This window comes from Mesoplodon bidens (genome assembly GCF_964165515.1).
Source record: "Mesoplodon bidens genome assembly, contig: HAP1_SCAFFOLD_58, whole genome shotgun sequence".
Taxonomy (NCBI): Eukaryota; Metazoa; Chordata; class Mammalia; order Artiodactyla; family Ziphiidae; genus Mesoplodon; species Mesoplodon bidens.
In genome coordinates this window covers 442,527-586,705 of record NW_027671866.1, presented here as the reverse complement: position 1 = coordinate 586,705, position 144,179 = coordinate 442,527, and positions in this window count along the sequence as shown.

The window sequence follows — 144,179 nt, the reverse complement described above, 5'->3', positions numbered from 1 at the left end:
ACTGTATCAATTTACATTCCCACCAATAGTGGAAGAGAGTGCCTTTTGTCCACACCCTCCCCAGAATTTGTTGTTTGTAGATTATCTGATGATGCCGATTCTAACAGGTGTGAGGTCTTACCTCATTGTAGTTTTGATTTGCATTTCTCTAATAATTAGTGATGTTGAGCAGCTTTTCATGTGCGTCTTGGCCATCTCTGTGTCTTCTTTGAAGAAACGTCTATTTAGATCTTCTGCCCATTTTTTTATTGGGTTGTTTATTGTATTAATATTAAGCTGCATGAGCTGTATATATATATTGGAGATTAAACCTTTGTCCATTGATTCGTTTGTGAACGTTTTCGCCCCTTCTGAGGGTTACCTTTTTCCATTCCCGTTTTTTTAACAAAGAAAGAAAGAAAGCAAAAGAATCAGAACACTAATGTGCATGAAATATGCCTCTTGAAACTGTCGTTTTGAAATATGGACGTCTTTTGAATATTTTGGTCGATATATGACCCCAGGATTTGTTTTCACGGCAGGTGTCTTTTACAGGCCTGTAATGATTTGGAATATCCACTGACCATTAGCGCTGGGATTAAAGCTGCTGTTGTGTGAAACGGCCACAAGGTGGCAGCAGTTCTCCCTTACCAAATCTGGTTACTAGGGCAGCAGAGCCTCAATGGAAGTCGCGTTCTAGATTGGAATGTAGAACGGAATGTGCCAGGAGAAAGCCCCTCAAGTTTGTCTCACTACTTCTTGTTCGTGTTTTTAATTTAATTTTTTATTTTTTATTACAGCAAGTTTGAGTACAACGTTTAGCTTGTTGTAGGTGTGCAAGAGGTGGTTCTTTTACACATATACATATGTCTGTTCTTCCTGGGATCCTTTTCCCATGTACGTTATGACAGAATGTTGAGTAGTCTTCTCTTGGTACTCCGTAGGTCTTTGGTGATTATATATGTCTACTGTGTTTGTATATGTCTGTTAACCCCAATATCGTAATGAATTCAATCCTCACACCTTTCCTTTGGTGAACCATAAGTTTGTTTAATGAATCTGTGATTGCCCTTCTCCGTGGAAATATCTGCCCTGGTATCAATTTATAGGTAACACCTATAAGTGATATGATATGATATGTGTCTTTCACTTTCTGACTTACTCCAAGTCACGTGATTACCTCTAGACTCATCTACGGTGCTGCAAATGGCATTGTGTGCTTTTTTTCCTTGGCGAATATTCTGTCTTGGCGAGGTCCATTTTCTGCAATGTGATTCCCTGAGGGCTGAGGATTAGCTGACCTGGGCAGCCTGACCCTGCCGGCAAGCCCTCCCCAGGTGTGCCTGGGTTGAGGTCAATATAAACAGCACTCCAGGCAGCAATAGCCCCTGCAGCTGTGCCTGACTCCATATTCTCTGCCCCGTCAGCAGTCTCGGGGCTGTGCTGGTGGGAGGGTGTGAGGGTCCACGCTTTGTGGGTGGCCCGGTGTGAGTGGGGCTCTGCTGGACTTTCTGCAGGAGTTGCCAGGCTGCCACCTGTAAAGAAGACGATGTGTCACCCATAACTTCCACTGGAATATCTCTCCGGGCTGAGGTGAGTAAGGAAAAAAAGGAGTGGGGGCCGGGACAGCAGGGGTATCTCAGGCAGGGCAATGGAAAGCTTCCAGAAGAGCGCCCGTGGCCAGGACCATCCTGGCTGACCTGCAGGCACCAAGTTGGCCTGCGTGCTGTCGCTGGTGTGGCTCCACGGCCCTTCCTCTAGGCTTTCAAGCCCTTGTACATATTCAGGTGTTTCACCTGGGAAGGGTGGGAACATTTGAGCAGCAGCTGGCCTGGGGCTCTGCTCACGTTTACTCACAGAGGCCTCGGCACGGTCCCCCAGCTTTGCAATAAGGACACTCCTTTCGTGGGTGGGCGGGGCTGCTGGCTGTATGGGAGCTGATTCCCCACCTCTGACCAATTTCAGAATTGTTTACCACTGGAGCAAGTGCCTTGGTAGTGTTTTCCTCTGTATAAATGTTAGGTTCAGGGTTTTTTTTCTTTTTTGGTTAAAGTTAGATTTTATTCCTCTTTTATGTATTTATAGATATAAGCATGGAAATAATTCATTCTTATAAATACATCAGTGTGAATGGAAGAAATTTTTTTCTGTTTTATTTTTACATTTTATTTTTAAAAATTTTGAAATTTTATTTTATTTCTTTTTTTATACAGTAGGTTATTATTAGTTATCTGTTATATGCATAAACATGTATACAGGTGAATCCCAATCTCCCAACTCATCCCACCACCACCACCCCATGGCTTCCCCCACTTTGTGTCCATACGTTTGTTCTCTACCTCTGTGTCTCTATTTCTGCCCTGCAAACCAGTTCATCTGTCCCATTTTTCTAGGTTCCACATAGAGGCATTAATATACAATATTTGTTTTTCTCTTTCTGACTTACTCTGTATGACAGTCTCTAGATCCATCAACTTCTCTACAAATGACCCAGTTTCATTCCTTTTTATGGCTGAGTAATATTCCATTTTATATATGTACCACATCTATATCCATTCGTCTGTCTGTGGCCATTTAGGTTGTTTCCATTACCTGGCTATTGTAAATAGTGCTGCAATGAACATTGTGTGAATGTGTCTTTGTGATTTATGGTTTTCTCTGGGTATATGCCCAGAAGTGGGATTGCTGGATCCTATGGTAATTCTCTTTTTAGTTTTTTAAAGGAACCTCCATACTCTTCTCCATAGTGACTGTATCAATTTACATTCCCACCAATAGCGGAAGAGGGTTCCTTTTGTCCACACCCTCCCCAGAATTTGTTGTTTGTTGATTATCTGACGATGCCGATTCTAACAGGTGTGAGGTCTTACCTCATTGTAGTTTTGATTTGCATTTCTCTAATAATTAGTGATGTTGAGCAGTTTTTCATGTGCGTCTTGGCCATCTCTGTGTCTTCTTTGAAGAAACGTCTCTTTAGATCTTCTGCCCATTTTTGTATTGGGTTGTTTTATTAATATTAAGCTGCATGAGCTGTTTATATATATTGGAGATTAAACCTTTGTCCATTGATTCGTTTGTGAACGTTTTCGCCCATTCTGAGGGTTGCCTTTTTCCATTCCCGTTTTCTTAACAAAGAAAGAAAGAAAGCAAAAGAAGCAGAACACTAATGTGCGTGAAATATGCCTCTTGAAACTGTCGTTTTGAAATATGGACGTCTTTTGAATTTTTTGGTCGATATATGACCCCAGGATTTGTTTTCAGGGCAGGTGTCATTTACAGGCCTGTAATGATTTGGAATATCCACTGACCATTAGCGCTGGGATTAAAGCTGCTGTTGTGTGAAACGGCCACAAGGTGGCAGCAGTTCTCCCTTACCAAATCTGGTTACTAGGGCAGCAGAGCCTCAATGGAAGTCGCGTTCTAGATTGGAATGTAGAACGGAATGTGCCAGGAGAAAGCCCCTCAAGTTTGTCTCACTACTTCTTGTTCGTGTTTTTAATTTAATTTTTTATTTTTTATTACAGCAAGTTTGAGTACAACGTTTAGCTTGTTGTAGGTGGGAAAGAGGTGGTTCTTTTACACATATACTTATGTCTGTTCTTCCTGGGATCCTTTTCCCATGTACGTTATGACAGAATGTTGAGTAGTCTTCTCTTGGTACTCCGTAGGTCTTTGGTGATTATATACGTCTACTGTGTTTGTATATGTCTGTTAACCCCAATATCGTAATGAATTCAATCCTCACACCTTTCCTTGGTGATCCATAAGTTTGTTTAATGAATCTGTGATTGCCCTTCTCCGTGGAAATATCTGCCCTGGTATCAATTTATAGGTAACACCTATAAGTGATATGATATGATATGTGTCTTTCACTTTCTGACTTAATCCAAGTCACGTGATTACCTCTAGACTCATCTACGGTGCTGCAAATGGCACTGTGTCCTTTTTTTCCTTGGCGAATATTCTGTCTTAGCGAGGTCCATTTTCTGCAATGTGATTCCCTGAGGGCTGAGGATTAGCTGACCTGGGCAGCCTGACCCTGCCGGCAAGCCCTCCCCAGGTGTGCCTGGGTTGAGGTCAATATAAACAGCACTCCAGGCAGCAATAGCCCCTGCAGCTGTGCCTGACTCCATATTCTCTGCCCCGTCAGCAGTCTCGGGGCTGTGCTGGTGGGAGGGTGTGAGGGTCCACGGCTTTGTGGGTGGCCCGGTGTGAGTGGGGCTCTGCGGGAATTTCTGCAGGAGTTGCCAGGCTGCCACCTGTAAAGAAGACGATGTGTCACCCATAACTTCCACTGGAATATCTCTCCGGGCGGTGGTGAGGAAGGAAAAAAAGGAGTGGTGGCCGGGACAGGAGGGGTATCTCAGGCAGCGCAATTGAAAGCTTCCAGAAGAGCGCCCGTGGCCAGGACCATCCTGGCTGACCTGCAGGCACCAAGTTGGCCTGCGTGCTGTCGCTGGTGTGGCTCCACGGCCCTTCCTCTAGGCTTTCAAGCCCTTGTACATATTCAGGTGTTTCACCTGGGAAGGGTGGGAACAGTTGAGCAGCAGCTGGCCTGGGGCTCAGCTCACGTTTACTCACAGAGGCCTCGGCACGGTCCCCCAGCTTTGCAATAAGGACGCTCCTTGCGTGGGCGGGCGGGGCTGCTGGCTGTATGGGAGATGATTCCCCACCTCTGACCAATTTCAGAATTGTTTACCACTGGAGCAAGTGCCTTGGTAGTGTTTTCCTCTGTATAACTGTTAGGTTCAGGGTTATTTTTCTTTTTTGGTTCAAGTTAGATTTTATTCCTCTTTTATGTATTTATAGATATAAGCATGGAAGTAATTCATTCTTATAAATACATCAGTGTGAATGGAAGAAATTTTTTTCTGTTTTAGTTTTACATTTTATTTTTAAAAATTTTGAAATTTAATTTTATTTATTTTTTTATACAGTAGGTTATTATTAGTTATCTATTATATGCATAAACATGTATACAGGTCAATCCCAATCTCCCAACTCATCCCACTACCACCACCCCATGGCTTCCCCCACTTTGTGTCCATACATTTGTTCTCTACCTCTGTGTCTCTATTTCTGCCCTGCAAACCAGTTCATCTGTCCCATTTTTCTAGGTTCCACATATAGGCATTAATATACAATATTTGTTTTCCTCTTTCTGACTTACTTCACTCTGTATGACAGTCTCTAGATCCATCAACTTTTCTACAAATGACCCAGTTTCATTCCTTTTTATGGGTGAGTAATATTCCATTTTATATATGTACCACATCTTTATCCATTCGTCTGTCTGTGGCCATTTAGGTTGCTTCCATTACCTGGCTATTGTAAATAGTGCTGCAATGAACATTGTGTGAATGTGTCTTTGTGATTTATGCTTTTCTCTGGGTATATGCCCAGAAGTGGGATTGCTGGATCTTATGGTAATTCTCTTTTTAGTTTTTTAAAGGAACCTGCATACTGTTCTCCATAGTGACTGTATCAATTTACATTCCCACCAATAGCGGAAGAGGGTTCCTTTTGTCCACACCCTCCCCAGAATTTGTTGTTTGTTGATTATCTGATGATGCCGATTCTAACAGGTGTGAGGTCTTACCTCATTGTAGTTTTGATTTGAATTTCTCTAATAATTAGTGATGTTGAGCAGCTTTTCATGTGCGTCTTGGCCATCTCTGTGTCTTCTTTGAAGAAACGTCTCTTTAGATCTTCTGCCCATTTTTGTATTGGGTTGTTTGTTTTATTAATATTAAGCTGCATGAGCTGTTTATATATATTGGAGATTAAACCTTTGTCCATTGATTCGTTTGTGAACGTTTTCGTCCATTCTGACGGTTGCCTTTTTCCATTCCCGTTTTCTTAACAAAGAAAGAAAGAAAGCAAAAGAAGCAGAACACTAATGTGCGTGAAATATGCCTCTTGAAACTGTCGTTTTGAAATATGGACGTCTTTTGAATTTTTTGGTCGATATATGACCCCAGGATTTGTTTTCAGGGCAGGTGTCATTTACAGGCCTGTAATGATTTGGAATATCCACTGACCATTAGCGCTGGGATTAAAGCTGCTGTTGTGTGAAACGGCCACAAGGTGGCAGCAGTTCTCCCTTACCAAATCTGGTTACTAGGGCAGCAGAGCCTCAATGGAAGTCGCATTCTAGATTGGAATGTAGAACGGAATGTGCCAGGAGAAAGCCCCTCAAGTTTGTCTCACTACTTCTTGTTCGTGTTTTTAATTTAATTTTTTATTTTTTATTACAGCAAGTTTGAGTACAACGTTTAGCTTGTTGTAGGTGTGCAAGAGGTGGTTCTTTTACACATATACATATGTCTGTTCTTCCTGGGATCCTTTTCCCATGTACGTTATGACAGAATGTTGAGTAGTCTTCTCTTGGTACTCCGTAGGTCTTTGGTGATTATATACGTCTACTGTGTTTGTATATGTCTGTTAACCCCAATATCGTAATGAATTCAATCCTCACACCTTTCCTTTGGTGAACCATAAGTTTGTTTAATGAATCTGTGATTGCCCTTCTCCGTGGAAATATCTGCCCTGGTATCAATTTATAGGTAACACCTATAAGTGATATGATATGATATGTGTCTTTCACTTTCTGACTTACTCCAAGTCACGTGATTACCTCTAGACTCATCTACGGTGCTGCAAATGGCACTGTGTCCTTTTTTTCCTTGGCGAATATTCTGTCTTAGCGAGGTCCATTTTCTGCAATGTGATTCCCTGAGGGCTGAGGATTAGCTGACCTGGGCAGCCTGACCCTGCCGGCAAGCCCTCCCCAGGTGTGCCTGTGTTGAGGTCAATATAAACAGCACTCCAGGCACCAATAGCCCCTGCAGCTGTGCCTGACTCCATATTCTCTGCCCCGGCAGCAGTCTCGGGGCTGTGCTGGTGGGAGGGTGTGTGGGTCCACGCTTTGTGGGTGGCCCGGTGTGAGTGGGGCTCTGCTGGACTTTCTGCAGGAGTTGCCAGGCTGCCACCTGTAAAGAAGACGATGTGTCACCCATAACTTCCACTGGAATATCTCTCCGGGCTGAGGTGAGTAAGGAAAAAAAGGAGTGGGGGCCGGGACAGCAGGGGTATCTCAGGCAGGGCAATGGAAAGCTTCCAGAAGAGCGCCCGTGGCCAGGACCATCCTGGCTGACCTGCAGGCACCAAGTTGGCCTGCGTGCTGTCGCTGGTGTGGCTCCACGGCCCTTCCTCTAGGCTTTCAAGCCCTTGTACATATTCAGGTGTTTCACCTGGGAAGGGTGGGAACATTTGAGCAGCAGCTGGCCTGGGGCTCAGCTCACGTTTACTCACAGAGGCCTCGGCACGGTACCCCAGCTTTGCAATAAGGACACTCCTTTCGTGGGTGGGCGGGGCTGCTGGCTGTATGGGAGCTGATTCCCCACCTCTGACCAATTTCAGAATTGTTTACCACTGGAGCAAGTGCCTTGGTAGTGTTTTCCTCTGTATAACTGTTAGGTTCAGGGTTTTTTTTCTTTTTTGGTTCAAGTTAGATTTTATTCCTCTTTTATGTATTTATAGATATAAGCATGGAAATAATTCATTCTTATAAATAAATCAGTGTGAACGGAAGAAATTTTTTTCTGTTTTATTTTTACATTTTATTTTTAAAAATTTTGAAATTTAATTTTATTTATTTTTTTATACAGTAGGTTATTATTAGTTATCTGTTATATGCATAAACATGTATACAGGTGAATCCCAATCTCCCAACTCATCCCACCACCACCACCCCATGGCTTCCCCCACTTTGTGTCCATACGTTTGTTCTCTACCTCTGTGTCTCTATTTCTGCCCTGCAAACCAGTTCATCTGTCCCATTTTTCTAGGTTCCACATATAGGCATTAATATACAATATTTGTTTTTCTCTTTCTGACTTACTCTGTATGACAGTCTCTAGATCCATCAACTTCTCTACAAATGACCCAGTTTCATTCCTTTTTATGGCTGAGTAATATTCCATTTTATATATGTACCACATCTATATCCATTCGTCTGTCTGTGGCCATTTAGGTTGTTTCCATTACCTGGCTATTGTAAATAGTGCTGCAATGAACATTGTGTGAATGTGTCTTTGTGATTTATGGTTTTCTCTGGGTATATGCCCAGAAGTGGGATTGCTGGATCCTATGGTAATTCTCTTTTTAGTTTTTTAAAGGAACCTCCATACTGTTCTCCATAGTGACTGTATCAATTTACATTCCCACCAATAGCGGAAGAGGGTTCCTTTTGTCCACACCCTCCCCAGAATTTGTTGTTTGTAGATTATCTGATGATGCCGATTCTAACAGGTGTGAGGTCTTACCTCATTGTAGTTTTGATTTGCATTTCTCTAATAATTAGTGATGTTGAGCAACTTTTCATGTGCGTCTTGGCCATCTCTGTGTCTTCTTTGAAGAAACGTCTATTTAGATCTTCTGCCCATTTTGTATTGGGTTGTTTGTTTTATTAATATTAAGCTGCATGAGCTGTTTATATATATTGGAGATTAAACCTTTGTCCATTGATTCGTTTGTGAACGTTTTCGCCCATTCTGAGGGTTGCCTTTTTCCATTCCCGTTTTTTTAACAAAGAAAGAAAGAAATCAAAAGAAGCAGAGCACTAATGTGCGTGAAATATGCCTCTTGAAACTGTCGTTTTGAAATATGGACGTCTTTTGAATTTTTTGATCGATATATGACCCCAGGATTTGTTTTCAGGGCAGGTGTCATTTACAGGCCTGTAATGATTTGGAATATCCACTGACCATTAGCGCTGGGATTAAAGCTGCTGTTGTGTGAAACGGCCACAAGGTGGCAGCAGTTCTCCCTTACAAATCTGGTTACTAGGGCAGCAGAGCCTCAATGGAAGTCGCGTTCTAGATTGGAATGTAGAACGGAATGTGCCAGTAGAAAGCCCCTCAAGTTTGTCTCACTACTTCTTGTTCGTGTTTTTAATTTAATTTTTTATTTTTTATTACAGCAAGTTTGAGTACAACGTTTAGCTTGTTGTTGTTGTGCAAGAGGTGGTTCTTTTACACATATACATATGTCTGTTCTTCCTGGGATCCTTTTCCCATGTACGTTATGACACAATGTTGAGTAGTCTTCTCTTGGTACTCCATAGGTCTTTGGTGATTATATACGTCTACTGTGTTTGTATATGTCTGTTAACCCCAATATCGTAATGAATAAAATCCTCACACCTTTCCTTTGGTGATCCATAAGTTTGTTTAATGAATCTGTGATTGCCCTTCTCCGTGGAAATATCTGCCCTGGTATCAATTTATAGGTAACACCTATATGTGATATGATATGATATGTGTCTTTCAATTTCTGACTTACTACAAGTCACGTGATTACCTCTAGACTCATCTACGGTGCTGCAAATGGCACTGTGTCCTTTTTTTCCTTGACGAATATTCTGTCTTAGCGAGGTCCATTTTCTGCAATGTGATTCCCTGAGGGCTGAGGATTAGCTGACCTGGGCAGCCTGACCCTGCCGGCAAGCCCTCCCCAGGTGTGCCTGGGTTGAGGTCAATATAAACAGCACTCCAGGCAACAATAGCCCCTGCAGCTGTGCCTGACTCCATATTCTCTGCCCCGTCAGCAGTCTCGGGGCTGTGCTGGTGGGAGGGTGTGAGGGTCCATGGCTTTGTGGGTGGCCCGGTGTGAGTGGGGCTCTGCTGGACTTTCTGCAGGAGTTGCCAGGCTGCCTCCTGTAAAGAAGACGATGTGTCACCCATAACTTCCACTGGAATATCTCTCCGGGCTGAGGTGAGTAAGGAAAAAAAGGAGTGGGGGCCGGGACAGGAGGGGTATCTCAGGCAGGGCAATGGAAAGCTTCCAGAAGAGCGCCCGTGGCCAGGACCATCCTGGCTGGCCTGCAGGCACCAAGGTGGCCTGCGTGCTGTCGCTGGTGTGGCTCCACGGCCCTTCCTCTAGGCTTTCAAGCCCTTGTACATATTCAGGTGATTCACCTGGGAAGGGTGGGAACAGTTCAGCAGCAGCTGGCCTGGGGCTCAGCTCACGTTTACTCACAGAGGGGTCGGCACGGTCCCCCAGCTTTGCAATAAGGACGCTCTTTTCGTGGGTGGGCGGGGCTGCTGGCTGTATGGGAGATGATTCCCCACCTCTGACCAATTTCAGAATTGTATTCCACTGGAGCAAATGCCTTGGTAGTGTTTTCCTCTGTATAACTGTTAGGTTCAGGGTTTTTTTTCTTTTTTGGTTCAAGTTAGATTTTTTTCCTCTTTTATGTATTTATAGATATAAGCATGGAAATAAGTCATTCTTATAAATATATCAGTGTGAATGGAAGAACTTTTTTTTCTGTTTTATTTTTACATTTTATTTTTAAAAATTTTGAAATTTAATTTTATTTATTTTTTTATACAGTAGGTTATTATTAGTTATCTATTTTATGCATAAACATGTATACAGGTCAATCCCAATCTCCCAAGTCATCCCACCACCACCACCCCATGGCTTCCCCCACTTTGTGTCCATACGTTTGTTCTCTACCTCTGTGTCTCTATTTCTGCCCTGCAAACCAGTTCATCCGTCCCATTTTTCTAGGTTCCACATATAGGCATTAATAAACAATATTTGTTTTTCTCTTTCTGACTTACTTCACTCTGTATGACAGTCTCTAGATCCATCAACTTCTCTACAAATGACCCAGTTTCATTCCTTTTTATGGCTGAGTAATATTCCATTTTATATATGTACCACGTCTTTATCCCTTCGTCTGTCTGTGGCCATTTAGGTTGCTTCCATTACCTGGCTATTGTAAATAGTGCTGCAATGAACATTGTAGTGAATGTGTCTCTGTGATTTATGGTTTTCTCTGGGTATATGCCCAGAAGTGGGATTGCTCGATCCTATGGTAATTCTGTTTTTAGTTTTTTAAAGGAAACTCCATACTGTTCTCCATAGTGACTGTATCAATTTACATTCCCACCAATAGCGGAAGAGGGTTCCTTTGTCCACACCCTCCCCAGAATTTGTTGTTTGTAGATTATCTGATGATGCCGATTCTAACAGGTGTGAAGTCTTACCTCATTGTAGTTTTGATTTGCATTTCTCTAATAATTAGTGATGTTGAGCAGCTATTCATGTGCGTCTTGGCCATCTCTGTGTCTTCTTTGAAAAAACGTCTATTTAGATCTTCTGCCCATTTTTGTATTGGGTTGTTTGTTGTATTAATATTAAGCTGCATGAGCTGTTTATATATATTGGAGATTAAACCTTTGTCCATTGATTCGTTTGTGAACGTTTTTGCCCATTCTGAGGGTTGCCTTTTTCCATTCCCGTTTTTTTAACAAAGAAAGAAAGAAAGCAAAAGAAGCAGAACACTAATGTGCGTGAAATATGCCTCTTGAAACTGTCGTTTTGAAATATGGACGTCTTTTGAATGTTTTGGTCGATATATGACCCCAGGATTTGTTTTCAGGGCAGGTGTCATTTACAGGCCTGTAATGATTTGGAATATCCACTGACCATTAGCGCTGGGATTAAAGCTGCTGTTGTGTGAAACGGCCACAAGGTGGCAGCAGTTCTCCCTTACCAAATCTGGTTACTAGGGCAGCAGAGCCTCAATGGAAGTCGCGTTCTAGATTGGAATGTAGAACGGAATGTGCCAGGAGAAAGCCCCTCAAGTTTGTCTCACTACTTCTTGTTCGTGTTTTTAATTTAATTTTTTATTTTTTATTACAGCAAGTTTGAGTACAACGTTTAGCTTGTTGTAGGTGTGCAAGAGGTGGTTCTTTTACACATATACATATGTCTGTTCTTCCTGGGATCCTTTTCCCATGTACGTTATGACAGAATGTTGAGTAGTCTTCTCTTGGTACTCCGTAGGTCTTTGGTGATTATATACGTCTACTGTGTTTGTATATGTCTGTTAACCCCAATATCGTAATGAATTCAATCCTCACACCTTTCCTTTGGTGAACCATAAGTTTGTTTAATGAATCTGTGATTGCCCTTCTCCGTGGAAATATCTGCCCTGGTATCAATTTATAGGTAACACCTATAAGTGATAAGATATGATATGTGTCTTTCACTTTCTGACTTACTCCAAGTCATGTGATTAACTCTAGACTCATCTACGGTGCTGCAAATGGCATTGTGTACTTTTTTTCCTTGGCGAATATTCTGTTTTAGCGAGGTCCATTTTCTGCAATGTGATTCCCTGAAGGCTGAGGATTAGCTGACCTGGGCAGCCTGACACTGCCGGCAAGCGCTCCCCAGGTGTGCCTGGGTTGAGGTCAATATAAACAGCACTCCAGGCAGCAATAGCCCCTGAAGCTGTGCCTGACTCCATATTCTCTGCCCCGTCAGCAGTCTCGGGGCTGTGCTGGTGGGAGGGTGTGAGGGTCCACGGCTTTGTGGGTGGCCCGGTGTGAGTGGGGCTCTGCTGGACTTTCTGCAGGAGTTGCCAGGCTGCCACCTGTAAAGAAGACGATGTGTCACACATAACTTCCACTGGAGTATCTCTCCGGGCTGAGGTGAGGAAGGAAAAAAAGTAGTGGGGGCCGGGACAGGAGGGGTATCTCAGGCAGGGCAATGGAAAGCTTCCAGAAGAGCGCCCGTTGCCAGGACCATCCGGCTGACCTGCAGGCACCAAGTTGGCCTGCGTGCTTTCGCTGGTGTGGCTCCAGGGCCCTTCCTCTAGGCTTTCAAGCCCTTGTACATATTCAGGTGTTTCACCTGGGAAGGGTGGGAACAGTTCAGCAGCAGCTGGCCTGGGGCTCAGCTCACGTTTACTCACAGAGGCCTCGGCACGGTCCCCCAGCTTTGCAATAAGGACGCTCCTTGCGTGGGTGTGCGGGGCTGCTGGCTGTATGGGAGATGATTCCCCACCTCTGACCAATTTCAGAATTGTTTACCACTGGAGCAAGTGCCTTGGTAGTGTTTTCCTCTGTATAACTGTTAGGTTCAGGGTTTTTTTTCTTTTTTGGTTCAAGTTAGATTTTATTCCTCTTTTATGTATTTATAGATATAAGCATGGAAATAATTCATTCTTATAAATACATCAGTGTGAATGGAAGAAATTTTTTTCTGTTTTATTTTTACATTTTATTTTTAAAAATAGTGAAATTTAATTTTATTTATTTTTTTATACAGTAGGTTATTATTAGTTATCTATTATGCATAAACATGTATACAGGTCAATCCCAATCTCCCAACTCATCCCACCACCACCACCCCATGGCTTCCCCCACTTTGTGTCCATACGTTTGTTCTCTACCTCTGTGTCTCTATTTCTGCCCTGCAAACCAGTTCATCTGTCCCATTTTTCTAGGTTCCACATATAGGCATTAATATACAATATTTGTTTTTCTCTTTCTGACTTACTTCACTCTGTATGACAGTCTCTAGATCCATCAACTTCTCTACAAATGACCCAGTTTCATTCCTTTTTATGGCTGAGTAATATTCCATTTTATATATGTACCACATCTATATCCATTCGTCTGTCTGTGGCCATTTAAGTTGTTTCGATTACCTGGCTATTGTAAATAGTGCTGCAATGAACATTGTGTGAATGTGTCTTTGTGATTTACGGTTTTCTCTGGGTATATGCCCAGAAGTGGGATTGCTGGATCCTAATGTAATTCTGTTTTTAGTTTTTTAAAGGAACCTCCATACTGTTCTCCATAGTGACTGTATCAATTTACATTCCCACCAATAGCGGAAGAGGGTTCCTTTGTCCACACCCTCCACAAAATTTGTTGTTTGTAGATTATCTGATGATGCCGATTCTAACAGGTGTGAGGTCTTACCTCATTGTAGTTTTGATTTGCATTTATCTAATAATTAGTGATGTTGAGCAGCTTTTCATGTGCGTCTTGGCCATCTCTGTGTCTTCTTTGAAGAAACGTCTATTTAGATCATCTGCCCATTTTTGTATTGGGTTGTTTGTTTTATTATTATTAAGCTGCATGAGCTGTTTATATATATTGGAGATTAAACCTTTGTCCATTGATTCGTTTGTGAAAGTTTTCGCCCATTCTGAGGGTTGCCTTTTTCCATTCCCGTTTTTTTAACAAAGAAAGAAAGAAATCAAAAGAAGCAGAACACTAATGTGCGTGAAATATGCCTCTTGAAACTGTCGTTTTGAAATATGGACGTCTTTTGAATTTTTTGGTCGATATATGACCCCAGGATTTGTTTTCAGGGCAGGTGTCATTTACAGGCCTGTAATGATTTGGAATATCCACTGACCATTAGTGCTGGGATTAAAGCTGCTGTTGTGTGAAACGGCCACAAGGTGGCAGTAGTTCTCCCTTACCAAATCTGGTTACTAGGGCAGCAGAGCCTCAATGGAAGTCGCGTTCTAGATTGGAATGTAGAACGGAATGTACCAGGAGAAAGCCCCTCAAGTTTTTCTCACCACTTCTTGTTCGTGTTTTTAATTTAATTTTTTATTTTTTATTACAGCAAGTTTGAGTACAACGTTTAACTTGTTGTAGGTGTGCAAGAGGTGGTTCTTTTACACATATACATATGTGTGTTCTTCCTGGGATCTTTTTCCCATGTACGTTATGACAGAATGTTGAGTACTCTTCTCTTGGTACTCCGTAGGTCTTTGGTGATTATATACGTCTACTGTGTTTGTATATGTCTGTTAACCCCAATATCGTAATGAATTCAATCCTCACACCTTTCCTTTGGTGATCCATAAGTTTGTTTAATGAATCTGTGATTGCCCTTCTCCGTGGAAATATCTGCCCTGGTATCAATTTATAGGTAACACCTATAAGTGATATGATATGATATGTGTCTTTCACTTTCTGACTTACTCAAAGTCACGTGATTACCTCTAGACTCATCTACGGTGCTGCAAATGTCACAGTGTCCTTTTTTTCCTTGGCGAATATTCTGTCTTAGCGAGGTCCATTTTCTGCAATGTGAATCCCTGAGGGCTGAGGATTAGCTGACCTGGGCAGCCTGACCCTGCCGGCAAGCCCTCCCCAGGTGTGCCTGGGTTGAGGTCAATATAAACAGCACTCCAGGCAGCAATAGCCCCTGCAGCTGTGCCTCACTCCATATTCTCTGACCCGTCAGCAGTCTCGGGGCTGTGCTGGTGGGAGGGTGTGAGGGTCCACGGCTTTGTGGATGGGCCGGTGTTAGTGGGGCTCTGCTGGAATTTCTGCAGGAGTTGCCAGGCTGCCACCTGTAAAGAAGAGGATGTTTCACCCATAAATTCCACTGGAATATCTCTCCGGTCTGAGGTGAGGAAGGAAAAAAAGGAGTGGGGGCCGGGACAGGAGGGGTATCTCAGGCAGGGCAATGGAAAGCTTCCAGAAGAGCGCCCGTGGCCAGGACCATCCTGGCTGGCCTGCAGGCACCAAGGTGGCCTGCGTGCTGTCGCTGGTGTGGCTCCACGGCCCATCCTCTAGGCTTTCAAGCCCTTGTACATATTCAGGTGTTTCACCTGGAAAGGGTGGGAACAGTTCAGCAGCAGCTGGCCTGGGGCTCAGCTCACGTTTACTCACAGAGGCCTCGGCACGTTCCCCCAGCTTTGCAATAAGGACGCTCCTTTCGTGGGTGGGCGGGGCTGCTGGCTGTATGGGAGATGATTCCCCACCTCTGACCAATTTCAGAATTGTATTCCACTGGAGCAAGTGCCTTGGTAGTGTTTTCCTCTGTATAACTGTTAGGTTCAGGGTTTTTTTTCTTTTTTGGTTCAAGTTAGATTTTATTCCTCTTTTATGTATTTATAGATATAAGCATGGAAATAATTCATTCTTATAAATACATCAGTGTGAATGGAAGAAATTTTTTTCGCTTTTATTTTTACATTTTATTTTTAAAAATAGTGAAACTTAATTTTATTTATTTTTTTATACAGTAGGTTATTATTAGTTATCTATTATGCATAAACATGTATACAGGTCAATCCCAATCTCCCAACTCATCCCACCACCACCACCCCATGGCTTCCCCCACTTTGTGTCCATACGTTTGTTCTCTACCTCTGTGTCTCTATTTCTGCCCTGCAAACCAGTTCATCTGTCCCATTTTTCTAGGTTCCACATATAGGCATTAATATACAATATTTGTTTTTCTCTTTCTGACTTACTTCACTCTGTATGACAGTCTCTAGATCCATCAACTTCTCTACAAATGACCCAGTTTCATTCCTTTTTATGGCTGAGTAATATTCCATTTTATATATGTAGCACATCTATATCCATTCGTCTGTCTGTGGCCATTTAAGTTGTTTCGATTACCTGGCTTTTGTAAATAGTGCTGCAATGAACATTGTGTGAATGTGTCTTTGTGATTTACGGTTTTCTCTGGGTATATGCCCAGAAGTGGGATTGCTGGATCCTAATGTAATTCTGTTTTTAGTTTTTTAAAGGAACCTCCATACTGTTCTCCATAGTGACTCTATCAATTTACATTCCCACCAATAGCGGAAGAGGGTTCCTTTGTCCACACCCTCCACAAAATTTGTTGTTTGTAGATTATCTGATGATGCCGATTCTAACAGGTGTGAGGTCTTACCTCATTGTAGTTTTGATTTGCATTTATCTAATAATTAGTGATGTTGAGCAGCTTTTCATGTGCGTCTTGGCCATCTCTGTGTCTTCTTTGAAGAAACGTCTATTTAGATCATCTGCCCATTTTTGTATTGGGTTGTTTGTTTTATTATTATTAAGCTGCATGAGCTGTTTATATATATTGGAGATTCAACCTTTGTCCATTGATTCGTTTGTGAAAGTTTTCGCCCATTCTGAGGGTTGCCTTTTTCCATTCCCGTTTTTTTAACAAAGAAAGAAAGAAATCAAAAGAAGCAGAACACTAATGTGCGTGAAATATGCCTCTTGAAACTGTCGTTTTGAAATATGGACGTCTTTTGAATTTTTTGGTCGATATATGACCCCAGGATTTGTTTTCAGGGCAGGTGTCATTTACAGGCCTGTAATGATTTAGAATATCCACTGACCATTAGCGCTGGGATTAAAGCTGCTGTTGTGTGAAACGGCCACAAGGTGGCAGCAGTTCTCCCTTACCAAATCTGGTTACTAGGGCAGCAGAGCCTCAATGGAAGTCGCGTTCTAGATTGGAATGTAGAACGGAATGTACCAGGAGAAAGCCCCTCAAGTTTTTCTCACCACTTCTTGTTCGTGTTTTTAATTTAATTTTTTATTTTTTATTACAGCAAGTTTGAGTACAACGTTTAACTTGTTGTAGGTGTGCAAGAGGTGCTTCTTTTACACATATATATATGTCTGTTCTTCCTGGGATCCTTTTCCCATGTTCGTTATGACACAATGTTGAGTAGTCTTCTCTTTGTACTCCGTATGTCTTTGGTGATTATATATGTCTACTGTGTTTGTATATGTCTGTTAACCCCAATATCGTAATGAATTCAATCCTCACACCTTTCCTTTGGTGAACCATAAGTTTGTTTAATGAATCTGAGATTGCCCTTCTCCGTGGATATATCTGCCCTGGTATCAATTTATAGGTAACACCTATAAGTGATATGATATGATATGTGTCTTTCACTTTCTGACTTATTCCAAGTCACGTGATTACCTCTAGACTCATCTACGGTGCTGCAAATGGCATTGTGTGCTTCTTTTCCTTGGCGAATATTCTGTCTTAGCGAGGTCCATTTTCTGCAATGTGATTCCCTGAGGGCTGAGGATTAGCTGACCTGGGCAGCCTGACCCTGCCGGCAAGCCCTCCCCAGGTGTGCCTGGGTTGAGGTCAATATAAACAGCACTCCAGGCAGCAATAGCCCCTGCAGCTCTGCCTGACTCCATATTCTCTGCCCCGTCAGCAGTCTCGGGGCTGTGCTGGTGGGAGGGTGTGAGGGTCCACGGCATTGTGGGTGGCCCGGTGTGAGTGGGGCTCTGCTGGACTTTCTGCAGGAGTTGCCAGGCTGCCACCTGTAAAGAAGAGGATGTGTCACCCATAACTTCCACTGGAATATCTCTCCGGGCTGAGGTGAGGAAGGAAAAAAAGGAGTGGGGGCCGGGACAGGAGGGGTATCTCAGGCAGGGCAATGGAAAGCTTCCAGAAGAGCGCCCGTGGCCAGGACCATCCTGGCTGACCTGCAGGCACCAAGGTGGCCTGCGTGCTGTCGCTGGTGTGGCACCACGGCCCTTCCTCTAGGCTTTCATGCCCTTGTACATATTCAGGTGTTTCACCTGGGAAGGGTGGGAACAGTTCAGCAGCAGCTGGCCTGGGGCTCAGCTCACGTTTACTCACAGAGGCCTCGGCACGGTCCCCCAGCTTTGCAATAAGGACGCTCCTTGCGTGGGCGGGCGGGGCTGCTGGCTCTATGGGAGATGATTCCCCACTTCTGACCAATTTCAGAATTGTTTACCACTGGAGCAAGTGCCTTGGTAGTGTTTGCCTCTGTATAACTGTTAGGTTCAGTTTTTTTTTTCTTTTTTGGTTCAAGTTAGATTTTATTCCTCTTTTATGTATTTATAGATATAAGCATGGAAATAATTCATTCTTATAAATACATCAGTGTGAATGGAAGAACTTTTTTTCTGTTTTATTTTTACATTTTATTTTTAAAAATTTTGAAATTTAATTTTATTTATTTTTTTATACACTAGGTTATTATTAGTTATCTATTTTATGCATATACATGTATACAGGTCAATCCCAATCTCCCAACTCATCCCAACACCACCACCCCATAGCTTCCCCCACTTTGTGTCCATACGTTTGTTCTCTACCTCTGTGTCTCAATTTCTGCCCTGCAAACCAGTTCATCTGTAGCATTTTCTAGGTTCCACATATAGGCATTAATATACAATATTTGTTTTTCTCTTTCTGACTTACTTCACTCTGTATGACAGTCTCTAGATCCATCAACTTCTCTACAAATGACTCAGTTTCATTCCTTTTTATGGCTGAGTAATATTCCATTTTATATATGTACCACATCTTTATCCATTCGTCTGTCTGTGGGCATTTAGGTTGCTTCCATTACCTGGCTATTGTAAATAGTGCTGCAATGAACATTGTGGTGAATGTGTCTCTGTGATTTATGGTTTTCTCTGGGTATATGCCCAGAAGTGGGATTGCTGGATCCTATGGTAATTCTCTTTTTAGTTTTTTAAAGGAACCTCCATACTGTTCTCCATAGTGACTGTATCAATTTACATTCCCACCAATAGCGGAAGAGGCTTCCTTTGGTCCACACCCTCCCCAGAATTTGTTGTTTGTAGATTATCTGATGATGCCGATTCTAACAGGTGTGAGGTCTTACCTCATTGTAGTTTTGATTTGCATTTCTCTAATAATTAGTGATGTTGAGCAGCTTTTCATGTGCGTCTTGGCCATCTCTGTGTCTTCTTTGAAGAAACGTCTATTTAGATCTTCTGCCCATTTTTGTATTGGGTTGTTTGTTGTATTAATATTAAGCTGCATGAGCTGTATATATATATATTGGAGATTAAACCTTTGTCCATTGATACGTTTGTGAACGTTTTCGCCCCTTCTGAGGGTTACCTTTTTCCATTCCCGTATTTTTAACAAAGAAAGAAAGAAAGCAAAAGAATCAGAACACTAATGTGCGTGAAATATGCCTCTTGAAACTGTCGTTTTGAAATATGGACGTCTTTTGAATTTTTTGGTCGATATATGACCCCAGGATTTGTTTTCAGGGCAGGTGTCATTTACAGGCCTGTAATGATTTGGAATATCCACTGACCATTAGCGCTGGGATTAAAGCTGCTGTTGTGTGAAACGGCCACAAGGTGGCAGCAGTTCTCCCTTACCAAATCTGGTTACTAGGGCAGCAGAGCCTCAATGGAAGTCGCGTTCTAGATTGGAATTTAGAACGGAATGTGCCACGAGAAAGCCCCTCAAGTTTCTCTCACTACTTCTTGTTCGTGTTTTTAATTTAATTTTTTTATTTTTTATTACAGCAAGTTTGAGTACAACGTTTACCTTGTTGTAGGTGTGCAAGAGGTGGTTCTTTTACACATATACATATGTCTGTTCTTCCTGGGATCCTTTTCCCATGTTCGTTATGACAGAATGTTGAGTAGTCTTCTCTTGGTACTCCGTAGGTCTTTGGTGATTATATATGTCTACTGTGTTTGTATATGTCTGTTAACCCCAATATCGTAATGAATTCAATCCTCACACCTTTCCTTTGGTGAACCATAAGTTTGTTTAATGAATCTGTGATTGCCCTTCTCCGTGGAAATATCTGCCCTGGTATCAATTTATAGGTAACACCTATAAGTGATATGATATGATATGTGTCTTTCACTTTCTGACTTACTCCAAGTCACGTGATTACCTCTAGACTCATCTACGGTGCTGCAAATGGCATTGTGTGCTTGTTTTCCTTGGCGAATATTCTGTCTTAGCGAGGTCCATTTTCTGCAATGTGATTCCCTGAGGTCTGAGGATTAGCTGACCTGGGCAGCCTGACCCTGCCGGCAAGCCCTCCCCAGGTGTGCCTGGGTTGATGTCAATATAAACAGCACTCCAGGCAGCAATAGCCCCTGCAGCTGTGCCTGACTCCATATTCTCTGCCCCGTCAGCAGTCTCGGGGCTGTGCTGGTGGGAGGGTGTGAGGGTCCACGGCATTGTGGGTGGCCCGGTGTGAGTGGGGCTCTGCTGGACTTTCTGCAGGAGTTGCCAGGCTGCCACCTGTAAAGAAGAGGATGTGTCACCCATAACTTCCACTGGAATATCTCTCCGGGCTGAGGTGAGTAAGGAAAAAAAGGAGTGGGGGCCGGGACAGGAGGGGTATCTCAGGCAGGGCAATGGAAAGCTTCCAGAAGAGCGCCCGTGGCCAGGACCATCCTCGCTGACCTGCAGGCACCAAGGTGGCTTGCGTGCTGTCGCTGGTGTGGCTCCATGGCCCTTCCTCTAGGCTTTCAAGCCCTTGTACATATTCAGGTGTTTCACCTGGGAAGGGTGGGAACAGTTCAGCAGCAGCTGGCCTGGGGCTCAGCTCACGTTTACTCACAGAGGCCTCGGCACGGTCCCCCAGCTTTGCAATAAGGACGCTCCTTGCGTGGGCGGGTGGGGCTGCTGGCTGTATGGGAGATGATTCCCCACCTCTGACAAATTTCAGAATTGTTTACCACTGGAGCAAGTGCCTTGGTAGTGTTTTCCTCTGTATAACTGTTAGGTTCAGTTTTTTTTTCTTTTTTGGTTCAAGTTAGATTTTATTCCTCTTTTATGTATTTATAGATATAAGCATGGAAATAATTCATTCTTATAAATACATCAGTGTGAATGGAAGAACTTTTTTTCTGTTTTATTTTTACATTTTATATTTAAAAATTTTGAAATTTAATTTTATTTATTTTTTTTATACACCTGGTTATTATTAGTTATCTATTTTATGCATATACATGTATACAGGTCAATCCCAATCTCCCAACTCATCCCACCACCACCACCCCATGGCTTCCCCCACTTTGTGTCCATACGTTTGTTCTCTACCTCTGTGTCTCTATTTCTGCCCTGCAAACCAGTTCATCTCTACCATTTTTCTAGGTTCCACATATAGGCATTAATATACAATATTTGTTTTTCTCTTTCTGACTTACTTCACTCTGTATGACAGTCTCTAGATCCATCAACTTCTCTACAAATGACCCAGTTTCATTCCTTTTTATGGCTGAGTAATATTCCATTTTATATATGTACCACATCTTTATCCATTCGTCTGTCTGTGGACATTTAGGTTGCTTCCATTACCTGGCTATTGTAAATAGTGCTGCAATGAACATTGTGGTGAATGTGTCTTTGTGATTTATGGTTTTCTCTGGGTATATGCCCAGAAGTGGGATTGCTGGATCCTATTGTCATTCTGTTTTTAGTTTTTTAAAGGAACCTCCATACTGTTCTCCATAGTGACTGTATCCATTTACATTCCCACCAATAGCGGAAGAGGGTTCCTTTTGTCCACACCCTCCCCAGAATTTGTTGTTTGTAGATTATCTGATGATGCCGATTCTAACAGGTGTGAGGTCTTACCTCATTGTAGTTTTGATTTGCATTTCTCTAATAATTAGTGATGTTGAGCAGCTTTTCATGTGCGTCTTGGCCATCTCTGTGTCTTCTTTGAAGAAACGTCTATTTAGATCTTCTGCCCATTTTTGTATTGGGTTGTTTGTTGTATTAATATTAAGCTGCATGAGCTGTATATATATATTGGAGATTAAACCTTTGTCCATTGATTCGTTTGTGAACGTTTTCGCCCCTTCTGAGGGTTACCTTTTTCCATTCCCGTATTTTTAACAAAGAAAGAAAGAAAGCAAAAGAATCAGAACACTAATGTGCGTGAAATATGCCTCTTGAATCTGTCGTTTTGAAATATGGACGTCTTTTGAATTTTTTGGTCGATATATGACCCCAGGATTTGTTTTCAGGGCAGGTGTCATTTACAGGCCTGTAATGATTTGGAATATCCACTGACCATTAGCGCTGGGATTAAAGCTGCTGTTGTGTGAAACGGCCACAAGGTGGCAGCAGTTCTCCCTTACCAAATCTGGTTACTAGGGCAGCAGAGCCTCAATGGAAGTCGCGTTCTAGATTGGAATTTAGAACGGAATGTGCCAGGAGAAAGCCCCTCAAGTTTGTCTCACTACTTCTTGTTCGTGTTTTTAATTTATTTTTTTTATTTTTTATTACAGCAAGTTTGAGTACAACGTTTACCTTGTTGTAGGTGTGCAAGAGGTGGTTCTTTTACACATATACATATGTCTGTTCTTCCTGGGATCCTTTTCCCATGTTCGTTATGACAGAATGTTGAGTAGTCTTCTCTTGGTACTCCGTAGGTCTTTGGTGATTATATATGTCTACTGTGTTTGTATATGTCTGTTAACCCCAATATCGTAATGAATTCAATCCTCACACCTTTCCTTTGGTGAACCATAAGTTTGTTTAATGAATCTGTGATTGCCCTTCTCCTTGGAAATATCTGCCCTGGTATCCATTTTTAGGTAACACCTATAAGTGATATGATATGATATGTGTCTTTCACTTTCTGACTTACTCCAAGTCACGTGATTAACTCTAGACTCATCTACGGTGCTGCAAATGGCATTGTGTGCTTCTTTTCCTTGGCGAATATTCTGTCTTAGCGAGGTCCATTTTCTGCAGTGTGATTCCCTGAGGTCTGAGGATTAGCTGACCTGGGCAGCCTGACCCTGCCGGCAAGCCCTCCCCAGGTGTGCCTGGGTTGATGTCAATATAAACAGCACTCCAGGCAGCAATAGCCCCTGCAGCTGTGCCTGACTCCATATTCTCTGCCCCGTCAGCAGTCTCGGGGCTGTGCTGGTGGGAGGGTGTGAGGGTCCACGGCATTGTGGGTGGCCCGGTGTGAGTGGGGCTCTGCTGGACTTTCTGCAGGAGTTGCCAGGCTGCCACCTGTAAAGAAGAGGATGTGTCACCCATAACTTCAACTGGAATATCTCTCCGGGCTGAGGTGAGGAAGGAAAAAAAGGAGTGGGGGCCGGAACAGGAGGGGTATCTCAGGCAGGGCAATGGAAAGCTTCCAGAAGAGCGCCCGTGGCCAGGACCATCCTGGCTGACCTGCAGGCACCAAGGTGGCCTGCGTGCTGTCGCTGGTGTGGCACCACGGCCCTTCCTCTAGGCTTTCATGCCCTTGTACATATTCAGGTGTTTCACCTGGGAAGGGTGGAAACAGTTCAGCAGCAGCTGGCCTGGGGCTCAGCTCACGTTTACTCACAGAGGCCTCGGCACGGTCCCCCAGCTTTGCAATAAGGACGCTCCTTGCGTGGGCGGGCGGGGCTGCTGGCTCTATGGGAGATGATTCCCCACCTCTGACCAATTTCAGAATTGTTTACCACTGGAGCAAGTGCCTTGGTAGTGTTTGCCTCTGTATAACTGTTAGGTTCAGTTTTTTTTATCTTTTTTGGTTCAAGTTAGATTTTATTCCTCTTTTATGTATTTATGGATATAAGCTTGGAAATAATTCATTCTTATAAATACATCAGTGTGAATGGAAGAACATTTTTTCTGTTTTATTTTTACATTTTATTTTTAAAATTTTTGAAATTTAATTTTATTTATTTTTTTATACAGTAGGTTATTATTAGTTATCTATTTTATGCATAGACATGTATACAGGTCAATCCCAATCTCCCAATTCATCCCACCACCACCGCCCCATGGCTTCCCCCACTTTGTGTCGATACGTTTGTTCTCTACCTGTGTGTCTCTATTTCTGCCCTGCAAACCAGTTCATCTGTAGCATTTTTCTATGTTCCACATATAGGCTTTAATATACAATATTTGTTTTTCTCTTTCTGACTTACTTCACTCTGTATGACCGTCTCTAGATCCATCAACTTCTCTACAAATGACCCAGTTTCATTCCTTTTTATGGCTGAGTAATATTCCATTTTATATATGTACCACATCTTTATCCATTCGTCTGTCTGTGGGCATTTAGGTTGCTTCCATTACCTGGCTATTGTAAATAGTGCTGCAATGAACATTGTGGTGAATGTGTCTCTGTGATTTATGGTTTTCTCTGGGTATATGCTCAGAAGTGGGATTGCTGGATCCTATTTTAATTCTGTTTTTAGTTTTTTAAAGGAACCTCCATACTGTTCTCCATAGTGACTGTATCCATTTACATTCCCACCAATAGCGGAAGAGGGTTCCTTTTGTCCACACCCTCCCCAGAATTTGTTGTTTGTAGATTATCTGATGATGCCGATTCTAACTGGTGTGAGGTCTTACCTCATTGTAGTTTTGATTTGCATTTCTCTAACAATTAGTGATGTTGAGCAGCTTTTCATGTGCGTCTTGGCCATCTCTGTGTCTTCTTTGAAGAAACGTCTATTTAGATCTTCTGCCCATTTTTGTGTTGGGTTGTTTGTTTTATTAATATTAAGCTGCATGAGCTGTTTATATATATTGGAGATTAAACCTTTGTCCATTGATTCGTTTGTGAAAGTTTTCGCCCATTCTGAGGGTTGCCTTTTTCCATTCCCGTTTTTTTAACAAAGAAAGAAAGAAAGCAAAAGAAGCAGAACACTAATGTGCGTGAAATATGCCTCTTGAAACTGTCGTTTCGAAATATGGACGTCTTTTGAATTTTTTGGTCGATATATGACCCCAGGATTTGTTTTCAGGGCAGGTGTCATTTACAGGCCTGTAATGATTTGGAATATCCACTGACCATTAGCGCTGGGATTAAAGCTGCTGTTGTGTGAAACGGCCACAAGGTGGCAGCAGTTCTCCCTTACCAAATCTGGTTACTAGGGCAGCAGAGCCTCAATGGAAGTCGCGTTCTAGATTGGAATGTAGAACGGAATGTACCAGGAGAAAGCCCCTCAAGTTTTTCTCACTAATTCTTGTTCGTGTTTTTAATTTAATTTTTTATTTTTTATTACAGCAAGTTTGAGTACAACGTTTAGCTTGTTGTAGGTGTGCAAGAGGTGGTTCTTTTACACATATACATATGTCTGTTCTTCCTGGGATCCTTTTCCCATGTTCGTTATGACACAATGTTGAGTAGTCTTCTCTTGGTACTCCGTAGGTCTTTGGTGATTATATATGTCTACTGTGTTTGTATATGTCTGTTAACCCCAATATCGTAATGAATTCAATCCTCACACCTTTCCTTTGGTGAACCATAAGTTTGTTTAATGAATCTGTGATTGCCCTTCTCCGTGGAAATATCTGCCCTGGTATCAATTTACAGGTAACACCTATAAGTGATATGATATGATATGTGTCTTTCACTTTCTGACTTACTCCAAGTCACGTGATTACCTCTAGACTCATCTACGGTGCTGCAAATGGCATTGTGTGCTTCTTTTCCTTGGCGAATATTCTGTCTTAGCGAGGTCCATTTTCTGCAATGTGATTCCCTGAGGGCTGAGGATTAGCTGACCTGGGCAGCCTGACCCTGCCGGCAAGCCCTCCCCAGGTGTGCCTGGGTTGATGTCAATATAAACAGCACTCCAGGCAGCAATAGCCCCTGCAGCTGTGCCTGACTCCATATTCTCTGCCCCGTCAGCAGTCTCGGGGCTGTGCTGGTGGGAGGGTGTGAGGGTCCACGGCATTGTGGGTGGCCCGGTCTGAGTGGGGCTCTGCTGGACTTTCTGCAGGAGTTGCCAGGCTGCCACCTGTAAAGAAGAGGATGTGTCACCCATAACTTCCACTGGAATATCTCTCCGGGCTGAGGTGAGGAAGGAAAAAAGGGAGTGGGGGCCGGGACAGGAGGGGTATCTCAGGCAGGGCAATGGAAAGCTTCCAGAAGAGCGCCCGTGGCCAGGACCATCCTGGCTGACCTGCAGGCACCAAGGTGGCCTGCGTGCTGTCGCTGGTGTGGCACCACGGCCCTTCCTCTAGGCTTTCATGCCCTTGTACATAATCAGGTGTTTCACCTGGGAAGGGTGGGAACAGTTCAGCAGCAGCTGGCCTGGGGCTCAGCTCACGTTTACTCACAGAGGCTTCGGCACGGTCCCCCAGCTTTGCAATAAGGTCGCTCTTTGTGTGGGCGGGCGGGGCTGCTGGCTCTATGGGAGATGATTCCCCACCTCTGACCAATTTCAGAATTGTTTACCACTGGAGCAAGTGCCTTGGTAGTGTTTGCCTCTGTATAACTGTTAGGTTCAGTTTTTTTTTTCTTTTTTGGTTCAAGTTAGATTTTATTCCTCTTTTATGTATTTATAGATATAAGCATGGAAATAATTCATTCTTATAAATACATCAGTGTGAATGGAAGAACTTTTTTTCTGTTTTATTTTTACATTTTATTTTTAAAAATTTTGAAATTTAATTTTATTTATTTTTTTATACACTAGGTTATTATTAGTTATCTATTTTATGCATAGACATGTATACAGGTCAATCCCAATCTCCCAACTCATCCCACCACCAACACCCCATGGCTTCCCCCACTTTGTGTCGATACGTTTGTTCTCTACCTCTGTGTCTCTATTTCTGCCCTGCAAACCAGTTCATCTGTAGCATTTTTCTAGGTTCCACATATAGGCATTAATATACAATATTTGTTTTTCTCTTTCTGACTTACTTCACTCTGTATGACAGTCTCTAGATCCATCAACTTCTCTACAAATGACTCAGTTTCATTCCTTTTTATGGCTGAGTAATATTCCATTTTATATATGTACCACATCTTTATCTATTCGTCTGTCTGTGGGCATTTAGGTTGCTTCCATTACCTGGCTATTGTAAATAGTGCTGCAATGAACATTGTGGTGAATGTGTCTCTGTGATTTATGGTTTTCTCTGGGTATATGCCCCGAAGTGGGATTGCTGGATCCTATGCTAATTCTCTTTTTAGTTTTTTAAAGGAACCTCCATACTGTTCTCCATAGTGACTGTATCAATTTACATTCCCACCAATAGCGGAAGAGGGTTCCTTTTGTCCACACCCTCCCCAGAATTTGTTGTTTGTAGATTATCTGATGATGCCGATTCTCACAGGTGTGAGGTCTTACCTCATTGTAGTTTTGATTTGCATTTCTCTAATAATTAGTGATGTTGAGCAGCTTTTCATGTGCGTCTTGGCCATCTCTGTGCCTTCTTTGAAGAAACGTCTATTTAGATCTTCTGCCCATTTTTGTATTGGGTTGTTTGTTGTATTAATATTAAGCTGCATGAGCTGTATATATATATTGGAGATTAAACCTTTGTCCATTGATTCGTTTGTGAACGTTTTCGCCCCTTCTGAGGGTTACCTTTTTCCATTCCCGTTTTTTTAACAAAGAAAGAAAGAAAGGAAAAGAATCAGAACACTAATGTGCGTGAAATATGCCTCTTGAAACTGTCGTTTTGAAATATGGACGTCTTTTGAATTTTTTGGTCGATATATAACCCCAGGATTTGTTTTCAGGGCAGGTGTCATTTACAGGCCTGTAATGATTTGGAATATCCACTGACCATTAGTGCTGGGATTAAAGCTGCTGTTGTGTGAAACGGCCACAAGGTGGCAGCAGTTCTCCCTTACCAAATCTGGATACTAGGGCAGCAGAGCCTCAATGGAAGTCGCGTTCTAGATTGGAATTTAGAATGGAATGTGTCAGGAGAAAGCCCCTCAAGTTTGTCTCACTACTTCTTGTTCGTGTTTTTAATTTAATTTTTTATTTTTTATTACAGCAAGTTTGAGTACAACGTTTAGCTTGTTGTAGGTGTGCAAGAGGTGGTTCTTTTACACATATACATATGTCTGTTCTTCCTGGGATCCTTTTCCCATGTACGTTATGACAGAATGTTGAGTAGTCTTCTCTTGGTACTCCGTAGGTCTTTGGTGATTATATATGTCTACTGTGTTTGTATATGTCTGTTAACCCCAATATCGTAATGAATTCAATCCTCACACCTTTCCTTTGGTGAACCATAAGTTTGTTTAATGAATCTGTGATTGCCCTTCTCCGTGGAAATATCTGCCCTGGTATCAATTTATAGGTAACACCTATAAGTGATATGATATGATATGTGTCTTTCACTTTCTGACTTACTCCAAGTCACGTGATTACCTCTAGACTCATCTACGGTGCTGCAAATGGCATTGTGTGCTTCTTTTCCTTGGCGAATATTCTGTCTTAGCGAGGTCCATTTTCTGCAATGTGATTCCCTGAGGGCTGAGGATTAGCTGACCTGGGCAGCCTGACCCTGCCGGCAAGCCCTCCCCAGGTGTGCCTGGGTTGAGGTCAATATAAACAGCACTCCAGGCAGCAATAGCCCCTGCAGCTGTGCCTGACTCCATATTCTCTGCCCCGTCAGCAGTCTCGGGGCTGTGCTGGTGGGAGGGTGTGAGGGTCCACGGCTTTGTGGGTGGCCCGGTGTGAGTGGGGCTCTGCTGGACTTTCTGCAGGAATTGCCAGGCTGCCACCTGTAAAGAAGAGGATGTGTCACCCATAATTTCCACTGGAATATCTCTCCGGGCTGAGGTGAGGAAGGAAAAAAAGGAGTGGGGGCCGGGACAGGAGGGGTATCACAGGCAGGGCAATGGAAAGCTTCCAGAAGAGCGCCCGTGGCCAGGACCATCCTGGCTGACCTGCAGGCACCAAGGTAGCCTGCGTGCTGTCGCTGGTGTGGCTCCATGGCCCTTCCTCTAGGCTTTCAAGCCCTTGTACATATTCAGGTGTTTCACCTGGGAAGGGTGGGAACAGTTCAGCAGCAGCTGGCCTGGGGCTCAGCTCACATTTACTCACAGAGGCCTCGGCACGGTCCCCCACCTTTGCAATAAGGACGCTCCTTGCGTGGGCGGGTGGGGCTGCTGGCTCTATGGGAGATGATTCCCCACCTCTGACCAATTTCAGAATTGTTTACCACTGGAGCAAGTGCCTTGGTAGTGTTTTCCTCTGTATAACTGTTAGGTTCAGTTTTTTTTTTTCTTTTTTGGTTCAAGTTAGATTTTATTCCTCTTTTATGTATTTATAGATATAAGCATGGAAATAATTCATTCTTATAAATACATTAGTGTGAATGGAAGAATTTTTTTTCTGTTTTATTTTTACATTTTATTTTTAAAAATTTTGAAATTTAATTTTATTTATTTATTTATACAGTAGGTTATTATTAGTTATCTATTTTATGCATAGACATGTATACAGGTCAATCCCAATCTCCCAACTCATCCCACCACCACCAACCCATGGCTTCCCCCACTTTTTGTCCATACGTTTGTTCTCTACCTCTGTGTCTCTATTTCTGCCCTGCAAACCAGTTCATCTGTAGCATTTTTCTAGGTTCCACATATAGGCATTAATATACAATATTTGTTTTTCTCTTTCTGACTTACTTCACTCTGTATGACAGTCTCTAGATCCATCAACTTCTCTACAAATGACTCAGTTTCATTCCTTTTTATGGCTGAGTAATATTCCATTTTATATATGTACCACATCTTTATCCATTCGTCTGTCTGTGGGCATTTAGGTTGCTTCCATTACCTGGCTATTGTAAATAGTGCTGCAATGAACATTGTGGTGAATGTGTCTCTGTGATTTATGGTTTTCTCTGGGTATATGCCCAGAAGTGGGATTGCTGGATCCTATGGTAATTCTCTTTTTAGTTTTTAAAGGAACCTCCATACTGTTCTCCATAGTGACTGTATCCATTTACATTCCCACCAATAGCGGAAGAGGGTTCCTTTTGTCCACACCCTCCCCAGAATTTGTTGTTTGTAGATTATCTGATGATGCCGATTCTAACAGGTGTGAGGTCTTACCTCATTGTAGTTTTGATTTGCATTTCTCTAATAATTAGTGATGTTGAGCAGCTTTTCATGTGCGTCTTGGCCATCTCTGTGTCTTCTTTGAAGAAACGTCTATTTAGATCTTCTGCCCATTTTTGTATTGGGTTGTTTGTTGTATTAATATTAAGCTGCATGAGCTGTATATATATATTGGAGATTAAACCTTTGTCCATTGATTCGTTTGTGAACGTTTTCGCCCCTTCTGAGGGTTACCTTTTTCCATTCCCGTATTTTTAACAAAGAAAGAAAGAAAGCAAAAGAATCAGAACACTAATGTGCGTGAAATATGCCTCTTGAAACTGTCGTTTTGAAATATGGACGTCTTTTGAATTTTTTGGTCGATATATGACCCCAGGATTTGTTTTCAGGGCAGGTGTCATTTACAGGCCTGTAATGATTTGGAATATCCACTGACCATTAGCGCTGGGATTAAAGCTGCTGTTGTGTGAAACGGCCACAAGGTGGCAGCAGTTCTCCCTTACCAAATCTGGTTACTAGGGCAGCAGAGCCTCAATGGAAGTCGCGTTCTAGATTGGAATGTAGAACGGAATGTGCCAGGAGAAAGCCCCTCAAGTTTGTCTCACTACTTCTTGTTCGTGTTTTTAATTTAATTTTTTATTTTTTATTACAGCAAGTTTGAGTACAACGTTTAGCTTGTTGTAGGTGTGCAAGAGGTGGTTCTTTTACACATATACATATGTGTGTTCTTCCTGGGATCCTTTTCCCATGTACGTTATGACAGAATATTGAGTAGTCTTCTCTTGGTACTCTGTAGGTCTTTGGTGATTATATAAGTCTACTGTGTTTGTATATGTCTGTTAACCCCAATATCGTAATGAATTCAATCCTCACACCTTTCCTTTGGTGAACCATAAGTTTGTTTAATGAATCTGTGATTGCCCTTCTCCGTGGAAATATCTGCCCTGGTATCAATTTATAGGTAACACCTATAAGTGATATGATATGATATGTGTCTTTCACTTTCTGACTTACTCCAAGTCACGTGATTACCTCTAGACTCATCTGTGGTGCTGCAAATGGCATTGTGTGCTTCTTTTCCTTGGCGAATATTCTGTCTTAGCGAGGTCCATTTTCTGCAATGTGATTCCCTGAGGGCTGAGGATTAGCTGACCTGGGCAGCCTGACCCTGCCGGCAAGCCCTCCCCAGGTGAGCCTGGGTTGAGGTCAATATAAACAGCACTCCAGGCAGCAATAGCCCCTGCAGCTGTGCCTGACTCCATATTCTCTGCCCCGTCAGCAGTCTCGGGGCTGTGCTGGTGGGAGAGTGTGAGGGTCCACGGCTTTGTGGGTGGCCCGGTGTGAGTGGGGCTCTGCTGGACTTTCTGCAGGAGTTGCCAGGCTGCCACCTGTAAAGAAGAGGATGTGTCACCTATAACTTCCACTGGAATATCTCTCCGGGCTGAGGTGAGGAAGGAAAAAAAGGAGTGGGGGCCGGGACAGGAGGGGTATCTCAGGCAGGGCAATGGAAAGCTTCCAGAAGAGCGCCCGTGGCCAGGACCATCCTGGCTGACCTGCAGGCACCAAGGTGGCCTGAGTGCTGTCGCTGGTGTGGCTCCACGGCCCTTCCTCTAGGCTTTCAAGCCCTTGTACATATTCAGGTGTTTCACCTGGGAAGGGTGGGAACAGTTCAGCAGCAGCTGGCCTGGGGCTCACCTCACGTTTACTCACAGAGGCCTCGGCACGGTCCCCCAGTTTTGCAATAAGGACGCTCCTTGCGTGGGCGGGCGGGGCTGCTGGCTCTATGGGAGATGATTCCCCACCTCTGACCAATTTCAGAATTGTTTACCACTGGAGCAAGTTCCTTGGTAGTGTTTTCCTCTCTATAACTGTTAGGTTCAGTTTTTTTTTCTTTTTTGGTTCAAGTTAGATTTTATTCCTCTTTTATGTATTTATGGATATAAGCATGGAAATAATTCATTCTTATAAATACATCAGTGTGAATGGAAGAACATTTTTTCTGTTTTATTTTTACATTTTATTTTTAAAATTTTTGAAATTTAATTTTATTTATTCTTTTTATACAGTAGGTTATTATTAGTTATCTATTTTATGCATAGACATGTATACAGGTCAATCCTAATCTCCCAACTCATCCCACCACCACCACCCCATGGCTTCCCCCACTTTGTGTCCATACGTTTGTTCTCTACCTCTGTGTCTCTATTTCTGCCCTGCAAACCAGTTCATCTGTAGCATTTTTCTAGGTTCCACATATAGGCATTAATATACAATATTTGTTTTTCTCTTTCTGACTTACTTCACTCTGTATGACAGTCTCTAGATCCATCAACTTCTCTACAAATGACCCAGTTTCATTCCTTTTTATGGCTGAGTAATATTCCATTTTATATATGTACCACATCTTTATCCATTCGTCTGTCTGTGGGCATTTAGGTTGCTTCCATTACCTGGCTATTGTAAATAGTGCTGCAATGAACATTGTGGTGAATGTGTCTCTGTGATTTATGGTTTTCTCTGGGTATATGCCCAGAAGTGTAATTGCTGGATCCTATGGTAATTCTCTTTTTAGTTTTTTAAAGGAACCTCCATACTGTTCTCCATAGTGACTGTATCAATTTACATTCCCACCAATAGCGGAAGAGGGTTCCTTTTGTCCACACCCTCCCCAGAATTTGTTGTTTGTAGATTATCTGATGATGCCGATTCTAACAGGTGTGAGGTCTTACCTCATTGTAGTTTTGATTTGCATTTCTCTAATAATTAGTGATGTTGAGCAGCTTTTCATGTGCGTCTTGGCCATCTCTGTGTCTTCTTTGAAGAAACGTCTATTTAGATCTTCTGCCCATTTTTGTATTGGGTTGTTTGTTGTATTAATATTAAGCTGCATGAGCTGTATATATATATATTGGAGATTAAACCTTTGTCCATTGATTCGTTTGTGAACGTTTTCGCCCCTTCTGAGGGTTACCTTTTTCCATTCCCGTTTTTTTAACAAAGAAAGAAAGAAAGCAAAAGAAGCAGAACACTAATGTGCGTGAAATATGCCTCTTGAATCTGTCGTTTTGAAATATGGACGTCTTTTGATTTTTTTGTTCGATATATGAACCCAGGATTTGTTTTCAGGGCAGGTGTCATTTACAGGCCTGTAAAGATTTGGAATATCCACTGACCATTAGCGCTGGGATTAAAGCTGCTGTTGTGTGAATCGGCCACAAGGTGGCAGCAGTTCTCCCTTACCAAATCTGGTTACCAGGGCAGCAGAGCCTCAATGGAAGTCCAGTTCTAGATTGGAATGTAGAACGGAATGTGCCAGGAGAAAGCCCCTCAAGTTTGTCTCACTACTTCTTGTTCGTGTTTTTAATTTAATTTTTTATTTTTTATTACAGCAAGTTTGAGTACAACGTTTAGCTTGTTGTAGGTGTGCAAGAGATGATTCTTTTACACATATACATATGTCTGTTCTTCCTGGGATCCTTTTCCAATGTACGTTATGACAGAATGTTGAGTAGTCTTTTCTTGGTACTCCGTAGGTCTTTGGTGATTATATATGTCTACTGTGTTTGTATATGTCTGTTAACCCCAATATCGTAATGAATTCAATCCGCACATCTTTCCTTTGGTGAACCATAAGTTTGTTTAATGAATCTGAGATTGCCCTTCTCCGTGGAAATATCTGCCCTGGTATCAATTTATAGGTAACACCTATAAGTGATATGATATGATATGTGTCTTTCACTTTCTGACTTACTCCAAGTCACGTGATTACATCTAGACTCATCTACGGTGCTGCAAATGGAATTGTGTGCTTCTTTTCCTTGGCGAATATTCTGTCATTGCGAGGTCCATTTTCTGCAATGTGATTCCCTGAGGGCTGAGGATTAGCTGACCTGGGCAGCCTGACCCTGCCGGCAAACCCTCCCCAGGTGTGCCTGGTTTGAGGTCAATATAAACAGCACTCCAGGCAGCAATAGCCCCTGCAGCTGTGCCTGACTCCATATTCTCTGCCCCGTCAGCAGTCTCGGTGCTGTGCTGATGGGAGGGTGTGAGGGTCCACGGCTTTGTGGGTGGCCCGCTGTGAGTGGGGCTCTGCTGGACTTTCTGCAGGAGTTGCCAGGCTGCCACCTGTAAAGAAGAGGATGTGTCACCCATAACTTCCACTGGAATATCTCTCCTGGCTGAGGTTAGGAAGGAAAAAAAGGAGTGGGGCCCAGGACAGGAGGGGTATCTCAGGCAGGGCAATGGAAAGCTTCCAGAAGAGCGCCCGTGGCCAGGACCATCCTGGCTGACCTGCAGGCACCAAGGTGCCCTGCGTGCTTTCGCTCGTGTGGCTCCACGGCCCTTCCTCTAGGCTTTCAAGCCCTTGTATATATTCAGGTGTTTCACCTGGGAAGGGTGGGAACAGTTCAGCAGCAGCTGGCCTGGGGCTCAGCTCACGTTTACTCACAGAGGCCTCGGCACGGTCCCCCAGCTTTGCAATAAGGACGCTCCTTGCGTGGGCGGGCGGGGCTGCTGGCTCTATGGGAGATGATTCCCCACCTCTGACCAATTTCAGAATTGTTTACCACTGGAGCAAGTGCCTTGGTAGTGTTTTCCTCTGTATAACTGTTAGGTTCTGATTTTTTTTGTTTTTTGGTTCAAGTTAGATTTTATTCCTCTTTTATGTATTTATGGATATAAGCATGGAAATAATTCATTCTTATAAATACATCAGTGTGAATGGAAGAACATTTTTTCTGTTTTATTTTTACATTTTATTTTTAAAATTTTTGAAATTTAATTTTATTTATTTATTTTTTATACAGTAGGTTATTATTCGTTATCTATTTTTTGCATAGACATGTATACAGGTCAATCCCAATCTCCCAACTCATCCCACCACCACCACCCCATGGCTTCCGCCACTTTGTGTCCATACGTTTGTTCTCTACTTCTGTGTCTCTATTTCTGCCCTGCAAACCAGTTCATCTGTAGCATTTTTCTAGGTTTCACATATAGGCATTAATATACAATATTTGTTTTTCTCTTTCTGACTTACTTCACTCTGTATGACAGTCTCTAGATCCATCAACTTCTCTACAAATGACCCAGTTTCATTCCTTTTTATGGCTGAGTAATATTCCATTTTATATATGTACCACATCTTTATCCATTCGTCTGTCTGTGGGCATTTAAGTTGCTTCCATTACCTGGCTATTGTAAATAGTGCTGCAATGAACATTGTGGTGAATGTATCTTTGTGATTTATAGTTTTCTCTTGGTATATGCCCAGAAGTTGCATTGCTGGATCCTATTGTAATTCTGTTTTTAGTTTTTTAAAGGAACCTCCATACTGTTCTCCATAGTGACTGTAACAATTTATATTCCCACCAATAGCGGAAGAGGGTTCCTTTTGTCCACACCCTCCCCTGAATTTGTTGTTTGTAGATAATCTGATTATGCCGATTCTAACAGGTGTGAGGTCTTACCTCATTGTAGTTTTGATTTGCATTTCTCTAATAATTAGTGATGTTGAGCAGCTTTTCATGTGCGTCTTGGCCATCTCTGTGTCTTCTTTGAAGAAACGTCTATTTAGATCTTCTGCCCATTTTTGTATTGGGTTGTTTGTTTTATTAATATTAAGCTGCATGAGCTGTTTATATATATTGGAGATTAAACCTTTGTCCATTGATTCGTTTGTGAAAGTTTTCGCCCATTCTGAGGGTTGCCTTTTTCCATTCCCGATTTTTTAACAAAGAAAGAAAGAAATCAAAAGAAGCAGAACACTAATGTGTGTGAAATATGCCTCTTGAAACTGTCGTTTTGAAATATGGACGTCTTTTGAATTTTTTGGTCGATATATGACCCCAGGATTTGTTTTCAGGGCAGGTGTCATTTACAGGCCTGTAATGATTTGGAATATCCACTGACCATTAGCGCTGGGATTAAAGCTGCTGTTGTGTGAAACGGCCACAAGGTGGCAGCAGTTCTCCCTTACCAAATCTGGTTACTAGGGCAGCAGAGCCTCAATGGAAGTCGCGTTCTAGATTGGAATGTAGAACGGAATGTACCAGGAGAAAGCCCCTCAAGTTTTTCTCACTAATTCTTGTTCGTGTTTTTAATTTAATTTTTTATTTTTTATTACAGCAAGTTTGAGTACAACGTTTAGCTTGTTGTAGGTGTGCAAGAGGTGGTTCTTTTACACATATACATATGTCTGTTCTTCCTGGGATCCTTTTCCCATGTTCGTTATGACAGAATGTTGAGTAGTCTTCTCTTGGTACTCTGTAGGTCTTTGGTGATTATATACGTCTACTGTGTTTGTATATGTCTGTTAACCCCAATATCGTAATGAATTCAATCCTCACACCTTTCCTTTGGTGAACCATAATTTTGTTTAATGAATCTGTGATTGCCCTTCTCCGTGGAAATATCTGCCCTGGTATCAATTTATAGGTAACACCTATAAGTGATATGATATGATACGTGTCTTTCACTTTCTGACTTACTCCAAGTCACATGATTACCTCTAGACTCATCTACGGTGCTGCAAATGGCATTGTGTGCTTCTTTTCCTTGGCGAATATTCTGTCTTAGCGAGGTCCATTTTCTGCAATGTGATTCCCTGAGGGCTGAGCATTTGCTGACCTGGGCAGCCTGACCCTGCCGGCAAGCCCTCCCCAGGTGTGCCTGGGTTGAGGTCAATATAAACAGCACTCCAGGCAGCAATAGCCCCTGCAGCTGTGCCTGACTCCATATTCTCTGCCCCGTCAGCAGTCTCGGGGCTGTGCTGGCGGGAGGGTGTGAGGGTCCACAGCTTTGTGGGTGGCCCGGTGTGAGTGGGGCTCTGCTGGACTTTCTTCAGGAGTTGCCAGGCTGCCACCTGTAAAGAAGAGGATGTGTCACCCATAACTTCCACTGGAGTATCTCTCCGGGCTGAGGTGAGGAAGGAAAAAAAGGTGTGGGGGCCGGGACAGGAGGGGTATCTCAGGCAGGGCAATGGAAAGCTTCCAGAAGAGCGCCCGTGGCCAGGACCATCCTGGCTGACCTGCAGGCACCAAGTTGGCCTGCGTGCTTTCGCTGGTGTGGCTCCACGGCCCTTCCTCTAGGCTTTCAAGCCCTTGTACATATTCAGGTGTTTCACCTGGGAAGGGTGGGAACAGTTCAGCAGCAGCTGGCCTGGGGCTCAGCTCACGTTTACTCACAGATGCCTCGGCACGGTCCCCCAGCTTTGCAATAAGGACGCTCCTTATGTGGGCGGGTGGGGCTGCTGGCTGTATGGGAGATGATTCCCCACCTCTGACCAATTTCAGAATTGTTTACCACTGGAGCAAGTGCCTTGGTAGTGTTTTCCTCTGTATTACTGTTAGGTTCAGTTTTTTTTTTTCTTTTTTGGTTCAAGTTAGATTTTATTCCTCTTTTATGTATTTATAGATATAAGCATGGAAATAATTCATTCTTATAAATACATCAGTGTGAATGGAAGAACATTTTTTCTGTTTTATTTTTACATTTTATTTTTAAAAATTTTGAAATTTAATTTTATTTATTTATTTATACACTAGGTTATTATTAGTTATCTATTTTATGCATATACATGTATACAGGTCAATCCCAATCTCCCAACTCATCCCACCACCACCACCCCATGGCTTCCCCCACTTTGTGTCCATACGTTTGTTCTCTACCTCTGTGTCTCTATTTCTGCCCTGCAAACCAGTTCATCTGTAGCATTTTTCTAGGTTCCACATATAGGCATTAATATACAATATTTGTTTTTCTCTTTCTGACTTACTTCACTCTGTATGACAGTCTCTAGATCCATCAACTTCTCAAGAAATGACCCAGTTTCAGTCCTTTTTACGGCTGAGTAATATTCCATTTTATATATGTACCACATCTTTATCCATTCGTCTGTCTGTGGGCATTTAGCTTGCTTCCATTACCTGGCTATTGTAAATAGTGCTGCCATGAACATTGTGGTGAATGTGTCTCTGTGATTTATGGTTTTCTCTGGGTATATGCCCAGAAGTGGGATTGCTGGATCCTATTGTAATTCTCTTTTTAGTTTTTTAAAGGAACCTCCATACTCTTCTACATAGTGACTGTATCAATTTACATTCCCACCAATAGCGGAAGAGGGTTCCTTTTGTCCACACCCTCCCCAGAATTTGTTGTTTGTAGATTATCTGATGATGCCGATTCTAACAGGTGTGAGGTCTTACCTCATTGTAGTTTTCATTTGCATTTCTCTAATAATTAGTGATGTTGAGCAGCTTTTCATGTGCGTCTTGGCCATCTCTGTGTCTTCTTTGAAGAAACGTCTATTTAGATCTTCTGCCCATTTTTGTATTGGGTTGTTTGTTGTATTAATATTAAGCTGCATGAGCTGTATATATATATTGGAGATTAAACCTTTGTCCATTGATTCTTTTGTGAACGTTTTCGCCCCTTCTGAGGGTTACCTTTTTCCATTCCCGTTTTTTTAACAAAGAAAGAAAAAAAGCAAAAGAATCAGAACACTAATGTGCGTGAAATATGCCTCTTGAAACTGTCGTTTTGAAATATGGACGTCTTTTGAATTTTTTGGTCGATATATGACCCCAGGATTTGTTTTCAGGTCAGGTGTCATTTACAGGCCTGTAATGATTTGGAATATCCACTGACCATTAGCGCTGGGATTAAAGCTGCTGTTGTGTGAAACGGCCACAAGGTGGCAGCAGTTCTCCCTTACCAAATCTGGTTACTAGGGCAGCAGAGCCTCAGTGGAAGTCGCGTTCTAGATTGGAATGTAGAACGGAATGTGCCAGGAGAAAGCCCCTCAAGTTTGTCTCACTATTTCTTGTTCGTGTTTTTAATTTAATTTTTTATTTTTTATTACAGCAAGTTTGAGTACAACGTTTAGATTGTTGTAGGTGTGCAAGAGGTGGTTCTTTTACACATATACATATGTCTGTTCTTCTTGGGATCCTTTTCCCATGTACGTTATGACAGAATGTTGAGTAGTCTTCTCTTGGTACTCCGTAGGTCTTTGGTGATTATAAATGTCTACTGTGTTTGTATATGTCTGTTAACCTCAATATCGTAATGAATTCAATCCTCACACCTTTCCTTTGGTGAACCATAAGTTTGTTTAATGAATCTGTGATTGCCCTTCTCCGTGGAAATATCTGCCCTGGTATCAATTTATAGGTAACACCTATAAGTGATATGATATGATATGTGTCTTTCACTTTCTGACTTACTCCAAGTCACGTGATTACCTCTAGACTCATCTACGGTGCTGCAAATGGCATTGTGTGCTTCTTTTCCTTGGCGAATATTCTGTCTTTGCGAGGTCCATTTTCTGCAATGTGATTCCCTGAGGGCTGAGGATTAGCTGACCTGGGCAGCCTGTCCCTGCCGGCAAGCCCTCCCCAGGTGTGCCTGGGTTGAGGTCAATATAAACAGCACTCCAGGCAGCAATAGCCCCTGCAGCTGTGCCTGACTCCATATTCTCTGCCCCGTCAGCAGTCTCGGGGCTGTGCTGGTGGGAGGGTGTGAGGGTCCAGGGCTTTGTGGGTGGCCCGGTGTGAGTGGGGCTCTGCTGGACTTTCTGCAGGAGTTGCCAGGCTGCCACCTGTAAAGAAGAGGATGTGTCACCCATAACTTCCACTGGAGTATCTCTCCGGGCTGAGGTGAGGAAGGAAAAAAAGGAGTGGGGGCCGGGACAGGAGGGGTATCTCATGCAGGGCAATGGAAAGCTTCCAGAAGAGCGCCCGTGTCCAGGACCATCCTGGCTGACCTGCAGGCACCAAGTTGGCCTGCGTGCTTTCGCTGGTGTGGCTCCATGGCCCTTCCTCTAGGCTTTCAAGCCCTTGTACATATTCAGGTGTTTCACCTGGGAAGGGTGGGAACAGTTCAGCAGCAGCTGGCCTGGGGCTCAGCTCACGTTTACTCACAGAGGCCTCGGCACGGTCCCCCAGCTTTGCAGTAAGGACGCTCCTTGCGTGTGCGGGTGGGGCTGCTGGCTGTATGGGAGATGACTCCCCACCTCTGACCAATTTCAGAATTGTTTACCACTGGAGCAAGTGCCTTGGTAGTGTTTTCCTCTGTATAACTGTTAGGTTCAGTTTTTTTTTTCTTTTTTGGTTCAAGTTAGATTTTATTCCTGATTAATGTATTTACAGATATAAGCATGGAAATAATTCATTCTTATAAATACATCAGTGTGAATGGAAGAACTTTTTATCTGTTTTATTTTTACATTTTATTTTTAAAATTTTTGAAATTTAATATTATTTATTTTTTTATACACTAGGTTATTCTTAGTTATCTATTTTATGCATAGACATGTATACAGGTCAATCCCAATCTCCCAACTCATCGCACCACCACCACCCCATGGCTTCCCCCACTTTGTGTCCATACGTTTGTTCTCTACCTCTGTGTCTCTATTTCTGCCCTGCAAACCAGTTCATCTGTACCATTTTTCTAGGTTCCACATATAGGCATTAATATACAATATTTGTTTTTCTCTTTCTGACTTACTTCACTCTGTATGACAGTCTCTAGATCCATCAACTTCTCTACAAATGACTCAGTTTCGTTCCTTTTTATGGCTGAGTAATTTTCCATTTTATATATGTACCACATCTTTATCCATTCGTCTGTCTGTGGGCATTTACGTTGCTTCCATTACCTGGCTATTGTAAATAGTGCTGCAATGAACATTGTGGTGAATGTGTCTCTGTGATTTATGGTTTTCTCTGTGTATATGCCCAGAAGTGGGATTGCTGGATCCTATGGTAATTCTCTTTTTAGTTTTTTAAAGGAAGCTCCATACTGTTCTCCATAGTGACTGTATCAATTTACATTCCCACCAATAGCGGAAGAGGGATCCTTTTGTCCACACCCTCCCCAGAATTTGTTGTTTGTAGATTATCTGATGATGCCGATTCTAACAGGTGTGAGGTCTTACCTCATTGTAGTTTTGATTTGCATTTCTCTAATAATTAGTGATGTTGAGCAGCTTTTCATGTGCGTCTTGGCCATCTCTGTGTCTTCTTTGAAGAAACGTCTATTTAGATCTTCTGCCCATTTTTGTATTGGGTTGTTTGTTGTATTAATATTAAGCTGCATGAGCTGTATATATATATTGGAGATTAAACCTTTGTCCATTGATTCGTTTGTGAACGTTTTCGCCCCTTCTGAGGGTTACCTTTTTCCATTCCCGTTTTTTTAACAAAGAAAGAAAGAAACCAAAAGAATCAGAACACTAATGTGCGTGAAATATGCCTCTTGAAACTGTCGTTTTGAAATATGGACGTCTTTGGAATTTTTAGGTCGATATATGACCCCAGGATTTGTTTTCAGGGCAGGTGTCATTTACAGGCCTGTAATGATTTGGAATATCCACTGACCATTAGCGCTGGGATTAAAGCTGCTGTTGTGTGAAACGGCCACAAGGTGGCAGCAGTTCTCCCTTAACAAATCTGGTTACTAGGGCAGGAGAGCCTCAATGGAAGTCGCGTTCTAGATTGGAATGTAGAACGGAATGTACCAGGAGAAAGCCCCTCAAGTTTGTCTCACTACATCTTGTTCGTGTTTTTAATTTAATTTTTTATTTTTATTACAGCAAGTTTGAGTACAACCTTTAGGTTCTTGTAGGTGTGCAAGAGGTGGTTCTTTTACACATATACATATGTGTGTTCTTCCTGGGATCCTTTTCCCATGTACGTTATGACAGAATGTTGAGTAGTCTTCTCTTGGTACTCCGTAGGTCTTTGGTGATTATATATGTCTACTGTGTTTGTATATGTCTGTTAACCCCAATATCATAATGAATTCAATCCTCACACCTTTCCTTTGGTGAACCTTAAGTTTGTTTAATGAATCTGTGATTGCCCTTCTCCGTGGAAATATCTGCCCTGGTATCAATTTATAGGTAACACCTATAAGTGATATGATATGATATGTGTCTTTCACTTTCTGACTTACTCCAAGTCACGTGATTACCTCTAGACTCATCTACGGTGCTGCTAATGGCATTGTGTGCTTCTTTTCCTTGGCGAATATTCTGTCTTAGCGAGGTCCATTTTCTGCAATGTGATTCCCTGAGGGCTGAGGATTAGCTGACCTGGGCAGCCTGACCCTGCCGGCAAGCCCTCCCCAGGTGTGCCTTGGTTGAGGTCAATATAAACAGCACTCCAGGCAGCAATAGCCCCTGCAGCTGTGCCTGACTCCATATTCTCTGCCCCGTCAGCAGTCTCGGGGCTGTGCTGGTGGGAGGGTGTGAGGGTCCACGGCTTTGTGGGTGGCCCGGTGTGAGTGGGGCCCTGCTGGACTTTCTGCAGGAGTTGCCAGGCTGCCACCTGTAAAGAAGAGGATGTGTCACCCATAACTTCCACTGGAGTATCTCTCCGGGCTGAGGTGAGTAAGGAAAAAAAGGAGTGGGGGCCGGGACAGGAGGGGTATCTCAGGCAGGGCAATGGAAAGCTTCCAGAAGAGCGCCCGTGGCCAGGACCATCCTGGCTAACCTGCAGGCACCAAGGTGGCCTGCGTGCTGTCGCTGGTGTGGCTCCACGGACCTTCATCTAGGCTTTCAAGCCCTTGTACATATTCAGGTGTTTCACCTGGTAAGGGTGGGAACAGTTCAGCAGCAGCTGGCCTGGGGCTCAGCTCACGTTTACTCACAGAGGCCTTGGCACGGTCCGCCAGCTTTGCAATAAGGATGCTCCTTGCGTGGGTGGGCGGGGCTGCTGGCTCTATGGGAGTTGATTCCCCACCTCTGACCAATTTCAGAATTGTTTTCCACTGGAGCAAGTGCCTTGGTAGTGTTTTCCTCTGTATAACTGTTAGTTTCAGTTTTTTTTTTTCTTTTTTGGTTCAAGTTAGATTTTATTCCTATTTTATGTATTTATGGATATAAGCATGGAAATAATTCATTCTTATATATACATCAGTGTGAATGGAAGAACATTTTTTCTGTTTTATTTTTACATTTTATTTTTAAAATTTTTGAAATTTAATTTTATTTATTTTTTTTATACAGTAGGTTATTCTTAGTTATCTATTTTATGCATAGACATGTATACAGGTCAATCCCAATCTCCCATCTCATCCCACCACCACCACCCCATGGCTTCCCCCACTTTGTGTCCATACGTTTGTTCTCTACCTCTGTGTCTCTATTTCTGCCCTGCAAACCAGTTCATCTGTAGCATTTTTCTAGGTTCCACATATAGGCATTAATATACAATATTTGTTTTTCTCTTTCTGACTTACTTCACTCTGTATGACAGTCTCTAGATCCATCAACTTCTCTACAAATGACTCAGTTTCGTTCCTTTTTATGGCTGAGTAATATTCCATTTTATATATGTACCACATCTTTATCCATTCGTCTGTCTGTGGGCATTTAGGTTGCTTCCATTACCTGGCTATTGTAAATAGTGCTGCAATGAACATTGTGGTGAATGTGTCTCTGTGATTTATGGTTTTCTCTGGGTATATGCCCAGAAGTGGGATTGCTGTATCCTATGGTAATTCTCTTTTTAGTTTTTTAAAGGAACCTCCATACTGTTCTCCATAGTGACTGTATCAATTTACATTCCCACCAATAGCGGAAGAGGTTTCCTTTTGTCCACACCCTCCCCAGAATTTGTTGTTTGTAGATTATCTGATGATGCCGTTTCTAACTGGTGTGAGGTCTTACCTCATTGTAGTTTTGATTTGCATTTCTCTAATAATTAGTGATGTTGAGCAGCTTTTCATGTGCGTCTTGGCCATCTCTGTGTCTTCTTTGAATAAACGTCTATTTAGATCTTCTGCCCATTTTTGTATTGGGTTGTTTGTTGTATTAATATTAAGCTGCATGAGCTGTATATATATATTGGAGATTAAACCTTTGTCCATTGATTCGTTTGTGAACGTTTTCGCCCCTTCTGAGGGTTACCTTTTTCCATTCCCGTTTTTTTAACAAAGAAAGAAAGAAAGCAAAAGAATCAGAACACTAATGTGCGTGAAATATGCCTCTTGAAACTGTCGTTTTGAAATATGGACGTCTTTTGAATTTTTTGGTCGATATATGACCCCAGGATTTGTTTTCAGGGCAGGTGTCATTTACAGGCCTGTAATGATTTGGAATATCCACTGACCATTAGCGCTGGGATTAAAGCTGCTGTTGTGTGAAACGGCCACAAGGTGGCAGCAGTTCTCCCTTACCAAATCTGGTTACTAGGGCAGCAGAGCCTCAATGGAAGTCGCGTTCTAGATTGGAATGTAGAACGGAATGTGCCAGGAGAAAGCCCCTCACGTTTCTCTCACTACTTCTTGTTCGTGTTTTTAATTTAATTTTTTATTTTTTATTACAGCAAGTTTGAGTACAACGTTTAGCTTGTTGTAGGTGTGCAAGAGGTGGTTCTTTTACACATATACATATGTCTGTTCTTCCTGGGATCCTTTTCCCATGTACGTTATGACAGAATGTTGAGTAGTCTTTTGGTATTCCGTAGGTCTTTGGTGATTATATATGTCACCTGTGTTTGTTTAAGTCTGTTAACCCCAATATCGAAATGAAACCAATCCTCACACCTTTCCATTGGTGAACCATAAGTTTGTTTAATGAATCTGTGATTGCCCTTCTCCGTGGAAATATCTGCCCTGGTATCCATTTTTAGGTAACACCTATAAGTGATATGATATGATATGTGTCTTTCACTTTCTGACTTACTCCAAGTCACGTGATTACCTCTAGACTCATCTAGGGGGCTGCAAATGGCATTGTGTCCTTATTTTCCTTGGCTTCTATTCTGCCTTAGCGAGGTCCATTTTCAACAATGTGATTCCCTGAGGGTTGTGGATTAGCTGACCTGGGCAGCCTTACCCTGCCGGCCGGCCCTCCCCATGTGTGCCTGGTTGAGATCAATATAAACAGCGCTCCAGGCAGCAATAGCCCCTGAAGCTGTGCCTGACTCCATATCCTCTGCCCCGTCAGCAGTCTCGGGGCTGAGCTGGTGGTAGGGAATGAGGGGCCACAGCTTTGTTGGTGGCCCGGTGTGAGTGGGGCACTGCTGGCCTTTCTGCAGGAGTTGCCAGGCTGCCACCTGTAAAGAAGAGGATGTGTCACCCATACCTTCCGCTGGAATTTCTCTCCGGACAGAGGTGAGGAAGGAAAAAAGCAGTGGGGTCCGGGACAGGAGGGATATCACAGGCAGGACAATGGAAAGCTTCCGGAAGAGCACCCGGGGCCAGGACTACCCTGGCTGGCCTGCAGGCACCAAGTTGGCCTGCGTGCTGTCGCTAGTGTGGCTCCAAGGCCCTTCCTCTAGGCTTTCAAGCCCTTGTACATATTCAGGTGTTTTACCTGGGAAGGGTGGGAACAGTTCTGCAGCAGCTGGCCTGGGGCTCAGCTCACCTTTATTCAGAGATGCCTCGGCACGGTCCCCCAGCTTTGCAATGAGGACGCTCCTTGCGTGGGGTGTGGGTTGCTGGCTGTATGGGATATGATTCCCCACCTCTGACCAATTTCAGAATTGTTTACCACTGGAGCAAGTGCCCTGATAGGGTTTTCCTCTGTATAACTGGTGGGTTCAGGTTTGTTTTTTTCTTTTATGGTTCAAGTTAGGTTTTATTCCTCTTTTAGGTATTTATAGACATAAGCATGGAAATAATTCATTCCTATAAATACATCTGTGTGAAGGGAAGAACTTTTTTCCCTATTATTTTTAATTTTATTTTTTAAAATTTTGAAATTTAATTTTATTTATTTTTTTATACAGCAGGTTATTATTAGTTATGTATTTTATGCATATACATGGATGCAGGTCAATCCCAATCTCCCAACTCATCCCACCACCACCACACCATGGCTTCACACACTTGGTGTCCATACGTTTGTTCTCTACCTCTGTGTCTCTATTTCTTCCCTGCAAACCAGTTCCTCTGTAAAATTTCTTAGGTTCCACATATATGCATTAATATACAATATTTGTTTTCCTCTTTCTGACTTACCTCATTCTGTATGACAGTCTCTAGATACATCGATGTCTCTACAAATGACCCAGTTTCATTCCTTTTTATGGCTGAGTAATATTCCATTTTATACATGTACCCCATCTTTATCCACTCATCTGTGTGTGGGCATTTAGGTTGCTTCCATTACCTGGCCTTTGTAAATAGTGCTGCAATGAACATTGTGGTGTATGTGCCTTTTTGATTTATGGTTTTCTCTGGGTATATGCCCAGAAGTGGGATTGCTGGATCAGATGGTAATTCTATTTCTAGTTATTTTAAGGAAACTCCATAGTGTTCTCCATAGTGACTGTATCAATTTACATTCCCACCTTTAGTGGAAGAGGGATCCTTTTGTCCACACCCTCCCCAGAATTTGTTGTTTGTAGATTTTCTGATGATGCCGATTCTAACAGGTGTGAGGTGATACCTCATTGTAGTTTTGATTTGCATTTCTCTAATAATTAGTGCTGTTGAGCAGCTTTTCATGTGCGTCTTGGCCATCTCTGTGTCTTCTTTAAAGAAACGTCTCTTTAGATCTTCTGCCCATTTTTGTATTGGGTTGTTTGCTTTTTTTTAATATTAAGCTGCATGAGCTGTTTATATATATTGGAGATTAAACTTTTGTCCATTGATTCGTTTGCAACTGTTTTCGCCCCTTCTGAGGGATGCCTTTTTCCATTTCCGTTTTTTTAACCAAAAAAGAAAGAAAGAAAAAGAAGCAGAAAACTAATGTGCATAAAATATGCCTTTTGAAACGGTCGTTTCGAAATATGGACGTCCTTTGAATTTTTTGGTCGATATGTGACCCCAGGATTTGTTTTCAGGGCAGGTGTCATTTACAGGCCTGCAATGATTTTGAATATCTACTGACCATTAGCGCTGGGATTAAAGCTGCTGTTGTGTGAAACGGCCACAAGGTGGCAGCAGTTCTCCCTTACCAATTCTGGTTACTAGGGCAACAGAGCCTCAATGGAAGTCATGTTCTAGATTGGAATTTAGAATGGAATGTGCCAGGAGAAAGCCCCTCAAGTTTGTCTCCCTACTTCTTCTTCGTGTTTTTAATTTAATTTTTATTTATTATTAAAGCAAGTTTGATTTCAATGTTTGGCTTGTTGGAGGTGTGGAAGATGTGGTTCTTTTACACATATACACATGTCTGTTTTTCCTGGGATCCTTTTCCCATGTACGTTATGACAGAATGTTGAGTAGTCTTTTGGTATTCCGTAGGTCTTTGGTGATTATATATGTCACCTGTGTTTGTATAAGTCTGTTAACCCCAATATCGTAATGAAACCAATCCTCACACCTTTCCATTGGTGAACCATAAGTTTGTTTAATGAATCTGTGATTGCCCTTCTCCGTGGAAATATCTGCCCTGGTATCCATTTTTAGGTAACACCTATAAGTGATATGATATGATATGTGTCTTTCACTTTCTGACTTACTACAAGTCACGTGATTACCTCTAGACTCATCTACGGGGCTGCAAATGGCATTGTGTCCTTATTTTCCTTGGCTTCTATTCTGCCTTAGCGAGGTCCATTTTCAACAATGTGATTCCCTGAGGGTTGTGGATTAGCTGACCTGGGCAGCCTTACCCTGCCGGCCGGCCCTCCCCAGGTGTGCCTGGTTGAGGTCAATATAAACAGCGCTCCAGGCAGCAATAGCCCCTGAAGCTGTGCCTGACTCCATATCCTCTGCCCCGTCAGCAGTCTCGGGGCTGAGCTGGTGGGAGGGAATGAGGGGCCACAGCTTTGTTGGTGGCCCGGTGTGAGTGGGGCACTGCTGGCCTTTCTGCAGGAGTTGCCAGGCTGCCACCTGTAAAGAAGAGGATGTGTCACCCATACCTTCCGCTGGAATTTCTCTCCGGACAGAGGTGAGGAAGGAAAAAAGCAGTGGGGTCCGGGACAGGAGGGGTATCACAGGCAGGACAATGGAAAGATTCCGGAGGAGTACCCGGGGCCAGGACCTCCCTTGCTGGCCTGCAGGCACCAAGTTGGCCTGCGTGCTGTCGCTAGTGTGGCTCCACGGCCCTTCCTCTAGGCTTTCAAGCCCTTGTACATATTCAGGTGTTTTACCTGGGAAGGGTGGGAACAGTTCTGCAGCAGCTGGCCTGGGGCTCAGCTCACCTTTATTCAGAGATGCCTCGGCACGGTCCCCCAGCTTTGCAATGAGGACGCTCCTTGCATGGAGTGTGGGTTGCTGGCTGTATGGGATATGATTCCCCACCTCTGACCAATTTCAGAATTGTTTACCACTGGAGCAAGTGCCCTGATAGGGTTTTCCTCAGTATAACTGGTGGGTTCAGGTTTTTTTTTTTCTTTTATGGTTCAAGTTAGATTTTATTCCTCTTTTAGGTATTTATAGACATAAGCATGGAAATAATTCATTCCTATAAATACATCTGTGTGAAGGGAAGAACTTTTTTCTCTATTATTTTTAAATTTTATTTTTTAAAATTTTGAAATTTAATTTTATTTATTTTTTTATACAGCAGGTTATTATTAGTTATGTATTTTATGCATATACATGGATGCAGGTCAATCCCAATCTCCCAACTCATCCCACCACCACCACACCATAGCTTCCCACACTTGGTGTCCATACGTTTGTTCTCTAACTCTGTGTCTCTATTTCTTCCCTGCAAACCAGTTCCTCTGTAAAATTTCTTAGGTTCCACATATATGCATTAATATACAATATTTGTTTTCCTCTTTCTGACTTACCTCATTCTGTATGACAGTCTCTAGATCCATCAATGTCTCTACAAATGACCCAGTTTCATTCCTTTTTATGGCTGAGTAATATTCCATTTTATACATGTACCACATCTTTATCCATTCATCTGTGTATGGGCATTTAGGTTGCTTCCATTAGCTGGCCTTTGTAAATAGTGCTGCAATGAACATTGTGGTGAATGTGCCTTTTTGATTTATGGTTTTCTCTGGGTATATGCCCAGAAGTGGGATTGCTGGATCAGATAGTAATTCTATTTCTAGTTATTTTAAGGAAACTCCATAGTGTTCTCCATAGTGACTGTATCAATTTACATTCCCACCTTTAGTGGAAGAGGGCTCCTTTTGTCCACACCCTCCCCAGAATTTGTTGTTTGTAGATTTTCTGATGATGCCGATTCTAACAGGTGTGAGGTGATACCTCATTGTAGTTTTGATTTGCATTTCTCTAATAATTAGTGCTGTTGAGCAGCTTTTCATGTGCGTCTTGGCCATCTCTGTGTCTTCTTTAAAGAAACGTCTCTTTAGATCTTCTGCCCATTTTTGTATTGGGTTGTTTCCTTTTTTTTAATATTAAGCTGCATGAGCTGTTTATATATATTGGAGATTAAACCTTTGTCCATTGACTCGTTTGCAACTGTTTTCGCCCCTTCTGAGGGATGCCTTTTTCCATTTCCGTTTTTTTAACCAAAAAAGAAAGAAAGAAAAAGAAGCAGAAAACTAATGTGCATAAAATATGCCTTTTGAAACGGTCGTTTTGAAATATGGACGTCCTTTGAATTTTTTGGTCGATATGTGACCCCAGGATTTGTTTTCAGGGCAGGTGTCATTTACAGGCCTGCAATGATTTTGAATATCAACTGACCATTAGCGCTGGGATTAAAGCTGCTGTTGTGTGAAACGGCCACAAGGTGGCAGCAGTTCTCCCTTACCAATTCTGGTTACTAGGGCAACAGAGCCTCAATGGAAGTCATGTTCTAGATTGGAATTTAGAATGGAATGTGCCAGGAGAAAGCCCCTCAAGTTTGTCTCCCTACTTCTTGTTCGTGTTTTTAATTTAATTTTTATTTATTATTACAGCAAGTTTGATTACAATGTTTGGCTTGTTGGAGGTGTGGAAGATGTGGTTCTTTTACACATATACACATGTCTGTTTTTCCTGGGATCCTTTTCCCATGTACGTTATGACAGAATGTTGAGTAGTCTTTTGGTATTCCGTAGGTCTTTGGTGATTATATATGTCACCTGTGTTTGTATAAGTCTGTTAACCCCAATATCGTAATGAAACCAATCCTCACACCTTTCCATTGGTGAACCATAAGTTTGTTTAATGAATCTGTGATTGCCCTTCTCCTTGGAAATATCTGCCCTGGTATCCATTTTTAGGTAACACCTATAAGTGATATGATATGATATGTGTCTTTCACTTTCTGACTTACTCCAAGTCACGTGATTACCTCTAGACTCATCTACGGGGCTGCAAATGGCATTGTGTCCTTATTTTCCTTGGCTTCTATTCTGCCTTAGCGAGGTCCATTTTCAACAATGTGATTCCCTGAGGGTTGTGGATTAGCTGACCTGGGCAGCCTTACCCTGCCGGCCGGCCCTCCCCAGGTGTGCCTGGTTGAGGTCAATATAAACAGCGCTCCAGGCAGCAATAGCCCCTGAAGCTGTGCCTGACTCCATATTCTCTGCCCCGTCAGCAGTCTCGGGGCTGAGCTGGTGGGAGGGAATGAGGGGCCACAGCTTTGTTGGTGGCCCGGTGTGAGTGGGGCACTGCTGGCCTTTCTGCAGGAGTTGCCAGGCTGCCACCTGTAAAGAAGAGGATGTGTCACCCATACCTTCCGCTGGAATTTCTCTCCGGACAGAGGTGAGTAAGGAAAAAAGCAGTGGGGTCCGGGACAGGAGGGGTATCACAGGAAGGACAATGGAAAGCTTCCGGAGGAGTACCCGGGGCCAGGACCTCCCTGTCTGGCCTGCAGGCACCAAGTTGGCCTGCGTGCTGTCGCTAGTGTGGCTCCACGGCCCTTCCTCTAGGCTTTCAAGCCCTTGTACATATTCAGGTGTTTTACCTAGGAAGGGTGGGAACAGTTCTGCAGCAGCTGGCCTGGGGCTCAGCTCACCTTTATTCAGAGATGCCTCGGCACGGTCCCCCAGCTTTGCAATGAGGACGCTCCTTGCGTGGGGTGTGGGTTGCTGGCTGTATGGGATATGATTCCCCACCTCTGACCAATTTCAGAATTGTTTACCACTGGAGCAAGTGCCCTGATAGGGTTTTCCTCTCTATAACTGGTGGGTTCAGGTTTTTTTTTTTCTTTTATGGTTCAAGTTAGATTTTATTCCTCGTTTAGGTATTTATAGACATAAGCATGGAAATAATGCATTCCTATAAATACATCTGTGTGAAGGGAAGAACTTTTTTCTCTATTATTTTTAAATTTTATTTTTTAAAATTTTGAAATTTAATTTTATTTTTTTTTTATACAGCAGGTTATTATTAGTTATGTATTTTATGCATATACATGGATGCAGGTCAATCCCAATCTCCCAACTCATCCCACCACCACCACACTATGGCTTCCCACACTTGGTGTCCATACGTTTGTTCTCTACCTCTGTGTCTCTATTTCTTCCCTGCAAACCAGTTCCTCTGTAAAATTTCTTAATTTCCACATATATGCATTAATATACAATATTTGTTTTCCTCTTTCTGATTTACCTCATTCTGTATGACAGTCTCTAGATCCATCGATGTCTCTACAAATGACCCAGTTTCATTCCTTTTTATGGCTGAGTAATATTCCATTTTATACATGTACCACATCTTTATCCATTCATCTGTGTGTGGGCATTTAGGTTGCTTCCATTACCTGGCCTTTGTAAATAGTGCTGCAATGAACATTGTGGTGAATGTGCCTTTTTGATTTATGGTTTTCTCTGGGTATATGCCCATAAGTGGGATTGCTGGATCTGATGGTAATTCTATTTCTAGTTTTTTAAAGGAAACTCCATACTGTTTTCCATAGTGACGGTATCAATTTACATTCCCACCAATAGTGGAAGAGGGCTCCTTTTGTCCACACCCTCCCCAGAATTTGTTCTTTGTAGATTTTCTGATGATGCCGATTCTAACAGGTGTGAGGTGATACCTCATTGTAGTTTTGATTTGCATTTCTCTAATAATTAGTGCTCTTGAGCAGCTTTTCATGTGCGTCTTGGCCATCTCTGTGTCTGCTTTGAAGAAACGTCTCTTTAAAACTTCTGCCCATTTTTGTATTGGGTTGTTTGTTTTTTTAATATTAAGCTGCATGAGCTGTTTATATATATTGGAGATTAAACCTTTGTCCATTGATTCGTTTGCAACGATTTTCGCCCAGTCTGAGGGATGCCTTTTTCCATTCCCGTCTTTTTAACCAAAAAAGAAAGAAAGACAAAGAAGCAGAACACTAATGTGCATAAAATATGCCTTTTGAAACGGTCGTTTTGAAATATGGACGTCCTTTGAATTTTTTGGTCGATATGTGACCCCAGGATTTGTTTTCAGGGCAGGTGTCATTTACAGGCCTGCAATGATTTTGAATATCAACTGACGATTAGCGCTGGGATTAAATCTGCTGTTGTGTGAAACGGCCACAAGGTGGCAGCAGTTCTCCCTTACCATATCTGGTTACTAGGGCAGCAGAGCCTCAATGGAAGTCGTGTTCTAGATTGGAATTTAGAATGGAATGTGCCAGGAGAAAGCCCCTCAAGTTTGTCTCCCAACTTCTTGTTCGTATTTTTAATTTAAATTTTTATTTTTTATTACAGCAAGTTTGATTACATTGTTAGGCTTATTGTAGGTGTCGAAGATGTGGTTCTTTTACACATATACAGATGTCTGTTCTTCCTGGGATCCTTTTCCCAGGTACGTTATGACAGAATGTGGAGTAGTCTTCTCTTGGTATTCCGTAGGTCTTTGGTGATTATATATGTCACCTGTGTTTGTATATGTCTGTTAAACCCGATATCGTAATGAAACCAATCCTCACATCTTTCCATTGGTGAACCATAAGTTTGTTTAATGAATCTGTGATTGCCCTTCTCCGTGGAAATATCTGCCCTGGTATCCATTTTTAGGTAACACCTATAAGTGATATGATATGATATGTGTCTTTCACTTTCTGACTTACTCCAAGTCACGTGATTACCTCTAGACTCATCTACGGTGCTGCAAATGGCATTTTGTCCTTATTTTCCTTGGCTTCTATTCTGCCTTAGCGAGGTCCATTTTCAACAATGTGATTCCCTGAGGGTTGTGGATTAGCTGACCTGGGCAGCCTTACCCTGCCGGCCGGCCCTCCCCAGGTGTGCCTGGTTGAGGTCAATATAAACAGCGCTCCAGGCAGCAATAGCCCCTGAAGCTGTGCCTGACTCCATATTCTCTGCCCCGGCAGCAGTCTCGGGGCTGAGCTGGTGGGAGGGAATGAGGGGCCACAGCTTTGTTGGTGGCCCGGTGTGAGTGGGGCACTGCTGGCCTTTCTGCAGGAGTTGCCAGGCTGCCACCTGTAAGGAAGAGGATGTGTCACCCATACCTTCCACTGGAATTTCCCTCCGGACAGAAGTGTGGAAGGAAAAAAGCAGTGCGGGCCGGGACAGGAGGGGTATCACAGGCAGGACAATGGAAAGCTTCCGGAAGTGTACCCGGGGCCAGGACCACCCTGGCTGGCCTGCAGGCACCAAGTTGGCCTGCGTGTTGTCGCTGGTGTGGCTCCACGGCCCTTCCTCTAGGCTTTCAAGCCCTTGTACATATTCAGGTGTTTTACCTGGGAAGGGTTTGAACAGTTCAGCAGCAGCTGGCCTGGGGCTCAGCTCACCTTTATTCAGAGATGCCTCGGCACGGTCTCCCAGCTTTGCAATGAGGACGCTACTTGCGTGGGGGGTGGGTGCTAGCTGGATGGGAGATGATTCCACACCTCTGACCAATTTCAGAATTGTTTACCGCTGGAGCAAGTGCCCTGATAGGGTTTTCCTCTGTATAACTGGTGGGTTCAGGTTTTTTTTCGTTTATGGTTCAAGTTAGATTTTATTCCTCTTTTATGTATTTATAGATATAAGCATGGAAATAATTCATTCCTATAAATACATGTGTGTGAAGGGAAGAACTTTTTTCTGTTTTATTTTTAAATTTTATTTTTCAAAATTTTGAAATTTAATTTTATTTTTTATACAGCAGGTTATTATTAGTTATGTATTTTATGCATATACATGTATACAGGTCAATCTCAATCTCCCAACTAATCCCACCACCACCACCCCATGGCTTCCCACACTTGGTGTCCATACGTTTGTTCTCTACCTGTGTGTCTCTATTTCTTCCCTGCAAACCAGTTCATCTGTACCATTTTTTAGGTTCCACATATATGCAATAATATACAATATTTGTTTTCCTCTTTCTGACTTACTTCATTCTGTATGACAGTCTCTAGATCCATCGATGTCTCTATAAATGACCCAGTTTCATTCCTTTTTATGGCCGAGTAATATTCCATTTTATATATGTACCCCAATTTTATCCATTCATCTGTCTGTGGGCATTTAGGTTGGTTCCATTACCTGGCTATTGTAAATAGTGCTGCAATGAATATTGTGGTGAATGTGCTTTTTTGATTTATGGTTTTCTCTGGGTATATGCCCAGAAGTGGGATTGCTGGATCAGATGGGAGTTCTATTTCTAGTTTTTTTAAGGAAACTCCATAGTGTTCTCCATAGTGACTGTATCATTTTACATTCCCACCAATAGTGGAAGAGGGCTCCTTTTGTCCACACCCTCCCCAGAATTTGTTGTTTGTAGATTTTCTGATGATGCCGATCCTAACAGGTGTGAGGTGATACCTCATTGTAGTTTTGATTTGCATTTCTCTAATAATTAGTGCTCTTGAGTAGCTTTTCATGTGCGTCTTGGCCATCTCTGTGTCTTCTTTAAAGAAACGTCTCTTTAGATCTTCTGCCCATTTTTGTATTTGGTTGTTTGTTTTTTAATATTAAGCTGCATGAGCTGTTTATATATATTGGAGATTAAACCTTTGTCCATTGATTCGTTTGCAACTATTTCGCCCCTTCTGAGGGATGCCTTTTCCCATTTCCGTTTTTTATAGCCAAAAAAGAAAGAAAGAAAAAGAAGCAGAAAACTAATGTGCATAAAATATGCCTTTAGAAACGGTCGTTTGGAAATATGGACGTCCTTTGAATCTTTTGGTCGATATGTGACCCCAGGATTTGTTTTCAGGGCAGGTGTCATTTACAGGCCTACAATGATTTTGAATATCAACTGACCATTAGCGCTGGGATTAAAGCTGCTGTTGTGTGAAACGGCCACAAGGTGGCAGCAGTTTTCCCTTACCAATTCTGGTTACTAGGGCAGCAGAGCCACAATTGAAGTCGTGTTCTAGATTGAAATTTAGAATGGAATGTGCCAGGAGAAAGCCCCTCAAGTTTGTCTCCCTACTTCTTGTTCGTGTTTTTAATTTAATTTTTGTTTTTTATTACAGCAAGTTTGATTACAATGTTTGGCTTGTTGGAGGTGTGGAAGATGTGGTTCTTTTACACATATACAGATGTCTGTTTTTCCTGGGATCCTTTTCCCATGTACGTTATGTCAGAATGTTGAGTAGTCTTTTGGTATTCAGTAGGTCTTTGGTGATTATATATTTCACCTGTGTTTGTATAAGTCTGTTAACACCGATATCGTAAGGAAACCAATCCTCACACCTTTCCATTGGTGAACCATAAGTTTGTTTAATGAATCTGTGATTGCCCTTCTCCGTGGAAATATCTGCCCTGGTATCCATTTTTAGGTAACACCTATAAGTGATATGATATGATATGTGTCTTTCACTTTCTGACTTACTACATGTCACGTGATTACCTCTAGACTCATCTACGGTGCTGCAAATGGCATTGTGTCCTTTTTTTCCTTGCCTTCTATTCAGACTTAGCGAGGTCCATTTTCAACAATGTGATTCCCTGCGGGTTGTGGATTAGCTGACGTGGGCAGCCTTATCCTGCCGGCCGGCCCTCCCCAGGTGTGCCTGCTTGAGGTCAATATAAACAGCGCTCCAGGCAGCAATAGCCCCTGAAGCTGTGCCTGACTCCGTATTCTCTGCCCCGTCAGCAGTCTCGGGGCTGTGCTGGTGGGAGGGAGTGAGGGGCCTCAGCTTTGTTGGTGGCCCAGTGTGAGTGGGGTTCTGCTGACCTTTCTGCAGGTGTTGCCAGGCTGCCTCCTGTAAAGAAGAGGATGTGTCACCCATACCTTCCGCTGGAATTTCTCTCCGGACAGAGGTGAGGAAGGAAAAAAGCACTGAGGATCGGGACACGAAGGGTATCTCAGCAGTACAATGGGAAGCTTCGGGAAGAGCACCCGGGGCCAGGACCACCCTGGCTGACTTGCAGGCACCATATTGGCCTGCGTGCTGTCGCTTGTGTGGCTCAAAGGCCCTTCCTCTGGGCTTTTAATCCCTTGTACATATTCAGGTGTTTTACTTGGGAAGGGTGGGAACAGTTCTGCAGCAGCTGGCCTGGGGCTCAGCTCACCTTTATTCAGAGATGCCTCGGCATGGTCCCCCAGCTTTGCAATGAGGATGCTCCTTGCATGGGGTGTGGGTTGCTGGCTGTATGGGATATGATTCCCCACCTCTGACCAATTTCAGAATTGTTTACAGCTGGAGCAAGTGCCCTGATAGGGTTTTCCTCTGTATAACTGGTGGGTTCAGGTTTTTTTTTTTCTTTTATGGTTTAAGTTAGATTTTATTCCTCTTTTATGTATTTATAGACATAAGCATGGAAATAATTCATTCCAATAAATACCTCTGTGTGAAGGGAAGAACTTTTTCCTGTATTATTTTTAAATTTTATTTTTTAAAATTTTGAAATTTAATTTTATTTTTTTATACAGCAGGTTATTATTAGTTATGTATTTTATGCATATACATGTATGCAGGTCAATCCCAATCTCCCAACTCATCCCACCACCACCAAACCATGGCTTCCCACACTTGGTGTCCATACGTTTGTTCTCTACCTCCGTGTCTCTATTTCTTCCCTGCAAACCAGTTCCTCTGTAAAATTTCTTAGGTTCCACATATATGCATTAATATACAATAATTGTTTTCCTCTTTCTGACTTACCTCATTCTGTATGACAGTCTCTAGATCCATCGATGTCTCTACAAATGACCCAGTTTCATTCCTTTTTATGGCCGAGTAATATTCCATTTTATATATGTACCCCATCTTTATCCATTCATCTGTCTGTGGGCATTTAGGTTGCTTCCATTACCTGGCTATTTTAAATAGTGCTGCAATGAACATAGTGGTGAATGTGCCTTTTTGATTTATGGTTTTCTCTGGGTATATGCCCAGAAGTGGGATTGCTGGATCAGATGGTAATTCTATTTCTAGTTTTTTAAAGGAAACTCCATACTGTTCTCCATAGTGACGGTATCAATTTACATTCCCACCAATAGTGGAAGAGGGCTCCTTTTGTCCACACCGTGCCCAGAATTTGTTGTTTGTAGATTTTCTGATGATGCCGATCCTAACAGGTGTGAGGTGATACCTCATTGTAGTTTTGATTTGCATTTCTCTAATAATTAGTGCTGTTGAGCAGCTTTTCTTGTGCGTCTTGGCCATCTCTGTGTCTTCTTTGAAGAAACGTCTCTTTAGAACTTCTGCCCATTTTTGTATTGGGTTGTTTGTTTTTTTAATATTAAGCTGCATGAGCTGTTTATATATATTGGAGATTAAACCTTTGTCCATTGATTCGTTTGCAACGATTTTCGCCCAGTCTGAGGGATGCCTTTTTCCATTCCCGTCTTTTTAACCAAAAAACAAAGAAAGACAAGAAGCAGAACACTAATGTGCATAAAATATGCCTTTTGAAACGGTCGTTTAGAAATATGGACGTCCTTTGAATTTTTTGGTCGATATGTGACCCCAGGATTTGTTTTCAGGGCAGGTGTCTTTTAGAGGCCTGCAGTGATTTTCAATATCAACTGACCATTAGCATTGGGATTAAAGCTGCTGTTGTGTGAAACGGCCACAAGGTGGCAGCAGTTCTCCCTTACCAAATCTGGTTACTAGGGCAGCAGAGCCTCAATGGAAGTCGTGTTCTAGATTGGAATTTAGAATGGAATGTGCCAGGAGAAAGACCCTGAAGTTTGTCTCCCTACTTCTTGTTCGTATATTTAATTTAAATTTTTATTTTTTATTACAGCAAGTTTGATTACAATGTTTGGCTTATTGTAGGTGTCGAAGATGTGGTTCTTTTACACATATACAGATGTCTGTTCTTCCTGGGATCCTTTTCCCAGGTACGTTATGACAGAATGTGGAGTAGTCTTCTCTTGGTATTTCGTAGGTCTTTGGTGATTATATATGTCACCTGTGTTTGTATATGTCTGTGAACCCCGATATCGTAATGAAACCAATCCTCACACCTTTCCATTGGTGAACCATAAGTTTGTTTAATGAATCTGTGATTGCCCTTCTCCGTGGAAATATCTGCCCTGGTATCCATTTTTAGGTAACACCTATAAGTGATATGATATGATATGTGTCTTTCACTTTCTGACTTACTACAAGTCACGTGATTACCTCTAGACTCATCTACGGTGCTGCAAATGGCATTGTGTCCTTATTTTCCTTGGCTTCTATTCTGCCTTAGCGAGGTCCATTTTCAACAATGTGATTCCCTGAGGGTTGTGGATTAGCTGACCTGGGCAGCCTTACCCTGCCGGCCGGCCCTCCCCAGGTGTGCCTGGTTGAGGTCAATATAAACAGCGCTCCAGGCAGCTATAGCCCCTGAAGCTGTGCCTGACTCCATATACTCTGCCCCATCAGCAGTCTCGGGGCTGAGCTGGTGGGAGGGAATGAGGGGCCGCAGCTTTTTTGGCGGCCCGGTGTGAGTGGGGCACTGCTGGCCTTTCTGCAGGAGTTGCCAGGCTGCCACCTGTAAAGAAGAGGATGTGTCACCCATACCTTCCGCTGGAATTTCTCTCCGGACAGAGGTGAGGAAGGAAAAAAGCAGTGGGGGCCGGGACAGAAGGGGTATCACAGGCAGGACAATGGAAAGCTTCCAGAAGAATACCCGGGGCCAGGACCACCCTGGCTGGCCTGCAGGTACCAAGTTGGGCTGCGTGCTGTCGCTAGTGTGGCTCCACGGCCCTTCCTCTAGGCTTTCAAGCCCTTGTACATATTCAGGTGTTTTACCTGGGAAGGGTGGGAACAGTTCAGCAGCAGCTGGCCTGGGGCTCAGCTCACCTTTATTCAGAGATGCCTCGGCACTGTCCACCAGCCTTGCAATGAGGACGTTCCTAGCGTGGGGTGTGGGTTGCTGGCTGTATGGGATATGATTCCCCACCTCTGACCAATTTAAGAATTGTTTACCACTGGAGCAAATGCCCTGATAGGGTTTTCCTCTGTATAACTGGTGGGTTCAGGTTTTTTTTTTCTTGTATGGTTCTAGTTAGATTTTATTCCTCTTTTATGTATTTATAGACATAAGCATGGAAATAATTCATTCCTATAAATACATGTGTGGGAAGGGAAGAAATTTATTCTGTTTTATTTTTCAATTTTATTTTTTAAAATTTTGAAATTTAATTTTATTTACTTTTTATACAGCAGGTTATTATCAGTTATGTATTTTATTCATATACATGTATACAGGTCAATCCCAATCTCCCAACTCATCCCACCACCACCACACCATGGCTTCCCACACTTGGTGTCCATATGTTTGTTCTCTACCTCTGTGTCTCTATTTCTTCCCTGCAAACCAGTTCCTCTGTAAAATTTCTTAGGTTCCACATATATGCATTAATATAAAATATTTGTTTTACTCTTTCTGACTTACCTCATTCTGTATGACACTCTCTAGATCCATCTATGTCTCTACAAATGACCCAGTTTCATTCCTTTTTATGGCCGAGTAATATTCCATTTTATATATGTACCCCATCTTTATCCATTCATCTGTGTGTGGGCATTTAGTTTGCTTCCATTACCTGGCTATTGTAAATAGTGCTGCAATGAACATTGTGGTGAATGTGCCTTTTTGATTTATGGTTTTCTCTGGGTATATGCCCAGAAGTGGGATTGCTGGATCAGATGGTAATTCTATTTCTAGTTATTTTAAGGAAACTCCATAGTGTTCTCCATAGTGACTGTATCAATTTACATTCCCACCAATAGTGGAACAGGGATTCTTTTGTCCACACCCTCCCCAGAATTTGTTGTTTGTAGATTTTCTGATGATGCCGATTCTAACAGGTGTGAGGTGATTCCTCATTGTAGTTTTGATTTGCATTTCTCTAATAATTAGTACTCTTGAGCAGCTTTTCATGTGCCTCTTGGCCATCTCTGTGTCTTCTTTAAAGAAACGTCTCTTTAGATCTTCTGCCCATTTTTGTATTGGGTTGTTTGTTTTTTAATATTAAGCTGCATGAGCTGTTTATATATATTGGAGATTAAACCTTTGTCCATTGATTCGTTTGCAACTATTTTCGCCCCTTCTGAGGGATGCCTTTTTCCATTTCCTTTTTTTTTAACCAAAAAAGAAAGAAAGAAAAAGAAGCAGAAAACTAATGTGCATAAAATAGGCCTTTTGAAACGGTCGTTTTGAAATATGGACGTCCTTTGAATTTTTTGGTCGATATGTGACCCCAGGATTTGTTTTCAGGGCAGGTGTCATTTACAGGCCTGAAATGATTTTGAATATCAACTGACCATTAGCGCTGGGATTAAAGCTGCTGTTGTGTGAAACGGCCACAAGGTGGCAGCAGTTCTCCCTTACCAAATCTGGTTACTAGGGCAGCAGAGCCTCAATGGAAGTCGTGTTCTAGATTGGAATTTAGAATGGAATGTGCCAGGAGAAAGCCCCTCAAGTTTGTCTCCCTACTTCTTGTTCGTGTTTTTAATTTAATTTTTATTTTTTATTACAGCAAGTTTGATTACAATGTTTGGCTTGTTGGAGGTGTGGAAGATGTGGTTCTTTTACACATATACAGATGTCTGTTTTTCCTGGGATCCTTTTCCCATGTACGTTATGACAGAATGTTGAGTAGTCTTTTGGTATTCCGTAGGTCTTTGGTGATTATATATGTCACCTGTGTTTGTATAAGTCTGTTAACCCCGATATCGTAATGAAACCAATCCTCACACCTATCCATTGGTGAACCGTAAGTTTGTTTAATGAATCTGTGATTGCCCTTCTCCGTGGAAATATCTGCCCTGGTATCCATTTTTAGGTAACACCTATAAGTGATATGATATGATATGTGTCTTTCACTTTCTGGCTTACTACATGTCACGTGATTACCTCTAGACTCATCTACGGTGCTGCAAATAGCATTGTGTCCTTTTTTTCCTTGCCTTCTATTCTGACTTTCCGAGTTCCATTTTCAACAATGTGTTTCCCTGCGGGTTGTGGATTAGCTGACGTGGGCAGCCTTATCCTGCCGGCCTGCCCTCCCCGGGTGTGCCTGGTTGAGGTCAATATAAACAGCGCTCCAGGCAGCAATAGCCCCTTAACCTGTGCCTGACTCCCTATTCTCGGCCCCGTCAGCAGTCTCGGGGCTGTGCTGCTGGGAGGGAGTGAGGGGCCACAGCTTTGTTGGTGGCCCGGTGTGAGTGGGGTTCTGCTGACCTTTCTGCAGGAGTTGCCAGGCTGCCTCCTGTAAAGAAGAGGATGTGTCACCCATACCTTCCGCTGGAATTTCTCTCCGGACAGAGGTGAGGAAGGAAAAAAGCAGTGGGGGTCGGGACACGAGGGGTATCTCAGCAGGACAATGGGAAGCTTCCGGAAGAGCACCCGGGGCCAGGACCACCCTGGCTAACCTGCAGGCACATTGTTGGCCTGCGTGCTGTCGCTTGTGTGGCTCCATGGCCCTTCCTCTGGGCTTTTAAGCCCTTGTATATATTCAGGTGTTTTACTTGGGAAGGGTGGGAACAGTTCAGCAGCAGCTGGCCTGGGGCTCAGCTCACCTTTATTCAGAGATGCCTCGGCACGGTCCCCCAGCTTTGCAATGAGGACGCTCCTTGCATGGGGTGTGGGTTGCTGGCTGTATGGGATATGATTCCCCACCTCTGACCAATTTCAGAGTTGTTTACCGCTGGAGCAAGTGCCCTGATAGTGTTTTCCTCTGTATAACTGGTGGGTTCAGGTTTTTTTTTTCTTTTATGGATTAAGTTAGATTTTATTCCTCTTTTATGTATTTATAGATATAAGCATGGAAATAATTCATTCCTATAAATACCTCTGTGTGAAGGGAAGAACTTTTTTCTGTATTATTTTTAAATTTTATTGTTAAAATTTTGAAATTTAATTTTTTTTATTTTTTTATACAGCAGGTTATTATTAGTTATGTATTTTATGCATATACATGTATGCAGGTCAATCCCAATCTCCCAACTCATCCCACCAGCACAACACCATGGCTTCCCACACTTGGTGTCCATACGTTTGTTCTCTACCTCTGTGTCTCTATTTCTTCCCTGCAAACCAGTTCCTCTGTAAAATTTCTTAGGTTCCACATATATGCATTAATATACAATAATTGTTTTCCTCTTTCTGACTTACCTCATTCTGTATGACAGTCTCTAGATCCATCGATGTCTCTACAAATGAACCAGCTTCATTCCTTTTTATGGCCGAGTAATATTGCATTTTATATATGTACCCCATCTTTATCCATTCATCTGTGTGTGGGCATTTAGGTTGCTTCCATTACCTGGCTATTGTAAATAGTGCTGCAATGAACAATGTGGTGAATGTGCCTTTTTGATTTATGGTTTTCTCTGGGTATATGCCCAGAAGTGGGATTGCTGGATCAGATGGTAATTCTATTTCTAGTTTTTTAAAGGAAACTCCTTACTGTTCTCCATAGTGACTATATCAATTTACATTCCCACCAATAGTGGAAGTGGGCTCCTTTTGTCCACACCCTCCCAAGAATTTGTTGTTTGTAGATTTTCTGATGATGCCGATCCTAACAGGTGTGAGTTGATACCTCATTGTGGTTTTGATTTGCATTTCTCTAATAATTAGTGCTCTTGAGCAGCTTTTCATGTGCGTCTTGGCCATCTCTGTGTCTTCTTTGAAGAAACGTCTCTTTAGAACGTCTGCCCATTTTTGTATTGGGTTGTTTGTTGTATTAATATTAAGCTGCATGAGCTGTATATATATATTGGAGATTAAACCTTTGTCCATTAATTCGTTTGTGAACGTTTTCGCCCCTTCTGAGGGTTACCTTTTTCCATTCCCGTTTTTTTAACAAAGAAAGAAAGAAAGCAAAAGAATCAGAACACTAATGTGCGTGAAATATGCCTCTTGAAACTGTCGTTTTGAAATATGGACGTCTTTTGAATTTTTTGGTCGATATATGACCCCAGGATTTGTTTTCAGGGCAGGTGTCATTTACAGGCCTGTAATGATTTGGAATATCCACTGACCATTAGCGCTGGGATTAAAGCTGCTGTTGTGTGAAACGGCCACAAGGTGGCAGCAGTTCTCCCTTACCAAATCTGGTTACTAGGGCAGCAGAGCCTCAATGGAAGTCGCGTTCTAGATTGGAATGTAGAACGGAATGTGCCAGAAGAAAGCCCCTCAAGTTTGTCTCACTACATCTTGTTCGTGTTTTTAATTTAATTTTTCATTTTTTATTACAGCAAGTTTGAGTACAACGTTTAGCTTGTTGTAGGTGTGCAAGAGGTGGTTCTTTTACACATATACATATGTGTGTTCTTCCTGGGATCCTTTTCCCATGTACGTTATGACAAAATGTTGAGTAGTCTTCTCTTGGTACTCCGTAGGTCTTTGGTGATTATATATGTCTACTGTGTTTGTATATGTCTGTTAACCCCAATATCGTAATGAATTCAAACCTCACACCTTTCCTTTGGTGAACCAGAAGTTTGTTTAATGAATCTGTGATTGCCCTTCTCCGTGGAAATATCTGCCCTGGTATCAATTTATAGGTAACACCTATAAGTGATATGATATGATATGTGTCTTTCACTTTCTGACTTACTCCAAGTCACGTGATTACCTCTAGACTCATCTACGGTGCTGCAAATGGCATTGTGTGCTTCTTTTCCTTGGCGAATATTCTGTCTTAGCGAGGTCCATTTTCTGCAATGTGATTCCCTGAGGGCTGAGGATTAGCTGACATGGGCAGCCTGACGCTGCCGGCAAGCCCTCCCCAGGTGTGCCTGGGTTGAGGTCAATATAAACAGCACTCCAGGCAGCAATAGCCCCTGCAGCTGTGCCTGACTCCATATTCTCTGCCCTGTCAGCAGTCTCGGGGCTGTGCTGGTGGGAGGGTGTGAGGGTCCACGGCTTTGTGGTTGGCCCGGTGTGAGTGGTGCTCTGCTGGACTTTCTGCAGGAGTTGCCAGGCTGCCACCTGTAAAGAAGAGGATGTGTCACCCATAATTTCCACTGGAATATCTCTCCGGGCTGAGGTGAGGAAGGAAAAAAGGAGTGGGGGCCGGGACAGGAGGGGTATCTCAGGCAGGGCAATGGAAAGCTTCCAGAAGTGTGCCCGTGGCCAGGACCATCCTGGCTGACCTGCAGGCAACAAGGTGGCCAGCGTGCTGTCGCTGGTTTGGCTCCACGGCCCTTCCTCTAGGCTTTCAAGCCCTTGTACATATTCAGGTGTTTCACCTGGTAAGGGTGGGAACAGTTCAGCAACAGCTGGCCTGGGGCTCAGCTCACGTTTTCTCACAGAGGCCTTGGCACGATCCGCCAGCTTTGCAATAAGGATGCTCCTTGCGTGGGCGGGCGTGGCTGCTGGCTCTATGGGAGATGATTCCCCACCTCTGACCAATTTCAGAATTGTTTTCCACTGGAGCAAGTGCCTTGGAAGTGTTTTCCTCTGTATAACTGTTAGGTTCATTTTTTTTTTTCTTTTTTGGTTCAAGTTAGATTTTATTCCTCTTTTATGTATTTATGGATATAAGCATGGAAATAATTCATTCTTATAAATACATCAGTGTGAATGGAAGAACATTTTTTCTGTTTTATTTTTACATTTTATTTTTAAAATTTTTGAAATTTAATTTTATTTATTTTTTTTATACAGTAGGTTATTCTTAGTTATCTATTTTATGCATAGACATGTATACAGGTCTATCCCAATCTCCCAACTCATCCCACCACCACCACCCCATGGCTTCCCCCACTTTGTGTCCATACGTTTGTTCTCTACCTCTGTGTCTCTATTTCTGCCCTGCAAACCAGTTCATCTGTAGCATTTTTCTAGGTTCCACATATAGGCATTAATATACAATATTTGTTTTTCTCTTTCTGACTTACTTCACTCTGTATGACAGTCTCTAGATCCATCAACTTCTCTACAAATGACTCAGATTCATTCCTTTTTATGGCTGAGTAATATTCCATTTTATATATATACCACATCTTTATCCATTCGTCTGTCTGTCGGCATTTAGGTTGCTTCCATTACCTGGCTATTGTAAATAGTGCTGCAATGAACATTGTGGTGAATGTGTCTCTGTGATTTATGGTTTTCTCTGGGTATATGCCCAGAAGTGGGATTGCTGGATCCTATGGTAATTCTCTTTTTAGTTTTTTAAAGGAACCTCCATACTGTTCTCCATAGTGACTGTATCAATTTACATTCCCACCAATAGCGGATGAGGGTTCCTTGTGTGCACACCCTCCCCAGAATTTGTTGTTTGTAGATTATCTGATGATGCCAATTCTAACAGGTGTGAGGTCTTACCTCATAGTAGTTTTGATTTGCATTTCTCTAATAATTAGTGATGTTGAGCAGCTTTTCATGTGCGTCTTGGCCATCTCTGTGTCTTCTTTGAAGAAACGTCTATTTAGATCTTCTGCCCATTTTTGTATTGGGTTGTTTGTTGTATTAATATTAAGCTGCATGAGCTGTATATATATATTGGAGATTAAACCTTTGTCCATTGATTCGTTTGTGAACGTTTTCGCCCCTTCTGAGGGTTACCTTTTTCCATTCCCGTTTTTTTAACAAAGAAAGAAAGAAAGCAAAGGAATCAGAACACTAATGTGCGTGAAATATGCCTCTTGAAACTGTCGTTTTGAAATATGGACGTCTTTTGAATTTTTTGGTCGATATATGACCCCAGGATTTGTTTTCAGGGCAGGTGTCATTTACAGGCCTGTAATGATTTGGAATATCCACTGACCATTAGCGCTGGGATTAAAGCTGCTGTTGTGTGAAACGGCCACAAGGTGGCAGCAGTTCTCCCTTACCAAATCTGGTTACTAGGGCAGCAGAGCCTCAATGGAAGTCGCGTTCTAGATTGGAATGTAGAACGGAATGTGCCAGGAGAAAGCCCCTCAAGTTTGTCTCTCTACTTCTTGTTCGTGTTTTTAATTACATTTTTTATATTTTATTACAGCCAGTTTGAGTACAACGTTTAGCTTGTTGTAGGTGTGCAAGAGGTGGTTCTTTTACACATATACATATGTCTGTTCTTCCTGGGATCCTTTTCCCATGTACGTTATGACAGAATGTTGAGTAGTCTTCTCTTGGTACTCCGTAGGTCTTTGGTGATTATATATGTCTACTGTGTTTGTATATGTCTGTTAACCCCAATATCGTAATGAATTCAATCCTCACACCTTTCCTTTGGTGAACCATAAGTTTGTTTAATGAATCTGTGATTGCCCTTCTCCGTGGAAATATCTGCCCTGGTATCAATTTATAGGTAACACCTATAAGTGATATGATATGATATGTGTCTTTCACTTTCTGACTTACTCCAAGTCACGTGATTACCTCTAGACTCATCTACGGTGCTGCAAATGCCATTGTGTGCTTCTTTTCCTTGGCGAATATTCTGTCTTAGCGAGGTCCATTTTCTGCAATGTGATTCCCTGAGGGCTGAGGATTAGCTGACCTGGGCAGCCTGACGCTGCCGGCAAGCCCTCCCCAGGTGTGCCTGGGTTGAGGTCAATATAAACAGCACTCCAGGCAGCAATAGCCCCTTCAGCTGTGCCTGACTCCATATTCTCTGCCCCGTCAGCAGTCTCGGGGCTGTGCTGGTGGGAGGGTGTGAGGGTCCACGGCTTTGAGGTTGGCCCGGTGTGAGTGGTGCTCTGCTGGACTTTCTGCAGGAGTTGCCAGGCTGCCACCTGTAAAGAAGAGGATGTGTCACCCATAATTTCCACTGGAATATCTCTCCGGGCTGAGGTGAGGAAGGAAAAAAGGAGTGGGGGCCGGGACAGGAGGGGTATCTCAGGCAGGGCAATGGAATGCTTCCAGAAGTGTGCCCGTGGCCAGGACCATCCTGGCTGACCTGCAGGCAACAAGGTGGCCAGCGTGCTGTCGCTGGTTTGGCTCCACGGCCCTTCCTCTAGGCTTTCAAGCCCTTGTACATATTCAGGTGTTTCACCTGGTAAGGGTGGGAACAGTTCAGCAACAGCTGGCCTGGGGCTCAGCTCACGTTTTCTCACAGAGGCCTTGGCACGGTCTGCCAGCTTTGCAATAAGGATGCTCCTTGCGTGGGCGGGCGTGGCTGCTGGCTCTATGGGAGATGATTCCCCACCTCTGACCAATTTCAGAATTGTTTTCCACTGGAGCAAGTGCCTTGGAAGTGTTTTCCTCTGTATAACTGTTAGGTTCAGTTTTTTTTTTCTTTTTTGGTTCAAGTTAGATTTTATTCCTCTTTTATGTATTTATGGATATAAGCATGGAAATAATTCATTCTTATAAATACATCAGTGTGAATGGAAGAACATTTTTTCTGTTTTATTTTTACATTTTATTTTTAAAATTTTTGAAATTTAATTTTATTTATTTTTTTTATACAGTAGGTTATTCTTAGTTATCTATTTTATGCATAGACATGTATACAGGTCTATCCCAATCTCCCAACTCATCCCACCACCACCACCCCATGGCTTCCCCCACTTTGTGTCCATACGTTTGTTCTCTACCTCTGTGTCTCTATTTCTGCCCTGCAAACCAGTTCATCTGTAGCATTTTTCTAGGTTCCACATATAGGCATTAATATACAATATTTGTTTTTCTCTTTCTGACTTACTTCACTCTGTATGACAGTCTCTAGATCCATCAACTTCTCTACAAATGACTCAGATTCATTCCTTTTTATGGCTGAGTAATATTCCATTTTATATATGTACCACATCTTTATCCATTCGTCTGTCTGTCGGCATTTAGGTTGCTTCCATTACCTGGCTATTGTAAATAGTGCTGCAATGAACATTGTGGTGAATGTGTCTCTGTGATTTATGGTTTTCTCTGGGTATATGCCCAGAAGTGGGATTGCTGGATCCTATGGTAATTCTCTTTTTAGTTTTTTAAAGGAACCTCCATACTGTTCTCCATAGTGACTGTATCAATTTACATTCCCACCAATAGCGGATGAGGGTTCCTTTTGTGCACACCCTCCCCAGAATTTGTTGTTTGTAGATTATCTGATGATGCCAATTCTAACAGGTGTGAGGTCTTACCTCATAGTAGTTTTGATTTGCATTTCTCTAATAATTAGTGATGTTGAGCAGCTTTTCATGTGCGTCTTGGCCATCTCTGTGTCTTCTTTGAAGAAACGTCTATTTAGATCTTCTGCCCATTTTTGTATTGGGTTGTTTGTTGTATTAATATTAAGCTGCATGAGCTGTATATATATATTGGAGATTAAACCTTTGTCCATTGATTCGTTTGTGAACGTTTTCGCCCCTTCTGAGGGTTACCTTTTTCCATTCCCGTTTTTTTAACAAAGAAAGAAAGAAAGCAAAGGAATCAGAACACTAATGTGCGTGAAATATGCCTCTTGAAACTGTCGTTTTGAAATATGGACGTCTTTTGAATTTTTTGGTCGATATATGAACCCAGGATTTGTTTTCAGGGCAGGTGTCATTTACAGGCCTGTAATGATTTGGAATATCCACTGACCATTAGCGCTGGGATTAAAGCTGCTGTTGTGTGAAACGGCCACAAGGTGGCAGCAGTTCTCCGTTACCAAATCTGGTTACTAGGGCAGCAGAGCCTCAATGGAAGTCGCGTTCTAGATTGGAATGTAGAACGGAATGTACCAGGAGAAAGCCCCTCAAGTTTTTCTCACTAATTCTTCTTCGTGTTTTTAATTTAATTTTTTATTTTTTATTACAGCTAGTTTGAGTACAACGTTTAGCTTGTTGTAGGTGTGCAAGAGGTGGTTCTTTTACACATATACATATGTCTGTTCTTCCTGGGATCCTTTTCCCATGTTCGTTATGACAGAATGTTGAGTAGTCTTCTCTTGGTACTCCGTAGGTCTATGGTGATTATATACGTCTACTGTGTTTGTATATGTCTGTTAACCCCAATATCATAATGAATTCAATCCTCACACCTTTCCTTTGGTGAACCATAAGTTTGTTTAATGAATCTGTGATTGCCCTTCTCCGTGGAAATATCTGCCCTGGTATCAATTTATAGGTAACACCTATAAGTGATATGATATGATATGTGTCTTTCACTTTCTGACTTACTCCAAGTCACGTGATTACCTCTAGACTCATCTACGGTGCTGCAAATGGCATTGTGTGCTTTTTTTCCTTGGCGAATATTCTGTCTTAGGGGGGTCCATTTTCTTCAATGTGACTCCCTGAGGGCTGAGGATTAGCTGACCTGGGCAGCCTGACCCTGCCGGCAAGCCCTCCCCAGGTGTGCCTGGGTTGAGGTCAATATAAACAGCACTCCAGGCAGCAATAGCCCCTGCAGCTGTGCCTGACTCCATATTCTCTGCCCCGTCAGCAGTCTCGGGGCTGTGCTGGTGGGAGGGTTTGAGGGTCCACGGCTTTGTGGGTGGCCCGGAGTGAGTGGGGCTCTGCTGGACTTTCTGCAGGAGTTGCCAGGCTGCCACCAGTAAAGAAGAGGATATGTCACCCATAACTTCCACTGGAGTATCTCTCCGGGCTGAGGTGAGTAAGGAAAAAAAAGGAGTGGGGTCCGGGACAGGAGGGTTATCTCAGGCAGGGCAATGGGAAGCTTCCAGAAGAGCGCCTGTGGCCAGGACCATCCTGGCTGACCTGCAGGCACGAAGTTGGCCTGCGTGCTGTCGCTGGTGTGGCTCCACGGCCCTTCCTCTAGGCTTTCAAGCCCTTGTACATATTCAGGTGTTTCACCTGGTAAGGGTGGGAACAGTTCAGCAGCAGCTGGCCTGGGGCTCAGCTCACGTTTACTCACAGAGGCCTCGGCACGGTCCCCCAGCTTTGCAATAAGGACGCTCCTTGCGTGGGCGGGTGGGGCTGCTGGCTGTATGGGAGATGATTCCCCACCTCTGACCAATTTCAGAATTGTTTACCACTGGAGCAAGTGCCTTGGTAGTGTTTTCCTCTGTATAACTGTTAGGTTCAGTTTTTTTTTTTCTTTTTTGGTTCAAGTTAGATTTTATTCCTCTTTTATGTATTTATAGATATAAGCATGGAAATAATTCATTCTTATAAATACATCAGTGTGAATGGAAGAACTTTTTATCTGTTTTATTTTTACATTTTATTTTTAAAATTTTTGAAATTTAATATTATTTATTTTTTTATACACTAGGTTATTATTAGTTATCTATTTTATGCATAGACATGTATACAGGTCAATCCCAATCTCCCAACTCATCCCACCACCACCACCCCATGGCTTCCCCCACTTTGTGTCCATACGTTTGTTCTCTACCTCTGTGTCTCTAATTCTGCCCTGCAAACCAGTTCATCTGTAGCATTTTTCTAGGTTCCACATATAGGCATTAATATACAATATTTGTTTTTCTCTTTCTGACTTACTTCACTCTGTATGACAGTCTCTAGATCCATCAACTTCTCTACAAATGACTCAGTTTCGTTCCTTTTTATGGCTGAGTAATTTTCCATTTTATATATGTACCACATCTTTATCCATTCGTCTGTCTGTGGGCATTTAGGTTGCTTCCATTACCTGGCTATTGTAAATAGTGCTGCAATGAACATTGTGGTGAATGTGTCTCTGTGATTTATGGTTTTCTCTGGGTATATGCCCAGAAGTGGGATTGCTGGATCCTATGGTAATTCTCTTTTTAGTTTTTTAAAGGAACCTCCATACTGTTCTCCATAGTGACTGTATCAATTTACATTCCCACCAATAGCGGAAGAGGGTTCCTTTTGTCCACACCCTCCCCAGAATTTGTTGTTTGTAGATTATCTGATGATGCCGATTCTAACAGGTGTGAGGTCTTACCTCATTGTAGTTTTGATTTGCATTTCTCTAATAATTAGTGATGTTGAGCAGCTTTTCATGTGCGTCTTGGCCATCTCTGTGTCTTCTTTGAAGAAACGTCTATTTAGATCTTCTGCCCATTTTTGTATTGGGTTGTTTGTTGTATTAATATTAAGCTGCATGAGCTGTTTATATATATTGGAGATTAAACCTTTGTCCATTGATTCGTTTGTGAAAGTTTTCGCCCATTCTGAGGGTTGCCTTTTTCCATTCCCGTTTTTTTAACAAAGAAAGAAAGAAATCAAAAGAAGCAGAACACTAATGTGCGTGAAATATGCCTCTTGAAACTGTCGTTTTGAAATATGGACGTCTTTTGAATTTTTTGGTCGATATATGACCCCAGGATTTGTTTTCAGGGCAGGTGTCATTTACAGGCCTGTAATGATTTGGAATATCCACTGACCATTAGCGCTGGGATTAAAGCTGCTGTTGTGTGAATCGGCCACAAGGTGGCAGCAGTTCTCCCTTACCAAATCTGGTTACTAGGGCAGCAGAGCCTCAATGGAAGTCGCGTTCTAGATTGGAATGTAGAACGGAATGTGCCAGGAGAAAGCCCCTCAAGTTTGTCTCACTACTTCTTGTTCGTGTTTTTAATTTAATTTTTTATTTTTTATTACAGCAAGTTTGAGTACAACGTTTAGCTTGTTGTAGGTGTGCAAGAGGTGGTTCTTTTACCCATATACTTATGTCTGTTCTTCCTGGGATCCTTTTCCCATGTACGTTATGACAGAATGTTGAGTAGTCTTCTCTTGGTACTCCGTAGGTCTTTGGTGATTATATATGTCTACTGTGTTTGTATATGTCTGTTAACCCCAATATCATAATGAATTCAATCCTCACATCTATCCTTTGGTGAACCATAAGTTTGTTTAATGAATCTTTGAATGCCCTTCTCCGTGGAAATATCTGCCAGGGTATCAATTTATAGGTAACACCTATAAGTGATATGATATGATATGTGTCTTTCACTTTCTGACTTACTCCAAGTCACGTGATTACCTCTAGACTCATCTACGGTGCTGCAAATGGCTGTGTGTGCTTCTTTTCCTTGGCGAATATTCTGTCTTAGCGAGGTCCATTTTCTGCAATGTGATTCCCTGAGGGCTGAGGATTAGCTGACCTGGGCAGCCTGACCCTGCCGGCAAGCCCTCCCCAGGTGTGCCTGGGTTGATGTCAATATAAACAGCACTCCAGGCAGCAATAGCCCCTGCAGCTGTGCCTGACTCCATATTCTCTGCCCCGTCAGCAGTCTCGGGGCTGTGCTGGTGGGAGGGTGTGAGGGTCCACGGCATTGTGGGTGGCCGGTGTGAGTGGGGCTCTGCTGGACTTTCTGCAGGAGTTGCCAGGCTGCCACCTGTAAAGAAGAGGATGTGTCACCCATAACTTCCACTGGAATATCTCTCCGGGCTGAGGTGAGGAAGGAAAAAAAGGAGTGGGGGCCGGGACAGGAGGGGTATCTCAGGCAGGGCAATGGAAAGCTTCCAGAAGAGCGCCCGTGGCCAGGACCATCCTGGCTGACCTGCAGGCACCAAGGTGGCCTGCGTGCTGTCGCTGGTGTGGCACCACGGCCCTTCCTCTAGGCTTTCATGCCCTTGTACATATTCAGGTGTTTCACCTGGGAAGGGTGGGAACAGTTCAGCAGCAGCTGGCCTGGGGCTCAGCTCACGTTTACTCACAGATGCCTCGGCACGGTCCCCCAGCTTTGCAATAAGGACGCTCCTTGCGTGGGCGGGCGGGGCTGCTGGCTCTATGGGAGATGATTCCCCACCTCTGACCAATTTCAGAATTGTTTACCACTGGAGCAAGTGCCTTGGTAGTGTTTGCCTCTGTATAACTGTTAGGTTCAGTTTTTTTTATCTTTTTTGGTTCAAGTTAGATTTTATTCCTCTTTTATGTATTTATGGATATAAGCTTGGAAATAATTCATTCTTATAAATACATCAGTGTGAATGGAAGAACATTTTTTCTGTTTTATTTTTACATTTTATTTTTAAAATTTTTGAAATTTAATTTTATTTATTTTTTTATACAGTAGGTTATTATTAGTTATCTATTTTATGCATAGACATGTATACAGGTCAATCCCAATCTCCCAATTCATCCCACCACCACCGCCCCATGGCTTCCCCCACTTTGTGTCGATACGTTTGTTCTCTAACTGTGTGTCTCTATTTCTGCCCTGCAAACCAGTTCATCTGTAGCATTTTTCTAGGTTCCACCTATAGGCATTAATATACAATATTTGTTTTTCTCTTTCTGACTTACTTCACTCTGTATGACAGTCTCTAGATCCATCAACTTCTCTACAAATGACCCAGTTTCATTCCTTTTTATGGCTGTGTAATATTCCATTTTATATATGTACCACATCTTTATCCATTCGTCTGTCTGTGGGCATTTAGGTTGCTTCCATTACCTGGCTATTGTAAATAGTGCTGCAATGAACATTGTGGTGAATGTGTCTTTGTGATTTATGGTTTTCTCTGGGTATATGCCCAGAAGTGGGCTTGCTGGATCCTATTGTAATTCTGTTTTTAGTTTTTTAAAGGAACCTCCATACTGTTCTCCATAGTGACTGTATCAATTTACATTCCCACCAATAGCGGAAGAGGGTTCCTTTTGTCCACACCCTCCCCAGAATTTGTTGTTTGTAGATTATCTGATGATGCCGATTCTAACAGGTGTGAGGTCTTACCTCATTGTAGTTTTGATTTGCATTTCTCTAATAATTAGTGATGTTGAGCAGCTTTTCATGTGCGTCTTGGCCATCTCTGTGTCTTCTTTGAAGAAACGTCTATTTAGATATTCTGCCCATTTTTGTATTGGGTTGTTTGTTTTATTAATATTAAGCTGCATGAGCTGTATATATATATTGGAGATTAAACCTTTGTCCATTGATTCCTTTGTGAAAGTTTTCGCCCCTTCTGAGGGTTGCCTTTTTCCATTCCCGTTTTTTTAACAAAGAAAGAAAGAAATCAAAAGAAGCAGAACACTAATGTGCGTGAAATATGCCTCTTGAAACTGTCATTTTGAAATATGGACGTCTTTTGAATTTTTTGGTCGATATATGACCCCAGGATTTGTTTTCAGGGCAGGTGTCATTTACAGGCCTGTAATGATTTGGAATATCCACTGACCATTAGCGCTGGGATTAAAGCTGCTGTTGTGTGAAACGGCCACAAGGTGGCAGCAGTTCTCCCTTAACAAATCTGGTTACTAGGGCAGCAGAGCCTCAATGGAAGTCGCGTTCTAGATTGGAATGTAGAACGGAATGTACCAGGAGAAAGCCCCTGAAGTTTTTCTCACTAATTCTTGTTCGTGTTTTTAATTTAATTTTTTATTTTTTATTACAGCAAGTTTGAGTACAACGTTTAGCTTGTTGTAGGTGTGCAAGAGGTGGTTCTTTTACACATATACATATGTCTGTTCTTCCTGGGATCCTTTTCCCATGTTCGTTATGACAGAATGTTGAGTAGTCTTCTCTTGGTACTCCGTAGGTCTTTGGTGATTATATACGTCTACTGTGTTTGTATATGTCTGTTAACCCCAATATCATAATGAATTCAATCCTCACACCTTTCCTTTGGTGGACCATAAGTTTGTTTAATGAATCTTTGATTGCCCTTCTCCGTGGAAATATCTGCCCTGGTATCAATTTATAGGTAACACCTATAAGTGATATGATATGATATGTGTCTTTCACTTTCTGACTTACTCCAAGTCACGTGATTACCTCTAGACTCATCTACGGTGCTGCAAATGGCATTGTGTGCTTTTTTTCCTTGGCTAATATTCTGTCTTAGCGAGGTCCATTTTCTGCAATGTGATTCCCTGAGGGCTGAGGATTAGCTGACCTGGGCAGCCTGACCCTGCCGGCAAGCCCTCCCCAGGTGTGCCTGGGTTGAGGTCAATATAAACAGCACTCCAGGCAGCAATAGCCCCTGCAGCTGTGCCTGACTCCATATTCTCTGCCCCGTCAGCAGTCTCGGGGCTGTGCTGGTGGGAGGGTGTGAGGGTCCACGGCTTTTTGGGTGGCCCGGTGTGAGTGGGGCTCTGCTGGACTTTCTGCAGGAGTTACCAGGCTGCCACCTGTAAAGAAGAGGATGTGTCACCCGTAACTTCCACTGGAGTATGTCTCCGGGCTGAGATGAGTAAGGAAAAAAAGAAGTGGGGGCCGGGACAGGAGGGGTATCTCAGGCAGGGCAATGGAAAGCTTCCGGAAGAGCGCCCGTGGCCAGGACCATCCTGGCTGACCTGCAGGCACCAAGTTGGCCTGCGTGCTTTCGCTGGTGTGGCTCCACGGCCCTTCCTCTAGGCTTTAAAGCCCTTGTACATATTCAGGTGTTTCACCTGGGAAGGGTGGGAACAGTTCAGCAGCAGCTGGCCTGGGGCTCAGCTCACGTTTACTCACAGAGGCCTCGGCACGGTCCCCCAGCTTTGCAATAAGGACGCTCCTTGCGTGGGCGGGTGGGGCTGCTGGCTGTATGGGAGATGATTCCCCATCTCTGACCAATTTCAGAATTGTTTACCACTGGAGCAAGGGCCTTGGTAGTGTTTTCCTCTGTATAACTGTTAAGTTCAGTTTTTTTTTTTCTTTTTTGGTTCAAGTTAGATTTTATTCCTCTTTTATGTATTTATAGATATAAGCATGGAAATAATTCATTCTTATAAATACATCAGTGTGAATGGAAGAACTTTTTTTCTGTTTTATTTTTACATTCTATTTTTAAAAATTTTGAAATTTAATTTTATTTATTTTTTTATACACTAGGTTATTATTAGTTATCTATTTTATGCATAGACATGTATACAGGTCAATCCCAATCTCCCAACTCATCCCACCACCACCACCCCATGGCTTCCCCCACTTTGTGTCCATACGTTTGTTCTCTACCTCTGTGTCTCTATTTCTGCCCTGCAAACCAGTTCATCTGTAGCATTTTTCTAGGTTCCACATATAGGCATTAATATACAATATTTGTTTTTCTCTTTCTGACTTACTTCACTCTGTATGACAGTCTCTAGATCCATCAACTTCTCTACAAATGACTCAGTTTCATTCCTTTTTATGGCTGAGTAATATTCCATTTTATATATGTACCACATCTTTATCCATTCGTCTGTCTGTGGGCATTTAGGTTGCTTCCATTACCTGGCTATTGTAAATAGTGCTGCAATGAACATTGTGGTGAATGTGTCTCTGTGATTTATGGTTTTCTCTGGGTATATGCCCAGAAGTGGGATTGCTGGATCCTATGGTAATTCTCTTTTTAGTTTTTTAAAGGAACCTCCATACTGTTTTCCATAGTGACTGTATCAATTTACATTCCCACCAATAGCGGAAGAGGGTTCCTTTTGTCCACACCCTCCCCAGAATTTGTTGTTTGTAGATTATCTGATGATGCCGATTCTAACAGGTGTGAGGTCTTACCTCATTGTAGTTTTGATTTGTATTTCTCTAATAATTAGTGATGTTGAGCTGCTTTTCATGTGCGTCTTGGCCATCTCTGTGTCTTCTTTGAAGAAACGTCTATTTAGATCTTCTGCCCATTTTTGTATTGGGTTGTTTGTTGTATTAATATTAAGCTGCATGAGCTGTATATATATATTGGAGATTAAACCTATGTCCATTGATTCGTTTGTGAACGTTTTCGCCCATTCTGAGGGTTACCTTTTTCCATTCCCTTTTTTTTAACAAAGAAAGAAAGAAAGCAAAAGAATCAGAACACTAATGTGCGTGAAATATGCCTCTTGAAACTGTCGTTTTGAAATATGGACATCTTTTGAATTTTTTGGTCGATATATGACCCCAGGATTTGTTTTCAGGGCAGGTGTCATTTACAGGCCTGTAATGATTTGGAATATCCACTGACCATTAGCGCTGGGATTAAAGCTGCTGTTGTGTGAAACGGCCACAAGGTGGCAGCAGTTCTCCCTTACCAAATCTGGTTACTAGGGCAGCAGAGCCTCAATGGAAGTCGCGTTCTAGATTGGAATGTAGAACGGAATGTGCCAGGAGAAATCCCCTCAAGTTTGTCTCACTACTTCTTGTACGCGTTTTTAATTTAATTTTTATTTTTTATTACAGCAAGTTTGAGTACAACGTTTAGCTTGTTGTAGGTGTGCAAGAGGTGGTTCTTTTACACATATACATATATCTGTTCTTCCTGGGATCCTTTTCCCATGTACGTTATGACAGAATGTTGAGTAGTCTTCTCTTGGTACTCTGTAGGTCTTTGGTGATTATATACGTCTACTGTGTTTGTATATGTCTGTTAACCCCAATATCGTAATGAATTCAATCCTCACACCTTTCCTTTGGTGAACCATAAGTTTGTTTAATGAATCTATGATGGCCCTTCTCCGTGGAAATATCTGCCCTGGTATCAATTTATAGGTAACACCTATAAGTGATATGATATGAGATGTGTCTTTCACTTTCTGACTTACTCCAAGTCACGTGATTACCTCTAGACTCATCTACGGTGCTGCAAATGGCATTGTGTGCTTCTTTTCCTTGGCGAATATTCTGTCTTAGCGAGGTCCATTTTCTGCAATGTGATTCCCTGAGGGCTGAGGATTAGCTGACCTGGGCAGCCTGACCCTGCCGGCAAGCCCTCCCCAGGTGTGCCTGGGTTGAGGTCAATATAAACAGCACTCCAGGCAGCAATAGCCCCTGAAGCTGTGCCTGACTCCATATTCTCTGCCCCGTCAGCAGTCTCAGGGCTGTGCTGGTGGGAGGGTGTGAGGGTCCACGGCTTTGTGGGTGGCCCGGTGTGAGTGGGGCTCTGCTGTACTTTCTGCAGGAGTTGCCAGGCTGCCACCTGTAAAGAAGAGGATGTGTCACCCATAACTTCCACTGGAATATCTCTCCGGGCTGAGGTGAGGAAGGAAAAAAAGGAGTGGGGGCCGGGACAGGAGGGGTATCTCAGGCAGGGCAATGGAAAGCTTCCAGAAGAGCGCCCGTGGCCAGGACCATCCTGGCTGACCTGCAGGCACCAAGGTGGCCTGCGTGCTGTCGCTGGTGTGGCTCCACGGCCCTTCCTCTAGGCTTTCAAGCCCTTGTACATATTCAGGTGTTTCACCTGGGAAGGGTGGGAACAGTTCAGCAGCAGCTGGCCTGGGGCACAGCTCACGTTTACTCACAGAGGCCTCGGCACGGTCCCCCAGAATTGCAATAAGGACGCTCCTTGCGTGGGCGGGCGGGGCTGCTGGCTCTATGGGAGATGATTCCCCACTTCTGACCAATTTCAGAATTGTTTACCACTGGAGCAAGTGCCTTGGTAGTGTTTTCCTCTGTATAACTGTTAGGTTCAGTTTTTTTTTTCTTTTTTGGTTCAAGTTAGATTTTATTCCTCTTTTATGTATTTATGGATATAAGCATGGAAATAATTCATTCTTATAATTACATCAGTGTGAATGAAAGAACATTTTTTCTGTTTTATTTTTACATTTTATTTTTAAAATTTGTGAAATTTAATTTTATTTATTTTTTTTATACAGTAGGTTATTATTAGTTATCTATTTTATGCATAGACATGTATACAGGTCAATCCCAATCTCCCAACTCATCCCACCACCACCACCCCATGGCTTCCCCCACTTTGTGTCCATACGTTTGTTCTCTACCTCTGTGTCTCTATTTCTGCCCTGCAAACCAGTTCATCTGTAGCATTTTTCTAGGTTCCACATATAGGCATTAATATACAATATTTGTTTTCTCTTTCTGACTTACTTCACTCTGTATGACAGTCTCTAGATCCATCAACTTCTCTACAAATGACCGAGTTTCATTCCTTTTTATGGCTGAGTAATATTCCATTTTATATATGTACCACATCTTTATCCATTCGTCTGTCTGTGGGCATTTAGGTTGCTTCCATTATCTGGCTATTGTAAATAGTGCTGTATGAACATTGTGGTGAATGTGTCTTAGTGATTTATGGTTTTCTCTGGGTATATGCCCAGAAGTGGGATTGCTGGATCCTATGGTAATTCTCCTTTTAGTTTTTTAAAGGAACCTCCATACTGTTCTCCATAGTGACTGTATCAATTTACATTCCCACCAATAGCGGAAGAGGGTTCCTTTTGTCCACACCCTCCCCAGAATTTGTTGTTTGTAGATTATCTGATGATGCCGATTCTAACAGGTGTGAGGTCTTACCTCATTGTAGTTTTGATTTGCATTTCTCTAATAATTAGTGATGTTGAGCAGCTTTTCATGTGCGTCTTGGCCATCTCTGTGTCTTCTTTGAAGAAACGTCTATTTAGATCTTCTGCCCATTTTTGTATTGGGTTGTTTGTTGTATTAATATTAAGCTGAATGAGCTGTTTATATATATTGGAGATTAAACCTTTGTCCATTGATTCCTTTGTGAAAGTTTTCCCCCATTCTGAGGGTTGCCTTTTTCCATTCCCGTTTTTTAACAAAGAAAGAAAGAAATCAAAAGAAGCAGAACACTAATGTGCGTGAAATATGCCTCTTGAAACTGTCGTTTTGAAATATGGACGTCTTTTGAACTTTTTGGTCGATATATGACCCCAGGATTTGTTTTCAGGGCAGGTGTCATTTACAGGCCTGTAATGATTTGGAATATCCACTGACCATTAGCGCTGGGATTAAAGCTGCTGTTGTGTGAAACGGCCACAAGGTGGCAGCAGTTCTCCCTTACCAAATCTGGTTACTAGGGCAGCAGAGCCTCAATGGAAGTCGCGTTCTAGATTGGAATGTAGAACGGAATGTACCAGGAGAAAGCCCCTCATGTTTTTCTCACTACTTCTTGTTCGTGTTTTTAATTTAATTTTTTTATTTTTTATTACAGCAAGTTTGAGTACAACGTTTTGCATGTTGTAGGTGTGCAAGAGGTGGTTCTTTTACCCATATACATATGTCTGTTCTTCCTGGGATCCTTTTCCCATGTACGTTATGACAGAATGTTGAGTAGTCTTCTCTTGGTACTCCGTAGGTCTTTGGTGATTATATATGTCTACTGTGTTTGTATATGTCTGTTAACCCCAATATCGTAATGAATTCAATCCTCACACCTTTCCTTTGGTGAACCATAAGTTTGTTTAATGAATCTGTGATTGCCCTTCTCCGTGGAAATATCTGCCCTGGTATCAATTTATAGGTAACACCTATAAGTGATATGATATGATATGTGTCTTTCACTTTCTGACTTACTCCAAGTCACGTGATTACCTCGAGACTCATCTACGGTGCTGCAAATGGCATTGTGTGCTTCTTTTCCTTGGCGAATATTCTGTCTTAGCGAGGTCCATTTTCTGCAATGTGATTCCCTGAGGGCTGAGGATTAGCTGACCTGGGCAGCCTGACCCTGCCGGCAAGCCCTCCCCAGGTGTGCCTGGGTTGAGGTCAATATAAACAGCACTCCAGGCAGCAATAGCCCCTGCAGCTGTGCCTGACTCCATATTCTCTGCCCCGTCAGCAGTCTCGGGGCTGTGCTGGTGGGAAGGTGTGAGGGTCCACGGCTTTGTGTGTAGCCTGGTGTGAGTGGGGCTCTGCTGGACTTTCTGCAGCTGTTGCCAGGCTCCCACCTGTAAAGAAGAGGATGTGTCACCCATAACTTCCACTTGAATATCACTCCGGGCTGAGGTGAGGAAGGAAAAAAAGGAGTGGGGACCGGGACAGGAGGGGTATCTCAGGCAGGGCAATGGAAAGCTTCCAGAAGAGCGCCCGTGGCAAGGACCATCCTGGCTGACCTGCAGGCGCCAAGTTGGCCTGCGTGCTGTCGCTGGTGTGTCTCCACGGCACTTCCTGTAAGCTTTCAAGCCCTTGTACATATTCAGGTGTTTCACCTGGGAAGGGTGGGAACAGTTCAGCAGCAGCTGGCCTGAGGCTCAGCTCACGTTTACTCACAGAGGCCTCGGCACGGTCCCCCAGCTTTGCAATAAGGACGCTCCTTGCGTGGGCGGGCGGGGCTGCTGGCTCTATGGGAGATGATTCCCCACCTCTGACCAATTTCAGAATAGTTTACCACTGGAGCAAGTGCCTTGGTAGTGTTTTCCTCTGTATAACTGTTAGGTTCAGTTTTTTTTTCTTTTTTGGTTCAAGTTAGATTTTATTCCTCTTTTATGTATTTATGGATATAAGCATGGAAATAATTCATTTTTATAAATACATCAGTGTGAATGGAAGAACATTTTTCTGTTTAATTTTTACATTTTATTTTTAAAAATTTTGAAATTTAATTTATTTTTTTATGCAGTATGTTATTATTAGTTATCTATTTTATGCATATACATGTATACAGGTCAATTCCAATCTCCCCACTCATCCCACCACCACCACCCCATGGCTTCGCCCACTTTGTGTCCATACGTTTGTTCTCTACCTCTGTGTCTCTATTTCTGCCCTCAAACCAGTTCATCTGTACCATTTTTCTAGTTTCCTCATATAGGCATTAATATACAATATTTGTTTTTCTCTTTCTGACTGACTTCACTCTGTTTCACAGTCGCTAGATCCATCAACTTCTCTACAAATGACCCAGTTTCATTCCTTTTTATGGCTGAGTAATATTCCATTTTATATATGTACCACATCTTTATCCATTCGTCTGTCTGTGGGCATTTAGGTTGCTTCCATTACCTGGCTATTGTAAATAGTGCTGCAATGAACATTGTGGTGAATGTGTCTTTGTGATTTATGGTTTTCTCTGGGTATATGCCCAGAAGTGGGATTGCTGGATCCTATGGTAATTCTCTTCTTAGTTTTTTAAAGGAACCTCCATACTGTTCTCCGTAGTGACTGTATCAATTTACATTCCCACCAATAGCGGAAGAGGGTTCTTTTTGTCCACACCCTCCCCAGAATTTGTTGTTTGTAGATTATCTGATGATGCCGATTCTAACAGGTGTGAGGTCTTACCTCATTGTAGTTTTGATTTGCATTTCTCTAATAATTAGTGATGTTGAGCAGCTTTTCATGTGCGTCTTGGCCATCTCTGTCTTCTTTGAAGAAACGTCTATTTAGATCTTCTGCCCATTTTTATATTGGGTTGTTTGTTTTATTAATATTAAGCTGCATGAGCTGTTTATATATATTGGAGATTAAACCTTTGTCCATTGATTCGTTTGTGAACGTTTTCGCCCATTCTGAGGGTTGCCTTTTTCCATTCCCGTTTTTTTTTTTTTTTTTTTTTGCGGTAGGCGGGCCTCTCACTGTTGTGGCCTCTCCCCTTGCAGAGCACAGGCTCCGGACGCGCAGGCTCAGCAGCCATGGCTCACGGGGCTAGCCGCTCTGCGGTATGTGGGATCTTCCCAGACCGGGGCACGAACCCGTGTCCCCTGCATCGGCAGGCGGACTCTCAACCACTGCGCCACCAGGGAAGCCCTCCATTCCCGTTTTTTTAACAAAGAAAGCAAGCAAGCAAAAGAAGCAGAACACTAATGTGCGTGAAATATGCCTCTTGAAACTATCGTTTTGAAATATGGACGTCTTTTGAATTTTTTGGTCGATATATGACCCCAGGATTTGTTTTCAGGGCAGGTGTCATTTACAGGCCTGTAATGATTTGGAATATCCACTGACCATTAGCGCTGGGATTAAAGCTGCTGTTGTGTGAAACGGCCACAAGGTGGCAGCAGTTCTCCGTTACCAAATCTGGTTACTAGGGCAGCAGAGCCTCAATGGAAGTCGCGTTCTAGATTGCAATGTAGAACGGAATGTACCAGGAGAAAGCCCCTCAAGTTTTTCTCACTAATTCTTGTTCGTGTTTTTAATTTAATTTTTTATTTTTTATTACAGCAAGTTTGAGTACAACGTTTAGCTTGTTGTAGGTGTGCAAGAGGTGGTTCTTTTACACATATACATATGTCTGTTCTTCCTGGGATCCTTTTCCCATGTTCCTTATGACAGAATGTTGAGTAGTCTTCTCTTGGTACTCTGTAGGTCTTTGGTGATTATATACGTCTACTGTGTTTGTATATGTCTGTTAACCCCAATATCGTAATGAATTCAATCCTCACACCTTTCCTTTGGTGAACCATAAGTTTGTTTAATGAATCTGTGATTGCCCTTCTCCGTGGAAATATCTGCCCTGGTATCAATTTATAGGTAACACCTATAAGTGATATGATATGATATGTGTCTTTCACTTTCTGACTTACTCCAAGTCACATGATTACCTCTAGACTCATCTACGGTGCTGCAAATAGCATTGTGTGCTTCTTTTCCTTGGCGAATATTCTGTCTTAGCGAGGTCCATTTTCTGCAATGTGATTCCCTGAGGGCTGAGCATTAGCTGACCTGGGCAGCCTGACCCTGCCGGCAAGCCCTCCCCAGGTGTGCCTGGGTTGAGGTCAATATAAACAGCACTCCAGGCAGCAATAGCCCCTGCAGCTGTGCCTGACTCCATATTCTCTGCCCCGTCAGCAGTCTCGGGGCTCTGCTGGTGGGAGGGTGTGAGGGTCCACGGCTTTGTGGGTGGCCCGGTGTGAGTGGGGCTCTGCTGGACTTTCTTCAGGAGTTGCCAGGCTGCCACCTGTAAAGAAGAGGATGTGTCACCCATAACTTCCACTGGAGTATCTCTCCGGGCTGAGGTGAGGAAGGAAAAAAAGGAGTGGGGGCCGGGACAGGAGGGGTATCTCAGGCAGGGCAATGGAAAGCTTCCAGAAGAGCGCCCGTGGCCAGGACCATCCTGGCTGACCTGCATTCACCAAGTTGGCCTGCGTGCTTTCGCTGGTGTGGCTCCACAGCCCTTCCTCTAGGCTTTCAAGCCCTTGTACATATTCAGGTGTTTCACCTGGGAAGGGTGGGAACAGTTCAGCAGCAGCTGGCCTGGGGCTCAGCTCACGTTTACTCACAGAGGCCTCGGCACGGTCCCCCAGCTTTGCAATAAGGACGCTCCTTGTGTGGGCGGGTGGGGCTGCTGGCTCTATGGGAGATGATTCCCCACCTCTGAACAATTTCAGAATTGTTTACCACTGGAGCAAGTGCCTTGGTAGTGTTTTCCTCTGTATAACTGTTAGGTTCAGTTTTTTTTTTCTTTTTTGGTTCAAGTTAGATTTTATTCCTCTTTTATGTATTTATAGATATAAGCATGGAAATAATTCATTCTTATAAATACATCAGTGTGAATGGAAGAACTTTTTTTCTGTTTTATTTTTACATTTTATTTTTAAAAATTTTGAAATTTAATTTTATTTATTTTTTTATACACTAGGTTATTATTAGTTACCTATTTTATGCATATACATGTATACAGGTCAATCCCAATCTCCCAACTCATCCCACCACCACCACCCCATGGCTTCCCCCACTTTGTGTCCATACGTTTGTTCTCTACCTCTGTGTCTCTATTTCTGCCCTGCAAACCAGTTCATCTGTAGCATTTTTCTAGGTTCCACATATAGGCATTAATATACAATATTTGTTTTTCTCTTTCTGACTTACTTCACTCTGTATGACAGTCTCTAGATCCATCAACTTCTCAACAAATGACCCAGTTTCATTCCTTTTTATGGCTGAGTAATATTCCATTTTATATATGTACCACATCTTTATCCATTCATCTGTCTGTGGGCATTTAGGTTGCTTCCATTACCTGGCTATTGTAAATAGTGCTGCAATTAACATTGTGGTGAATGTGTCTCTGTGATTTATGGTTTTCTCTGGGTATATGCCCAGAAGTGGGATTGCTGGATCCTATGGTAATTCTCTTTTTAGTTTTTTAAAGGAACCTCCATACTGTTCTCCATAGTGACTGTATCAATTTACATTCCCACCAATAGCGGAAGAGGGTTCCTTTTGTCCACACCCTCCCCAGAATTTGTTGTTTGTAGATTATCTGATGATGCCGATTCTAACAGGTGTGAGGTCTTACCTCATTGTAGTTTTGATTTGCATTTCTCTAATAATTAGTGATGTTGAGCAGCTTTTCATGTGCGTCATGGCCATCTCTGTGTCTTCTTTGAAGAAACGTCTATTTAGATCTTCTGCCCATTTTTGTATTGGGTTGTTTGTTGTATTAATATTAAGCTGCATGAGCTGTATATATATATTGGAGATTAAACCTTTGTCCTTTGATTCGTTTGTGAACGTTTTCGCCCCTTCTGTGGGTTACCTTTTTCCATTCCCGTTTTTTTAACAAAGAAAGAAAAAAAGCAAAAGAATCAGAACACTAATGTGCGTGAAATATGCCTCTTGAAACTGTCGTTTTGAAATATGGACGTCTTTTGAATTTTTTGGTCGATATATGACCCCAGGATTTGTTTTCAAGTCAGGTGTCATTTACAGGCCTGTAATGATTTGGAATATCCACTGACCATTAGCGCTGGGATTAAAGCTGCTGTTGTGTGAAACGGCCACAAGGTGGCCGCAGTTCTCCCTTACCAAATCTGGTTACTAGGGCAGCAGAGCCTCAATGGAAGTCGCGTTCTAGATTGGAATGTAGAACGGAATGTGCCAGGAGAAAGCCCCTCAAGTTTGTCTCACTACATCTTGTTCGTGTTTTTAATTTAATTTTTTATTTTTTATTACAGCAAGTTTGAGTACAACGTTTAGCTTGTTGTAGGTGTGCAAGAGGTGGTTCTTTTACACATATACATATGTCTGTTCTTCCTGGGATCCTTTTCCCATGTACGTTATGACAGAATGTTGAGTAGTCTTCTCTTGGTACTCCGTAGGTCTTTGGTGATTATATATGTCTACTGTGTTTGTATATGTCTGTTAACCCCAATATCGTAATGAATTCAATCCTCACACCTTTCCTTTGGTGAACCATAAGTTTGTTTAATGAATCTCTGATTGCCCTTCTCCGTGGAAATATCTGCCCTGGAATCAATTTATAGGTAACACCTATAAGTGATATGATATGATATGTGTCTTTCACTTTCTGACTTACTCCAAGTCACGTGATTACCTCTAGACTCATCTACGGTGCTGCAAATGGCATTGTGTGCTTCTTTTCCTTGGCGAATATTCTGTCTTAGCGAGGTCCATTTTCTGCAATGTGATTCCCTGAGGGCTGAGGATTAGCTGACCTGGGCAGCCTGACCCTGCCGGCAAGCCCTCCCCAGGTGTGCCTGGGTTGAGGTCAATATAAACAGCACTCCAGGCAGCAATAGCCCCTGCATCTGTGCCTGACTCCATATTCTCTGCCCCGTCAGCAGTCTCGGGGCTGTGCTGGTGGGAGGGTGTGAGGGTCCACGGCTTTGTGGGTGGCCCGGTGTGAATGGGGCTCTGCTTGACTTTCTGCAGGAGTTGCCAGGCTGCCACCTGTAAAGAAGAGGATGTGTCACCCATAACTTCCACAGGAATATCTCTCCGGGCTGAGGTGAGGAAGGAAAAAAAGGAGTGGGGGCCGGGACAGGAGGGGTATCTCAGGCAGGGCAATGGAAAGCTTCCAGAAGAGCGCCCGTGGCAAGGACCATCCTGGCTGACCTGCAGGCACCAAGGTGGCCTGCGTGCTGTCGCTGGTGTGGCTCCACGGCCCTTCCTCTAGGCTTTCAAGCCCTTGTACATATTCAGGTGTTTCACCTGGGAAGGGTGGGAACAGTTCAGCAGCAGCTGGCCTGGGGCTCAGCTCACGTTCACTCACAGAGGCCTCGGCACGGTCCCCCAACTTTGCAATAAGGAGGCTCCTTGCGTGGGCGGGCGGGGCTGCTGGCTCTATGGGAGATGATTCCCCACCTCTGACCAATTTCAGAATTGTTTACCACTGGAGCAAGTGCCTTGGTAGTGTTTTCCTCTGTATAACTGTTAGGTTCAGTTTTTTTTTGTTTTTTGGTTCAAGTTAGATTTTATTCCTCTTTTATGTATTTATGGATATAAGCATGGAAATAATTCATTCTTATAAATACATCAGTGTGAATGGAAGAACATTTTTTCTGTTTTATTTTTACATTTTATTTTTAAAAATTTTGAAATTTAATTTTATTTATTTATTTTTTATACAGTAGGATATTATTAGTTATCTATTTTTTGCATAGACATGTATACAGGTCAATCCCAATCTCCCAACTCATCCCACCACCACCACCCCATGGCTTCCGCCACTTTGTGTCCATACGTTTGTTCTCTACTTCTGTGTCTCTATTTCTGCCCTGCAAACCAGTTCACCTGTAGCATTTTTCTAGGTTCCACATATAGGCATTAATATACAATATTTGTTTTTCTCTTTCTGACTTACTTCACTCTGTATGACAGTCTCTAGATCCATCAACTTCTCTACAAATGACCCAGTTTCATTCCTTTTTATGGCTGAGTAATATTCCATTTTATATATGTACCACATCTTTATCCATTCGTCTATCTGTGGGCATTTAGGTTGCTTCCATTACCTGTCTATTGTAAATAGTGCTGCAATTTACATTGTGGTGAATGTATCTTTGTGATTTATATTTTTCTCTGGGTATATGCTCAGAAGTGGGATTGCTGGATCCTATTGTAATTCTGTTTTTAGTTTTTTAAAGGAACCTCCATACTGTTCTCCATAGTGACTGTATCAATTTACATTCCCACCAATAGCGGAAGATGCTTCCTTTTGTCCACACCCTCCCCAGAATTTGTTGTTTGTAGATTATCTGATGATGCCGATTCTAACAGGTGTGAGGTCTTACCTCATTGTAGTTTTGATTTGCATTTCTCTAATAATTAGTGATGTTGAGCAGCTTTTCATGTGCGTCTTGGCCATCTCTGTGTCTTCTTTGAAGAAACGTCTATTTAGATCTTCTGCCCATTTTTGTATTGGGTTGTTTGTTGTATTAATATTAAGCTGCATGAGCTGTATATATATATTGGAGATTAAACCTTTGTCCATTGATTCGTTTGTGAAAGTTTTCGCCCCTTCTGAGGGTTACCTTTTTCCATTCCCGTTTGTTTAACAAAGAAAGAAAGAAAGCAAAAGAATCAGAACAGTAATGTGCGTGAAATATGCCTCTTGAAACTGTCGTTTTGAAATATGGACGTCTTTTGAATTTTTTGGTCGATATATGACCCCAGGATTTGTTTTCAGGGCAGGTGTCATTTACAGGCCTGTAATGATTTGGAATATCCACTGACCATTAGCGCTGGGATTAAAGCTGCTGTTGTGTGAAATGGCTACAAGGTGGCAGCAGTTCTCCCTTACCAAATCTGGTTACTAGGGCAGCAGAGCCTCAATGGAAGTCGCGTTCTAGATTGGAATGTAGAACGGAATGTGCCAGGAGAAAGCCCCTCAAGTTTGTCTCACTACTTCTTGTTCGTGTTTTTAATTTAATTTTTTATTTTTTATTACAGCAAGTTTGAGTACAACGTTTAGCTTGTTGTAGGTGTGCAAGAGGTGGTTCTTTTACACATATACATATGTCTGTTCTTCCTGGGATCCTTTTCCCATGTACGTTATGACAGAATATTGAGTAGTCTTCTCTTGGTACTCCGTAGGTCTTTGGTGATTATATAAGTCTACTGTGTCTGTATATGTCTGTTAACACCAATATCGTAATGAATTCAATCCTCACACCTTTCCTTTGGTGAACCATAAGTTTGTTTAATGAATCTGTGATTGCCCATCTCCGTGGAAATATCTGCCCTGGTATCAATTTATAGGTAACACCTATAAGTGATATGATATGATATGTGTCTTTCACTTTCTGACTTACTCCAAGTCACGTGATTACCTCTAGACTCATCTACGGTGCTGCAAATGGCATTGTGTGCTTCTTTTCCTTGGCGAATATTCTGTCTTAGCGAGGTCCATTTTCTGCAATGTGATTCCCTGAGGGCTGAGGATTAGCTGACCTGGGCAGCCTGACCCTGCCGGCAAGCCCTCCCCAGGTGAGCCTGTGTTGAGGTCAATATAAACAGCACTCCAGGCAGCAATAGCCCCTGCAGCTGTGCCTGACTCCATATTCTCTGCCCCGTCAGCAGTCTCGGGGCTGTGCTGGTGGGAGAGTGTGAGGGTCCACGGCTTTGTGGGTGGCCCGGTGTGAGTGGGGCTCTGCTGGACTTTCTGCAGGAGTTGCCAGGCTGCCACCTGTAAAGAAGAGGATGTGTCACCTATAACTTCCACTGGAATATCTCTCCGAGCTGAGGTGAGGAAGGAAAAAAAGGAGTGGGGGCCGGGACAGGAGGGGTATCTCAGGCAGGGCAATGGAAAGCTTCCAGAAGAGCGCCCGTGGCCAGGACCATCCTGGCTGACCTGCAGGCACCAAGGTGGCCTGCGTGCTGTCGCTGGTGTGGCTCCACGGCCCTTCCTCTAGGCTTTCAAGCCCTTGTACATATTCAGGTGTTTCACCTGGGAAGGGTGGGAACAGTTCAGCAGCAGCTGGCCTGGGGCTCACCTCACGTTTACTCACAGAGGCCTCGGCACGGTCCCCCAGTTTTGCAATAAGGACGCTCCTTGCGTGGGCGGGCGGGGCTGCTGGCTCTATGGGAGATGATTCCCCACCTCTGACCAATTTCAGAATTGTTTACCACTGGAGCAAGTGCCTTGGTAGTGTTTTCCTCTCTATAACTGTTAGGTTCAGTTTTTTTTTCTTTTTTGGTTCAAGTTAGATTTTATTCCTCTTTTATGTATTTATCGATATAAGCATGGAAATAATTCATTCTTATAAATACATCAGTGTGAATGGAAGAACATATTTTCTGTTTTATTTTTACATTTTATTTTTAAAATTTTTGAAATTTAATTTTATTTATTCTTTTTATACAGTAGGTTATTATTAGTTATCTATTTTATGCATAGACATGTATACAGGTCAATCCCAATCTCCCAACTCATCCCACCACCACCACCCCATGGCTTCCCCCACTTTGTGTCCATACGTTTGTTCTCTACCTCTGTGTCTCTATTTCTGCCCTGCAAACCAGTTCATCTGTAGCATTTTTCTAGGTTGCACATATAGGCATTAATATACAATATTTGTTTTTCTCTTTCTGACTTACTTCACTCTGTATGACAGTCTCTAGATCCATCAACTTCTCTACAAATGACCCAGTTTCATTCCTTTTTATGGCTGAGTAATATTCCATTTTATATATGTACCACATCTTTATCCATTCGTCTGTCTGTGGGCATTTAGGTTGCTTCCATTACCTGGCTATTGTAAATAGTGCTGCAATGAACATTGTGGTGAATGTGTCTCTGTGATTTATGGTTTTCTCTGGGTATATGCCCAGAAGTGTAATTGCTGGATCCTATGGTAATTCTCTTTTTAGTTTTTTAAAGGAACCTCCATACTGTTCTCCATAGTGACTGTATCAATTTACATTCCCACCAATAGCGGAAGAGGGTTCCTTTTGTCCACACCCTCCCCAGAATTTGTTGTTTGTAGATTATCTGATGATGCCGATTCTAACAGGTGTGAGGTCTTACCTCATTGTAGTTTTGATTTGCATTTCTCTAATAATTAGTGATGTTGAGCAGCTTTTCATGTGCGTCTTGGCCATCTCTGTGTCTTCTTTGAAGAAACGTCTATTTATATCTTCTGCCCATTTTTGTATTGGGTTGTTTGTTGTATTAATATTAAGCTGCATGAGCTGTATATATATATATTGGAGATTAAACCTTTGTCCATTGATTCGTTTGTGAACGTTTTCGCCCCTTCTGAGGGTTACCTTTTTCCATTCCCGTTTTTTTAACAAAGAAAGAAAGAAAGCAAAAGAATCAGAACACTATTGTGCGTGAAATATGCCTCTTGAATCTGTCGTTTTGAAATATGGACGTCTTTTGATTTTTTTGGTCGATATATGACCCCAGGATTTGTTTTCAGGGCAGGTGTCATTTACAGGCCTGTAAAGATTTGGAATATCCACTGACCATTAGCGCTGGGATTAAAGCTGCTGTTGTGTGAATCGGCCACAAGGTGGCAGCAGTTCTCCCTTACCAAATCTGGTTACTAGGTCAGCAGAGCCTCAATGGAAGTCGAGTTCTAGATTGGAATGTAGAACGGAATGTGCCAGGAGAAAGCCCCTCAAGTTTGTCTCACTACTTCTTGTTCGTGTTTTTAATTTAATTTTTTATTTTTTATTACAGCAAGTTTGAGTACAACGTTTAGCTTGTTGTAGGTGTGCAAGAGGTGGTTCTTTTACACATATACATATGTCTGTTCTTCCTGGGATCCTTTTCCAATGTACGTTATGACAGAATGTTGAGTAGTCTTCTCTTGGTACTCCGTAGGTCTTTGGTGATTATATATGTCTACTGTGTTTGTATATGTCTGTTAACCCCAATATCGTAATGAATTCAATCCTCACATCTTTCCTTTGGTGAACCATAAGTTTGTTTAATGAATCTGTGATTGCCCTTCTCCGTGGAAATATCTGCCCTGGTATCAATTTATAGGTAACACCTATAAGTGATATGATATGATATGTGTCTTTCACTTTCTGACTTACTCCAAGTCACGTGATTACGTCTAGACTCATCTACGGTGCTGCAAATGGAATTGTGTGCTTCTTTTCCTTGGCGAATATTCTGTCATTGCGAGGTCCATTTTCTGCAATGTGATTCCCTGAGGGCTGAGGATTAGCTGACCTGGGCAGCCTGACCCTGCCGGCAAGCCCTCCCCAGGTGTGCCTTGTTTGAGGTCAATATAAACAGCACTCCAGGCAGCAATAGCCCCTGCAGCTGTGCCTGACTCCATATTCTCTGCCCCGTCAGCAGTCTCGGGGCTGTGCTGGTGGGAGGGTGTGAGGGTCCACGGCTTTGTGGGTGGCCCGCTGTGAGTGGGGCTCTGCTGGACTTTCTGCAGGAGTTGCCAGGCTGCCACCTGTAAAGAAGAGGATGTGTCACCCATAACTTCCACTGGAATATCTCTCCGGGCTGAGGTTAGGAAGGAAAAAGAGGAGTGGGGCCCAGGACAGGAGGGGTATCTCAGGCAGGGCAATGGAAAGCTTCCAGAAGAGCGCCCGTGGCCAGGACCATCCTGGCTGACCTGCAGGCACCAAGGTGGCCTGCGTGCTTTCGCTCGTGTGGCTCCTCGGCCCTTCCTCTAGGCTTTCAAGCCCTTGTACATATTCAGGTGTTTCACCTGGGAAGGGTGGGAACAGTTCAGCAGCAGCTGGCCTGGGGCTCAGCTCACGTTTACTCACAGAGGCCTCGGCACGGTCCCCCAGATTTGCAATAAGGACGCTCCTTGCGTGGGCGGGTGGGGCTGCTGGCTCTATGGGAGATGATTCCCCACCTCTGACCAATTTCAGAATTGTTTACCACTGGAGCAAGTGCCTTGGTAGTGTTTTCCTCTGTATAACTGTTAGGTTCAGGTTTTTTTTCTTTTTTGGTTCAAGTTAGATTTTATTTCTCTTTTATGTATTTATGGATATAAGCATGGAAATAATTCATTCTTATAAATACATCAGTGTGAATGGAAGAACATTTTTTCTGTTTTATTTTTACATTTTATTTTTAAAATTTCTGATATTTAATTTTATTTATTTTTTTTATACACTAGGTTATTATTAGTTGTCTATTTTATGCATAGACATGTATACAGGTCAATCCCAATCTCCCAACTCATCCCACCACCACCACCCCATGGCTTCCCCCACTTTGTGTCAATACGTTTGTTCTCTACCTCTGTGTCTCTATTTCTGCCCTGCAAACCAGTTCATCTGTAGCATTTTTCTAGGTTCCACATATAGGCATTAATATACAATATTTGTTTTTCTCTTTCTGACTTACTTCACTCTGTATGACAGTCTCTAGATCCATCAACTTCTCTACAAATGACCCAGTTTCATTCCTTTTTATGGCTGAGTAATATTCCATTTTATATATGTACCACATCTTTATCCATTCGTCTGTCTGTGGGCATTTAGTTTGCTTCCATTACCTGGCTATTGTAAATAGTGCTGCAATGAACATTGTGGTGAATGTGTCTTTGTGATTTATGGTATTCTCTGGGTATATGCCCAGAAGTGGGATTGCTGGATCCTATGGTAATTCTCTTTTTAGTTTTTTAAAGGAACCTCCATACTGTTCTCCATAGTGACTGTATCAATTGACATTCCCACCAATAGCGGAAGAGGGTTCCTTTTGTCCACACCCTCCCCAGAATTTGTTGTTTGTAGATTATCTGATGATGCCGATTCTAAGAGGTGTGAGGTCTTACGTCATTGTAGTTTTGATTTGCATTTCTCTAATAATTAGTGATGTTGAGCAGCTTTTCATGAGCGTCTTGGCCATCTCTGTGTCTTCTTTGAAGAAACGTCTATTTAGATCTTCTGCCCATTTTTGTATTGGGTTGTTTGTTTTATTAATATTAAGCTGCATGAGCTGTTTATATATATTGGAGATTAAACTTTTGTGCATTGATTCGTTTGTGAAAGTTTTCGCCCATTCTGAGGGTTACCTTTTTCCATTCCCGTTTTTTTAACAAAGAAAGAAAGAAAGCAAAAGAATCAGAACACTAATGTGCGTGAAATATGCCTCTTGAAACTGTCGTTTTGAAATATGGACGTCTTTTGAATTTTTTGGTCGATATATGACCCCAGGATTTGTTTTCAGGGCAGGTGTCATTTACAGGCCTGTAATGATTTGGAATATCCACTGACCATTAGCGCTGGGATTAAAGCTGCTGTTGTGTGAAACGGCCACAAGGTGGCAGCAGTTCTCCCTTACCAAATCTGGTTACTAGGGCAGCAGAGCCTCAATGGAAGTCGCGTTCTAGATTGGAATGTAGAACGGAATGTACCAGGAGAAAGCCCCTCAAGTTTTTCTCACTAATTCTTGTTCGTGTTTTTAATTTAATTTTTTATTTTTTATTACAGCAAGTTTGAGTACAACGTTTAGCTTGTTGTAGGTGTGCAAGAGGTGGTTCTTTTACACATATACATATGTCTGTTCTTCCTGGGATCCTTTTCCCATGTTCGTTATGACAGAATGTTGAGTAGTCTTCTCTTGGTACTCTGTAGGTCTTTGGTGATTATATACGTCTACTGTGTTTGTATATGTCTGTTAACCCCAATATCGTAATGAATTCAATCCTCACACCTTTCCTTTGGTGAACCATAAGTTTGTTTAATGAATCTGTGATTGCCCTTCTCCGTGGAAATATCTGCCCTGGTATCAATTTATAGGTAACACCTATAAGTGATATGATATGATATGTGTCTTTCACTTTCTGACTTACTCCAAGTCACATGATTACCTCTAGACTCATCTACGGTGCTGCAAATGGCATTGTGTGCTTCTTTTCCTTGGCGAATATTCTGTCTTAGCGAGGTCCATTTTCTGCAATGTGATTCCCTGAGGGCTGAGCATTAGCTGACCTGGGCAGCCTGACCCTGCCGGCAAGCCCTCCCCAGGTGTGCCTGGGTTGAGGTCAATATAAACAGCACTCCAGGCAGCAATAGCCCCTGCAGCTGTGCCTGACTCCATATTCTCTGCCCCGTCAGCAGTCTCGGGGCTCTGCTGGTGGGAGGGTGTGAGGGTCCACGGCTTTGTGGGTGGCCCGGTGTGAGTGGGGCTCTGCTGGACTTTCTTCAGGAGTTGCCAGGCTGCCACCTGTAAAGAAGAGGATGTGTCACCCATAACTTCCACTGGAGTATCTCTCCGGGCTGAGGTGAGGAAGGAAAAAAAGGAGTGGGGGCCGGGACAGGAGGGGTATCTCAGGCAGGGCAATGGAAAGCTTGCAGAAGAGCGCCAGTGGCCAGGACCATCCTGGCTGACCTGCATTCACCAAGTTGGCCTGCGTGCTTTCGCTGGTGTGGCTCCACAGCCCTTCCTCTAGGCTTTCAAGCCCTTGTACATATTCAGGTGTTTCACCTGGGAAGGGTGGGAACAGTTCAGCAGCAGCTGGCCTGGGGCTCAGCTCACGTTTACTCACAGAGGCCTCGGCACGGTCCCCCAGCTTTGCAATAAGGACGCTCCTTGTGTGGGCGGGTGGGGCTGCTGGCTCTATGGGAGATGATTCCCCACCTCTGACCAATTTCAGAATTGTTTACCACTGGAGCAAGTGCCTTGGTAGTGTTTTCCTCTGTATAACTGTTAGGTTCAGTTTTTTTTTTTTTTCTTTTTTGGTTCAAGTTAGATTTTATTCCTCTTTTATGTATTTATAGATATAAGCATGGAAATAATTCATTCTTATAAATACATCAGTGTGAATGGAAGAACTTTTTTTCTGTTTTATTTTTACATTTTATTTTTAAAAATTTTGAAATTTAATTTTATTTATTTTTTTATACACTAGGTTATTATTAGTTACCTATTTTATGCATATACATGTATACAGGTCAAGCCCAATCTCCCAACTCATCCCACCACCACCACCCCATGGCTTCCCCCACTTAGTGTCCATACATTTGTTCTCTACCTCTGTGTCTCTATTTCTGCCCTGCAAACCAGTTCATCTGTAGCATTTTTCTAGGTTCCACATATAGGCATTAATATACAATATTTGTTTTTCTCTTTCTGACTTACTTCACTCTGTATGACAGTCTCTAGATCCATCAACTTCTCAACAAATGACCCAGTTTCATTCCTTTTTATGGCTGAGTAATATTCCATTTTATATATGTACCACATCTTTATCCATTCGTCTGTCTGTGGGCATTTAGGTTGCTTCCATTACCTGGCTATTGTAAATAGTGCTGCAATGAACATTGTGGTGAATGTGTCTCTGTGATTTATGGTTTTCTCTGGGTATATGCCCAGAAGTGGGATTGCTGGATCCTATGGTAATTCTCTTTTTAGTTTTTTAAAGGAACCTCCATACTGTTCTCCATAGTGACTGTATCAATTTACATTCCCACCAATAGCGGAAGAGGGTTCCTTTTGTCCACCCCCTCCCCAGAATTTGTTGTTTGTAGATTATCTGATGATGCCGATTCTAACAGGTGTGAGGTCTTACCTCATTGTAGTTTTGATTTGCATTTCTCTAATAATTAGTGATGTTGAGCAGCTTTTCATGTGCGTCATGGCCATCTCTGTGTCTTCTTTGAAGAAACGTCTATTTAGATCTTCTGCCCATTTTTGTATTGGGTTGTTTGTTGTATTAATATTAAGCTGCATGAGCTGTATATATATATTGGAGATTAAACCTTTGTCCATTGATTCGTTTGTGAACGTTTTCGCCCGTTCTGTGGGTTACCTTTTTCCATTCCCGTTTTTTTAACAAAGAAAGAAAAAAAGCAAAAGAATCAGAACACTAATGTGCGTGAAATATGCCTCTTGAAACTGTCGTTTTGAAATATGGACGTCTTTTGAATTTTTTGGTCGATATATGACCCCACGATTTGTTTTCAGGTCAGGTGTCATTTACAGGCCTGTAATGATTTGGAATATCCACTGACCATTAGCGCTGGGATTAAAGCTGCTGTGTGAAACGGCCACAAGGTGGCAGCAGTTCTCCCTTACCAAATCTGGTTACTAGGGCAGCAGAGCCTCAATGGAAGTCGCGTTCTAGATTGGAATGTAGAACGGAATGTGCCAGGAGAAAGCCCCTCAAGTTTGTCTCACTACTTCTTGTTCGTGTTTTTAATTTAATTTTTTATTTTTTATTACAGCAAGTTTGAGTACAACGTTTAGCTTGTTGTAGGTGTGCAAGAGGTGGTTCTTTTACACATATACATATGTCTGTTCTTCCTGGGATCCTTTTCCCATGTACGTTATGACAGAATGTTGAGTAGTCTTCTCTTGGTACTCCGTAGGTCTTTGGTGATTATATATGTCTACTGTGTTTGTATATGTCTGTTAACCCCAATATCGTAATGAATTCAATCCTCACACCTTTCCTTTGGTGAACCATAAGTTTGTTTAATGAATCTGTGATTGCCCTTCTCCGTGGAAATATCTGCCCTGGAATCAATTTATAGGTAACACCTATAAGTGATATGATATGATATGTGTCTTTCACTTTCTGACTTACATCCAAGTCACGTGATTACCTCTAGACTCATCTACGGTGCTGCAAATGGCATTGTGTGCTTCTTTACCTTGGCGAATATTCTGTCTTAGCGAGGTCCATTTTCTGCAATGTGATTCCCTGAGGGCTGAGGATTAGCTGACCTGGGCAGCCTGACCCTGCCGGCAAGCCCTCCCCAGGTGTGCCTGGGTTGAGGTCAATATAAACAGCACTCCAGGCAGCAATAGCCCCTGCATCTGTGCCTGACTCCATATTCTCTGCCCCGTCAGCAGTCTCGGGGCTATGCTGGTGGGAGGGTGTGAGGGTCCACGGCTTTGTGGGTGGCCCGGTGTGAATGGGGCTCTGCTTGACTTTCTGCAGGAGTTGCCAGGCTGCCACCTGTAAAGAAGAGGATGTGTCACCCATAACTTCCACAGGAATATCTCTCCGGGCTGAGGTGAGGAAGGAAAAAAAGGAGTGGGGGCCGGGACAGGAGGGGTATCTCAGGCAGGGCAATGGAAAGCTTCCAGAAGAGCGCCCGTGGCCAGGACCATCCTGGCTGACCTGCAGGCACCAAGGTGGCCTGCGTGCTGTCGCTGATGTGGCTCCACGGCCCTTCCTCTAGGCTTTCAAGCCCTTGTACATATTCAGGTGTTTCACCTGGGAAGGGTGGGAACAGTTCAGCAGCAGCTGGCCTGGGGCTCAGCTCACGTTCACTCACAGAGGCCTCGGCACGGTCCCCCAGCTTTGCAATAAGGAGGCTCCTTGCGTGGGCGGGCGGGGCTGCTGGCTCTATGGGAGATGATTCCCCACCTCTGACCAATTTCAGAATTGTTTACCACTGGAGCAAGTGCCTTGGTAGTGTTTTCCTCTGTATAACTGTTAGGTTCAGTTTTTTTTGTTTTTTGGTTCAAGTTAGATTTTATTCCTCTTTTATGTATTTATGGATATAAGCATGGAAATAATTCATTCTTATAAATACATCAGTGTGAATGGAAGAACATTTTTTCTGTTTTATTTTTACATTTTATTTTTAAAATTTTTGAAATTTAATTTTATTTATTTTTTATACAGTAGGTTATTATTAGTTATCTATTTTTTGCATAGACATGTATACAGGTCAATCCCAATCTCCCAACTCATCCCACCACCACCACCCCATGGCTTCCGCCACTTTGTGTCCATACGTTTGTTCTCTACTTCTGTGTCTCTATTTCTGCCCTGCAAACCAGTTCATCTGTAGCATTTTTCTAGGTTCCACATATAGGCATTAATATACAATATTTGTTTTTCTCTTTCTGACTTACTTCACTCTGTATGACAGTCTCTAGATCCATCAACTTCTCTACAAATGACCCAGTTTCATTCCTTTTTATGGCTGAGTAATATTCCATTTTATATATGTACCACATCTTTATCCATTCGTCTGTCTGTGGGCATTTAGTTTGCTTCCATTACCTGGCTATTGTAAATAGTGCTGCAATGAACATTGTGGTGAATGTATCTTTGTGATTTATAGTTTTCTCTTGGTATATGCCCAGAAGTGGGATTGCTGGATCCTATTGTAATTCTGTTTTTAGTTTTTTAAAGGAACCTCCATACTGTTCTCCATAGTGACTGTATCAATTTACATTCCCACCAATAGCGGAAGAGGGTTCCTTTTGTCCACACCCTCCCCTGAATTTGTTGTTTGTAGATTATCTGATGATGCCGATTCTAACAGGTGTGAGGTCTTACCTCATTGTAGTTTTGATTTGCATTTCTCTAATAATTAGTGATGTTGAGCAGCTTTTCATGTGCGTCTTGGCCATCTCTGTGTCTTCTTTGAAGAAACGTCTATTTAGATCTTCTGCCCATTTTTGTATTGGTTTGTTTGTTTTATTAATATTAAGCTGCATGAGCTGTTTATATATATTGGAGATTAAACCTTTGTCCATTGATTCATTTGTGAACGTTTTCGCCCCTTCTGAGGGTTACCTTTTTCCATTCCCGTATTTTTAACAAAGAAAGAAAGAAAGCAAAAGAATCAGAACACTAATGTGCGTGAAATATGCCTCTTGAAACTGTCGTTTTGAAATATGGACGTCTTTTGAATTTTTTGGTCGATATATGACCCCAGGATTTGTTTTCAGGGCAGGTGTCATTTACAGGCCTGTAATGATTTGGAATATCCACTGACCATTAGCGCTGGGATTAAAGCTGCTGTTGTGTGAAACGGCCACAAGGTGGCAGCAGTTCTCCCTTACCAAATCTGGTTACTAGGGCAGCAGAGCCTCAATGGAAGTCGCGTTCTAGATTGGAATTTAGAACGGAATGTGCCAGGAGAAAGCCCCTCAAGTTTGTCTCACTACTTCTTGTTCGTGTTTTTAATTTAATTTTTTTATTTTTTATTACAGCAAGTTTGAGTACAACGTTTACCTTGTTGTAGGTGTGCAAGAGGTGGTTCTTTTACACATATACATATGTCTGTTCTTCCTGGGATCCTTTTCCCATGTTCGTTATGACAGAATGTTGAGTAGTCTTCTCTTGGTACTCCGTAGGTCTTTGGTGATTATATATGTCTACTGTGTTTGTATATGTCTGTTAACCCCAATATCGTAATGAATTCAATCCTCACACCTTTCCTTTGGTGAACCATAAGTTTGTTTAATGAATCTGTGATTGCCCTTCTCCGTGGAAATATCTGCCCTGGTATCAATTTATAGGTAACACCTATAAGTGATATGATATGATATGTGTCTTTCACTTTCTGACTTACTCCAAGTCACGTGATTACCTCTAGACTCATCTACGGTGCTGCAAATGGCATTGTGTGCTTTTTTTCCTTGGCGAATATTCTGTCTTGGCGAGGTCCATTTTCTGCAATGTGATTCCCTGAGGTCTGAGGATTAGCTGACCTGGGCAGCCTGACCCTGCCGGCAAGCCCTCCCCAGGTGTGCCTGGGTTGAGGTCAATATAAACAGCACTCCAGGCAGCAATAGCCCCTGCAGCTGTGCCTGACTCCATATTCTCTGCCCCGTCGGCAGTCTCGGGGCTGTGCTGGTGGGAGGGTGTGAGGGTCCACGGCTTTGTGGGTGGCCCGGTGTGAGTGGGGCTCTGCTGGACTTTCTGCAGGAGTTGCCAGGCTGCCACCTGTAAAGAAGAGGATGTGTCACCCATAACTTCCACTGGAATATCTCTCCGGGCTGAGGTGAGTAAGGAAAAAAAGGAGTGGGGGCCGGGACAGGAGGGGTATCTCAGGCAGGGCAATGGAAAGCTTCCAGAAGAGCGCCCGTGGCCAGGACCATCCTGGCTGACCTGCAGGCACCAAGGTGGCCTGCGTGCTGTCGCTGGTGTGGCTCCATGGCCCTTCCTCTAGGCTTTCAAGCCCTTGTACATATTCAGGTGTTTCACCTGGGAAGGGTGGGAACAGTTCAGCAGCAGCTGGCCTGGGGCTCAGCTCACGTTTACTCACAGAGGCCTCGGCACGGTCCCCCAGCTTTGCAATAAGGACGCTCCTTGCGTGGGCGGGTGGGGCTGCTGGCTGTATGGGAGATGATTCCCCACCTCTGACAAATTTCAGAATTGTTTACCACTGGAGCAAGTGCCTTGGTAGTGTTTTCCTCTGTATAACTGTTAGGTTCAGTTTTTTTTCTCCTTTTTCGGTTCAAGTTAGATTTTATTCCTCTTTTATGTGTTTATAGATATAAGCATGGAAATAATTCATTCTTATAAATACATCAGTGTGAATGGAAGAACTTTTTTTCTGTTTTATTTTTACATTTTATTTTTAAAAATTTTGAAATTTAATTTTATTTATTTTTTTATACACTAGGTTATTATTAGTTATCTATTTTATGCATATACATGTATACAGGTCAATCCCAATCTCCCAACTCATCACACCACCACCACCCCATGGCTTCCCCCACTTTGTGTCCATACGTTTGTTCTCTACCTCTGTGTCTCTATTTCTGCCCTGCAAACCAGTTCATCTCTACCATTTTTCTACGTTCCACATATAGGCATTAATATACAATATTTGTTTTTCTCTTTCTGACTTACTTCACTCTGTATGACAGTCTCTAGATCCATCAACTTCTCTACAAAAGACCCAGTTTCATTCCTTATTATGGCTGAGTAATATTCCATTTTATATATGTACCACATCTTTATCCATTCGTCTGTCTGTGGGCATTTAGGTTGCTTCCATTACCTGGCTATTGTAAATAGTGCTGCAATGAACATTGTGGTGAATGTGTCTCTGTGATTTATGGTTTTCTCTGGGTATATGCCCAGAAGTGGGATTGCTGGATCCTATGGTAATTCTCTTTTTAGTTTTTTAAAGGAACCTCCATACTGTTCTCCATAGTGACTGTATCAATTTACATTCCCACCAATAGCGGAAGAGGCTTCCTTTGGTCCACACCCTCCCCAGAATTTGTTGTTTGTAGATTATCTGATGATGCCGATTCTAACAGGTGTGAGGTCTTACCTCATTGTAGTTTTGATTTGCATTTCTCTAATAATTAGTGATGTTGAGCAGCTTTTCATGTGCGTCTTGGCCATCTCTGTGTCTTCTTTGAAGAAACGTCTATTTAGATCTTCTGCCCATTTTTGTATTGGGTTGTTTGTTGTATTAATATTAAGCTGCATGAGCTGTATATATATATTGGAGATTAAACCTTTGTCCATTGATTCGTTTGTGAACGTTTTCGCCCCTTCTGAGGGTTACCTTTTTCCATTCCCGTATTTTTAACAAAGAAAGAAAGAAAGCAAAAGAATCAGAACACTAATGTGCGTGAAATATGCCTCTTGAAACTGTCGTTTTGAAATATGGACGTCTTTTGAATTTTTTGGTCGATATATGACCCCAGGATTTGTTTTCAGGGCAGGTGTCATTTACAGGCCTGTAATGATTTGGAATATCCACTGACCATTAGCGCTGGGATTAAAGCTGCTGTTGTGTGAAACGGCCACAAGGTGGCAGCAGTTCTCCCTTACCAAATCTGGTTACTAGGGCAGCAGAGCCTCAATGGAAGTCGCGTTCTAGATTGGAATTTAGAACGGAATGTGCCAGGAGAAAGCCCCTCAAGTTTGTCTCACTACTTCTTGTTCGTGTTTTTAATTTAATTTTTTTATTTTTTATTACAGCAAGTTTGAGTACAACGTTTACCTTGTTGTAGGTGTGCAAGAGGTGGTTCTTTTACACATATACATATGTCTGTTCTTCCTGGGATCCTTTTCCCATGTTCGTTATGACAGAATGTTGAGTAGTCTTCTCTTGGTACTCCGTAGGTCTTTGGTGATTATATATGTCTACTGTGTTTGTATATGTCTGTTAACCCCAATATCGTAATGAATTCAATCCTCACACCTTTCCTTTGGTGAACCATAAGTTTGTTTAATGAATCTGTGATTGCCCTTCTCCGTGGAAATATCTGCCCTGGTATCAATTTATAGGTAACACCTATAAGTGATATGATATGATATGTGTCTTTCACTTTCTGACTTACTCCAAGTCACGTGATTACCTCTAGACTCATCTACGGTGCTGCAAATGGCATTGTGTGCTTTTTTTCCTTGGCGAATATTCTGTCTTGGCGAGGTCCATTTTCTGCAATGTGATTCCCTGAGGTCTGAGGATTAGCTGACCTGGGCAGCCTGACCCTGCCGGCAAGCCCTCCCCAGGTGTGCCTGGGTTGAGGTCAATATAAACAGCACTCCAGGCAGCAATAGCCCCTGCAGCTGTGCCTGACTCCATATTCTCTGCCCCGTCGGCAGTCTCGGGGCTGTGCTGGTGGGAGGGTGTGAGGGTCCACGGCTTTGTGGGTGGCCCGGTGTGAGTGGGGCTCTGCTGGACTTTCTGCAGGAGTTGCCAGGCTGCCACCTGTAAAGAAGAGGATGTGTCACCCATAACTTCCACTGGAATATCTCTCCGGGCTGAGGTGAGTAAGGAAAAAAAGGAGTGGGGGCCGGGACAGGAGGGGTATCTCAGGCAGGGCAATGGAAAGCTTCCAGAAGAGCGCCCGTGGCCAGGACCATCCTGGCTGACCTGCAGGCACCAAGGTGGCCTGCGTGCTGTCGCTGGTGTGGCTCCATGGCCCTTCCTCTAGGCTTTCAAGCCCTTGTACATATTCAGGTGTTTCACCTGGGAAGGGTGGGAACAGTTCAGCAGCAGCTGGCCTGGGGCTCAGCTCACGTTTACTCACAGAGGCCTCGGCACGGTCCCCCAGCTTTGCAATAAGGACGCTCCTTGCGTGGGCGGGTGGGGCTGCTGGCTGTATGGGAGATGATTCCCCACCTCTGACAAATTTCAGAATTGTTTACCACTGGAGCAAGTGCCTTGGTAGTGTTTTCCTCTGTATAACTGTTAGGTTCAGTTTTTTTTCTCCTTTTTCGGTTCAAGTTAGATTTTATTCCTCTTTTATGTGTTTATAGATATAAGCATGGAAATAATTCATTCTTATAAATACATCAGTGTGAATGGAAGAACTTTTTTTCTGTTTTATTTTTACATTTTATTTTTAAAAATTTTGAAATTTAATTTTATTTATTTTTTTATACACTAGGTTATTATTAGTTATCTATTTTATGCATATACATGTATACAGGTCAATCCCAATCTCCCAACTCATCACACCACCACCACCCCATGGCTTCCCCCACTTTGTGTCCATACGTTTGTTCTCTACCTCTGTGTCTCTATTTCTGCCCTGCAAACCAGTTCATCTCTACCATTTTTCTACGTTCCACATATAGGCATTAATATACAATATTTGTTTTTCTCTTTCTGACTTACTTCACTCTGTATGACAGTCTCTAGATCCATCAACTTCTCTACAAAAGACCCAGTTTCATTCCTTATTATGGCTGAGTAATATTCCATTTTATATATGTACCACATCTTTATCCATTCGTCTGTCTGTGGGCATTTAGGTTGCTTCCATTACCTGGCTATTGTAAATAGTGCTGCAATGAACATTGTGGTGAATGTGTCTTTGTGATTTATGGTTTTCTCTGGGTATATGCCCAGAAGTGGGATTGCTGGATCCTATTGTCATTCTGTTTTTAGTTTTTTAAAGGAACCTCCATACTGTTCTCCATAGTGACTGTATCCATTTACATTCCCACCAATAGCGGAAGAGGGTTCCTTTTGTCCACACCCTCCCCAGAATTTGTTGTTTGTAGATTATCTGATGATGCCGATTCTAACAGGTGTGAGGTCTTACCTCATTGTAGTTTTGATTTGCATTTCTCTAATAATTAGTGATGTTGAGCAGCTTTTCATGTGCGTCTTGGCCATCTCTGTGTCTTCTTTGAAGAAACGTCTATTTAGATCTTCTGCCCATTTTTGTATTGGGTTGTTTGTTGTATTAATATTAAGCTGCATGAGCTGTATATATATATTGGAGATTAAACCTTTGTCCATCGATTCGTTTGTGAACGTTTTCGCCCCTTCTGAGGGTTACCTTTTTCCATTCCCGTATTTTTAACAAAGAAAGAAAGAAAGCAAAAGAATCAGAACACTAATGTGCGTGAAATATGCCTCTTGAAACTGTCGTTTTGAAATATGGACGTCTTTTGAATTTTTTGGTCGATATATGACCCCAGGATTTGTTTTCAGGGCAGGTGTCATTTACAGGCCTGTAATGATTTGGAATATCCACTGACCATTAGCGCTGGGATTAAAGCTGCTGTTGTGTGAAACGGCCACAAGGTGGCAGCAGTTCTCCCTTACCAAATCTGGTTACTAGGGCAGCAGAGCCTCAATGGAAGTCGCGTTCTAGATTGGAATTTAGAACGGAATGTGCCAGGAGAAAGCCCCTCAAGTTTGTCTCACTACTTCTTGTTCGTGTTTTTAATTTATTTTTTTTATTTTTTATTACAGCAAGTTTGAGTACAACGTTTACCTTGTTGTAGGTGTGCAAGAGGTGGTTCTTTTACACATATACATATGTCTGTTCTTCCTGGGATCCTTTTCCCATGTTCGTTATGACAGAATGTTGAGTAGTCTTCTCTTGGTACTCCGTAGGTCTTTGGTGATTATATATGTCTACTGTGTTTGTATATGTCTGTTAACCCCAATATCGTAATGAATTCAATCCTCACACCTTTCCTTTGGTGAACCATAAGTTTGTTTAATGAATCTGTGATTGCCCTTCTCCGTGGAAATATCTGCCCTGGTATCAATTTATAGGTAACACCTATAAGTGATATGATATGATATGTGTCTTTCACTTTCTGACTTACTCCAAGTCACGTGATTACCTCTAGACTCATCTACGGTGCTGCAAATGGCATTGTGTGCTTCTTTTCCTTGGCGAATATTCTGTCTTAGCGAGGTCCATTTTCTGCAGTGTGATTCCCTGAAGTCTGAGGATTAGCTGACCTGGGCAGCCTGACCCTGCCGGCAAGCCCTCCCCAGGTGTGCCTGGGTTGATGTCAATATAAACAGCACTCCAGGCAGCAATAGCCCCTGCAGCTGTGCCTGACTCCATATTCTCTGCCCCGTCAGCAGTCTCGGGGCTGTGCTGGTGGGAGGGTGTGAGGGTCCACGGCATTGTGGGTGGCCCGGTGTGAGTGGGGCTCTGCTGGACTTTCTGCAGGAGTTGCCAGGCTGCCACCTGTAAAGAAGAGGATGTGTCACCCATAACTTCCACTGGAATATCTCTCCGGGCTGAGGTGAGGAAGGAAAAAAAGGAGTGGGGGCCTGGACAGGAGGGGTATCTCAGGCAGGGCAATGGAAAGCTTCCAGAAGAGCGCCCGTGGCCAGGACCATCCTGGCTGACCTGCAGGCACCAAGGTGGCCTGCGTGCTGTCGCTGGTGTGGCACCACGGCCCTTCCTCTAGGCTTTCATGCCCTTGTACATATTCAGGTGTTTCACCTGGGAAGGGTGGAAACAGTTCAGCAGCAGCTGGCCTGGGGCTCAGCTCACGTTTACTCACAGAGGCCTCGGCACGGTCCCCCAGCTTTGCAATAAGGACGCTCCTTGCGTGGGCGGGTGGGGCTGCTGGCTCTATGGGAGATGATTCCCCACCTCTGACCAATTTCAGAATTGTTTACCACTGGAGCAAGTGCCTTGGTAGTGTTTGCCTCTGTATAACTGTTAGGTTCAGTTTTTTTTATCTTTTTTGGTTCAAGTTAGATTTTATTCCTCTTTTATGTATTTATGGATATAAGCTTGGAAATAATTCATTCTTATAAATACATCAGTGTGAATGGAAGAACATTTTTTCTGTTTTATTTTTACATTTTATTTTTAAAATTTTTGAAATTTAATTTTATTTTTTATACAGTAGGTTATTATTAGTTATCTATTTTATGCATAGACATGTATACAGGTCAATCCCAATCTCCCAATTCATCCCACCACCACCGCCCCATGGCTTCCCCCACTTTGTGTCGATACGTTTGTTCTCTACCTGTGTGTCTCTATTTCTGCCCTGCAAACCAGTTCATCTGTAGCATTTTTCTAGGTTCCACATATAGGCTTTAATATACAATATTTGTTTTTCTCTTTCTGACTTACTTCACTCTGTATGACAGTCTCTAGATCCATCAACTTCTCTACAAATGACCCAGTTTCATTCCTTTTTATGGCTGAGTAATATTCCATTTTATATATGTACCACATCTTTATCCATTCGTCTGTCTGTGGGCATTTAGGTTGCTTCCATTACCTGGCTATTGTAAATAGTGCTGCAATGAACATTGTGGTGAATGTGTCTCTGTGATTTATGGTTTTGTCTGGGTATATGCTCAGAAGTGGGATTGCTGGATCCTATTGTCATTCTGTTTTTAGTTTTTTAAAGGAACCTCCATACTGTTCTCCATAGTGACTGTATCCATTTACATTCCCACCAATAGCGGAAGAGGGTTCCTTTTGTCCACACCCTCCCCAGAATTTGTTGTTTGTAGATTATCTGATGATGCCGATTCTAACAGGTGTGAGGTCTTACCTCATTGTAGTTTTGATTTGCATTTCTCTAACAATTAGTGATGTTGAGCAGCTTTTCATGTGCGTCTTGGCCATCTCTGTGTCTTCTTTGAAGAAACGTCTATTTAGATCTTCTGCCCATTTTTGTGTTGGGTTGTTTGTTTTATTAATATTAAGCTGCATGAGCTGTTTATATATATTGGAGATTAAACCTTTGTCCATTGATTCGTTTGTGAAAGTTTTCGCCCATTCTGAGGGTTGCCTTTTTCCATTCCCGTTTTTTTAACAAAGAAAGAAAGAAAGCAAAAGAAGCAGAACACTAATGTGCGTGAAATATGCCTCTTGAAACTGTCGTTTTGAAATATGGACGTCTTTTGAATTTTTTGGTCGATATATGACCCCAGGATTTGTTTTCAGGGCAGGTGTCATTTACAGGCCTGTAATGATTTGGAATATCCACTGACCATTAGCGCTGGGATTAAAGCTGCTGTTGTGTGAAACGGCCACAAGGTGGCAGCAGTTCTCCCTTACCAAATCTGGTTACTAGGGCAGCAGAGCCTCAATGGAAGTCGCGTTCTAGATTGGAATGTAGAACGGAATGTACCAGGAGAAAGCCCCTCAAGTTTTTCTCACTAATTCTTGTTCGTGTTTTTAATTTAATTTTTTATTTTTTATTACAGCAAGTTTGAGTACAACGTTTAGCTTGTTGTAGGTGTGCAAGAGGTGGTTCTTTTACACATATACATATGTCTGTTCTTCCTGGGATCCTTTTCCCATGTTCGTTATGACACAATGTTGAGTAGTCTTCTCTTGGTACTCCGTAGGTCTTTGGTGATTATATATGTCTACTGTGTTTGTATATGTCTGTTAACCCCAATATCGTAATGAATTCAATCCTCACACCTTTCCTTTGGTGAACCATAAGTTTGTTTAATGAATCTGTGATTGCCCTTCTCCGTGGAAATATCTGCCCTGGTATCAATTTACAGGTAACACCTATAAGTGATATGATATGATATGTGTCTTTCACTTTCTGACTTACTCCAAGTCACGTGATTACCTCTAGACTCATCTACGGTGCTGCAAATGGCATTGTGTGCTTCTTTTCCTTGGCGAATATTCTGTCTTAGCGAGGTCCATTTTCTGCAATGTGATTCCCTGAGGGCTGAGGATTAGCTGACCTGGGCAGCCTGACCCTGCCGGCAAGCCCTCCCCAGGTGTGCCTGGGTTGATGTCAATATAAACAGCACTCCAGGCAGCAATAGCCCCTGCAGCTGTGCCTGACTCCATATTCTCTGCCCCGTCAGCAGTCTCGGGGCTGTGCTGGTGGGAGGGTGTGAGGGTCCACGGCATTGTGGGTGGCCCGGTGTGAGTGGGGCTCTGCTGGACTTTCTGCAGGAGTTGCCAGGCTGCCACCTGTAAAGAAGAGGATGTGTCACCCATAACTTCCACTGGAATATCTCTCCGGGCTGAGGTGAGGAAGGAAAAAAAGGAGTGGGGGCCGGGACAGGAGGGGTATCTCAGGCAGGGCAATGGAAAGCTTCCAGAAGAGCGCCCGTGGCCAGGACCATCCTGGCTGACCTGCAGGCACCAAGGTGGCCTGCGTGCTGTCGCTGGTATGGCACCACGGCCCTTCCTCTAGGCTTTCATGCCCTTGTACATATTCAGGTGTTTCACCTGGGAAGGGTGGGAACAGTTCAGCAGCAGCTGGCCTGGGGCTCAGCTCACGTTTACTCACAGAGGCCTCGGCACGGTCCCCCAGCTTTGCAATAAGGACGCTCCTTGCGTGGGCGGGCGGGGCTGCTGGCTCTATGGGAGATGATTCCCCACCTCTGACCAATTTCAGAATTGTTTACCACTGGAGCAAGTGCCTTGGTAGTGTTTGCCTCTGTATAACTGTTAGGTTCAGTTTTTTTTTTCTTTTTTGGTTCAAGTTAGATTTTATTCCTCTTTTATGTATTTATAGATATAAGCATGGAAATAATTCATTCTTATAAATACATCAGTGTGAATGGAAGAACTTTTTTTCTGTTTTATTTTTACATTTTATTTTTAAAAATTTTGAAATTTAATTTTATTTATTTTTTTATACACTAGGTTATTATTAGTTATCTATTTTATGCATATACATGTATACAGGTCAATCCCAATCTCCCAACTCATCCCAACACCACCACCCCATGGCTTCCCCCACTTTGTGTCCATACGTTTGTTCTCTACCTCTGTGTCTCTATTTCTGCCCTGCAAACCAGTTCATCTGTAGCATTTTTCTAGGTTCCAGATATAGGCATTAATATACAATATTTGTTTTTCTCTTTCTGACTTACTTCACTCTGTATGACAGTCTCTAGATCCATCAACTTCTCTACAAATGACCCAGTTTCATTCCTTTTTATGGCTGAGTAATATTCCATTTTATATATGTACCACATCTTTATCCATTCGTCTGTCTGTGGGCATTTAGGTTGCTTCCATTACCTGGCTATTGTAAATAGTGCTGCAATGAACATTGTGGTGAATGTGTCTCTGTGATTTATGGTTTTGTCTGGGTATATGCCCAGAAGTGGGATTGCTGGATCCTATTGTCATTCTGTTTTTAGTTTTTTAAAGGAACCTCCATACTGTTCTCCATAGTGACTGTATCCATTTACATTCCCACCAATAGCGGAAGAGGGTTCCTTTTGTCCACACCCTCCCCAGAATTTGTTGTTTGTAGATTATCTGATGATGCCGATTCTAACAGGTGTGAGGTCTTACCTCATTGTAGTTTTGATTTGCATTTCTCTAACAATTAGTGATGTTGAGCAGCTTTTCATGTGCGTCTTGGCCATCTCTGTGTCTTCTTTGAAGAAACGTCTATTTAGATCTTCTGCCCATTTTTGTGTTGGGTTGTTTGTTTTATTAATATTAAGCTGCATGAGCTGTTTATATATATTGGAGATTAAACCTTTGTCCATTGATTCGTTTGTGAAAGTTTTCGCCCATTCTGAGGGTTGCCTTTTTCCATTCCCGTTTTTTTAACAAAGAAAGAAAGAAAGCAAAAGAAGCAGAACACTAATGTGCGTGAAATATGCCTCTTGAAACTGTCGTTTTGAAATATGGACGTCTTTTGAATTTTTTGGTCGATATATGACCCCAGGATTTGTTTTCAGGGCAGGTGTCATTTACAGGCCTGTAATGATTTGGAATATCCACTGACCATTAGCGCTGGGATTAAAGCTGCTGTTGTGTGAAACGGCCACAAGGTGGCAGCAGTTCTCCCTTACCAAATCTGGTTACTAGGGCAGCAGAGCCTCAATGGAAGTCGCGTTCTAGATTGGAATGTAGAACGGAATGTACCAGGAGAAAGCCCCTCAAGTTTTTCTCACTAATTCTTGTTCGTGTTTTTAATTTAATTTTTTATTTTTTATTACAGCAAGTTTGAGTACAACGTTTAGCTTGTTGTAGGTGTGCAAGAGGTGGTTCTTTTACACATATACATATGTCTGTTCTTCCTGGGATCCTTTTCCCATGTTCGTTATGACACAATGTTGAGTAGTCTTCTCTTGGTACTCCGTAGGTCTTTGGTGATTATATATGTCTACTGTGTTTGTATATGTCTGTTAACCCCAATATCGTAATGAATTCAATCCTCACACCTTTCCTTTGGTGAACCATAAGTTTGTTTAATGAATCTGTGATTGCCCTTCTCCGTGGAAATATCTGCCCTGGTATCAATTTACAGGTAACACCTATAAGTGATATGATATGATATGTGTCTTTCACTTTCTGACTTACTCCAAGTCACGTGATTACCTCTAGACTCATCTACGGTGCTGCAAATGGCATTGTGTGCTTCTTTTCCTTGGCGAATATTCTGTCTTAGCGAGGTCCATTTTCTGCAATGTGATTCCCTGAGGGCTGAGGATTAGCTGACCTGGGCAGCCTGACCCTGCCGGCAAGCCCTCCCCAGGTGTGCCTGGGTTGATGTCAATATAAACAGCACTCCAGGCAGCAATAGCCCCTGCAGCTGTGCCTGACTCCATATTCTCTGCCCCGTCAGCAGTCTCGGGGCTGTGCTGGTGGGAGGGTGTGAGGGTCCACGGCATTGTGGGTGGCCCGGTGTGAGTGGGGCTCTGCTGGACTTTCTGCAGGAGTTGCCAGGCTGCCACCTGTAAAGAAGAGGATGTGTCACCCATAACTTCCACTGGAATATCTCTCCGGGCTGAGGTGAGGAAGGAAAAAAAGGAGTGGGGGCCGGGACAGGAGGGGTATCTCAGGCAGGGCAATGGAAAGCTTCCAGAAGAGCGCCCGTGGCCAGGACCATCCTGGCTGACCTGCAGGCACCAAGGTGGCCTGCGTGCTGTCGCTGGTATGGCACCACGGCCCTTCCTCTAGGCTTTCATGCCCTTGTACATATTCAGGTGTTTCACCTGGGAAGGGTGGGAACAGTTCAGCAGCAGCTGGCCTGGGGCTCAGCTCACGTTTACTCACAGAGGCCTCGGCACGGTCCCCCAGCTTTGCAATAAGGACGCTCCTTGCGTGGGCGGGCGGGGCTGCTGGCTCTATGGGAGATGATTCCCCACCTCTGACCAATTTCAGAATTGTTTACCACTGGAGCAAGTGCCTTGGTAGTGTTTGCCTCTGTATAACTGTTAGGTTCAGTTTTTTTTTTCTTTTTTGGTTCAAGTTAGATTTTATTCCTCTTTTATGTATTTATAGATATAAGCATGGAAATAATTCATTCTTATAAATACATCAGTGTGAATGGAAGAACTTTTTTTCTGTTTTATTTTTACATTTTATTTTTAAAAATTTTGAAATTTAATTTTATTTATTTTTTTATACACTAGGTTATTATTAGTTATCTATTTTATGCATATACATGTATACAGGTCAATCCCAATCTCCCAACTCATCCCAACACCACCACCCCATGGCTTCCCCCACTTTGTGTCCATACGTTTGTTCTCTACCTCTGTGTCTCTATTTCTGCCCTGCAAACCAGTTCATCTGTAGCATTTTTCTAGGTTCCAGATATAGGCATTAATATACAATATTTGTTTTTCTCTTTCTGACTTACTTCACTCTGTATGACAGTCTCTAGATCCATCAACTTCTCTACAAATGACCCAGTTTCATTCCTTTTTATGGCTGAGTAATATTCCATTTTATATATGTACCACATCTTTATCCATTCGTCTGTCTGTGGGCATTTAGGTTGCTTCCATTACCTGGCTATTGTAAATAGTGCTGCAATGAACATTGTGGTGAATGTGTCTCTGTGATTTATGGTTTTGTCTGGGTATATGCCCAGAAGTGGGATTGCTGGATCCTATTGTCATTCTGTTTTTAGTTTTTTAAAGGAACCTCCATACTGTTCTCCATAGTGACTGTATCCATTTACATTCCCACCAATAGCGGAAGAGGGTTCCTTTTGTCCACACCCTCCCCAGAATTTGTTGTTTGTAGATTATCTGATGATGCCGATTCTAACAGGTGTGAGGTCTTACCTCATTGTAGTTTTGATTTGCATTTCTCTAACAATTAGTGATGTTGAGCAGCTTTTCATGTGCGTCTTGGCCATCTCTGTGTCTTCTTTGAAGAAACGTCTATTTAGATCTTCTGCCCATTTTTGTGTTGGGTTGTTTGTTTTATTAATATTAAGCTGCATGAGCTGTTTATATATATTGGAGATTAAACCTTTGTCCATTGATTCGTTTGTGAAAGTTTTCGCCCATTCTGAGGGTTGCCTTTTTCCATTCCCGTTTTTTTAACAAAGAAAGAAAGAAAGCAAAAGAAGCAGAACACTAATGTGCGTGAAATATGCCTCTTGAAACTGTCGTTTTGAAATATGGACGTCTTTTGAATTTTTTGGTCGATATATGACCCCAGGATTTGTTTTCAGGGCAGGTGTCATTTACAGGCCTGTAATGATTTGGAATATCCACTGACCATTAGCGCTGGGATTAAAGCTGCTGTTGTGTGAAACGGCCACAAGGTGGCAGCAGTTCTCCCTTACCAAATCTGGTTACTAGGGCAGCAGAGCCTCAATGGAAGTCGCGTTCTAGATTGGAATGTAGAACGGAATGTACCAGGAGAAAGCCCCTCAAGTTTTTCTCACTAATTCTTGTTCGTGTTTTTAATTTAATTTTTTATTTTTTATTACAGCAAGTTTGAGTACAACGTTTAGCTTGTTGTAGGTGTGCAAGAGGTGGTTCTTTTACACATATACATATGTCTGTTCTTCCTGGGATCCTTTTCCCATGTTCGTTATGACACAATGTTGAGTAGTCTTCTCTTGGTACTCCGTAGGTCTTTGGTGATTATATATGTCTACTGTGTTTGTATATGTCTGTTAACCCCAATATCGTAATGAATTCAATCCTCACACCTTTCCTTTGGTGAACCATAAGTTTGTTTAATGAATCTGTGATTGCCCTTCTCCGTGGAAATATCTGCCCTGGTATCAATTTACAGGTAACACCTATAAGTGATATGATATGATATGTGTCTTTCACTTTCTGACTTACTCCAAGTCACGTGATTACCTCTAGACTCATCTACGGTGCTGCAAATGGCATTGTGTGCTTCTTTTCCTTGGCGAATATTCTGTCTTAGCGAGGTCCATTTTCTGCAATGTGATTCCCTGAGGGCTGAGGATTAGCTGACCTGGGCAGCCTGACCCTGCCGGCAAGCCCTCCCCAGGTGTGCCTGGGTTGATGTCAATATAAACAGCACTCCAGGCAGCAATAGCCCCTGCAGCTGTGCCTGACTCCATATTCTCTGCCCCGTCAGCAGTCTCGGGGCTGTGCTGGTGGGAGGGTGTGAGGGTCCACGGCATTGTGGGTGGCCCGGTGTGAGTGGGGCTCTGCTGGACTTTCTGCAGGAGTTGCCAGGCTGCCACCTGTAAAGAAGAGGATGTGTCACCCATAACTTCCACTGGAATATCTCTCCGGGCTGAGGTGAGGAAGGAAAAAAAGGAGTGGGGGCCGGGACAGGAGGGGTATCTCAGGCAGGGCAATGGAAAGCTTCCAGAAGAGCGCCCGTGGCCAGGACCATCCTGGCTGACCTGCAGGCACCAAGGTGGCCTGCGTGCTGTCGCTGGTATGGCACCACGGCCCTTCCTCTAGGCTTTCATGCCCTTGTACATATTCAGGTGTTTCACCTGGGAAGGGTGGGAACAGTTCAGCAGCAGCTGGCCTGGGGCTCAGCTCACGTTTACTCACAGAGGCCTCGGCACGGTCCCCCAGCTTTGCAATAAGGACGCTCCTTGCGTGGGCGGGCGGGGCTGCTGGCTCTATGGGAGATGATTCCCCACCTCTGACCAATTTCAGAATTGTTTACCACTGGAGCAAGTGCCTTGGTAGTGTTTGCCTCTGTATAACTGTTAGGTTCAGTTTTTTTTTTCTTTTTTGGTTCAAGTTAGATTTTATTCCTCTTTTATGTATTTATAGATATAAGCATGGAAATAATTCATTCTTATAAATACATCAGTGTGAATGGAAGAACTTTTTTTCTGTTTTATTTTTACATTTTATTTTTAAAAATTTTGAAATTTAATTTTATTTATTTTTTTATACACTAGGTTATTATTAGTTATCTATTTTATGCATATACATGTATACAGGTCAATCCCAATCTCCCAACTCATCCCAACACCACCACCCCATGGCTTCCCCCACTTTGTGTCCATACGTTTGTTCTCTACCTCTGTGTCTCTATTTCTGCCCTGCAAACCAGTTCATCTGTAGCATTTTTCTAGGTTCCAGATATAGGCATTAATATACAATATTTGTTTTTCTCTTTCTGACTTACTTCACTCTGTATGACAGTCTCTAGATCCATCAACTTCTCTACAAATGACCCAGTTTCATTCCTTTTTATGGCTGAGTAATATTCCATTTTATATATGTACCACATCTTTATCCATTCGTCTGTCTGTGGGCATTTAGGTTGCTTCCATTACCTGGCTATTGTAAATAGTGCTGCAATGAACATTGTGGTGAATGTGTCTCTGTGATTTATGGTTTTCTCTGGGTATATGCCCAGAAGTGGGATTGCTGGATCCTATTGTCATTCTGTTTTTAGTTTTTTAAAGGAACCTCCATACTGTTCTCCATAGTGACTGTATCCATTTACATTCCCACCAATAGCGGAAGAGGGTTCCTTTTGTCCACACCCTCCCCAGAATTTGTTGTTTGTAGATTATCTGATGATGCCGATTCTAACAGGTGTGAGGTCTTACCTCATTGTAGTTTTGATTTGCATTTCTCTAACAATTAGTGATGTTGAGCAGCTTTTCATGTGCGTCTTGGCCATCTCTGTGTCTTCTTTGAAGAAACGTCTATTTAGATCTTCTGCCCATTTTTGTGTTGGGTTGTTTCTTTTATTAATATTAAGCTGCATGAGCTGTTTATATATATTGGAGATTAAACCTTTGTCCATTGATTCGTTTGTGAAAGTTTTCGCCCATTCTGAGGGTTGCCTTTTTCCATTCCCGTTTTTTTAACAAAGAAAGAAAGAAAGCAAAAGAAGCAGAACACTAATGTGCGTGAAATATGCCTCTTGAAACTGTCGTTTTGAAATATGGACGTCTTTTGAATTTTTTGGTCGATATATGACCCCAGGATTTGTTTTCAGGGCAGGTGTCATTTACAGGCCTGTAATGATTTGGAATATCCACTGACCATTAGCGCTGGGATTAAAGCTGCTGTTGTGTGAAACGGCCACAAGGTGGCAGCAGTTCTCCCTTACCAAATCTGGTTACTAGGGCAGCAGAGCCTCAATGGAAGTCGCGTTCTAGATTGGAATGTAGAACGGAATGTACCAGGAGAAAGCCCCTCAAGTTTTTCTCACTAATTCTTGTTCGTGTTTTTAATTTAATTTTTTATTTTTTATTACAGCAAGTTTGAGTACAACGTTTAGCTTGTTGTAGGTGTGCAAGAGGTGGTTCTTTTACACATATACATATGTCTGTTCTTCCTGGGATCCTTTTCCCATGTTCGTTATGACACAATGTTGAGTAGTCTTCTCTTGGTACTCCGTAGGTCTTTGGTGATTATATATGTCTACTGTGTTTGTATATGTCTGTTAACCCCAATATCGTAATGAATTCAATCCTCACACCTTTCCTTTGGTGAACCATAAGTTTGTTTAATGAATCTGTGATTGCCCTTCTCCGTGGAAATATCTGCCCTGGTATCAATTTACAGGTAACACCTATAAGTGATATGATATGATATGTGTCTTTCACTTTCTGACTTACTCCAAGTCACGTGATTACCTCTAGACTCATCTACGGTGCTGCAAATGGCATTGTGTGCTTCTTTTCCTTGGCGAATATTCTGTCTTAGCGAGGTCCATTTTCTGCAATGTGATTCCCTGAGGGCTGAGGATTAGCTGACCTGGGCAGCCTGACCCTGCCGGCAAGCCCTCCCCAGGTGTGCCTGGGTTGATGTCAATATAAACAGCACTCCAGGCAGCAATAGCCCCTGCAGCTGTGCCTGACTCCATATTCTCTGCCCCGTCAGCAGTCTTGGGGCTGTGCTGGTGGGAGGGTGTGAGGGTCCACGGCATTGTGGGTGGCCCGGTGTGAGTGGGGCTCTGCTGGACTTTCTGCAGGAGTTGCCAGGCTGCCACCTGTAAAGAAGAGGATGTGTCACCCATAACTTCCACTGGAATATCTCTCCGGGCTGAGGTGAGGAAGGAAAAAAAGGAGTGGGGGCCGGGACAGGAGGGGTATCTCAGGCAGGGCAATGGAAAGCTTCCAGAAGAGCGCCCGTGGCCAGGACCATCCTGGCTGACCTGCAGGCACCAAGGTGGCCTGCGTGCTGTCGCTGGTATGGCACCACGGCCCTTCCTCTAGGCTTTCATGCCCTTGTACATATTCAGGTGTTTCACCTGGGAAGGGTGGGAACAGTTCAGCAGCAGCTGGCCTGGGGCTCAGCTCACGTTTACTCACAGAGGCCTCGGCACGGTCCCCCAGCTTTGCAATAAGGACGCTCCTTGCGTGGGCGGGCGGGGCTGCTGGCTCTATGGGAGATGATTCCCCACCTCTGACCAATTTCAGAATTGTTTACCACTGGAGCAAGTGCCTTGGTAGTGTTTGCCTCTGTATAACTGTTAGGTTCAGTTTTTTTTTTCTTTTTTGGTTCAAGTTAGATTTTATTCCTCTTTTATGTATTTATAGATATAAGCATGGAAATAATTCATTCTTATAAATACATCAGTGTGAATGGAAGAACTTTTTTTCTGTTTTATTTTTACATTTTATTTTTAAAAATTTTGAAATTTAATTTTATTTATTTTTTTATACACTAGGTTATTATTAGTTATCTATTTTATGCATATACATGTATACAGGTCAATCCCAATCTCCCAACTCATCCCAACACCACCACCCCATGGCTTCCCCCACTTTGTGTCCATACGTTTGTTCTCTACCTCTGTGTCTCTATTTCTGCCCTGCAAACCAGTTCATCTGTAGCATTTTTCTAGGTTCCAGATATAGGCATTAATATACAATATTTGTTTTTCTCTTTCTGACTTACTTCACTCTGTATGACAGTCTCTAGATCCATCAACTTCTCTACAAATGACCCAGTTTCATTCCTTTTTATGGCTGAGTAATATTCCATTTTATATATGTACCACATCTTTATCCATTCGTCTGTCTGTGGGCATTTAGGTTGCTTCCATTACCTGGCTATTGTAAATAGTGCTGCAATGAACATTGTGGTGAATGTGTCTCTGTGATTTATGGTTTTCTCTGGGTATATGCCCAGAAGTGGGATTGCTGGATCCTATTGTCATTCTGTTTTTAGTTTTTTAAAGGAACCTCCATACTGTTCTCCATAGTGACTGTATCAATTTACATTCCCACCAATAGCGGAAGAGGGTTCCTTTTGTCCACACCCTCCCCAGAATTTGTTGTTTGTAGATTATCTGATGATGCCGATTCTAACAGGTGTGAGGTCTTACCTCATTGTAGTTTTGATTTGCATTTCTCTAATAATTAGTGATGTTGAGCAGCTTTTCATGTGCGTCTTGGCCATCTCTGTGTCTTCTTTGAAGAAACGTCTATTTAGATCTTCTGCCCATTTTTGTATTGGGTTGTTTGTTGTATTAATATTAAGCTGCATGAGCTGTATATATATATTGGAGATTAAACCTTTGTCCATTGATTCGTTTGTGAACGTTTTCGCCCCTTCTGAGTGTTACCTTTTTCCATTCCCTTATTTTTAACAAAGAAAGAAAGAAAGCAAAAGAATCAGAACACTAATGTGCGTGAAATATGCCTCTTGAAACTGTCATTTTGAAATATGGACGTCTTTTGAATTTTTTGGTCGATATATGACCCCAGGATTTGTTTTCAGGGCAGGTGTCATTTACACGCCTGTAATGATGTGGAATATCCACTGACCATTAGCGCTGGGATTAAAGCTGCTGTTGTGTGAAACGGCCACAAGGTGGCAGCAGTTCTCCCTTACCAAATCTGGTTACTAGGGCAGCAGAGCCTCAATGGAAGTCGCGTTCTAGATTGGAATTTAGAACGGAATGTGCCAGGAGAAAGCCCCTCAAGTTTGTCTCACTACTTCTTGTTCGTGTTTTTAATTTAATTTTTTTTATTTTTTATTACAGCAAGTTTGAGTACAACGTTTACCTTGTTGTAGGTGTGCAAGAGGTGGTTCTTTTACACATATACATATGTCTGTTCTTCCTGGGATCCTTTTCCCATGTTCGTTATGACAGAATGTTGAGTAGTCTTCTCTTGGTACTCCGTAGGACTTTGGTGATTATATATGTCTACTGTGTTTGTATATGTCTGTTAACCCCAATATCGTAATGAATTCAATCCTCACACCTTTCCTTTGGTGAACCAGAAGTTTTTTTAATGAATCTGTGATTGCCCTTCTCCGTGGAAATATCTGCCCTGGTATCAATTTATAGGTAACACCTATAAGTGATATGATATGATATGTGTCTTTCACTTTCTGACTTACTCCAAGTCACGTGATTACCTCTAGACTCATCTATGGTGCTGCAAATGGCATTGTGTGCTTTTTTTCCTTGGCGAATATTCTGTCTTAGCGAGGTCCATTTTCTGCAATGTGATTCCCTGAGGGCTGAGGATTAGCTGACCTGGGCAGCCTGACCCTGCCGGCAAGCCCTCCCCAGGTGTGCCTGGGTTCAGGTCAATATAAACAGCACTCCAGGCAGCAATAGCCCCTGCAGCTGTGCCTGACTCCGTATTCTCTGCCCCGTCAGCAGTCTCGGGACTGTGCTGGTGGGAGGGTGTGAGGGTCCACGGCTTTGTGGGTGGCCCGGTGTGAGTGGGGCTCTGCTGGACTTTCTGCAGGAGTTGCCAGGCTGCCACCTGTAAAGAAGATGATGTGTCACCCATAACTTCCACTGGAGTATCTCTCCGGGCTGAGGTGAGTAAGGAAAAAAAGGAGAGGGGGCCGGGACAGGAGGGGTATCTCAGGCAGGGCAATGGAAAGCTTCCAGAAGAGCGCCCGTTTCCAGGACCATCCTGGCTGACATGCAGGCACCAAGTTGGCCTGCGTGCTTTCACTGGTGTGGCTCCACAGCCCTTCCTCTAGGCTTTCAAGCCCTTGTACATATTCAGGTGTTTCACCTGGGAAGGGTGGGAACAGTTCAGCAGCAGCTGGCCTGGGGCTCAGCTAACGTTTACTCACAGAGGCCTCGGCACGGTCCCCCAGCTTTGCAATAAGGACGCTCCTTGCGTGGGCGGGTGGGGCTGCTGGCTATATGGGAGATGATTCCCCACCTCTGACCAATTTCAGAATTGTTTACCACTGGAGCAAGTGCCTTGGTAGTGTTTTCCTCTGTATAACTGTTAGTTTCAGTTTTTTTTTTCTTTTTTGGTTCAAGTTAGATTTTATTCCTCTTTTATGTATTTATAGATATAAGCATGGAAATAATGTAAGCATGGAAATAATGTATTCTTATAAATACATCAGTGTGAATGGAAGAACTATTTTTCTGTTTTATTTTTACATTTTATTTTTAAAAATTTTGAAATTTAATTTTATTTATTTTTTTATACACTAGGTTATTATTAGTTATCTATTTTATGCATAGACATGTATACAGGTCAATCCCAATCTCCCAACTCATCCCACCACCACCACCCCATGGCTTCCCCCACTTTGTGTCGATACGTTTGTTCTCTACCTCTGTGTCTCTATTTCTGCCCTGCAAACCAGTTCATCTGTAGCATTTTTCTAGGTTCCACATATAGGCATTAATATACAATATTTGTTTTTCTCTTTCTGACTTACTTCACTCTGTATGACAGTCTCTAGATCCATCAACTTCTCTACAAATGACTCAGTTTCATTCCTTTTTATGGCTGAGTAATATTCCATTTTATATATGTACCACATCTTTATCTATTCGTCTGTCTGTGGGCATTTAGGTTGCTTCCATTACCTGGCTATTGTAAATAGTGCTGCAATGAACATTGTGGTGAATGTGTCTCTGTGATTTATGGTTTTCTCTGGGTATATGCCCAGAAGTGGGATTGCTGGATCCTATGGTAATTCTCTTTTTAGTTTTTTAAAGGAAGCTCCATACTGTTCTCCATAGTGACTGTATCAATTTACATTCCCACCAATAGCGGAAGAGGGTTCCTTTTGTCCACACCCTCCCCAGAATTTGTTGTTTGTAGATTATCTGATGATGCCGATTCTCACAGGTGTGAGGTCTTACCTCATTGTAGTTTTGATTTGCATTTCTCTAATAATTAGTGATGTTGAGCAGCTTTTCATGTGCGTCTTGGCCATCTCTGTGCCTTCTTTGAAGAAACGTCTATTTAGATCTTCTGCCCATTTTTGTATTGGGTTGTTTGTTGTATTAATATTAAGCTGCATGAGCTGTATATATATATTGGAGATTAAACCTTTGTCCATTGATTCGTTTGTGAACGTTTTCGCCCCTTCTGAGGGTTACCTTTTTTCATTCCCGTTTTTTTAACAAAGAAAGAAAGAAAGGAAAAGAATCAGAACACTAATGTGCGTGAAATATGCCTCTTGAAACTGTCGTTTTGAAATATGGACGTCTTTTGAATTTTTTGGTCGATATATGACCCCAGGATTTGTTTTCAGGGCAGGTGTCATTTACAGGCCTGTAATGATTTGGAATATCCACTGACCATTAGTGCTGGGATTAAAGCTGCTGTTGTGTGAAACGGCCACAAGGTGGCAGCAGTTCTCCCTTACCAAATCTGGTTACTAGGGCAGCAGAGCCTCAATGGAAGTCGCGTTCTAGATTGGAATTTAGAATGGAATGTGTCAGGAGAAAGCCCCTCAAGTTTGTCTCACTACTTCTTGTTCGTGTTTTTAATTTAATTTTTTATTTTTTATTACAGCAAGTTTGAGTACAACGTTTAGCTTGTTGTAGGTGTGCAAGAGGTGGTTCTTTTACACATATATATATGTCTGTTCTTCCTGGGATCCTTTTCCCATGTACGTTATGACAGAATGTTGAGTAGTCTTCTCTTGGTACTCCGTAGGTCTTTTGTGATTATATATGTCTACTGTGTTTGTATATGTCTGTTAACCCCAATATCGTAATGAATTCAATCCTCACACCTTTCCTTTGGTGAACCATAAGTTTGTTTAATGAATCTGTGATTGCCCTTCTCCGTGGAAATATCTGCCCTGGTATCAATTTATAGGTAACACCTATAAGTGATATGATATGATATGTGTCTTTCACTTTCTGACTTACTCCAAGTCACGTGATTACCTCTAGACTCATCTACGGTGCTGCAAATGGCATTGTGTGCTTCTTTTCCTTGGCGAATATTCTGTCTTAGCGAGGTCCATTTTCTGCAATGTGATTCCCTGAGGGCTGAGGATTAGCTGACCTGGGCAGCCTGACACTGCCGGCAAGCCCTCCCCAGGTGTGCCTGGGTTGAGGTCAATATAAACAGCACTCCAGGCAGCAATAGCCCCTGCAGCTGTGCCTGACTCCATATTCTCTGCCCCGTCAGCAGTCTCGGGGCTGTGCTGGTGGGAGGGTGTGAGGGTCCACGGCTTTGTGGGTGGCCCGGTGTGAGTGGGGCTCTGCTGGACTTTCTGCAGGAGTTGCCAGGCTGCCACCTGTAAAGAAGAGGATGTGTCACCCATAATTTCCACTGGAATATCTCTCCGGGCTGAGGTGAGGAAGGAAAAAAAGGAGTGGGGGCCGGGACAGGAGGGGTATCACAGGCAGGGCAATGGAAAGCTTCCAGAAGAGCGCCCGTGGCCAGGACCATCCTGGCTGACCTGCAGGCACCAAGGTAGCCTGCGTGCTGTCGCTGGTGTGGCTCCATGGCCCTTCCTCTAGGCTTTCAAGCCCTTGTACATATTCAGGTGTTTCACCTGGGAAGGGTGGGAACAGTTCAGCAGCAGCTGGCCTGGGGCTCAGCTCACATTTACTCACAGAGGCCTCGGCACGGTCCCCCACCTTTGCAATAAGGACGCTCCTTGCGTGGGCGGGTGGGGCTGCTGGCTCTATGGGAGATGATTCCCCACCTCTGACCAATTTCAGAATTGTTTACCACTGGAGCAAGTGCCTTGGTAGTGTTTTCCTCTGTATAACTGTTAGGTTCAGTTTTTTTTTTTCTTTTTTGGTTCAAGTTAGATTTTATTCCTCTTTTATGTATTTATAGATATAAGCATGGAAATAATTCATTCTTATAAATACATTAGTGTGAATGGAAGAATTTTTTTTCTGTTTTATTTTTACATTTTATTTTTAAAAATTTTGAAATTTAATTTTATTTATTTATTTATACAGTAGGTTATTATTAGTTATCTATTTTATGCATAGACATGTATACAGGTCAATCCCAATCTCCCAACTCATCCCACCACCACCAACCCATGGCTTCCCCCACTTTTTGTCCATACGTTTGTTCTCTACCTCTGTGTCTCTATTTCTGCCCTGCAAACCAGTTCATCTGTAGCATTTTTCTAGGTTCCACATATAGGCATTAATATACAATATTTGTTTTTCTCTTTCTGACTTACTTCACTCTGTATGACAGTCTCTAGATCCATCAACTTCTCTACAAATGACTCAGTTTCATTCCTTTTTATGGCTGAGTAATATTCCATTTTATATATGTACCACATCTTTATCCATTCGTCTGTCTGTGGGCATTTAGGTTGCTTCCATTACCTGGCTATTGTAAATAGTGCTGCAATGAACATTGTGGTGAATGTGTCTCTGTGATTTATGGTTTTCTCTGGGTATATGCCCAGAAGTGGGATTGCTGGATCCTATGGTAATTCTCTTTTTAGTTTTTAAAGGAACCTCCATACTGTTCTCCATAGTGACTGTATCAATTTACATTCCCACCAATAGCGGAAGAGGGTTCCTTTTGTCCACACCCTCCCCAGAATTTGTTGTTTGTAGATTATCTGATGATGCCGATTCTAACAGGTGTGAGGTCTTACCTCATTGTAGTTTTGATTTGCATTTCTCTAATAATTAGTGATGTTGAGCAGCTTTTCATGTGCGTCTTGGCCATCTCTGTGTCTTCATTGAAGAAACGTCTATTTAGATCTTCTGCCCATTTTTGTATTGGGTTGTTTGTTGTATTAATATTAAGCTGCATGAGCTGTATATATATATTGGAGATTAAACCTTTGTCCATTGATTCGTTTGTGAACGTTTTCGCCCCTTCTGAGGGTTAACTTTTTCCATTCCCGTATTTTTAACAAAGAAAGAAAGAAAGCAAAAGAATCAGAACACTAATGTGCGTGAAATATGCCTCTTGAAACTGTCGTTTTGAAATATGGACGTCTTTTGAATTTTTTGGTCGATATATGACCCCAGGATTTGTTTTCAGGGCAGGTGTCATTTACAGGCCTGTAATGATTTGGAATATCCACTGACCATTAGCGCTGGGATTAAAGCTGCTGTTGTGTGAAACGGCCACAAGGTGGCAGCAGTTCTCCCTTACCAAATCTGGTTACTAGGGCAGCAGAGCCTCAATGGAAGTCGCCTTCTAGATTGGAATGTAGAACGGAATGTGCCAGGAGAAAGCCCCTCAAGTTTGTCTCACTACTTCTTGTTCGTGTTTTTAATTTAATTTTTTATTTTTTATTACAGCAAGTTTGAGTACAACGTTTAGCTTGTTGTAGGTGTGCAAGAGGTGGTTCTTTTACACATATACATATGTGTGTTCTTCCTGGGATCCTTTTCCCATGTACGTTATGACAGAATATTGAGTAGTCTTCTCTTGGTACTCTGTAGGTCTTTGGTGATTATATAAGTCTACTGTGTTTGTATATGTCTGTTAACCCCAATATCGTAATGAATTCAATCCTCACACCTTTCCTTTGGTGAACCATAAGTTTGTTTAATGAATCTGTGATTGCCCTTCTCCGTGGAAATATCTGCCCTGGTATCAATTTATAGGTAACACCTATAAGTGATATGATATGATATGTGTCTTTCACTTTCTGACTTACTCCAAGTCACGTGATTACCTCTAGACTCATCTGTGGTGCTGCAAATGGCATTGTGTGCTTCTTTTCCTTGGCGAATATTCTGTCTTAGCGAGGTCCATTTTCTGCAATGTGATTCCCTGAGGGCTGAGGATTAGCTGACCTGGGCAGCCTGACCCTGCCGGCAAGCCCTCCACAGGTGACCCTGGGTTGAGGTCAATATAAACAGCACTCCAGGCAGCAATAGCCCCTGCAGCTGTGCCTGACTCCATATTCTCTGCCCCGTCAGCAGTCTCGGGGCTGTGCTGGTGGGAGAGTGTGAGGGTCCACGGCTTTGTGGGTGGCCCGGTGTGAGTGGGGCTCTGCTGGACTTTCTGCAGGTGTTGCCAGGCTGCCACCTGTAAAGAAGAGGATGTGTCACCTATAACTTCCACTGGAATATCTCTCCGGGCTGAGGTGAGGAAGGAAAAAAAGGAGTGGGGGCCGGGACAGGAGGGGTATCTCAGGCAGGGCAATGGAAAGCTTCCAGAAGAGCGCCCGTGGCCAGGACCATCCTGGCTGACCTGCAGGCACCAAGGTGGCCTGCGTGCTGTCGCTGGTGTGGCTCCACGGCCCTTCCTCTAGGCTTTCAAGCCCTTGTACATATTCAGGTGTTTCACCTGGGAAGGGTGGGAACAGTTCAGCAGCAGCTGGCCTGGGGCTCACCTCACGTTTACTCACAGAGGCCTCGGCACGGTCCCCCAGTTTTGCAATAAGGACGCTCCTTGCGTGGGCGGGCGGGGCTGCTGGCTCTATGGGAGATGATTCCCCACCTCTGACCAATTTCAGAATTGTTTACCACTGGAGCAAGTTCCTTGGTAGTGTTTTCCTCTCTATAACTGTTAGGTTCAGTTTTTTTTTCTTTTTTGGTTCAAGTTAGATTTTATTCCTCTTTTATGTATTTATGGATATAAGCATGGAAATAATTCATTCTTATAAATACATCAGTGTGAATGGAAGAACATTTTTTCTGTTTTATTTTTACATTTTATTTTTAAAATTTTTGAAATTTTATTTTATTTATTCTTTTTATACAGCAGGTTATTATTAGTTATCTATTTTATGCATAGACATGTATACAGGTCAATCCCAATCTCCCAACTCATCCCACCACCACCACCCCATGGCTTCCCCCACTTTGTGTCCATACGTTTGTTCTCTACCTCTGTGTCTCTATTTCTGCCCTGCAAACCAGTTCATCTGTAGCATTTTTCTAGGTTCCACATATAGGCATTAATATACAATATTTGTTTTTCTCTTTCTGACTTACTTCACTCTGTATGACAGTCTCTAGATCCATCAACTTCTCTACAAATGACCCAGTTTCATTCCTTTTTATGGCTGAGTAATATTCCATTTTATATATGTACCACATCTTTATCCATTCGTCTGTCTGTGGGCATTTAGGTTGCTTCCATTACCTGGCTATTGTAAATAGTGCTGCAATGAACATTGTGGTGAATGTGTCTCTGTGATTTATGGTTTTCTCTGGGTATATGCCCAGAAGTGTAATTGCTGGATCCTATGGTAATTCTCTTTTTAGTTTTTTAAAGGAACCTCCATACTGTTCTCCATAGTGACTGTATCAATTTACATTCCCACCAATAGCGGAAGAGGGTTCCTTTTGTCCACACCCTCCCCAGAATTTGTTGTTTGTAGATTATCTGATGATGCCGATTCTAACAGGTGTGAGGTCTTACCTCATTGTAGTTTTGATTTGCATTTCTCTAATAATTAGTGATGTTGAGCAGCTTTTCATGTGCGTCTTGGCCATCTCTGTGTCTTCTTTGAAGAAACGTCTATTTAGATCTTCTGCCCATTTTTGTATTGGGTTGTTTGTTGTATTAATATTAAGCTGCATGAGCTGTATATATATATATTGGAGATTAAACCTTTGTCCATTGATTCGTTTGTGAACGTTTTCGCCCCTTCTGAGGGTTACCTTTTTCCATTCCCGTTTTTTTAACAAAGAAAGAAAGAAAGCAAAAGAAGCAGAACACTAATGTGCGTGAAATATGCCTCTTGAATCTGTCGTTTTGAAATATGGACGTCTTTTGATTTTTTTGGTCGATATATGAACCCAGGATTTGTTTTCAGGGCAGGTGTCATTTACAGGCCTGTAAAGATTTGGAATATCCACTGACCATTAGCGCTGGGATTAAAGCTGCTGTTGTGTGAATCGGCCACAAGGTGGCAGCAGTTCTCCCTTACCAAATCTGGTTACTAGGGCAGCAGAGCCTCAATGGAAGTCGAGTTCTAGATTGGAATGTAGAACGGAATGTGCCAGGAGAAAGCCCCTCAAGTTTGTCTCACTACTTCTTGTTCGTGTTTTTAATTTAATTTTTTATTTTTTATTACAGCAAGTTTGAGTACAACGTTTAGCTTGTTGTAGGTGTGCAAGAGATGATTCTTTTACACATATACATACGTCTGTTCCTCCTGGGATCCTTTTCCAATGTACGTTATGACAGAATGTTGAGTAGTCTTTTCTTGGTACTCCGTAGGTCTTTGGTGATTATATATGTCTACTGTGTTTGTATATGTCTGTTAACCCCAATATCGTAATGAATTCAATCCGCACATCTTTCCTTTGGTGAACCATAAGTTTGTTTAATGAATCTGAGATTGCCCTTCTCCGTGGAAATATCTGCCCTGGTATCAATTTATAGGTAACACCTATAAGTGATATGATATGATATGTGTCTTTCACTTTCTGACTTACTCCAAGTCACGTGATTACGTCTAGACTCATCTACGGTGCTGCAAATGGAATTGTGTGCTTCTTTTCCTTGGCGAATATTCTGTCATTGCGAGGTCCATTTTCTGCAATGTGATTCCCTGAGGGCTGAGGATTAGCTGACCTGGGCAGCCTGACCCTGCCGGCAAACCCTCCCCAGGTGTGCCTGGTTTGAGGTCAATATAAACAGCACTCCAGGCAGCAATAGCCCCTGCAGCTGTGCCTGACTCCATATTCTCTGCCCCGTCAGCAGTCTCGGGGCTGTGCTGATGGGAGGGTGTGAGGGTCCACGGCTTTGTGGGTGGCCCGCTGTGAGTGGGGCTCTGCTGGACTTTCTGCAGGAGTTGCCAGGCTGCCACCTGTAAAGAAGAGGATGTGTCACCCATAACTTCCACTGGAATATCTCTCCTGGCTGAGGTTAGGAAGGAAAAAAAGGAGTGGGGCCCAGGACAGGAGGGGTATCTCAGGCAGGGCAATGGAAAGCTTCCAGAAGAGCGCCCGTGGCCAGGACCATCCTGGCTGACCTGCAGGCACCAAGGTGCCCTGCGTGCTTTCGCTCGTGTGGCTCCACGGCCCTTCCTCTAGGCTTTCAAGCCCTTGTACATATTCAGGTGTTTCACCTGGGAAGGGTGGGAACAGTTCAGCAGCAGCTGGCCTGGGGCTCAGCTCACGTTTACTCACAGAGGCCTCGGCACGGTCCCCCAGCTTTGCAATAAGGACGCTCCTTGCGTGGGCGGGTGGGGCTGCTGGCTCTATGGGAGATGATTCCCCACCTCTGACCAATTTCAGAATTGTTTACCACTGGAGCAAGTGCCTTGGTAGTGTTTTCCTCTGTATAACTGTTAGGTTCAGGTCTTTTTTCTTTTCGGGTTCAAGTTAGATTTTATTCCTCTTTTATGTGTTTATGGATATAAGCATGGAAATAATTCATTCTTATAAATACATCAGTGTGAATGGAAGAACATTTTTTCTGTTTTATTTTTACATTTTATTTTTTAAATTTCTGATATTTAATTTTATTTATTTTTTTTATACACTAGGTTATTATTAGTTGTCAATTTTATGCATAGACATGTATACAGGTCAATCCCAATCTCCCAACTCATCCCACCACCACCACCCCATGGCTTCCCCCACTTTGTGTCAATACGTTTGTTCTCTACCTCTGTGTCTCTATTTCTGCCCTGCAAACCAGTTCATCTGTAGCATTTTTCTAGGTTCCACATATAGGCATTAATATACAATATTTGTTTTTCTCTTTCTGACTTACTTCACTCTGTATGACAGTCTCTAGATCCATCAACTTCTCTACAAATGACCGAGTTTCATTCCTTTTTATGGCTGAGTAATATTCCATTTTATATATGTACCACATCTTTATCCATTCGTCTGTCTGTGGGCATTTAGTTTGCTTCCATTACCTGGCTATTGTAAATAGTGCTGCAATGAACATTGTGGTGAATGTGTCTTTGTGATTTATGGTTTTCTCTGGGTATATGCCCAGAAGTGGGATTGCTGGATCCTATGGTAATTCTCTTTTTAGTTTTTTAAAGGAAGCTCCATACTGTTCTCCATAGTGACTGTATCAATTTACATTCCCACCAATAGCGGAAGAGGGTTCCTTTTGTCCACACCCTCCCCAGAATTTGTTGTTTGTAGATTATCTGATGATGCCGATTCTAACAGGTGTGAGGTCTTACCTCATTGTAGTTTTGATTTGCATTTCTCTAATAATTAGTGATGTTGAGCAGCTTTTCATGTGCGTCTTGGCCATCTCTGTGTCTTCTTTGAAGAAACGTCTATTTAGATCTTCTGCCCATTTTTGTATTGGGTTGTTTGTTTTATTAATATTAAGCTGCATGAGCTGTTTATATATATTGGAGATTAAACCTTTGTCCATTGATTCGTTTGTGAAAGTTTTCGCCCATTCTGAGGGTTGCCTTTTTCCATTCCCGATTTTTTAACAAAGAAAGAAAGAAATCAAAAGAAGCAGAACACTAATGTGCGTGAAATATGCCTCTTGAAACTGTCGTTTTGAAATATGGACGTCTTTTGAATTTTTTGGTCGATATATGACCCCAGGATTTGTTTTCAGGGCAGGTGTCATTTACAGGCCTGTAATGATTTGGAATATCCACTGACCATTAGCGCTGGGATTAAAGCTGCTGTTGTGTGAAACGGCCACAAGGTGGCAGCAGTTCTCCCTTACCAAATCTGGTTACTAGGGCAGCAGAGCCTCAATGGAAGTCGCGTTCTAGATTGGAATGTAGAACGGAATGTACCAGGAGAAAGCCCCTCAAGTTTTTCTCACTAATTCTTGTTCGTGTTTTTAATTTAATTTTTTATTTTTTATTACAGCAAGTTTGAGTACAACGTTTAGCTTGTTGTAGGTGTGCAAGAGGTGGTTCTTTTACACATATACATATGTCTGTTCTTCCTGGGATCCTTTTCCCATGTTCGTTATGACAGAATGTTGAGTAGTCTTCTCTTGGTACTCTGTAGGTCTTTGGTGATTATATACGTCTACTGTGTTTGTATATGTCTGTTAACCCCAATATCGTAATGAATTCAATCCTCACACCTTTCCTTTGGTGAACCATAATTTTGTTTAATGAATCTGTGATTGCCCTTCTCCGTGGAAATATCTGCCCTGGTATCAATTTATAGGTAACACCTATAAGTGATATGATATGATACGTGTCTTTCACTTTCTGACTTACTCCAAGTCACATGATTACCTCTAGACTCATCTACGGTGCTGCAAATGGCATTGTGTGCTTCTTTTCCTTGGCGAATATTCTGTCTTAGCGAGGTCCATTTTCTGCAATGTGATTCCCTGAGGGCTGAGCATTTGCTGACCTGGGCAGCCTGACCCTGCCGGCAAGCCCTCCCCAGGTGTGCCTGGGTTGAGGTCAATATAAACAGCACTCCAGGCAGCAATAGCCCCTGCAGCTGTGCCTGACTCCATATTCTCTGCCCCGTCAGCAGTCTCGGGGCTGTGCTGGCGGGAGGGTGTGAGGGTCCACAGCTTTGTGGGTGGCCCGGTGTGAGTGGGGCTCTGCTGGACTTTCTTCAGGAGTTGCCAGGCTGCCACCTGTAAAGAAGAGGATGTGTCACGCATAACTTCCACTGGAGTATCTCTCCGGGCTGAGGTGAGGAAGGAAAAAAAGGTGTGGGGGCCGGGACAGGAGGGGTATCTCAGGCAGGGCAATGGAAAGCTTCCAGAAGAGCGCCCGTGTCCAGGACCATCCTGGCTGACCTGCAGGCACCAAGTTGGCCTGCGTGCTTTCGCTGGTGTGGCTCCACGGCCCTTCCTCTAGGCTTTCAAGCCCTTGTACATATTCAGGTGTTTCACCTGGGAAGGGTGGGAACAGTTCAGCAGCAGCTGGCCTGGGGCTCAGCTCACGTTTACTCACAGATGCCTCGGCACGGTCCCCCAGCTTTGCAATAAGGACGCTCCTTACGTGGGCGGGTGGGGCTGCTGGCTGTATGGGAGATGATTCCCCACCTCTGACCAATTTCAGAATTGTTTACCACTGGAGCAAGTGCCTTGGTAGTGTTTTCCTCTGTATTACTGTTAGGTTCAGTTTTTTTTTTTTCTTTTTTGGTTCAAGTTAGATTTTATTCCTCTTTTATGTATTTATAGATATAAGCATGGAAATAATTCATTCTTATAAATACATCAGTGTGAATGGAAGAACTTTTTTTCTGTTTTATTTTTACATTTTATTTTTAAAAATTTTGAAATTTAATTTTATTTATTTATTTATACACTAGGTTATTATTAGTTATCTATTTTATGCATATACATGTATACAGGTCAATCCCAATCTCCCAACTCATCCCACCACCACCACCCCATGGCTTCCCCCACTTTGTGTCCATACGTTTTTTCTCTACCTCTGTGTCTCTATTTCTGCCCTGCAAACCAGTTCATCTGTAGCATTTTTCTAGGTTCCACATATAGGCATTAATATACAATATTTGTTTTTCTCTTTCTGACTTACTTCACTCTGTATGACAGTCTCTAGATCCATCAACTTCTCAAGAAATGACCCAGTTTCAGTCCTTTTTACGGCTGAGTAATATTCCATTTTATATATGTACCACATCTTTATCCATTCGTCTGTCTGTGGGCATTTAGCTTGCTTCCATTACCTGGCTATTGTAAATAGTGCTGCCATGAACATTGTGGTGAATGTGTCTCTGTGATTTATGGTTTTCTCTGGGTATATGCCCAGAAGTGGGATTGCTGGATCCTATGGTAATTCTCTTTTTAGTTTTTTAAAGGAACCTCCATACTCTTCTACATAGTGACTGTATCAATTTACCTTCCCACCAATAGCGGAAGAGGGTTCCTTTTGTCCACACCCTCCCCAGAATTTGTTGTTTGTAGATTATCTGATGATGCCGATTCTAACAGGTGTGAGGTCTTACCTCATTGTAGTTTTCATTTGCATTTCTCTAATAATTAGTGATGTTGAGCAGCTTTTCATGTGCGTCTTGGCCATCTCTGTGTCTTCTTTGAAGAAACGTCTATTTAGATCTTCTGCCCATTTTTGTATTGGGTTGTTTGTTGTATTAATATTAAGCTGCATGAGCTGTATATATATATTGGAGATTAAACCTTTGTCCATTGATTCGTTTGTGAACGTTTTCGCCCCTTCTGAGGGTTACCTTTTTCCATTCCCGTTTTTTTAACAAAGAAAGAAAAAAAGCAAAAGAATCAGAACACTAATGTGCGTGAAATATGCCTCTTGAAACTGTCGTTTTGAAATATGGACGTCTTTTGAATTTTTTGGTCGATATATGACCCCAGGATTTGTTTTCAGGTCAGGTGTCATTTACAGGCCTGTAATGATTTGGAATATCCACTGACCATTAGCGCTGGGATTAAAGCTGCTGTTGTGTGAAACGGCCACAAGGTGGCAGCAGTTCTCCCTTACCAAATCTGGTTACTAGGGCAGCAGAGCCTCAGTGGAAGTCGCGTTCTAGATTGGAATGTAGAACGGAATGTGCCAGGAGAAAGCCCCTCAAGTTTGTCTCACTACTTCTTGTTCGTGTTTTTAATTTAATTTTTTATTTTTTATTACAGCAAGTTTGAGTACAACGTTTAGATTGTTGTAGGTGTGCAAGAGGTGGTTCTTTTACACATATACATATGTCTGTTCTTCTTGGGATCCTTTTCCCATGTACGTTATGACAGAATGTTGAGTAGTCTTCTCTTGGTACTCCGTAGGTCTTTGGTGATTATAAATGTCTACTGTGTTTGTATATGTCTGTTAACCTCAATATCGTAATGAATTCAATCCTCACACCTTTCCTTTGGTGAACCATAAGTTTGTTTAATGAATCTGTGATTGCCCTTCTCCGTGGAAATATCTGCCCTGGTATCAATTTATAGGTAACACCTATAAGTGATATGATATGATATGTGTCTTTCACTTTCTGACTTACTCCAAGTCACGTGATTACCTCTAGACTCATCTACGGTGCTGCAAATGGCATTGTGTGCTTCTTTTCCTTGGCGAATCTTCTGTCTTTGCGAGGTCCATTTTCTGCAATGTGATTCCCTGAGGGCTGAGGATTAGCTGACCTGGGCAGCCTGTCCCTGCCGGCAAGCCCTCCCCAGGTGTGCCTGGGTTGAGGTCAATATAAACAGCACTCCAGGCAGCAATAGCCCCTGCAGCTGTGCCTGACTCCATATTCTCTGCCCCGTCAGCAGTCTCGGGGCTGTGCTGGCGGGAGGGTGTGAGGGTCCACGGCTTTGTGGGGGGCCCGGTGTGAGTGGGGCTCTGCTGGACTTTCTGCAGGAGTTGCCAGTCTGCCACCTGTAAAGAAGAGGATGTGTCACCCATAACTTCCACTGGAGTATCTCTCCGGGCTGAGGTGAGGAAGGAAAAAAAGGAGTGGGGGCCGGGACAGGAGGGGTATCTCATGCAGGGCAATGGAAAGCTTCCAGAAGAGCGCCCGTGTCCAGGAGCATCCTGGCTGACCTGCAGGCACCAAGTTGGCCTGCGTGCTTTCGCTGGTGTGGCTCCATGGCCCTTCCTCTAGGCTTTCAAGCCCTTGTACATATTCAGGTGTTTCACCTGGGAAGGGTGGGAACAGTTCAGCAGCAGCTGGCCTGGGGCTCAGCTCACGTTTACTCACAGAGGCCTCGGCACGGTCCCCCAGCTTTGCAGTAAGGACGCTCCTTGCGTGTGCGGGTGGGGCTGCTGGCTGTATGGGAGATGATTCCCCACCTCTGACCAATTTCAGAATTGTTTACCACTGGAGCAAGTGCCTTGGTAGTGTTTTCCTCTGTATAACTGTTAGGTTCAGTTTTTTTTTTCTTTTTTGGTTCAAGTTAGATTTTATTCCTGATTAATGTATTTACAGATATAAGCATGGAAATAATTCATTCTTATAAATACATCAGTGTGAATGGAAGAACATTTTATCTGTTTTATTTTTACATTTTATTTTTAAAATTTTTGAAATTTAATATTATTTATTTTTTTATACACTAGGTTATTCTTAGTTATCTATTTTATGCATAGACATGTATACAGGTCAATCCCAATCTCCCAACTCATCGCACCACCACCACCCCATGGCTTCCCCCACTTTGTGTCCATACGTTTATTCTCTACCTCTGTGTCTCTATTTCTGCCCTGCAAACCAGTTCATCTGTAGCATTTTTCTAGGTTCCACATATAGGCATTAATATACAATATTTGTTTTTCTCTTTCTGACTTACTTCACTCTGTATGACAGTCTCTAGATCCATCAACTTCTCTACAAATGACTCAGTTTCGTTCCTTTTTATGGCTGAGTAATTTTCCATTTTATATATGTACCACATCTTTATCCATTCGTCTGTCTGTGGGCATTTACGTTGCTTCCATTACCTGGCTATTGTAAATAGTGCTGCAATGAACATTGTGGTGAATGTGTCTCTGTGATTTATGGTTTTCTCTGTGTATATGCCCAGAAGTGGGATTGCTGGATCCTATGGTAATTCTCTTTTTAGTTTTTTAAAGGAAGCTCCATACTGTTCTCCATAGTGACTGTATCAATTTACATTCCCACCAATAGCGGAAGAGGGTTCCTTTTGTCCACACCCTCCCCAGAATTTGTTGTTTGTAGATTATCTGATGATGCCGATTCTAACAGGTGTGAGGTCTTACCTCATTGTAGTTTTGATTTGCATTTCTCTAATAATTAGTGATGTTGAGCAGCTTTTCATGTGCGTCTTGGCCATCTCTGTGTCTTCTTTGAAGAAACGTCTATTTAGATCTTCTGCCCATTTTTGTATTGGGTTGTTTGTTGTATTAATATTAAGCTGCATGAGCTGTATATATATATTGGAGATTAAACCTTTGTCCATTGATTCGTTTGTGAACGTTTTCGCCCCTTCTGAGGGTTACCTTTTTCCATTCCCGTTTTTTTAACAAAGAAAGAAAGAAACCAAAAGAATCAGAACACTAATGTGCGTGAAATATGCCTCTTGAAACTGTCGTTTTGAAATATGGACGTCTTTGGAATTTTTAGGTCGATATATGACCCCAGGATTTGTTTTCAGGGCAGGTGTCATTTACAGGCCTGTAATGATTTGGAATATCCACTGACCATTAGCGCTGGGATTAAAGCTGCTGTTGTGTGAAACGGCCACAAGGTGGCAGCAGTTCTCCCTTAACAAATCTGGTTACTAGGGCAGGAGAGCCTCAATGGAAGTCGCGTTCTAGATTGGAATGTAGAACGGAATGTGCCAGGAGAAAGCCCCTCAAGTTTGTCTCACTACATCTTGTTCGTGTTTTTAATTTAATTTTTTATTTTTATTACAGCAAGTTTGAGTACAACCTTTAGGTTCTTGTAGGTGTGCAAGAGGTGGTTCTTTTACACATATACATATGTGTGTTCTTCCTGGGATCCTTTTCCCATGTACGTTATGACAGAATGTTGAGTAGTCTTCTCTTGGTACTCCGTAGGTCTTTGGTGATTATATATGTCTACTGTGTTTGTATATGTCTGTTAACCCCAATATCATAATGAATTCAATCCTCACACCTTTCCTTTGGTGAACCTTAAGTTTGTTTAATGAATCTGTGATTGCCCTTCTCCGTGGAAATATCTGCCCTGGTATCAATTTATAGGTAACACCTATAAGTGATATGATATGATATGTGTCTTTCACTTTCTGACTTACTCCAAGTCACGTGATTACCTCTAGACTCATCTACGGTGCTGCTAATGGCATTGTGTGCTTCTTTTCCTTGGCGAATATTCTGTCTTAGCGAGGTCCATTTTCTGCAATGTGATTCCCTGAGGGCTGAGGATTAGCTGACCTGGGCAGCCTGACCCTGCCGGCAAGCCCTCCCCAGGTGTGCCTTGGTTGAGGTCAATATAAACAGCACTCCAGGCAGCAATAGCCCCTGCAGCTGTGCCTGACTCCATATTCTCTGCCCCGTCAGCAGTCTCGGGGCTGTGCTGGTGGGAGGGTGTGAGGGTCCACGGCTTTGTGGGTGGCCCGGTGTGAGTGGGGCCCTGCTGGACTTTCTGCAGGAGTTGCCAGGCTGCCACCTGTAAAGAAGAGGATGTGTCACCCATAACTTCCACTGGAGTATCTCTCCGGGCTGAGGTGAGTAAGGAAAAAAAGGAGTGGGGGCCGGGACAGGAGGGGTATCTCAGGCAGGGCAATGGAAAGCTTCCAGAAGAGCGCCCGTGGCCAGGACCATCCTGGCTAACCTGCAGGCACCAAGGTGGCCTGCGTGCTGTCGCTGGTGTGGCTCCACGGACCTTCATCTAGGCTTTCAAGCCCTTGTACATATTCAGGTGTTTCACCTGGTAAGGGTGGGAACACTTCAGCAGCAGCTGGCCTGGGGCTCAGCTCACGTTTACTCACAGAGGCCTTGGCACGGTCCGCCAGCTTTGCAATAAGGATGCTCCTTGCGTGGGTGGGCGGGGCTGCTGGCTCTATGGGAGATGATTCCCCACCTCTGACCAATTTCAGAATTGTTTTCCACTGGAGCAAGTGCCTTGGTAGTGTTTTCCTCTGTATAACTGTTAGTTTCAGTTTTTTTTTTTCTTTTTTGGTTCAAGTTAGATTTTATTCCTATTTTATGTATTTATGGATATAAGCATGGAAATAATTCATTCTTATATATACATCAGTGTGAATGGAAGAACATTTTTTCTGTTTTATTTTTACATTTTATTTTTAAAATTTTTGAAATTTTATTTTATTTTTTTTTTTATACAGTAGGTTATTCTTAGTTATCTATTTTATGCATAGACATGTATACAGGTCAATCCCAATCTCCCATCTCATCCCACCACCACCACCCCATGGCTTCCCCCACTTTGTGTCCATACGTTTATTCTCTACCTCTGTGTCTCTATTTCTGCCCTGCAAACCAGTTCATCTGTAGCATTTTTCTAGGTTCCACATATAGGCATTAATATACAATATTTGTTTTTCTCTTTCTGACTTACTTCACTCTGTATGACAGTCTCTAGATCCATCAACTTCTCTACAAATGACTCAGTTTCGTTCCTTTTTATGGCTGAGTAATTTTCCATTTTATATATGTACCACATCTTTATCCATTCGTCTGTCTGTGGGCATTTACGTTGCTTCCATTACCTGGCTATTGTAAATAGTGCTGCAATGAACATTGTGGTGAATGTGTCTCTGTGATTTATGGTTTTCTCTGTGTATATGCCCAGAAGTGGGATTGCTGGATCCTATGGTAATTCTCTTTTTAGTTTTTTAAAGGAAGCTCCATACTGTTCTCCATAGTGACTGTATCAATTTACATTCCCACCAATAGCGGAAGAGGGTTCCTTTTGTCCACACCCTCCCCAGAATTTGTTGTTTGTAGATTATCTGATGATGCCGATTCTAACAGGTGTGAGGTCTTACCTCATTGTAGTTTTGATTTGCATTTCTCTAATAATTAGTGATGTTGAGCAGCTTTTCATGTGCGTCTTGGCCATCTCTGTGTCTTCTTTGAAGAAACGTCTATTTAGATCTTCTGCCCATTTTTGTATTGGGTTGTTTGTTGTATTAATATTAAGCTGCATGAGCTGTATATATATATTGGAGATTAAACCTTTGTCCATTGATTCGTTTGTGAACGTTTTCGCCCCTTCTGAGGGTTACCTTTTTCCATTCCCGTTTTTTTAACAAAGAAAGAAAGAAACCAAAAGAATCAGAACACTAATGTGCGTGAAATATGCCTCTTGAAACTGTCGTTTTGAAATATGGACGTCTTTGGAATTTTTAGGTCGATATATGACCCCAGGATTTGTTTTCAGGGCAGGTGTCATTTACAGGCCTGTAATGATTTGGAATATCCACTGACCATTAGCGCTGGGATTAAAGCTGCTGTTGTGTGAAACGGCCACAAGGTGGCAGCAGTTCTCCCTTAACAAATCTGGTTACTAGGGCAGGAGAGCCTCAATGGAAGTCGCGTTCTAGATTGGAATGTAGAACGGAATGTGCCAGGAGAAAGCCCCTCAAGTTTGTCTCACTACATCTTGTTCGTGTTTTTAATTTAATTTTTTATTTTTATTACAGCAAGTTTGAGTACAACCTTTAGGTTCTTGTAGGTGTGCAAGAGGTGGTTCTTTTACACATATACATATGTGTGTTCTTCCTGGGATCCTTTTCCCATGTACGTTATGACAGAATGTTGAGTAGTCTTCTCTTGGTACTCCGTAGGTCTTTGGTGATTATATATGTCTACTGTGTTTGTATATGTCTGTTAACCCCAATATCATAATGAATTCAATCCTCACACCTTTCCTTTGGTGAACCTTAAGTTTGTTTAATGAATCTGTGATTGCCCTTCTCCGTGGAAATATCTGCCCTGGTATCAATTTATAGGTAACACCTATAAGTGATATGATATGATATGTGTCTTTCACTTTCTGACTTACTCCAAGTCACGTGATTACCTCTAGACTCATCTACGGTGCTGCTAATGGCATTGTGTGCTTCTTTTCCTTGGCGAATATTCTGTCTTAGCGAGGTCCATTTTCTGCAATGTGATTCCCTGAGGGCTGAGGATTAGCTGACCTGGGCAGCCTGACCCTGCCGGCAAGCCCTCCCCAGGTGTGCCTTGGTTGAGGTCAATATAAACAGCACTCCAGGCAGCAATAGCCCCTGCAGCTGTGCCTGACTCCATATTCTCTGCCCCGTCAGCAGTCTCGGGGCTGTGCTGGTGGGAGGGTGTGAGGGTCCACGGCTTTGTGGGTGGCCCGGTGTGAGTGGGGCCCTGCTGGACTTTCTGCAGGAGTTGCCAGGCTGCCACCTGTAAAGAAGAGGATGTGTCACCCATAACTTCCACTGGAGTATCTCTCCGGGCTGAGGTGAGTAAGGAAAAAAAGGAGTGGGGGCCGGGACAGGAGGGGTATCTCAGGCAGGGCAATGGAAAGCTTCCAGAAGAGCGCCCGTGGCCAGGACCATCCTGGCTAACCTGCAGGCACCAAGGTGGCCTGCGTGCTGTCGCTGGTGTGGCTCCACGGACCTTCATCTAGGCTTTCAAGCCCTTGTACATATTCAGGTGTTTTACCTGGGAAGGGTGGGAACAGTTCTGCAGCAGCTGGCCTGGGGCTCAGCTCACCTTTATTCAGAGATGCCTCGGCACGGTCCCCCAGCTTTGCAATGAGGACGCTCCTTGCGTGGGGTGTGGGTTGCTGGCTGTATGGGATATGATTCCCCACCTCTGACCAATTTCAGAATTGTTTACCACTGGAGCAAGTGCCCTGATAGGGTTTTCCTCTGTATAACTGGTGGGTTCAGGTTTGTTTTTTTCTTTTATGGTTCAAGTTAGGTTTTATTCCTCTTTTAGGTATTTATAGACATAAGCATGGAAATAATTCATTCCTATAAATACATCTGTGTGAAGGGAAGAACTTTTTTCCCTATTATTTTTAATTTTATTTTTTAAAATTTTGAAATTTAATTTTATTTATTTTTTTATACAGCAGGTTATTATTAGTTATGTATTTTATGCATATACATGGATGCAGGTCAATCCCAATCTCCCAACTCATCCCACCACCACCACACCATGGCTTCACACACTTGGTGTCCATACGTTTGTTCTCTACCTCTGTGTCTCTATTTCTTCCCTGCAAACCAGTTCCTCTGTAAAATTTCTTAGGTTCCACATATATGCATTAATATACAATATTGGTTTTCCTCTTTCTGACTTACCTCATTCTGTATGACAGTCTCTAGATACATCGATGTCTCTACAAATGACCCAGTTTCATTCCTTTTTATGGCTGAGTAATATTCCATTTTATACATGTACCCCATCTTTATCCACTCATCTGTGTGTGGGCATTTAGGTTGCTTCCATTACCTGGCCTTTGTAAATAGTGCTGCAATGAACATTGTGGTGTATGTGCCTTTTTGATTTATGGTTTTCTCTGGGTATATGCCCAGAAGTGGGATTGCTGGATCAGATGGTAATTCTATTTCTAGTTATTTTAAGGAAACTCCATAGTGTTCTCCATAGTGACTGTATCAATTTACATTCCCACCTTTAGTGGAAGAGGGATCCTTTTGTCCACACCCTCCCCAGAATTTGTTGTTTGTAGATTTTCTGATGATGCCGATTCTAACAGGTGTGAGGTGATACCTCATTGTAGTTTTGATTTGCATTTCTCTAATAATTAGTGCTGTTGAGCAGCTTTTCATGTGCGTCTTGGCCATCTCTGTGTCTTCTTTAAAGAAACGTCTCTTTAGATCTTCTGCCCATTTTTGTATTGGGTTGTTTGCTTTTTTTTTAATATTAAGCTGCATGAGCTGTTTATATATATTGGAGATTAAACCTTTGTCCATTGATTCGTTTGCAACTGTTTTCGCCCCTTCTGAGGGATGCCTTTTTCCATTTCCGTTTTTTTAACCAAAAAAGAAAGAAAGAAAAAGAAGCAGAAAACTAATGTGCATAAAATATGCCTTTTGAAACGGTCGTTTTGAAATATGGACGTCCTTTGAATTTTTTGGTCGATATGTGACCCCAGGATTTGTTTTCAGGGCAGGTGTCATTTACAGGCCTGCAATGATTTTGAATATCAACTGACCATTAGCGCTGGGATTAAAGCTGCTGTTGTGTGAAACGGCCACAAGGTGGCAGCAGTTCTCCCTTACCAATTCTGGTTACTAGGGCAACAGAGCCTCAATGGAAGTCATGTTCTAGATTGGAATATAGAATGGAATGTGCCAGGAGAAAGCCCCTCAAGTTTGTCTCCCTACTTCTTCTTCGTGTTTTTAATTTAATTTTTATTTATTATTACAGCAAGTTTGATTTCAGTGTTTGGCTTGTTGGAGGTGTGGAAGATGTGGTTCTTTTACACATATACACATGTCTGTTTTTCCTGGGATCCTTTTCCCATGTACGTTATGACAGAATGTTGAGTAGTCTTTTGGTATTCCGTAGGTCTTTGGTGATTATATATGTCACCTGTGTTTGTATAAGTCTGTTAACCCCAATATCGTAATGAAACCAATCCTCACACCTTTCCATTGGTGAACCATAAGTTTGTTTAATGAATCTGTGATTGCCCTTCTCCGTGGAAATATCTGCCCTGGTATCCATTTTTAGGTAACACCTATAAGTGATATGATATGATATGTGTCTTTCACTTTCTGACTTACTACAAGTCACGTGATTACCTCTAGACTCATCTACGGGGCTGCAAATGGCATTGTGTCCTTATTTTCCTTGGCTTCTATTCTGCCTTAGCGAGGTCCATTTTCAACAATGTGATTCCCTGAGGGTTGTGGATTAGCTGACCTGGGCAGCCTTACCCTGCCGGCCGGCCCTCCCCAGGTGTGCCTGGTTGAGGTCAATATAAACAGCGCTCCAGGCAGCAATAGCCCCTGAAGCTGTGCCTGACTCCATATCCTCTGCCCCGTCAGCAGTCTCGGGGCTGAGCTGGTGGGAGGGAATGAGGGGCCACAGCTTTGTTGGTGGCCCGGTGTGAGTGGGGCACTGCTGGCCTTTCTGCAGGAGTTGCCAGGCTGCCACCTGTAAAGAAGAGGATGTGTCACCCATACCTTCCGCTGGAATTTCTCTCCGGACAGAGGTGAGGAAGGAAAAAAGCAGTGGGGTCCGGGACAGGAGGGGTATCACAGGCAGGACAATGGAAAGATTCCGGAGGAGTACCCGGGGCCAGGACCTCCCTTGCTGGCCTGCAGGCACCAAGTTGGCCTGCGTGCTGTCGCTAGTGTGGCTCCACGGCCCTTCCTCTAGGCTTTCAAGCCCTTGTACATATTCAGGTGTTTTACCTGGGAAGGGTGGGAACAGTTCAGCAGCAGCTGGCCTGGGGCTCAGCTCACCTTTATTCAGAGATGCCTCGGCACGGTCCCCCAGCTTTGCAATGAGGACGCTCCTTGCATGGAGTGTGGGTTGCTGGCTGTATGGGATATGATTCCCCACCTCTGACCAATTTCAGAATTGTTTACCACTGGAGCAAGTACCCTGATAGGGTTTTCCTCAGTATAACTGGTGGGTTCAGGTTTTTTTTTTTCTTTTATGGTTCAAGTTAGATTTTATTCCTCTTTTAGGTATTTATAGACATAAGCATGGAAATAATTCATTCCTATAAATACATCTGTGTGAAGGGAAGAACTTTTTTCTCTATTATTTTTAAATTTTATTTTTTAAAATTTTGAAATTTAATTTTATTTATTTTTTTATACAGCAGGTTATTATTAGTTATGTATTTTATGCATATACATGGATGCAGGTCAATCCCAATCTCCCAACTCATCCCACCACCACCACACCATAGCTTCCCACACTTGGTGTCCATACGTTTGTTCTCTAACTCTGTGTCTCTATTTCTGCCCTGCAAACCAGTTCCTCTGTAAAATTTCTTAGGTTCCACATATATGCATTAATATACAATATTTGTTTTCCTCTTTCTGACTTACCTCATTCTGTATGACAGTCTCTAGATCCATCAATGTCTCTACAAATGACCCAGTTTCATTCCTTTTTATGGCTGAGTAATATTCCATTTTATACATGTACCACATCCTTATCCATTCATCTGTGTATGGGCATTTAGGTTGCTTCCATTACCTGGCCTTTGTAAATAGTGCTGCAATGAACATTGTGGTGAATGTGCCTTTTTGATTTATGGTTTTCTCTGGGTATATGCCCAGAAGTGGGATTGCTGGATCAGATGGTAATTCTATTTCTAGTTATTTTAAGGAAACTCCATAGTGTTCTCCATAGTGACTGTATCAATTTACATTCCCACCTTTAGTGGAAGAGGGCTCCTTTTGTCCACACCCTCCCCAGAATTTGTTGTTTGTAGATTTTCTGATGATGCCGATTCTAACAGGTGTGAGGTGATACCTCATTGTAGTTTTGATTTGCATTTCTCTAATAATTAGTGCTGATGAGCAGCTTTTCATGTGCGTCTTGGCCATCTCTGTGTCTTCTTTAAAGAAACGTCTCTTTAGATCTTCTGCCCATTTTTGTATTGGGTTGTTTGCTTTTTTTTAATATTAAGCTGCATGAGCTGTTTATATATATTGGAGATTAAACCTTTGTCCATTGACTCGTTTGCAACTGTTTTCGCCCCTTCTGAGGGATGCCTTTTTCCATTTCCGTTTTTGTAACCAAAAAAGAAAGAAAGAAAAAGAAGCAGAAAACTAATGTGCATAAAATATGCCTTTTGAAACGGTCGTTTTGAAATATGGACGTCCTTTGAATTTTTTGGTCGATATGTGACCCCAGGATTTGTTTTCAGGGCAGGTGTCATTTACAGGCCTGCAATGATTTTGAATATCAACTGACCATTAGCTCTGGGATTAAAGCTGCTGTTGTGTGAAACGGCCACAAGGTGGCAGCAGTTCTCCCTTACCAATTCTGGTTACTAGGGCAACAGAGCCTCAATGGAAGTCATGTTCTAGATTGGAATTTAGAATGGAATGTGCCAGGAGAAAGCCCCTCAAGTTTGTCTCCCTACTTCTTGTTCGTGTTTTTAATTTAATTTTTATTTATTATTACAGCAAGTTTGATTAAAATGTTTGGCTTGTTGGAGGTGTGGAAGATGTGGTTCTTTTACACATATACACATGTCTGTTTTTCCTGGGATCCTTTTCCCATGTACGTTATGACAGAATGTTGAGTAGTCTTTTGGTATTCCGTAGGTCTTTGGTGATTATATATGTCACCTGTGTTTGTATAAGTCTGTTAACCCCAATATCGTAATGAAACCAATCCTCACACCTTTCCATTGGTGAACCATAAGTTTGTTTAATGAATCTGTGATTGCCCTTCTCCTTGGAAATATCTGCCCTGGTATCCATTTTTAGGTAACACCTATAAGTGATATGATATGATATGTGTCTTTCACTTTCTGACTTACTCCAAGTCACGTGATTACCTCTAGACTCATCTACGGGGCTGCAAATGGCATTGTGTCCTTATTTTCCTTGGCTTCTATTCTGCCTTAGCGAGGTCCATTTTCAACAATGTGATTCCCTGAGGGTTGTGGATTAGCTGACCTGGGCAGCCTTACCCTGCCGGCCGGCCCTCCCCAGGTGTGCCTGGTTGAGGTCAATATAAACAGCGCTCCAGGCAGCAATAGCCCCTGAAGCTGTGCCTGACTCCATATCCTCTGCCCCGTCAGCAGTCTCGGGGCTGAGCTGGTGGTAGGGAATGAGGGGCCACAGCTTTGTTGGTGGCCCGGTGTGAGTGGGGCACTGCTGGCCTTTCTGCAGGAGTTGCCAGGCTGCCACCTGTAAAGAAGAGGATGTGTCACCCATACCTTCCGCTGGAATTTCTCTCCGGACAGAGGTGAGGAAGGAAAAAAGCAGTGGGGTCCGGGACAGGAGGGATATCACAGGCAGGACAATGGAAAGCTTCCGGAAGAGCACCCGGGGCCAGGACTACCCTGGCTGGCCTGCAGGCACCAAGTTGGCCTGCGTGCTGTCGCTAGTGTGGCTCCAAGGCCCTTCCTCTAGGCTTTCAAGCCCTTGTACATATTCAGGTGTTTTACCTGGGAAGGGTGGGAACAGTTCTGCAGCAGCTGGCCTGGGGCTCA